General features: G+C 42.5%; 1 protein-coding gene across 2 annotated transcripts; it reads right to left on the bottom strand.

Annotated features, from left to right (window-relative positions):
• Positions 1-54506: 54506 nt before the first annotated feature.
• LOC148018613 (UNC-50 family protein) lies at positions 54507-114339 on the bottom strand. Of its 2 annotated transcripts, XM_087661633.1 has the most exons (10): positions 114102-114328; positions 89673-89740; positions 88493-88518; positions 88304-88394; positions 88110-88205; positions 77152-77223; positions 56046-56104; positions 55835-55957; positions 55637-55708; positions 54507-55298 (listed from the first exon to the last, which is right to left on the bottom strand). In XM_087661633.1, exons 1-10 carry the CDS (start codon positions 114189-114191, stop codon positions 55243-55245), a joined length of 753 nt encoding a protein of 250 aa, XP_087517759.1. In that variant the 5' UTR covers positions 114192-114328; the 3' UTR covers positions 54507-55242. The 2 variants fall into 2 exon arrangements, with proteins under 2 accessions (XP_087517759.1, XP_087517760.1); XM_087661634.1 differs by lacking the exon at positions 88493-88518 and having other exon boundaries at positions 88304-88342; positions 114102-114339.
• Positions 114340-144179: the final 29840 nt, after the last annotated feature.

The raw sequence follows: 144179 nt of genomic DNA on the forward strand, positions 1-144179 counted from the left end.
ATTCATTTTGCCTTCAGTTTGCTCTCATTGTACCTGACTATAATTTATTATAGCAAGCAATTATGCATGGATTGACGTGGAATTTTCATGCTGAAACATCATGATCTTATGTACTTTTGATGGTACTTGGTGGGCAACATCATTAGCTATCAGTTCGTGGTCATTTTCCCTTAGTTTTGGTGGTATTTTGGCTGTTTGCAGTAGAAAACAACAAGCAGTTTTGAATTGTCTACACCATTTTGGACTGTAGTATGAGATCTTCTTTCACTGACAGTGCTATCTTCAATATCATTAAGCTTGATGATACGAATTATGCCTATTGGAAGAGCCAAGTTTGGCACGTATTGGTGTAGAAATCTCAGATCAAGCCACTAAGGATGCATGGCAAGTAGCCTGAAACTATGATTGATGACGAATGGGATGAGCTTGGTGAGCTATGCAAGTCCACCCTCATCTTGTCTCTCACTGAACAGGTGCATTACAATCTGGTTGAGGAAGCATAGAGTGCTTGGCAGCTTTTTGATAAAATTAAGAACCTCTATGACAAGAAAAGTCCAGCAAGTCAAATGTATTGTGGCTAAAGTAGCTTATGGACCTGTGCATGAAGGAGAGTATGACAATGTATGCTCATTTGAGCCAGTTCCATGCTATTCTCAAGAACTTGACTTTCGAGGGCATTACCTTTAATGATGAGGTTACTCCATTTTTTTTGTTTGGGACTCTAAGAGAGTCATGGGATGTATTCCGCATTGCCTAATGTGCTCCTACTACTATTTTGAACTTGCATGATGTAGAGAGTGCAGGAAGAGATCAACCGTAAGAACTTGGATGCCTCTCATGTGTCGCATGCTTTGACTGTTAGAGGCAGAGATGGTAATGGAAAGAATGACTGTGGATATGGATGTGGGAGAGACTAGCAAAAGTATAGCTCTAAGTTGCATGGTAAGTCATGTAGCAAGTCTCATGGAAGAAATGCTAATGTGGCATGTCATCATTGTTGCGGCAAGAGGGATCATATGTCCAGGGTGTCATGAGTTGCACAATGAGAAGCGCAATGAGAAGGTGAAGACAAAGTACAGGAAAAGTCCTTTGATCGCAGCATTATGCCTACGAAATCCAGTGTGAAAATAGAGGAGATAAATGTCATGTAGACTGATGACTCTGATGGGGAGTACATACTTCACCTAGTTCTTGTGATTCTATGCCGTTGATTGAGGTTCACTCTATGTATGCGTTGTGCTGGCTTTTGGATTTTGGTGCTTCATTTCAGGTTACACCATGCCGTGAATGGTTCTATTCCTACCACACTGTCTCTGGTTTAGTTCGCTTGGGTGATGATAGGTCACTTGCTATTGTTGGCATTGGGGATGTATGGCTGCAGTTCTCTGCTAGCAGTACTTTTCTATTACATGATGTACATCATGTACCTGTGTTTACACATAGTCATATGTCTGTAGGGCAGCTTGATGATGCTGGATTTCATGTTTCATTTGGGGATTCTGCCTGGAAGATCACCCGTGGTAGACTTGTGCTTGCTAGAGGCACCAAGACTGACAGTCTCTATCCTCTTGTCGTTGATGGGTCCTCTGTTGACCATGTTTTGTTAGTCAGCTCCATCCCACATGTATCTCTTTGGCATGCCCATTTGGGCCATATATCCTTGAAGGGAATGAAAATGCTTTCTGGTTTGCAGTACTTATCACCCCTTGACTATGCATGTTTTGATTCATGTGAGCATTATCTTTATGGTAGACAAACTAGGTATACGCATAAGAAGTCTGGTAGGACACGCATGAGTGAGCCCCTAGCATTGGTACATTCAAATGTCTATAGGCATGTCAGCCTATGGGTGGTCCAAAGTATTTTGTGACATTCATTGACAATTTTCCTTGTAAAGTTTGGGCTTACCCCATTAAGCTTAAGTCAGATGTCTTGGATGTGTTTCAGAGATGGCTTGCATTGGTTGAGAACCAGACTAGTGGGTATAGGCTGAAATGCCTTAGGACTGATAATGGGAGAGAATATGTGTCACGTGCCTTTGAGCAGCTAAGTGACGTAAGTGTCAATTGACCGCCCCCTATACCCCACCCCAGAATAGTTTGGCTGAGCGGATGAATAGAACAATCTAGGAGCGTGTATGCAGTATGCTTAGCTATGCATGCCTACCATAGAGCTTTTGGGCTGAGGCAGTTAGTACAACTATGCATGTCATCAATAGATCACCTTCCAGTGGTTTGGATATTCAGGTTGTAGAGGAGATATGGACTAGGAAACCTCCATCTTATGTGCATCTATGTGTCTTTGGATGTGAGACATTCTACCATGTGCCCAAGGACAAGTAGACTAAGTTGGATCCTAAGAGTGTCAAATGCATTTTCCTTGGCTATGGAGATGCATGCCAGATGGGTTACTGCCTCTGGGATCTGCAGGCGTGAAAAGTTATCCGCAGTCATGATGTAGTCTTCCATGAAGACAAGATACATAGGCAGCTTGAGAAGGTGGTAGTGATATGCAGGGTTATACTCTAAGAGAAGCCACATGCTCCTACACAACCAATTGGACAGCCTGCAATAGCAATTGGTACACATGGCTAGGGTGTTGGACAGGATACTAGATATGCAATAGAGCTTGCAGTGAGATGGTCTACTAGAGCTAGATGCCCAATAGATCGATTTGAGCCCTCAATGCATTATGTCTTGGTTACAGATGTAAGAGAGCCTCTCACTTATGATAAGGTTATGTGCAGTGGTGACAGTCACTCCTGGGAGAGGGCTATGCAGTCTGAGATTGACTCCCTACATAAGAATATGACTTGGGATTTGGTTGCATTGACTAACGGCAAGAAGTCTTTGCCATGCAAATGGGTGTACAAGCTAAAAAGTATCCCTGGGTACCCCAAGCCGGCTTATAAGGCAAGAGTTGTTACTAAGGGTTTTAAACAGGAGCATGGAGTTGACTTTGATGAAGTCTTTTCTCCTGTGGTCAAGATGACCACCCTAAACTTGGTTTTGGCCTTAGTCACGCAGCTTGACTTAGACATGTATTAGATGGATGTCAAGACTACATTCTTACATGGGGATTTGCATGATGAGATATACATGGAGCAGCCTAAGGGCTTTGTAGAGCTTGGCAGGGAGCACCTAGTGTGCAAGTTGAAGAAAAGTCTTTATGGCTTGAAGCAGGCACCTAGGGAGTGGTATCATAAGTTTGATGCCTTTATACAGTCACAGGGATATAGCAAGAGTGCTATGGATTTGTCTTTACATGAAGAAAGCTCGTGATGGCTCATTGCTTATTTTGGTAATTTATGTGAATGATATGTTGATAGCAAGGAAAGCTCATGATGAGCTAGATGCTCTTAAATATCAGCTAATGAAGAGCTTCGAGATGAAGGATTTGGGACATGCCTCTCACATTCTTGGTATGTGCATTAAGCGTGACAGGCATTAGGGACTACTCTACCTCTCATAGAGGGAGTACATTCATTAAGTCCTTGAGCATTTCCACATGCAGGATGTGAAGTCTATTGGCTATCCATTACCTTCTTATGTGAAGGTCTCATAGGCTAATTGTCCATAGACAGATGAGCAAAGGTCCGAGATGGCCAAGATCCCTTATGCATTAGTTGTGGGCAGTTTGATGTATGCCATGTTAGCCACTCATCCCGATATTGCATTTGCAGTTGGTGTTGCGGCATGCTATATGACTACACCTGGCAAGAAACATTGGGATGCCATGAAGGTATCATGAGATACCTGAAGGGCACAATAGATATATGTATTTGCTATGGCAGCTAGGTTAAAGGAGTTGTGGGCTATACAGGCTCTGATTATGCAGGACATGTAGATAGTAGGAAGTCCACTTTTGGCTATGTATTCACCTAAGTTGGAGGTGCTGTCTCTTGGATGTCCAGGGTTCAGAAGTGTACGGCTCTCTCTACCACTGAGGTCGAGAATGTTGCAGCCACCATTGAGGCTTGCAAGGAGGCTCCAAGGAGGCCATGTGGTTGGGCCGTTTGGTTCATGACCTTGGGATTGATACTATACCTATGCTGCATTCGGATTCTGTGAGTGCTATTCAGCTAGCTAAGAATCCAGTCTTCCATGCAAAGACAAAACACATCGAGGTGAGGTATCACTTCATACATGGGATTGTGGAGGACAAGTCTGTTGACCTTATCAAGATCTCCACTGACAAGAATCCTGCAGATCTGCTCACGGATTGCCTCACTACTAAATGCTTTGCCTTCCTCAGGAGATTGATGAGCGTTGGATGAGACGATGTTTTTCCTCATCCTGTTGTACATGTGTACATTGTATTGTCTTTTCTTTTTCTTTTCACTCCTCACTGGGGCAGATTCACCTTTAAGTGGGAGGTTGTTGGGGGTAAAGGTGCCTCTGCCTAACCGCTCGTGTATTACTACATTGATAGTACCCACCATTGCACACTGCAGGTGGCGAGCACCCGTCACCATCACTTTATTATTTATTCCTTTAGTGACAGTTTGAATAAATGAAGGCCCGGTTACACATCATGACTGTTGGAATTCCCATTTGGTGTGTCTCATTTATGATTCATTTATGATGACACCATACCATACCTGTCCTATTATTGTCAAAATTATTATTATTGGAGCCATACGTGTCCTACATGGGATGATTTTCTTTATATGCACTTCCTATATGGTTTGGCCTTAACACATAATTATGGTTCATTTATGATGGCATCAGACCATACTTGTCCTATGTATTGTCAAAATTATTCTTATTGGAAGGTTGATGCATGGACTACTATCATTGTGCTTTAATTCCTCCTTTTTCAATGACTAAAAGTTTGTTGGGTACTTGAACAATGCTTGGCCTTCAACAACACATAAGGGTTCATCCCCCAATGCTAATTGGGCATATTGAGTAGAAGCCATCACTACCTTCCACTTCCTATGGCAATGCAATCCCACGCTTTGTTTGGCTCCTCTACTATAAGTTGTTGAATGGAAGCGATCCTTCAATCATTGCCATCTTTCAAATTGACACTTTTCAAGATTAGTACGGTCTAATGAAAACCAAACCAAAGTTAGACCGTAAACCAAACGAAAGCTCCAACCCAAAGTTGTGGTGGTTCCATGTAACATGGATGGTTGCTGAATGAGGATAACCAAGTTTGGGTAAATTATGGTTAAATGATTTAGATACCCTTCGAGACTTGAATTAAATTTGTGTGTTGGCTCTTGCAAGAGCCTAATGCTAGTGGAAGCAATCAATAGCTTAAGAGTACAATAAGATTTATGTTTATAAATGTAATAATATATGGTAGAGATACTTAGAGACTATAATTCAAACTAGTTGTTGTTGCCATTCAAACCAGACACAATTGATGCTTGAGCCTAGATCACATGGACCAGTCTACTATGTGTTGTTGAGCCCATTGGTAATATGCAACACTTGGTTGTATTGTTGAATTGAACAACTTGTGGGCATTCAAGTTGGAGAATGAAAAAGGCACTAATGGTGACAAAAAGGAGAAAACCTCTATGGTTTTAGATTCTGTAGCTCAAATAGCATTATTAGTCATATTGATTAGTCAATTATTTTGACCCAACCTAGTTGTTAGCCTTGTCTAATAGCTAGGTAAACTTAGACTTGCCCTATCCTTATATTAAGTTTGTTTTATAGTTTTGTAGTTTGTACCAAGTCTATTTATAAGGCTCCTAAGAGCACCCCTATTTGGGATGAACAAGGGGAGGGCGTGATAGAGCCCTCTGGATGATAAGACTAAAACAAAAGTGGTTGCAACTTGATCCCTATCAACTAATAGCAGTAGATGGAGAAGGAAGACAATCGTAGAGTTCAACTATCATAAGAGGTTTTCTAGATAGTATCGTGGGGCTAATGGAGCAAAGGTCGAGAGCAACATGTTGGTACATGAATTGGGTGCTTGGTCTCTATCAACCCCCAAGCCAACACTGTAGGAGAAAACCAAAGGATCCTAGATCTCAAGAACAACTTAAACTCTACACCCTATCACAACACATAGCCTGCTAAGATATCTTACCCAACAACCACATATATTAGACTCAATCACAAAGATGCTACTGTTTATAACATTTTTAGACAAAAAAAGCATAAAATTTGCTATGCATAAGTCAAAGTAAAAAATTGTATTTCACACAAAGTCAAAGCTTAGAAGGTACCCTACAACTCTTTAAAAGAAACCTCAAACAAATTCTAAGAGTAGGTGTATCAAATCCAGCATTGTTCAGGTTATTGTGTAAAATTCCTACATATTGTTTTGTATAACAATTGGACTTCTAAGCTTCATAGCTTGTATATACACTATCCAAATGATAACAAATTTGAAACAAGGACTTGTAAGTTGCTAAGGATTGTTTAAAAAATGTTTAGCTTGCTCAAATGTACATACATCAACACTGACAACAAATTTTATGCATACAAATTAGATTGTCATCATTGAAATAATGCCTAGTGCATAATCAATAGTAACCATCTTCCATCTTCAATTGTAGATAACTAAGAACATTAACTCATAAACATCATAATAGAAGCATATACTAAGTCATAAAAACTTTTAGTTGAATTAAATTCATTGTGGTCAATAGCATTTGGATTCGCATAGGTAGCTCCATTCACTCCACACTTCAAGGATTGATGGACATTTAGAACACTATTCAGATTTCCATTTGGAAGCAGAAACAGAATTCATTGTCAAGACCATTTGAGATAATGTGAGGTGCCTCTTACAACAGACACGGAGGAGTCCTCTTAGTAGTTGATTGAAATTCATATCCATGCACATCACCATCCCGTCTCCCCATGGGAAACCTTGGACTTAGTTGAACATGGGAATCTCAGTTTTACTTCATAGGGGAAGTGTGGACACGTCACCATTAACAATAATCTAATGCCTGCCTTAGAAAGACCACTTTGTAATTGATCAAAGGCAGGAGTGAGATTAACACCACACTTGGTTCAAAGAGAGTGAGAGATGGGGGAGAGTGTAATTTGAAACCCCTAATCATAAGGTAAAAACTCAATTCTGGGCCCCTAAAATGGTGTTAAACCTAGTAACTAGTCCTACCAGTATTGGGAGGGTCACGATTTAATAAGCTCTAGAAAGTTATGCAACTTATTGGGTCCAACCAACCATAGGTGTCCAATCGTCAGGATCGAAGCCTCCCACTTTCCTTGATGGGGTTTGCTTAGTTTTCTAATTAGCAAAGCATACTACCACACTGTTTGGACATATAAAATCAACTTTCTTTTATTACTCCATTAAACTAGGTTCGTTAAACTCAATCTTTAGCACATAACAAACAATTCAGAAATCAGATACTTTATTTCACCATCACTCCGTAGAGTGGTACAAAAATCATCTTTCCACAGAAAGACACCGTCCAAGCCTAGGATAGGACCTTCCAATCCCTCAAGATTGGGCTGTATGTGTGAGAGAGAGAGAGAGAGAGAGAGAGAGAGAGAGAGAGAGAGAGAGAGAGAGAGAGAGAGAGAGAGAGAGAGAGAGAGAGAGAGAGAGAGAGAGAGAGAGGCTGATTGCAGTAGAGCTTTGTCGTGTCAATAGCAGCAAAGAGACTTCTGTATGGATTGTTGTGTGTCTGCATGTATTGTGTGTGTGTCCCTGACGAAACGCTCTACCTCTGTTTATATAGTAACTGGGGGGTAAAGAGAGGACGCTTGCTTTTTAGCACTTTTTAAAAAAATGACATCATTGACGACAAAGACAGAATACTTTCTTTTAGCATTTTTGACGATGTCATTGATGATGTTAGGGAGGGGCTCCATTTTTGCAGCACGAATATAAAAATTGACGAATATATGGGCAATGACGCACCGCGCATCATGTCATTGTTGTCTTGCTGGACTTGGTTATACCCTAAAAATCTATTTTAGAATTTGTAGGCTTCCTTCTCTTGCACACTCTCAAGCATGTGCTTAGTGTAAGGCAAAGAATAGTTGTCTCTCTTCATTGCTGCATTGACTTTATTGTAGCTAATGCACACTCGAATCTTTCTATTTTTTCTAGTATAATCATGATATTCAGTCTGTGTGCTCAAAATCATAAATGAATCCAACACTCAAGAGCTTGTCAATCTCTCCTTTTACTACATAAGCATGCTTAGGATTCATGGCATAAGGTCTTTTTTTGATTTGTGTTGTATCAAGGACCATAGGGATGTTATGAGTCACTATACTCAAAACAATACCTTTCAGCTCTCCGTGGACCATGTAAACACATTTGAGAATTATTTTAAAAGATGAATGAGATTGGTCTCCTCCTCCTTAGTCATGTCATCTGCTATGAACACAAGTCGCGCACCTTGTCCCCTTCCCTTGCCAACCTGACTTCATGTTCATCAATGGGTTCACTAGCTTGGCCTTTCTCTTTTGCTCCCACTAACAACACTATTTGATCACCTTTTTTAAACATTGTGAAGCATTTTGGCAAATCATGAGGTTTCTTCAGCCATTTTTCTTCTGAGTCATTACGATGTTTCTTTCTCTCCTTCAACCTTCTACACCTTAGGTGTGTTGGAAGGTTCCCTTTAGTGCATTGAGTTTTAGAGGGTCATGGTATCTCTAGTTCGCTATTAGAGCTCACTTTGAACTCTAAGTTGAATTCACACCCTTTGCTGGAAGAGGGATTTTCACCTAATAATTGAAGTTTTGATGCTGATCCTATTTCATACATCATTGTAGATTCAAGTTGGGTCAATTGTGTTTGTTCATAGTCAACCACATATAGGTGTTCCAACCAAGATTGATTGCAATCCACCTTTATTACTCCTTTTTCAATCTTGAACACACTAGTCTCTTTTGGATTAGATTCCATAATTACCTACTCAATTGTTTGCATGTTTATGTAATAGTCCATGGTATCCACTTCCTTATTACTCATTTCACTTCCACAATCATAGTTTGTGCATTTATTGCTAGAATTCTCCCGTTAAAATAGCCCATCCTCTACTTGCTCATCGTATTTGAAATCCTCATTGTCTTTGACTAGAGCCCAGTTGTACAAGAGATGTACTCTAGTCCATTTCCATTGTAAGCCCTCCATGAGGTCCTTGAGAGGTTTTAGTTGGATGCAGGATTGTCAACTAATTCTCTTATCAAACACTCAAGGATCCTATGCAATTCTAATTTTCTCGTTGGATCATGGCATGTCATAGGCATTGGCCTTTTTCTTGAGCTTCTTGCCATCATGCATAGGCTGCTATGGGTAGGCCATTATTCTTAGGTATATTGGCTTCCATTGCTTTGTTAAACATTGTCACTTTCTCAACAATCCTCTTGTAATCATCCTCATTGACAGAGAATGCCAAGTCAATGGTTGCTAACATGTGCATCCAATCATGCTTATCCTCTGGATAGGGGATGTATTTGGTCAACGGGCTATAGTTGGGTGTGCTATACGAGTCTCCTTTGATCACGGTAGAAATGGCATCTTGATCAATCGATGAGGTCTTCTAGGTTTCCATCTCCACTCAAACTACTTCCGTTCCATTTTGAAGAAGATTAGCTTCTTATCCTAGTCTTCTATCACTTGGGCATCTCACATCCATGGTCTTTTCATTAAGTTTTCATAGTCCACACCCTTCATTACAATGAAGTTCATTGAGAATTGGACTTTGACTATCTTGATTAGCCAATCTTTCAACACCTTGAGTGGACAAAATTTTGGGTTATTAGCGAGTGTTGTGTTGAATCTAGCAACTTCCACAAAGGGATAACCCCACACTTGTAACATTATGTGGTTAAGGACACTTACTCTTGCCCTTGTATCCACAATCTCTTTTCAAGTTGCATCTCCTAATGCTACAATACATAGGACAATATGAATCTCAGCTCATTCCCAAAAGGCATTAATTTCTAGTGTCATTGGCACTAGGAGGGTGTCGCACTTGGAATGTGGGTGTCATTATCTACTTCTCATGGTATTGTTGATTGTCCTTGCTCCTCAACCCATGTCTTGAATGTATTCCATATATTCTAGTTTTTTCTCATTAGTTGCCTCAAGGGCAATGTCACTTGAGTACATACAAGAGCTACTAGCAGTCATACATTGACCTTGTTGGTTTTGTCCATCCTAGGTAGTTGAGGCTCCATCCCTAAGTCAAGTTGGGCCAAGGTGGATTCACCTAGTTGGGTGTGGAGTTCTTGCCCTTGGTTCATTATTACTGATCATATGTGAGTTGGAGAGGAGGATGGCTCTACACTGGATATTTCTTGATCCTCATGATTTGGCATTGATTGTTTGATATGTGCTTGAGCTTCCTCTACCCAATCCCTCACTTTCTCTATGATCTCCATTTGGTGTCTTGGGTCAGGGTACTCTCCTACCTTAGCACTTCCCTCCGTCTCATTTTTTGGAGCTAAGGTTTTGGATTTTGCATCTGGTACTTTCCTCCCTAATGTTAGCATTGCATTGTCACTCTTTAGGTTAATCTTTCCTTCAACTCTTTTCTTTTGCGTTTTCTTAATTTTATTGCTAATAGAGGAAACATCCATGTTGCTCAGTCCAGGGTACTGATACTTTGGGCTACTTGGCTTGTACCTTAGTTATCATATTTTGTGGTATAGGGATGGCCTTATCACCCAAAGATTCGATACCAAATAGTCCCAAGGGCACAAATGGTATGCCTAAGCCACTTGTTGATGCTTTTCTCTTAGGGAAGTGTGGGAGCTTTCGCTGGGACCGCCAAGACCCATGGACCGCTTATTGTTTCAAGCATTCCAAGCGAGCTCTAATGGCTATCTCTCACCTAGCCAATGCACCATCGATCCTACGAGTGTAGTGAGCTTACCTTCATGCTTGATCGAGTACCCTCCTCTCCCTTGCACTCTGGTAGCTCCATGATTCTTAATGCTAGCTCAAGCATCCTCAAGCCTCCTCCATCTCCAAGCTCCATCCTCTATAGCCGCACGCGCAAGAGAAGAGAAGAGAAGAAGAGAAGAGGAGATGGTGAAGAGCTGCAGCCTCTTGATCCCTCACTCTAACACACACTCACTCCCTCACACTCTCACACTCCCTCTCTCAAGAGCACAGACAAGCAAGAAGGAGAGAAGAAGAGAGGAAGAAGAAGACTCTTTTTGCAACACACAAAAGAATGAGCTTCTCATTCACTTTTCAACTTTATATATAAAGCCTTAAATCCTTTTTGGGCGGTCATCCCCCTTTTCCTCTTTTACATGGCCGGCCGTAGCCTAGGCCCTTTTTCCCATTTCCCACCATTCTAATCTATCCTATTCCCAACCAATGCGTACACTTTGCACAGGAGCGAGCCTGGCACTCTTTTACAAAGATCCAGGGGCGCTCCCGCATTTTAATGGTACGCCCTTTTTCTCTTTTGTTGTCTCGGGCCAACACCGAGGCTTTCTGAGGGGCGTGCCCGAACATTTAAATTTTTCACAGACTGGTTACCGGTCAAGGCGCATTTTTATGCTTTTATCCTGCGCCTTTTTTGCTATTTTCCCTTTTTTTTTCATTTTCTGCTCCTCTGTGCTGCAGGACACACGTAACATTACACATTACCCCCCTCCTAGCCAAGTGCCAGTCCCATGGCACTGCGGTGGGACGTAGTGGCTAGTTAGGTCGATTGCTAGGCGGAACAGGGAGGTGGGTGACACTGCTTCCGAGGTGGTTGGGTGAATGATAGGTGATGGAGTTTAAGGACGATGACCAGGAAAGATTCCGGCGTGCTTTAGGCTCCCTGAAGATACTTGGCATCTTTCACACTGTTTGTTGCCCCTTATGTAGCCGGTTGTCTTTTGAGTATCCGAAATGCTTGAAGCAATAAGCAATCCCTTAGGAGGATGGTATTGGAGGGATTTATTCTGGAGAAACCCCCCGAACGCTGTTTGCCTTGAAAATCCGTGGCTTTGATTGAAGATCCTTGTCTTTGAGTTGAAGGTCTTCAGTTTTGAGTTGAAGGTCTTCAAGCTTGTGGAATCAATAAGCGATCCATAGATCTTGAGGCATTAGGCATGGATCATTGGACGATGAGGTTCCAAGATCTATGCCAATGGCAGTTCTACCTTGACTTGGTTCAATCAGGGTAGCCATTAGCAGGCAAATGGCTGGATGCCGGCACATGAAAAGAAGTTTTGATCATTAAAGGATGCCGTGGGCGATCCTCTTCCGCGGGTAGCCATTTCTTTAAACTCGAACATAACCTACAAGAAAAGTTGTGCACTCCCTAAGGGGTGTGTTTGTCTCGCCATGTAGTGTGTGGTGCCTATGGCAGTGGAATTGGGAGATGGGTCTAACCTTGGGCAAGCCCTTGGTAACGTCCCACACTTGAGGACCCAGTTCGTGCTTCGTTGGAGGTGTGGTGCAAGTCTTAGGGTGATAGGTCTGAAAGTCCTGCCCTTGATGTGCCCTGAGTGTGAAGTGGGGAGGGGGCTAGGGAGAACCCTAGGTGCGGTGATTGTGGTGCTTCTTTCTTCTTCTTCTTCTTTCTTTAAAAAAAAAAACATAAAGAGGCATATACATGGAGACAAGCGATACAAGGGCATGACGGGTGTTTACTCCTCGTCATCTGAATGGCAGGTAGGGGATGGCGGAGGGCAGGGGGCCTTGTTAATTAATCTTCAACTCAACAAGTAGCCCTTGAGGTTGAGGCATGTTTTGAGAGTGGTGGTAGAAAGGAAGGGGTGGTTGCACTGGGTGAATTTGCTGCCGCTCATATCTTCGAGCAGTGCAACACAGAAATATGGCAAAAGAGAAGTGCGCATCATGAGGCGAGTCATGGTGCTGCTATCTATGGCGTTGGGATCGAAATAGAGGGGTGGGAGGTGGGGTTCTTGAGGTGCGGGTTCTTGGTGGATTAGGATCCTAATTAGTCTAAGATAATTACAAGTGGTAATGAAGGCGGGGTCAGGACAGGAGGTGAACTCGCTAAGAAATCTATCTATAGAGCTGTACAAATCGGGGAGGGTGAAGAGAAGGGCGTCCCTATGGGAGGTGCTACTGGTGTTATAGATAATGGGAAAGTCGAACCTGCCGTGGATGGACGGATTAAAGTCGACCCCTACCCTTCGAGGATACGGCATGAAAGTGGGGTTGTTTCTCTCAAAAGGGAGGGTGTTGCAAAATGCCATCCATGCATCAAGGTTGACGTAAAAAATGCGTCTTCTCTAGGTGGGTTGGCAATTATAGCCTTCCACCGATCTAGGCACCTGGAGGACTTTATCCTGCCAAAATTCGCGGTCCTCGGCTCCCCAAGCAGTTGGGTGGGCCTCGCGCTCCGCTAACCACTTAGCCTTGAGCCTTGCACCCATAGCGATGACGTCATTTACAAGTTGAATGGGTAGCACTCTGTTCAAGGCAGCGAGAAACTCAAAGCTCAAGTCGAAGGGGTCACGGTTATATTTCTGTTGTTCCTAGACAATCAATTCGGCATGGAATTCAGCAGGGGGATCTTGAGGGCGTGGTAGGAGAGGGGCAGGCTATCTTGGAATAGGTCTAACATTCAGCTTTTTCCTTGCCTTCTCTACCATCTCTTTCCTGTGGTTGGCCTAGGCTGCCCTTCTCTCAGCAGACATATCAGGGGGCTGCACTTCCGCTTGTTGTGGCTGAGGGGATGGTGGGACGTATTCCTCCTCCTGAGGTCCCAGATCGAACTTCGGTTCACCCCCTTCTGCTTGCTCGTCTTCTTGTGCCTTCGCCTCTGTGAAACTGAGTTCATCTATTTCCTGCGCCGTCAGGCCCACTTGTGCAAGATATCTTCTTTTCTCCTCTAGGCTCTGCGTCGGGCCTCCTAGTTGCAGCGACATGTGCAGGCCTGTTGTTAGCGCTCTGCATGCAATGGTTAGTTTCTTTTGCAGCTGATTATTGGCTTCATTTCCTTCCGGTCTGGTGGAGTGGAGTAGTGTATTGAGGAAGGTGTGCTGCTAGGCTATCATGGAGAGTTGGGCCGCCTCTGCCTGATTCTCAGCCAGCACCCTATCTCCTTCGGCTTTGGCTAGCCGGTGTGCCAAGTTCCGTATTCTCCCCTCATTGTGATCAGCCCATTCTTTTGCTCTTTTTTCCATATCTTTCAGGCTCTCCTCCTGATGGAGGGTCATAGCTATGAGTTGTTGCTGGGCCTCGAGCTCACGGTGCAGGCGAGACTGCTCTTGGCGTTCATCGGTGATCTGTGCATTGAGCTAGTCTAGCTTCACCTGCATCCTTCGCACCTGCTCTTCCCTTAACTGGTCCAGCTCTGTAGCCTCTTGTCTGATCTTGTCAAGCTGGCTTTGTGCTTCCAGGTTGATTGCAGATAGCTGATCATTCTTGTGCCGAAGGTGAGTATTGGTCTCCCTCTCCCCGTTGAGACACTCCATCAAGATTTTTCTCCTTCCTTCCCAAGCAGCGTCACGTTCCTTCAGGGCCTTTAATTCCTTTGCCTCCTTATTGCTGGCTTCCTCCTTGAGCACAACGATCTCCTATTGGTATTCCGTTATTTGCTTTGTTCTCTCCAGCTGGAGAGTGGCTCGTGATTCTCGTTCTGCTGCCAGCTCCTCCACGGCTGTCCTCCTTTCTTCCCTGGCCCTTTCTAACTGCGAGAGCAGCTCCTCAACATATTCGTCGTATTGGCCTGCTGGAGGTGGGGGGTGGGGCATGGTGGTGTTGGTGACAACATCTTCTGTTTTCTGCCTCTTCAACTTCGGCCTTGGCTCCAGTTTAGCCGTGGCTGCCCTTTTGGCTCCTGATGCTGGGGTGGCCACGGCCGCTTCTCTTGCCAGCTCCCGTTCCACCAAGAATTGTAGCCAAGTGACCACGTTGCTCTCGTCGACTTTTGGGGTGGAACCTTGGGTGGCGGTGGCAGGGGATGTCGTCATGATAGGAGTGGCTGGCATGGAAGGTATGAAGAGAGGGAGAGTTGGCATCATCGGATCTTTTCCTTTTCCTTCTGCTGGGGGCACGGGTGTGATTTCAAGCACATTGGTACTAGAACCAGGTGCCTCTGTTCAGCGTGGGATCTCTGCGCCTTCCTCGTCTCTTTTGTGCTGCTCCTCGATAGAGCGACGAGTGGCCAGCTCTATTTCTTCCTCTTCCTTCCTTCTTAGCTCCTCTTCGGTCTTCTTTTTTCTCGCCTCCGCATCCTTGACTGACTCCCTTTGAGCCCTCTCCAGATCTTCCTTTTCTTTCTTCTTTTGCTTCTCTTCCCTTTTTCCATGCAGGGCCTTGGTTCGTTGTTCCGCGTGCCTCTATGGGGTGTTTTGGGATTCTCCCTCTTCGTCTGCGTCTGTCTCTGTTTCATCAGACGACCTTTGCTGCTCCTCTGTGTGAGGCGGGGATTGTGATGGTGATTCGTCACTTCCTTTGTCGCCTCCCTTCTTGTCTCCTCCTTCTCGTCCTTGCCCTAGTGCTTCTTGGATGATGGCTGTAAGGACACCTCCAAACCCTATGGTTGCGGCTTTGGAGGATGATGCCTTGCGGGTTGATCGGGACGACGGGGACTCCCCTCCAACGGCTCTTCCTCCTGTTGCTAGAGCCTTAGCTGAAGCCTCTATTGTCTTCCTCACGAACCCATTAAGGTTCACCTCGTCCAGCAATTGCGCCACAATGCTGTCGAGCAGAGGTACATTGATTCGGGTCATTATGCTGTTGTACCTCTAGCTTGAGAACAAAGCGTGCACCATCTTTGCTTGCAGCTGAATTTCTGGGTTGGGGATGTCCGCCAGGCTCATTTCGTCATTGGTATGGACCTTCACTTTGTCCATCCCCAACATGGCATACATGTCTCTTTTTGGCTTCCTTTCCACCTTATTCGGCAGCCCTAGTGCCCTTTCCACCAACTCGGGGGTCAGCTCGATCTGCACCTATCTGGTGGCTTCATTGTCGCGCACCGTGATGGTGCCTTTGTTCCTATTGAAGGTGCGCAAGAAATCAACGCACTGGGTGTAATCCACCCTCTGGCCCACTGCATCCAGGTACTTCTGCAGATGGCACTGCTCTATGATTTGGCGTACCGCCGGCTCTTCGATGGCCATGTCTTCAAGGTTGAAGACGTGGCGGAACTTTAACTGGTTGAAGGCTCTCGTTTCCACTGTGAGGCCGTACTTTACTTGTTCCTCCTCCGAGAAGGGGAGCTTGCCCGCTTTGTCCTGGCTTGCCTTGATCGCCACTTGCAAGTTTAGCCATTTCCACTTTTAGTGCTTTTAACAACTAATTTGCTGGAAGAATAAAAGCATAGCAGATTTTATTGAACATAGTCTCCCAGACTTTTACCATTACATCTTACCCTTGCTTTTCAAATTTAACTGACGTTTCATACTTGGTTTACTTTTTTAGATTCCATTTTGTTTATTTTTTACATTCCACCTTATTACCCCTTCCCCCTTGGGACAAGAAGAATCCGTCCTAGGATTGGAGGTTGAGAGGTTAAGGGCTTTCAACATAAAGGGCGTCGCTCTATTTGTGCAGGAGCCAAGCGTAGAAGTTGGGGTTATATTCCAGTTGAGCGGCACGATCCAGATCAAAGGGTCGAATCCCTACGTGTGTGATGTATGTGAGGACATCTGTGAGGAAGTCACCAGAGTCGACTCGACTTGCGATATGGAGCTCTTCCTCTGTTAAGAGGCGGTCAAGATAGGGATGCCTCGTGATATGCTCGTCCATGGGTCAGCCCCGAAGAGTGGTTAACACTCCATACGAGGTAGGCGCGACATAGGTGAGATCATACTCTGCCATTTTGATGGCTCGGCGTTGTTCGGCGTTGGTCATTATGCGACATCTGTCAACCTCCCATTGCAACCTAGGAGCATACCACTGCCTCAAGAAGGGTGATCCAGTATCAGCAAGGTGGGATAACCTTGCGATCTCTTGGTCAGTGATAGAAGAAGTGGTTCGTGGATCAAATGACGTGATGAGGCGTTGCTTAATGGCTTGCTCTTTGGAGACCTTGCTACCCAGCAACTCAGCAAGCAAAGCGAGAAGCCTGTGCAAAGGCGAATTCAAAAGTCTCCCAAGAGCAAGGTATATTGTGCACTTCTGTTGCAAAGGGTTCCGCTAATAGACCCAAGTCCAAGCGGTCATAGCTGAGGGCTAGCGACACAGGTGGCATCGAGCCATCTGATGCAGTCCACCACATCATCTTCGGTGTCCTCCGCAAGGTTAGCGGGGCTAGCGCTAGAAATGACTTTTGTTCATAGGAGGGCATAAGGCCGACGGGTGGTTGAGGTTTGCTAGAACTAGAGGCTCAGACAGTACATAGTTGCGGTTGGGAGTCTCCTTGGGCTTGCAACCAGGCTGTTTGTAAGGTGGGCGGGTTAGGGTCAGTCACAGCAACTGGGCTACCGCGGTCAGCTTTGGCGGAGAGTCGGATTGACTTGGTCGGATGATGCCACTTGTGGCGGTGGCTATTGCTTGGGCCGATAGGTTTGTGCGACTCCCTTGGGCTGAAGCGTAGACGAGTCAGATGGCTGGGGCTCTGGAGAGCACTGCAGCCTATGGTCTTGAGGTGTTGGGGGACATGGGCTGATCAAGCTTGAGGGTGGCGTAGGACTAGTGCCTTTGGCCGTAGGGGCCTTAGGGATCCACAGTGAGGCATTTCTCATAGTAGCCTTGTGCACGCAAGAGGGTTTTAGGGACCCATATTTGCTTGATCACGCGGCGCTTTTGGTAATTGCATCTTGGCCTCCTAGGTTTAGAGTTGTGGGTCTTATGTGGATAGGCGCGTCTAGTCCTAGGCGGTTCCCGAGGCTATTTAGGCACCCATTGAAAGCGAGGCTGTTGGGCCCTTACTTTGGTTGTTGCGGTCTACGGTTTATGGAAATCGGGGAGCGACAGATGCGCACTATCCCCCTCCTAAATCTTGCCTATGGATGTTTCTATCGGTGGCCCTACGGGACGGTGATAGTGTCGCGCAGCCCTTACTGAAAGTTGTGACAATGCACACGTTGCCGATTGCTAGGTGGATGCGCTGCGACTCATAATCAACATTGCAGTTAGTCTGCTTTTTGAAGGTTCGCCCTAGCAGCAACTCCTGCGTGAGTCTGTAGCACTGGGTAACACGTAAAACAGCATTGGAACAGTCTCAGACTCGATAGAAACGCGACTTTGCACTTGCCGAGAAGTGCATAAGATTGAGCCCCATATGGGCTTAATTTGGCAATTGTGGGTTGAAGTAATGGTTTGCCAAGTTGGATCCAATGCTTGTGCGTTAAGACATTGAAGTCTGCTCCCTCATCAATCAAGGCGTTGAAAGCACATGTTTGCTTGGCAGTGTGACTGTGACACGGAGGTAAGCGGGTTCTACAGCTTCCTCATCATCATCGTTGATTTCAGTGATTGTGGCTACTCGTATTTTGACCGGCGGTTCTAGCATTGGTGGCTCATGCAAAGGATGAGTGGGAGGGAAGTACTTCTTGACACGACTGCCATTGAAGAAGCCTATCATCTAGGGTCTCGAGCTTGACATTACCGGTTCGGCTGATTGCCCGAACCTTGAAGGGTCCGAGACCTCTGAATTTCATCTTTTGCTTATGTCCTTTAATTGAGTAGAGGAGCACTAAGTCACCCTGCTCAAACTCGCGATGCTTGACATGCTTGTCAAACCAGCTCTTGCATCAGGCTTTCTCGTAGATAAGCGCATGGGTGGCTAGAAGACGAGTCTCTGATAGGCGTTCCAGCTCGACCAGGCATTGCATCCATGCTTCCTTCCCTTCCCATCGTTCTTGGAGTGCTATTCTTAGGCTGGGGACGAAGAATTCTAATGGTAGAATTGCTTCAGTCCCATAGGTCAGCCCAAAGGGGGTTTGGCCGACAGCCATTTTATAAGCTGTGCGGTAGGCCCACAGGGCTACCATCAACTTGTTGTCCCAGTCGCTTCGTGAGGCTGAGACTACTTTAGTCAGGACGTTGATAAGAATTTTGTTAGTTGATTCTGCCTGGCCATTAGCCTGAGGGTAGTATGGTGAGGATTTGCGATGGATGATGAGAAAGGTGGATAGGAGATGTGCTATCACTTCGTTGATGAAGTGTGTGCCTTGGTCGCTAACCAGTTTGATGGAGCAACCGAAGCGCGAGATCACTTGCTCCCATAAGAACTTGGCAGCCGTCCTAGCGTCATTTTTTCGTGTGGCTCTTGCCTCTGCCCATTTCGTGAGGTAATCCGTGGCCACCACGATGTACTTGGCTTGTGAGTACTGCACCGCGGGGATGATGGGTCCTATAAAGTCAATTCTCCATTTTTCAAAGGGTTGGCGAGCAATAATTGGGGTTAACTCCATTTGATCTTTACAAATCGGGACTTTTGTCAGTTGGCACTTGTCACAGTGCTTGACGAATCGCGTGGCATTGCGAAAAAGCGTGGGCCACCATAGTTGAGACTGCAGCACCTTCCGTACTGTCGTGTCTCCGCTAAAGTGTCCTTCCGCAATGCCGTTGTGTGCCTCCGAGAGCACATCATGCATCTCATGCTCACACATGCACCTACGCAGCAATCCGTCTTGCCTCAGCCTATAGAGTTGGCCTGCAATCAATTGGTAGGGCTGGATCTTCAGGATCAAGCACTTAAGTCTTGTCTTTTCTGTTGGTCATTCAGGTAGTCCGTGCTCAAGCACTTGGACTATGTCGTCTGCCCAGTATGGCATTAGATTAGCCTTAAATAGATCTCTCTCACTGGACAGGCGGAATAAGTGGGCATCAGGTAACTCGTCAATGATGCCTTGTCCAACAGGCTTCTCCTGTGGGTATACGGGACATGTGATTAGCCATGTAATGCTGTTTTCCCTTTCGTACTACCACAGAGAAATCAAACTCTAGGAGCAGGAGGAGCCAGCGAGCTATGCGTCTTGTAGCACAAGGTTTTGTTCACTAAATAGAGCAGGGCTTGATGGTCCACGAAGAAGATGAAAGGTGTGGCTAATAGATAATGCCGAAATTTCTTCATGGTGAACACCATGGCTAATCCCTTCCTTTTTGTTGTCGAATAATTCATCTCCATCTCAGTGAGTTGTTTGCTAGCAAAGCTCACTGGGTAATCTAAGTTATGCTCACCAGGTTGGCACAACACTGCCCCCATCGCAAACTTAGAAGCATCAATGTGCACGTGGAAGGTAATGGTCCAATCTGGGGCTCGTAGAATTGATGCTGTTGTTAGAGCCTTTTTCAATTCTTCGTATGCCCATTGGCATGCCTTGGTCCACTCGAAGACAATCAACAGCTTGTACAATGGCCTCGCGATCAGCACGTAGTTCAGCACAAACCTCCGATAGTATCCTGTGTGACCTAAGAAGCATTGAACTCCCTTGTAATTAATTGGGGGTGGAAGGTCAACAATAACCCTGACCTTCGAGAAGTCAGTGGCAATGCCGTTCTTCGACACCACGTGTCCTAAGATGCATCCGTGCTTCACCCAAAATTGACACTTCAAGGGGTTCAAGGAGAGACGATATAAGCGGCACCGTTCAAAGACTACACGGAGTTTGTCTAAGTGTTGGATCCAGGTCGAATGGACACACAGATCATCGACAAAGACCTCTACCTCCTTGCGAAGCATGTCTTTAAAGATAATGCACATGAGACGTTGAAAGGTGGCAGGGGCATTGGTCAACCCGAAGGGCATGACTATGTATGCAAAGACTCCCCACTCAGTGGCAAAGGCAGTCTTGTGCCTGTCTACAGTATGCACCTGCACCTGGTTGTACCCTGAGAAGCCATCCAGAAAGCTACAGGCTTCCTTGCCTGCCACCCTCTCAAGCATGTGCTCGGTGTACGACAAGGGTTAGTTGTCTCTCTTCGTAGCAGCATTCACCTTCTTGTAATTGACGCACACTCAAATTTTGCCATTCTTCTTCATCACAATGACTATGGGTGATACCCAGTCTGTGTGCTCAATTTCATAAATGAATCCAGCTCTCATCAGCTTGTCAATTTCCTCCTTGACAGCATGAGCGTGCTTTGGATTCATGGGGTACGGTCACTGCTTGATCGGCGTTGCATCCGACGTCATGGGTATGTTGTGAGTCACAACACTCGGATCTACCCCCTGTAGCTCTTCTAAGGACCAGGCAAATACATCTATGTACTCCCGCAAGAGAGCGACAAGACTCAACTCTTCTTTACCAGTCAAGTCATCGGCAATGAACACTGGTTGGGGTGTCTCCCCTTCCAGGGCTAGGTTTACCTCCTTGACCTTAGCGGGTCCTTCAATTGGTTCGCTCGTCTGCCCTCGACGCTTGGCACCTAATAGGACCACCACCTTATCCCCTTTTTTGAATTTAGTGAAGCATTGAGGGAGGTCCTGCGATTTCCGCTGTTCTTCTGATCATGTATCCATGGGGTGCTTTGCCTTATCCTATCTTAACCGTCTGTGCCTCAGGTGGACGGGTAAGTCCATCTTGGTGTGTCTAGTCATGGGCGGCCTAGGGATCTCTAGGTTGACTGGTGAGGTCCTCCAAGTGTCCATCTCTATTCGTTCGGCGTCAGTTCTATTGCCAAGGAAGATCAAGCCGTTACCCCAATCTTCGATGACTCTAGCGTTGCGCATCCAGGGTCAGCCTTATAGGATATCGTAGTCCACTTCCTTCATGACTATAAAGTTGACAAGGAACTAGATACCTGCGATTTGCACTGGCCAATTCTTCAGTACCCCGAATGGCTTCACTCTCATACCATTTGCTAGCGTGACGTTAAACCTAGCAGGTTCGACAGGCGGGTTTCCCCAAGTCTACAGCACTGCATGGCTAAGCACACTAACCTTGGCTCCCATGTCTAGGATTCCCTTCCTTGTTGTGTCACCCAGGGCTAGGACCGGCAGGACCGCGTGCATCTCAGAGCCTTCCCAAAAGGCGTTGATGTGCAAAGATTTAGGCACGGAGTGCAGTGTCAAACTTGGCAATTGTGTTTCTGCATCCTGGTCTCGAGGGTCTGCCGTGACCTGCTCTTATGATCCTTTGATCCACTGCTTAAGGTCTTGCCATAGGGCAGGGTGCTGCTTAAGTAGATCTCCTAGGCTAAGTGTTACAGGGGTGGTCACTAGCGTGGTCAGGAGATCGTTAGATACTCATCCTTCCTTTAGCCTAGACTGTCCGGGCCAATGGCCGCGGCTGATCTGCGACTCTGTTGCATCTAGGCTTGGTCTCAGCGACACTGCTTGTGGCACAGTTGCTTCCGCTGAGTTAGGTTGAGGCAGTGACATTGGCGTGCTTATACTGGAGAGATCATCGATCTCGTCCTCTATGATGGGTTCAACGTCTTTGAGATGCTATTGAGCCTCCCTCACCCATTCCTTCACCTTTTTTATGGCCTCTAATTGTCGCTTCGGATGCGGGTATTCCCCTACCTTAGTGCTTCCCTTTTTGGCTGTCTTAGGGGCTGAAGTCTCTGCCTCAGCGTCTGAGACTTTCTTCCCCGTGGGTAGAGTCGTAGCACTCTCGGTCTTTAGTGCAATCTTAGCTTCCGATCTCTTCTTTTTTCGCCTGCGACTTTTCTTTCCTATTGAGGTTGCGTCAAGATTGCTAGGTCCTGGCAGAGAGATGTTGGCCTGCTTTGTTTGGGCTCGAGTCATAACTTGCAAGGGAATAGGTGTGGCCTCCCCCCATCGGGGTTTTCAACACCAAACAGCCCCCAATGGGACGGATGGCAAATTGGCTGAGCTAGAGGACGGCTTCCGCTTTGGGCAGTCTATGAAAAGATGGGTGATTCCGCACTCTGCGCACCTTTGGTCAGCCTTGTCCATGTTTTGTTGCTCTCTTTCAGGGTAGCGTGATGAGATATGACCGGGGTGTCCGCAAGTCCAACAAGTGACTGGATCCTGTGGCTGCCCTCTTAGGCCTCTACCCCGTCCTCGTCCTAACGCCATCACCAGCACGGGTTGATAATCCATGAGGACCGCGTTGCCCTCATCGTCATGCGAGACGTAAGGGTATATGTAGGTCTCTTCATCATTCGGCTCCTCCACGTAGTGTACTGGAGCGTCGCTCGGTGGGTGGGCCACATAAGGACCAGGCGGTCTAGGAATGCTTGTAGGATTTATGTCCATTTTAGGGACGGCTGGTTTCATATTGTTAAGCGCGGGTAGAGCCAATGGGACTCCCCTTCCGAAGAATGGCTGCAGCCTGTTAGCTAGATAAGGCTGGCCGTAGGGTTGCGAGTATGGAAGTCTTCTTGGTAGTCTGCAATGTGCGATATCGTGGCCGAACCCACCGCAGTTAGCGCAAGGTCTTGACCTAGAGTCTTGACACTCGGCCGGCAAGTGGTTTCCGCCACAGTACACGCATTGGATGTGCGGGCGCGTTGGTTGTCTCAACATGTCTTGTATCTTGGCTAATTCCATCTTGATCTCAGCTAAGCCTTGGTCTGTCTCGGTGGCCTTCCCCTTATCTTGGGATGATGGGATTGACCGCTCACTAGAGGCTGACGTTCTCTCTAAGCTTTGTGGGTTAGTCTCTTCTAGATTTGAGCTCCTAGAGCTCCACTCTTTCAACTGGTCATCGACTCTGATGGCTTCCTCAAAAACTCTAGCCACCACGTCCTGCTGCAAGCTTGAGTTGCCTACCAATGCCTTATATATCTCCTTGTCTCGAATTCCGCTGATGAATACAGTTGAAACTGCTCTGTCAGTCGGTCACTCGCCTAGAGGGATTCTCTTAAAGAGACTTCTCACATGGGTCACGTAGTCACAGATGTCCTCCTTCTCTTTATGCTTAACATTCATCAAGTGTACTAGCAGGTTATCGGAGTATCCGGGCTCGGCGAACCTCTTGACGAAGAGATCCTTGAGATTATTGAAGTTGGCTCATTCCACGGCATCCAGGCTTGTATACCATGTCCTACCCTTGTCGCCTAAGCAAAGCCCGAATGCTTGCGAACATTGAGTCTGGTCGTTGAGGCCGTTGGCTTCGCAGACTTGCTCAAACTACTCAACAAAGCTGTATGGATCGTCATGCGGTTGGTACTTATCGAGTTGCTTGGCAATAATCGGTATCTTGGCCTGGCTCTTTGAGCCCTGGTTTGCCCCTAATCCTACAAGTAGAGACGTTGCTAGTGCAGTGGCACTCTGCTCTACTGTGGTGTTATCGAGCAGCCGTTTCATGAGGAGCTCGCTCAATGTCAGGTCTCCTTCTAGCGCTCTCTCATGGTCTGTTCGGTTTCGGCCAGCCAAGTTCAGCACTCGCTGCACCTATGCTTTGCCTTTGGCTCCTAGCCTGTTGATTCCTATTATAATCAGCTATGCCCTGCAATGCCTTGCGGGCTAGCCTTCTCTCCTCCTCTAGGTCTACAATGATTGTGTCTGCTCTCCTGCCACGGTGCTCGTACCGGGTGTGCGCGTCGTAACTACTCACCATCTGCTGTATAGCATCTAGGAATACACTGAAATTGAGCTCCTCATTAGATCGATGGTCTGCGTCATGGTCGAATTCTTGCGCCTCGCTACGCTGTCGATCAGGTTGAATAGTCTTGACAGATCCTCATCGTTGGCGCTCCTTGCTTGGTCCTACCCTGCACTTCAATTGTTTGTCTATGTCGTGGGTCCTCTCCTATTGGTGGGTTCCTTGAGTGATTTATCTGAGTGAGTTCCTTTGATTATTGAATACAAACCTCAATTTAAGGTCACTCGGTGAGTGTGTCGTTTCTCGTGCACTTGTGCCCAATCAGGCTTTCAGCTTTCTTAAGTGTACTTCAAGTGTGGAAATTCAATGTGAGTGCCGCAAGAAATTCCTCGGCGTCTTACTCACTCTCACTCGGTTCGGGCCTGATAGGCTTTGTTGCTCAAGTCCTGGCCGTTCTAGTGGGTTCTAGGGTCTGTGCTGCTTCTTACCATTCATAGGGGGATCGATCACAGGTCCTCCGATTGGATTTCCGTTCTCAACGCGTTAGGTTGCCGGGGAGTGCTCTAGCATTGTCCCTCTGTCCCTTGGTCTTGACTCCTACGTCGAGAAATGCCTACAAGGCGTTCGCCATGTTGTCTTGGAGCGGGTTGCGCTTCCAGTCGCTCGTGGGGGTCAAGTTTTGATTTTTTTTCTTTTTTTATAAAAAAGGTGTGTCTGACTCTAGGAATCGGACATCCGATTTAACAGTGGTCCGATTCTAGTGGTCCGATTTACCAGTGGTCCAATTCTAGGAATCGGACCAGGTGGGTCCAAGTTTGAGCAGTTCGAGTCTCAGAATCGGACGGGGGTTATGTGTCCGATTTTCGAAAATCGGACAAGTGGTCCGATCGGACGGGGCTGGTCCGAGTGTTCGATTCTGGGTGGTCCGATTATGGACTGGTCCATCCGATTCTAGGAATCGGATCGGGAGGGTGGTCCGATTCTAGGAATCGGACCGGACAAGGTGGTTTGATTGCTGACGTGTCCTAACTCGTCCGATCGGACGGCAGTCCGAGCGTCCGAGTGCAAGCGTTCGAGTGTCCGAGTCGGACGGGTTGGTCCGATCGGACGGTTGTCCGAGCGTCCGAGTCCAAGTGTCCTAGTGCGAGCGTTCGAGTGTCCGATTTTGAAAATCGGACACTGAATTGGGTGTCCGATTCCGCCGGCCCGACGCACTTTCGAGCACAAATTTGTCCAAAATCTCAAGACATCGATGATTATAGACTACTAAATTCACCAGGAGTGATGTTGGAGTGATTGGGGAGATTTCTATATACCTGGGGATCGCCGATAGCAACGTCACTTTGTGCCCTGATCGATCGAATGGTTGCCCAAGCTCTCTCTCTCTCTCTCTCTCTCTCTCAAGCTGGTTGAAAATGAGGATTCCCTTGCCCTTCCAGAACTTATAACCCTGCTGGTCATTCCCCGGATGCTACAGATCACTCTCCTAGCGGTTCCTACATATTCAAAAGCGCATTTCCTCCATTTCCCCCATGTTTTCCCCGATTTTCTCCCTGTTTTACAGGAGCAAACCCTATGCCTCTCGGGTGTGATTTCCTACTGTTAACCTACTCTAAACACAACACAAATCGAAAGCAAAATACTGAACTAATTTCTCCATGTTTTCCAATCATCAAACAACCAGAATATCCCAAAATACTTACCTGTTTTGAAGATAAAAAACACCCAACTTCCTACCTATCTCAAGCTCTGTTTCGGGGATGAATACCCTACTTCGATGCTCAATATGAGGCGCGCAAGTTCTCAAGCTTGAATCCATTGGTCCCGGCAACGGAACCAAAATGTGGGAGCTTTCGCTCGACTGCCAAGACCCACGGACCACTTATTATTTCAAGCATTCCAAGTGAGATCTAATGGCTATCTCTCACCTAGCCGATGCGCCGTCGATCCTACGAGTGTAGTGAGCTTACCTTGATGCTTGATCGAGTACCCTCCTCTCCCTTGTACTTCGGTAGCTCCACGATTCTTGATGCTAGCTCAAGCATCCTCAAGCCTCCTCCATCTCCAAGCTCCATCTTCCATAGCCGTGCGTGCAAGAGAAGAGAAGAGAAGAAGAGAAGAAGAGAAGAGGAGATGGTGAAGAGCTTCACCCTCTTGATCCCTCACTCTCACACACACTCAATCCCTCACACTCTCACACTCTCACACTCCCTCTCTCAAGAGCACACACAAGCAAGAAGGAGAGAAGAAGAGAGGAAGAAGAAGACTCTTTTTGCCACACACCAAAGAATGAGCTTCTCATTCACTTTTCAACTTTATATACAAAGCCCTAAATCCTTTTTGGGCAGTCATCCCTTTTTCCCTCTTTTACATGGCCGGCCGTAGCCTAGGCCCTTTTTCCCATTTCCCACCATTCTAATCTATTCTATTCCCAACCAATGCGTACACTTTGCACAGGAGCGAGCCTGGCACTCTTTTACAAAGATCCGGGGGCGCTCCCACATTTTAATGGTGCGCCCTTTTTCTCTTTTGTTGTCTCGGGCCGACACCGAGGCTTTTTGAGGGTCATGTCTGAACTTTTAAAATTTTCAGGGACTGGTTACCGATCAAGGTGCCTTTTTCTGCTTTTATACTGCACCTTTTTTGCTATTTCCCCTTTTTTTTTCATTTTTCGCTCCTTTGTGCTGCGGGACACACGTACACATGGAACATTACACATGAACTCTATGTACAAATTTGTGATAACACACTCAACGCATCACAACTTGGCTTTGTCTTTGTTAGCATGTTCCTTCTCTAGACACTGGGAGGTATATGCTAGGGTGAGCACAATTCTAACATATCACAAGTCCCTAGCACAACATTCCTCCTCATCCTCATCATCTTCCCCTTCTCAATGCCATCAGTAGAATTGGCCTATAGTCTATAAGAACATGGTTTCCCTCTTGAGCATATGAGATGTAGGGTTTACATAAGGCTCTTCCTCTACTGGCTCCTCAACATAGTGTACACAAACATCACTTTGGGGCAAAGTTATGATTGGTTTTGGGAGTCTAGGTATTGTAGTTGGGTTAATGTCCTGTCCTAGGTGTAGTTGGCCTTTGATCATTAGGTGTTGGAAGAGCTAACGGAGCTCCTCTGCCAAATTGGTACTAGCGGTTCATTAGGTACTATTGCTGATAAGGTTGTTAGCAAGGTAAGTGTCCAAGGCAATCTGTAGTGGATGGCTTTATCCCTATACCTTCCATACTTGGCAGTATTCAAAGAGGAGAGAGAGACAGGGGAAACACCATATCCATGAGCCTTCAGGATCTCAAACTCATTCCTTCATGTTTCACACACTTAACTTAAAAGCACACACTCTACAAGATAAAGTAACCTAGTGTAAATGTAGACTAGACAGACTAACTCTAGTCAGGTCACTAACTGACTACTAACCCGACTTATTTAATGTAGTCACATGTAGACAGCTGTACACACTAGCTGTCATAGATGTTGGTCATAGATGAAGACACACTGACGGTGAGCTTGATTTCTAACACTCCCCCTCAAGCTCAAAAACAAAACTCAAATCATTTGCATCACTCCAAGTAGCTGTCTAAAGTGAATGAACCTATCTTTACCAAGTGATTTGGTAAAGATATTTGCTACTTGGTCTTCAGTCTTTACATGCTCTAAGTCAATTTGATCTGTTAAAACCATTTTCCCTCAATGTGTTTTGATCTTGCATGATAAACAGGATTGCTTGCTAACATAACATTGCTCAAATTGTCACAGTACAGCTTGACTTTGCTGTCCAAGTGTACTCCCAAGTCATTCAGCAACTTCTGTAACCACTTAGCTTCACAAGCCGCTAAGGCCGCACCATGATACTCTGCTTCCGTACTAGATAATGCAACTATAGGCTGTTTCTTACTCTGCCAACTGATCATGCTACTACCCAATCCAAATGCATAGCCACTGGTTGACCTCCTGTCATACGTGCAACCAGCCCAGTCAGCATCAGTGTACCCCATCAAGTCAAGGGGTTTCCCATATGCATAATACAACCCATGATCTGTGGTACTCTTTACATATCTTAGAATTCTTCTGACTGCATCCAAGTGTGGTTTGCGAGGCTTCTGCATGAACTGACTGATCAGCCCCACAGCATAACTCAAGTCAGGTCTAGTGATCGTGAGATAGATCAAGTTGCCTACCATCTGTCATCTCTATCATGTCTCGATGCATTTTTAGATACATGCTACATGGCAAAGAGTCTATCAACTACCTCATCATGAGCACCACTTGAAGATGCATAGTGCCCATGCTGTCTGCCCTTTGCCTTCATATCTCCCTGCTTCTTGTAACAATCCTTTGCAATATGCCCATACCGGCCACAATAATGGCAGTCCTTGTCTTTGTTGGACTGATCAGCTAACTACCATGAACCAAATCCACCACCTCTACCTCGGGGTGATCTCCCCCTGCCTCTAAACCCACCAGATCCATGCTAGCCTCCTGTATTTGCACCATGCCAATTACTCTACTGCTGCTGCTGTCCATAAGCATTACGAGTGTCACCACGACCTCGAAATGAACCACGACCTCTAGATCCTCTGCCACGCTGGCTAGAGTATAACACAGTGTCTCTACTCTGAGATGCACTGGAATCTGTATTCAAACCAAGTTTGACTTCCTCATGCAGCAACAAGGCAACTAGCTCTTCCCAGCTAGGGGGCTTTTCTATGACAGAAATGGAAGTGTCAAAAGCTTTGTACTCTTTGCCTAAGCCATTCAAAGCAATAGTAATCATATCATCTTCTGATACACTTGAGCCAATAGTAGCAAGTTGATCAGCTATGGTCTTAATCTTTGTAGTATACGCCTGGATGCTCTTGTCATTCCTAGACATGTTGTTGAACTGCTGTTTCAACTGGATCTTCCTTGCATGTGTCATGGTTCCATAATTTTTCATCAGTATGTCCCAAGCATCCTTCGGAGTCTCACATCCAGTGATTTGAATTACCATAGCATCAGATATACATAAGGAAAACCAGTGCATCACCTTGCATGCTCTTTCATTCCATAGCCTATAGGCTCTTTTCTGTTCATTTGTTGGATTGTGTGCAGGCAACTCAGGAGCAACTTCATCTCTTGTACATAAATCCCAATAACCTCTGCCAACCAGAAAGTTTTTCATTCTGAATTTCCATAATGCAAAGTTCTTATTATCCAACTTCTCTCCAACTATCTGAGTGATATTGTCAATCCCATGTGCATTAGCCATGATGCAATAGACTGTCTATCAAGTGCCTGACTCCCTGCAGACCAATAAGTATGACTGACTAAGTTCAGTCCGTAACAGTTTATGACCGTTTTTTGCACTAAATTGCAGAACAAAACCAGGGTAGTTCCAAAATCTCCCAGGTAGCTGCTAGTACATTTGGCAGTCAAGACATGAGCATAAAGGCACAAAACAGTGCATAACCAACACATACAAGTGTCAACAAATTCAGTTGCAGGTTGCAGTCAACCAAAATTCAGCATAACAAGCTCCAAACCACTTCAAAGTGTCTTCAATCCAAATCATACATTTGCTCCAGTATGACAAGGTCAATGCATGACTATGTAGTGACCATAGACTGTCTGTCTTTAATGAGCAAAGTCATACATTACTTCTGCAATTTGTACTCAGCCAATAAGACAAGATTGCATTTGCTTCAGCTCCAAAAATTTCAGCATTTAGTAGCACTTAATGCTTTTCTCAACCCATAAACATTCTGACATACACATGTCAGTACATACATCTCATAGATGTCACCGAATATCACACTATGCTTCAGTAAGGAACAAATGCTTGCTGTCCATATTGAATGACAGTTTTCGACCTATTTGAAATGCTCCACATCTGAGTATTTCAATTACAAAAATCAGCTTGCAATGGATCACAACAAGTACATATGATCTCCAGCATATATTTATGCTCCAAGAGTGCTTCTGGGCTCGTCAAAGAGCTTCCAAAGCTCTTCAATGTGTTGCATATACCATGTATACTGTGTATACAGTAGTGCTGCCCTTTTTTCTAGATCTGCCCACTTTGATCTCAGCTCATGTCAGAGCTTAAGGTCAAGCATTTGCCTCTTGCCATCTTAAAACACTTCATACCTGTCATAACCAAGCATTTGATGACCAAATGCACCAACATTTGATGAAGTGCAGCCCAACAACTGAGAGCAGGAAACAGGCGCAGTTCACGCAAATCTGTCCTCTGCTCCAGCAGCTCTATTTACTGAGTTTGATGCTGATGGAGCACACACTAGTGCTCAATACACCCTTCACAAGGCTTTGAACAAGCCACAACCTACAGCTTGACCCATAGAGTAGGTAATCACTCAATGCATACCTTCAGCTTACAATGGCATTCAGCCTGTTTGAGAAAATGACACAAGTCTTCAACTGTAGACCATCTTCACTCCCTCTTGCTCCAAGAGGTCCACCAAGTAAGGCTCTGATACCATGTTCAAAGAGGAGAGAGAGACAGGGAAAACACCATATCCATGAGCCTTCAGGCTCTCAAACTCATTCCTTCATGTTTCACACACTTAACTGAAAAGCACACACTCTACAAGATAAAGTAACCTAGTGTAAATGTAGACTAGACGGACTAACTCTAGTCAGGTCACTAATTGACTACTAACCTGACTTATTTAATGTAGTCACATGTAGACAACTGTACACACTAGCTGTCATAGATGAAGACACACTGACGGTGAGCTTGATTTCTAACAGGCACATGTCCTAGGTCTAGGTTCTAGGCATTCTACTAGTAGCAAGTGAGATTGCCTCCGTAGTGCACCCAATGGACATTAGCTCTAATAGGTCTCTGTAGGTTGATAATCTCTAGCTTGAGGTTAGACATCTCTTGTGAGAAGTCCACTCCCTTGCCCTTGTCATTTTATTTGGATGTTGTTTGCTTGCTAAAAATAGTATATCTTTCACTATGAATCATGATGATACTAGTTGACTAGGTGGTCTTAATGCTCCTTTCCTTTAGCAAGTATTCCACTCTTATGACTTCTTCAAATACACTAGCTAATACATTTCGTTGCAAGTTCTAGTTACTAGCCAAGGCCTTGTACAATTCCTCGTTCCTAATCCCATTGATGAAGACAGTGGATACTACCCTCGATGTAGGCAGTTCAATGATGGGGATTTGCTTATAAAGACTTCACACCTAAGTGATATAGTCTCAGATTTCCTTGTTATTTTGGCTCACATTCATGAGCTTGAAAATTAGGTTATCCACATGTCCTACCTCTAAGAAATGCTTGATGAACAAGTTCTTAAGGGTATTAAAATTATTCCTCTCTATGTCATCTAGGCTGATGTACCATGTTCATCCTTTCTCACCTAGACAAAACCCAAAATGTTGTGCTTTCTTGTCAATATTTGTGAGGTTATTCGCCTCACAAACCTGCTCAAACTATTCAACAAGTTTGTAAGTATCATCACTAGCCCTATACTTTTCAACTTGCTTCATTTGAAAATTGGCATCTTTCCTTTGCCTTTTTCCTCCTGATACTACTCCTAGTCCTATCAAAAGTGTAGTGACTAGTGTAGCACTACCATTTTCTATCGAAGTTCTATTTAGCAATCATTTGAGTAGGAGTTTGGATGGGCTAAGATCAACATTGAATGTTCTAGAGCCTCTCCTACCTCCTCTCTAGTTGTTGTCCCTCGTGCTAAGTCCAAAATCCATTGGATTTGTAATAGTTTAGTTTCTTTCCTTCTTTTATCCTCTGATTATGTATAAATCTAACCTTCTATTTGAGGGGGTCTTTTCATAATTTTCTCTTTTCTTCTAGGTTGCCTAAGATTTCATTTGCGGGTCTACTTGTATATTCTATCCAAGTATGCTAATTGTAGAGTGTAATGAGTTGATGATATCCGTGGGGAACTCCATTGCATCAAACTTAAAGTGCATGCATTAGAACTCATCCCAACCATGGTTTTAGGGTGCTTTTGGGTAATCAATATTTCTATGAGACTAATGAGTCTCGATAAAGAAATCAGAGTTCCTATTGGTCTTCCTTTGGAGGCTTAATGGTCTTAGTATCTAGATAGAAATAGTTTGGTGTTAGCATTGTGAGTGCTTGAGTAAGGCTACATTTGTGGCCCTTGCATTTGATAAGCATGTTCAATTCCCTCTATCCCTGTGTGTGTGGGGTAATGTATGTTGATGTCTTCATGGCATGCTACTCTTCCCTTATGAAATTTTCATTTCTCTCTCCTTGTGTCTTTTAGATGGTAGTTGTGGGAATCGTGGTTTCCCACAAGCTCAAGCTCATTGGGGTCTTTGATTTATGCCTTCACTTGTTTTCTGTTTAATGTCCCTTGTTGTTTTGTCTCGTTGCATCCTAATTTTTTTGTTCATGTTTTGTTTGATCAATCCTATCCAACTCATGAGTACAATGGCATTCTCACAAGGCACCAGTTGCAATTGTCTAGGTCATACATTAAATCCAAGCTCTTGTAGTCTCTACTCTTGTGTATATTGCAAGAGCAAGCCTACTTGTCTTTAAGGATTGACAACTCTTCGTGTAGTGATGCCTTTATCAATGTTTTGAGCCTTAACTTCCTCTCCTTATAGATCTGTTCCAACTTTTGTGATTTGTGCAAGGTCATGAGTCAAGAGAAGAAACAATGTCTACTAGTCCTCGTGTTCTTGATCTAGTGATGCACTCAACAATTCCGTAGTCTCAAAGGGTCTAGAAAGTGTCTAGCAACCTTTGCTTGAGATGGGCCAACTCATTGTGTTGCAGTTCATTGTACATTTCTTATGATGATTTCTTCTATTAGTGGACATGTGCCTCACTAGCTATAGGTCAAATTAACAATTCTACAATCTTTTTGGCCAAGAGAGTGTGATGGTGCTTTTGTGATCAAGCACACAATGTACGATTATCACTACGTAAGGCCTTGATAAACCCAATTTCCAACTCATGGTGACTTTAAGTCAATTTTTCCTTAAACATGTGGTTGGATTCTTTCTTGCTCTCATGAGGTGCTATGAGTCTTGTCTTGTGAGGGTTAGCCATATCACTCAATAGTGTAGCTTAGGGTTTGGTGAACTTTCTACATAATGGCTAGATAAAGACCCTTAAGTCTTGTAAAATCCTCATGGGTAGTAAGCACTATCACATTTGCCTTAGCGCAGGGGCGAATGTTGATTGTAGGTGCGTGAGTTGAAGTCCCTAGCATGTGCCCTTGGATATTTTAGGGCATTTGTCAAAGCGGTCTAATCTGATTTAGTTTATGGTCAAGTGGTCGTCACACTAGCAGCTTCAATGGTTCCCTCTAAAGATTTATCTTTTACCAAGACACACTAAAATTATGGTGAAAAATTCCAAGGTCACACATGCTCCTAACCCCTTTCAAAAACCCTCCATGGTAGAATTTCTTAAAACCAACTCCCAATGAAAATGGAATAAACTTTTGGCACTTACCTGGTAGTTTAGTTTTCTTGAGGTTTGCAATTTCTTCATCACCGTGCTTCACTCTTGGAGTATGTGCCCTTTGATGTGTTTGCAGCTCTCTCTCTTCTTAATTTTTATCAAGATATTTGTTGGTAATCTCAGCTTGGCATGTGAGGGTGGGGGTGGCGTTTTTATAAAGTGATAAATCCACCTATGTTGGCTTTTCTTGGTTTTTTGCCTTTTCCCCTTCTGCATTTAGCTCTCCTATTTTATATGCACTCCCTCTACTTTGGAAATCCTTGGCATATTTGGGCCTTGAGCATTTGAAGAGCACTAAGTGTACTCTTGTTCTAAGAACACGTGACCTTGGCTTTTGGAAGATTTTAGAATAAGAGAGAAGAAATGCACATGTATGCGCTTAATGTCATGTTAAGGCAATTTGCTCAAGACAAAGTCAAAGATAATGGTGGCAATGACTATGCCACTTGAGGCAAAGGAAATGATGGTGAGTTGCCATGGCCACCCACTTGATGAGATAGAGAATGGCAACGATCTCGGTGAGTGGTGGGGCTCGAGATACAAACCATGGGGGAGTCAGGGTGAACTCGACACTGGACTATGTCTAATAATCCACTTCCTAGATGCTAATCATCTCCCAAGGAGTGGATGTGTAAGAGAAGGCTATGGCAAGTGCAAAAACCTGCAACCTACAATTTGCACTACCAATGATCATGCAAATGGAAGAACATCAAATCATGCAAAAATATGTCTTGCCATGGGCTCAAACTAACCTTTTAGGTATCCCAAAAGGCCTTACCATACATGTAACCACAATCTGCAATTTGCACTACCAACGATCATGCAAATGGAAGAACATCAAATCATGCAAAACTATGTCTTGCCATGGGCTCAAACTAGCCTTTTAGGTATCTCGAAAGGCCTTCTGATACATATAACTACACTCACAGCTCTAAGTGATACAACACTCTTCGTTTTCTAAGAATCACAATAAATATACTAATATAAAATTGGGAATTAATATTTTTTGAAAATCAACCCTTACCTCCTCAAACTATGCCTTGCTTTGTCCCCCCTAGGAAAGAGCTAGTTAACACTCTGAAGACAATCTCTATGTGCCATGTAATATTTTGAGTTCTTGTGGTTAATTCCCATTAACTTTTAGGAAATTTTTAGGTTTATGCCTTGCTTTGTCTACACACAACAAAGTTTTAGGTAACTCTGAAAGCTTAAGTACATCAACAGTTGGTCAGACTAGCTAGTAGTAATGCTAATGTAGCTAGTTTGGCATCCTATTTGTCCCAATTGAAATTGATGTGCACCAACTCAAATTTTTTAAAAAATTAAACATTTTTATTTTTTAAAATAATAAATTATATCAATGACATTCTTGAACAAACCATAAGCCAAAACACTCACAACAGTCTATTAAGACAATCAATGACTAGCTAGTCACTGACCAACTAGCCCTTATGCAACCATTTTTCCCAAACGAATAAAATTTCAAAATTTTCACAGAGGTTTACTAGTAAATTTTGAATAAAATACATCTCATTATTGAATCAACCAAACATGCTCAAACAAAGCCTTGTGTAGCATGACTATGTTCACTATGCCTGCTTTTTGTGTGGGTCCAAAATATCATCATAAAATTATGATTTCCATGCAAGTTTCAACCCTTATAACTAAGATTTGTCCTTTCTCTCTAATGATAAGAGACTAGAACTCAAAGTTTTATTCATGCACTCATGCTCTTGCTTTTCGGGCTACCCATCAAGACTAACTAGCTAGTTGTCATCCAATGCTTTGCCCATGATATGATGATGATTCCACATAAAAAGTAAAATGAAAAATAAGGGAAATTTAGAAAAAATGATAAAATTATTTAACTTTACTTCCCTTCAACACTCAAGATTTGATAGCCACTTGTCTATACCTAATCATACAAAATCATCCCATGCATGTCAAGTGGTAATGTCTTGTTTATGGATTTTTTATGTTTTCAGTGAATTGAAAAAATGAGTTCCCTATATCTAATCAATCTTTTACAATCCAATCCTACTCTAAAAAATAAAAGGAAGCATAACTACATATTGATTCCCTTCCAATCCACCCCTACTAACTAGGAGGCATGAGGTTTTCGTATCAAGCTCTTCGTGTGGCAAGAAAACCCATCTTGCTTAAGCTTGGCATATTCTGCTCATGGTCAACGATAGGAAACTCAACTAGAGAGATTCCATCATATCCCAACAACAAAAGTAAAATGTAACATTGCTTTGTCTATGTGCTAGATCTAGATAAAAACACATATATTGATCATGCACCCTCTAAAGTTGAGTTTTCTCGTGGTCTCTCACCCCACAAGATCTCCTACCATCTAATCTCACTTAGTCAGCTAGCCATGGATAGATGTCCACATCCCATCAATCAAGAAGAAAGAAACAAGAAAATATTTGAATCAAGAGAACTCACCTTGTTATTTGGAGCTTTAGTGTATTATATTTGGGCACCTATATTAATACATGTGCACATCATTATTATGGTTGTATTATTTTGTGAGGGTTTCCATGCACATTGTATTATTTCTCATAATTTGATTTGGCACACCTACAACTATTATGTGAAAATGTAATTAGATTAGTCTAGGCTAAGGTAGAAGTGTACATCAAACAAGGACAAACCAAGGATCCATAAAGTGGGTATGATACCCAAAAAGGGGTGCAAACCCTAATTAATAGTTATGGAAACTGTAAAATGCAAAGGGGATGCAAACTCTAACCCTACTTCACAGAGGGACTAATCCTAATTTTGGTTATATCAAGATGGAGGTCTCAGTTGTGCTTATCCATATCTCCATCTATCCATGCTACGAAAGCTCTCTCGAGGCATTATTAAGTATTAATTCACTTCTTCATGATTGCATTGAATCATGTGTTGCTTTGATTTTGGTTCAACAATTAAGGCTAAGGTGTTTATGCATTTGTGGTTGTCCAACTACTAGGCAGGGGCTTGAGTATTGGTTGGGAGACATGCTATGTGGCCACCATTTCTTTTAGTTGGCTATTTTGCTATACTCCATGTCTACTTGTGCATTTGCTGCTATTGCCCTTAAATTCTAAGTGTACTCAACAACTTTTGTTTGGAGTCATTGTTTCATGGTAATAGCAAGACAGATGACAACAACTGTGTGACTAAATTTTTATGTTGTAGACACCTTATGCACGAATTTCTTGTATCATGCTAGGGTTTGGTTGGTGAAAATAAGTGCTAAGTCCATGGCTACAAACTACCATGCACTAGGAGTCAGAAAATGTGGTTATTGGTAGGGGTAAATGGCTACATGTGCCTAGCTGATTACATTTATTATATATAGATCCACACACCTGTACATTGTAGGTGGCACGCACCCATCATTATCACTTAATTCTTTATTCTTTTAGTGATAAATGGAATAAGGGAAGGCAAGTCACATTTTGTGACTGTGGGAGTTTCCACATATGGTGTGTCTCTCTCTTGCTCTCTTGCTCCATCCGCCATAGGTCTTGCTTCACTTTTGCTTCCAATAGTGTGCTTCCACTCAGGCTCTACCTTTCAACTAGTATCAGAGCTTGGACTTGAGGAACTTCATCAAGTATTACTTTAACTTGGGACAAAGTTTCATTCACTATTTCTATGGCAGCCATTGCCTCAACAGATCCCTTCAAGGTATGTATTGATCATTCTCTTCCTTTAGCTTGCTCTCACTTGTCCTAGGGGCTCATGAGACTTCATTAACCATTGCTCGAGGCTCTAAAGTGAACAGTATGACTATTAAAGTGATCAACACAAGCATTGTGAATTATGCCTGATTTTTAAGCTTGTTTCTCTTATCAATAGCCCACTTTAACCACTTATTAATCCTCTTCACCAAAAACCTCAAAACTTGTGAGTGGACATACCATGGTCAATTCCCAAGTAGATGAGACTAGAGACCATAATGATACATCTAATAATGTGCACCACTTTGGGATACATCTAGGTAATGGGCCTAGGATTGAAATCCTACCTAGTTTGGGTTGTAACAATGAAATATGCAATAATCCAAATAGGGAAGATTTGCATGAGTCCAAATTGATGGATCTCTATGTAGGAGGTCTTTGGGAAGCTAAAACAATCAGTCTATTGGAATGATAAGACACTTGAGCCCAACAAGGTCATTCATTTAGCATCCGAAGAGGAAACAAAGAAGCCATCCTCAGGCCTTTGCGGTGAGTACATTGCCTCCTCTTGGTTTGTTCTTGTTCTTTGTTCTTTGTTCTTCTCTTTTGTTTGTTTTTCTTGAGAATGAGGTGCATTGAGCATGTATTCTTGAGTCATTTTTTGTTTTGAAATGTTAATGAATAATTACATGGAGTGAATGTATTTGGGATATATTTGAGCTTGCATTAGCTCCAATTTGATAGGGTATTCAATGATGTACACTATTTGGGTAGCAAGTAGCTAATTGGAAAAGCTCTATTATTGAAGTTTACATGCTTCTCGGGTATGTCATATGCTTATGTGAATGCTTGGAACTAATGTATATGCTTGGACATGTTTAGGTGACATTTGAGGCTTAGCTTTGAGCTACATTGAATGTATTTGGCCACTTGCCACGTGCTTATATGCTTACTCACTTACGAGTATTAAAGCTTCATTGGACACTTACGCTCCTGAATGCATTTGTGATGTGCTTGGGCTTCTTGGATGCTTTGATGCATATGTCTTGAGATTTGCCTACTTACATTGCATTCTATATTTTCTTCCAATGGGAGATGCTTGTACTTGGCAGAGCTTGGTTCTTTGAGATAGTGGAACTCTTGGTTCATGCATACGCTCCCTTGTATGTTGTTGGACGTAGTTACCTCCACTTATGGGCTAATTTGATTTCGTATGCTTTGGACACTGGCACTTATCTCTGTCAATAGTTTGTTAGTGATGTATACATGCATATCGGTTATGTACTAAATATCATTGCTCTTTACACAGTCGATTGTGTATTTGGCCGATCTCTATACTTGGCCTTGAGATCTTCAACATGCATGATGTATATACTTATGGGATGTCTAGTTCAATGCTGACACTTTGAGTTCATGACAAGTCTTTAGTACCAATGGTCTATGCTCAATCACACTCTACTAGTTGCATTTTTTGTATCCTGGTTTCTACCTAGATGTCCTTGGAAATGGGAGCTTCCTTTCTTATCTATTTTCCCACAATTGGATTGACATATGCTATTATCTTTATTTAAGATTGCTATAATTACAGTTTTTAGCATCCTTTTGGAGAGGAGACAATTTGTTTTGGCACTCTTTTGATTGTAGATTGTGGATAGCTACATCTTCATTTGTTTCTATCTATTTGCCCACCCTTTTGGATTAGTTTTGGGGTTGTTTTGCTATATTTATAGTAGCTTGCCCTCTTTTCATTTGTAGACATTTGCAATCATTACATTAGACTCATCAACAAAAGTGCTATTTTCAATATTGAAATTCTTGATGGCAATAACTTTCAATATTAAAAGATGTAGATATAGTAAGTCTTGGTGTAGAAGAGGCAAGTTAAACCATTGAAATTAGAGGGTATAAAGCTTGAGCTTTATGATGCAGAGGATTGGATGGAACTTGATGAGCTATGCAAATCCATTATCACTCCGTCACTATTAAAGCAAGTGTATTTTAATGTCATTGACACTGAGGGTGATGCTTATGCATTATGGAAAAAGATTTTTGATCGTTATGACAAGAAAATTCATGTAACTCAATTGTATTGGTTGAAGAAGCTTATGGACCATTGCATGAAGGAGGGTTACAACTATATCTACTCATTTGAATGAGTTTCATTCCGTTTTCAGCTAGCTTGTTCCACATGGCATTTAGTTTGAAGATAATATTAAGTCTTTGTTCTTGCTTATTACACTATCAGAGTTGTGGGACAACTTTTGTACTGCTATGAATGCTCATTCCCCTGAGGGTGGTTTTATGTGTAATAATGTAGAGAGTGCTTTACTAACAGATTAGGTAAATATGAAAAACATTGATGTTGTGTACACTTCTCATGCATTAATTGTTAGAGGCAAAAATGGCAGTAATGACAATAATATATGTGGTAGAGACCCATAGCCCAATAGGGGCAAGTCTCAATCACATGGGAAATCTTGCAATAAGCTCCACAAATGTAAGTCCGCTTTGATATACCATTATTGTGGCTAAAATGTCATATTAGGCCATACTGCCATAAAATGCTCAATGATAGGTACAATGTGAAAGAAAATGAGAAATTTTAAGATAATATCAAGTTTGATGATTGTAGGATTATCCCTGGTAAGTCTAGCGTGAAGATTGAAGAGATAAATGTAGTGCAACAGCTTGAGTTTGATGATGACTATATCCTAACTACTTTGTCTCTTGATGCTAGTCAATCGATCGATGCTTCATTTGCTTAGTCTTAGTATTGCCTGCTTATTTTGCTAGTTTCTTTCCATGTTGACCCATATCAAGATTCGTTTTATACTCATTATAGGTTCTATGAGATGGGAAAATGATATTGCATTGGATGTCATCGGCATTGGGGATGTTAGAATGTAGTTTGCTTTAGGTAGCTCTTTTGTTTTGCATAATGTATGTCATGTACTGGCTTTGACCAAAAGCCTAATCTCTATTAGAAAATTGGATAGTGCAAGATATCATGTATATCATGTACTGGCTTTGATCAAAAGCCTAATCTCTGTTGGACAATTGGATGATGCAAGATATCATGTCTCTTTTGGTGATTCTCCATGGAAGATTACCCATGGTCACCTTGTTTTTTCTTGAGGTGCCAAAGCTAGTAGCCTCTATCTTTTATTTGTATCTTGGTGTATTGACCATGTATTGGCTTTGATGACCAAATTAGTCCATGTATCTTAATGGCATCATTGCCTTGGACACATGTCTTTGAAACAAAGAAAAGTAATTACTTATTTGTATTATCTTTTGCCTCTTGATTACTCACATTTTGACTCATGTGATCATTGTCTTTATGGTAGGCAAACACGTAACACTCATAAAAATTCTAGCTCTTGTGCATTCTGATGCATGTGATCCTTGGTCACCTCAAGTGGATGTACAAGTTGAAAATTATCCTTGGTCACCTCAAGTCAGCACATAAGACTAGATTGGTTGCAAAGGGTTTTAAGCAAGAACATGGTGTTGACTTTGATGAAGTTTTTCTCTTGTAGTCAAGATGACTACCCTATGCTTGGTCTTTGTCTTTGTTGCTTAGTTGGATTTGGATCTTTATCAGATGGATGTTAAGACAACTTTCCTACATGGGGGCTTGCACGATGAGATTTATATGTAGTAGCCTAAGGGCTTTGTGGAAAAAGGTAGGTTATACCTAGTGCGCAAATTGAAGAAGAGTCTTTATGGACTCAAGTAGACACCTAGGGAGTGATACCATAAGTTTCATGCTTTCATACATTTAGAGAGGTATTCTCGCATTAATATGGATCCATGTTTATACTTGAAGAAGGCTCATGATAGTAACCTTATTATCTTAGTGCTTTATGTTAATGATATGCTTATAGTTGGAAGTACTCATGCTGAGCTGGATGCTTTGAAGACTCAGCTCAAGAAGAGCTTTGAGATGAAAGACATTGGATAGGCCTCATACATAGTTGGTATGCACAATCACTCTAAGTGACTTCTCTACTTGTCCAAAAGCAATACATCCACAAAGTACTTAAGCGATTCCATATGCAGGATGGTAATCTTATCATCTGTTCTTTACCTTTCCATGTAAAGGTTAGTCAGAGGTTAGTCAAGCCGATTACCCACAATCAGATAATCAGATGGCCAACATGGACAAGGTTGCACATGCATCCGTAGTGGGCATTTTGATGTATGCCGTGATATTCATTCATCTTAACATAGCATTTATAGTGGGAGTTGTGGCATGTTATATTGGTACACTTGGCAGGCAACATTGGGACACCATGAAGGGTATCATGAGATTGTAGAGCATGCAAACAATAGGAAGTCCATCTTTGGGTATGTCTTTACCTATGCTGAAGGTGCTATCTCTTGGATGTCTAGTGTACAGAAATGCATGGCCTTGCAAGATTGAGTACATTGTAGCCATTGATACTTGCAAGGAGGCCCTATGGTTAGGCCATCTAGTTGTAGATCTTGGTATGATGCTAACTCCTACTCTGCATTCAAATTCGATAAGTGCCATTCAATTGGCTCATAATTTGGTCTCCCAATGCAAAGACAGTGCATTGAGGTGCATTATCACTTCATCAAGGAGGTCATATAGGACAAGTCCATTGAGCTTGTTAAGATATCTATGCTTATGAATCCTACAAATTTGCTTACTCAAAGTCTCCTGGTAGAACGATATGCCTTCCTTAGGAGGTTGATGGGCATAGGATGGGATGGTGTTTTTCCTCATCTTGTTGTACTCTATGTATATGTTATACGTTTCTTTTTTTTCCCTCTTGCTCCTCACTAAGCAAAATTTGCCTTTAAGTGGGAGGAGAAGCTGTCACAACACTTTTTAAAAAAAATGATAGTGAAAAAGTACACTCATGACTGTGAAAGGCCTACCATGACCATCGAAAAGGTCATGTACTTACTCAATAGAGACATCTACAACCTGCTCCATGTCATTGAAACCAATCCATTTAGTGCCATCATATGCCTCCCAGGAAAGTACTCAAAACATAGCTTCTTTAAAATCCATAATATGTTTAACATAAAATAAAAAGTATATCTATAGCAATAGTAACATTCCTTGTTGCAAAAGAGAAAAGTACAACAAACCAACAAGAAATCCAACTTTTAATGGCTCCAAAACAACAATCTTAGCCACTAGCTCAACCATAGCTACATCATCCAACACTTATCAACCACACCAACACAATGAGGCAAGAGCATGAGCTTCATCTATAATATCAAATACAAACAAAACAGAAATGTATAAGTAAGTCAATACCAAACATTCAAAAAATACTCCAACAATACAAAAGAAAACTTGTCAAAAAAAGGAAAAAGGACATTGAAACATACCAACAGTTCAAAGAAAAAATTGAGGTTAACATCGAGGCGACAACTAATAGCAGAGAAAAGGCCAAGAACTTGGAGCAAGAAACGATTTTGGAAAAGAATGCAACTATTGTAGGCTACAACAACCTACATGGACATCCAACAAGATGTAAAAAATATCACTTTTTGAAGAGAAGAAACTTGATTTAGCTTAGCAATATATTGTACATGATGTATTCTATCCTTCACAACACTTAATAAATAAATACACCTATCCCACTTTGTACTTGATCCATCTCTTTCCAAAAAACTTTAAACAAGTAGATCCATTGATCCTTGAAAACCAATCAGATATTCAATAGAAGTGTTAATTTTTCAATATCCTTAATAAATAGAATACCTTACCTTACTTTTTCAATATCATTCTTTATAGACATTTCACAAATAGACCATGTGGCCATATGTGTCAACCTAGTTATCCATGTTATTAACATGGAAAATTGTATTTCATTCTCACTATAGAGCTATACCAACTTTCCCATGACTTGGAGGACTATACTTTTTGAAGGAGCTTATCAAAGGCAGCTTAGTAAAACTCTTGGTTAATGGGACTTTATACATAGATTATTATATTTAGTTTGGAGTGTCACTTAATGAAAAGATTAATGCAGGTAGTTTGAAGTGTGTTAAGCATAATAAGGCTTGAAAAAATTTTGGCCTTAAGTTTGAAGTACCTAAAGCATAATAAGGCTTGAAATTTTTTTAACCAACTATTTGCTATTTATTCTATCTATCATTGCATAATTTGGATACAGATTCCAAAAGAGACTATCTTTTGTGAAGTGATATTGAATGTAGCATATCTTTACTACATAAGATAGTCTAGCTTATTGAGCTACAAAAAATATGAAAGATGCATTAAATGCTTATATCTTTTTTAGATAATATATTCTTTTGGCAAGTCTTTTGCTAATTATTCTATTTATTACTACATAACTTGTACTTAAGGGAGACTATCTTTTTGAAGAGGTATTGAATATAGTGTATCTTTGCTAGATAATAGAATCTATCTTTGTGAGCTATAGAAAAAGATAAGAGAGTATTGAATAATTATATCTATTTTCATGGGTACCTTGTATTATTGCAAGAATTCAACTACTGACAAGTTCTTTATCCAACTCCATTGACTAGTCAAAAGTTCATATTATTACATGTAGGAAACTTTGTACAACATCATGGCAATATGAGAAGAGAGATGTACAAAGATAAGGTATTAGTAGTGTAATGATGTTTTCCAACCTAAAAAGTTAAATTTAGAGAGAGAGAGAGAGAGAGAGAGAGATATATATATATATATATACCACCAAAATAATATCCATGTCCTCAATCGATATGTTTTTAGTCTACAATATGATCAAACTTCTAAGGGGAAGGTATAGAGTCAAGTATTTTCTATTTCTTCCCGCAAAATGGGAGATATCTTAAGATACTAGTAAGGATAGGAAAACAAAGGGAGCATTATCCCATGACATTAAGCCACCATTCAACTACTGAAAATAAGATAGCATTGCTAAGGATCACAATTGAGGATATGATGAGAGACGCACTCCCAAGAGCTAGTATCCAATGAGAAGTACAACTTCATCATTATTTGAAGCATCTTGCACACATGAGATCTTCTGAGTCGTAAAGTGGATATAATGCACAATGTCACTCATATTTTTACTTATTGCAAGGTTAATCTTATTTACTTTTTTGTTGATTAAAAGTGAACAATGAGCATTAAAAAATGGAGGAGGTTTACTGGTAGAAGATTGTTTGAATCAATATTTTTGTCTAACTATAAATCAACATACTTCCTTTCTTCTAATGATAAGATATTACACTTGTCTTATCCAACAATGCTTGATGAAATAGACTTCTCTAGGATGGATATGATTGATCTATTGGAATATTAAGCTTATGAGAACAATTATTCAAATAACAATGGAGGAAGAAAGAAACATGATTTTGGTGGAAAAATGTGATAGTAGAAAAAAGAAAGGATAATGGTAAAAAAAGGACCCCTTACATGAGTTAACAATCTTATCTTAGGCATTAATGGAAGATCTCTTAAATGAATTGTATATTCTCTAACTAATCAGATTTGAATGGCCAAAATTTGGAGGGTTCATTTTTTAAACCTCAACTAACTAGCAACTTAATCATTTTCTTATGTCCTTTTTGAAGCATGTTTGACCCTAACACACTTTGTATTCTTGCCCTTTTTAAATGAAAACTCAAAGACAAAAGTACATTCACTCTCTCATACAACCTCACTATTTAAAACTACTATTTTTTATGACCAATTGATGTATATTCCAACCATTAAAGATGATAAAGCACAAATGCTATAGATTGTTGTCATATAACAAGTGGGACAAAGGTCTGATCAAATTCAACACTCTTCTATTGAGTATAATCCTTTGCTACAATTTTAGCCTTATAGGAATCAACACTACCATCATTTGGCTTATATTTCAACTTGTAAATCCACTTAGTGCCACTAGCCTTTTTGCTAGGAGACAAGTCACACAAGAACCAAGTGACATTTTTGAATCATACTAAGATTGTATAGTAGCCATCCAATTTTACAAACCGCTTGCCTCTTCAAAAGAAACAAGCTTAAACATACTAGAAACACTCAACATATAAAAGTTTGATACAAATGGCATATTATGAGATCCGAAACAAGGATGGTTAAACAAAGGTATATCCAATTTAATATCACATAGCATTTACATTAAGAATTTTGACATGGACTCGCACTTCTCAGTTTTTGCTCTCTCATTAACACGTGTCTCGTTTTATAACTTCACTAGAAATAGATTGTTCCATGCATTCATCAGAAACTTGCATAAGTTGAAAGCTACCTCATCTAGTCTTGCTAAAAAGAGGCAACAAAGTGTCATATCTATAATGTGAGCATAGATGTATCTCCTTGGTATATGAAACTAAATGCTACATAATATCTTTTACAAAGAGCGTATCACAACTAACCAAATCACATCTACTTTGTGGATGATAGAACTCGTGACTTTTTCTTTTAGAACTAAAATCAACAAGATATTTTTCATAGCCTTTTCGTCTAAATTTTTGTGATGTTGAATAGGTACTAATGTATAAGCTAGGCAACCAAAAACACATTAGTGAGAAAAAAATAGTTTTTTACCGTACCAAGCCTCATATGGAGTGATAGATTGCAATGCTTTGATGAGACATCCTCCCAAGCTATGCGTATAACCATCTCAAGCCTCATATGGAGTGATATACTACAATGCTTTGACGAGACACCACCTATTTAGTGCCTGAGGTACGCATATAATAATCTTAAGCCAAAAGCTATGTGATAAAGCTTGGCTTTTGATTATACATCATGTCATCTACATGAGAGATCTAATCTTTCTCTCTAATAAAACACCCTGTGGGGAGCCCATAGGGAAAAGTTTCATTAAATTCTTTATTTAGGTTTATATCACACTCCATTTGTATTGCTACCACAATTGCATAGGTGATTTTGTCCCTTTATTCAAAATTTTCAAATGTACTCATTTTTGCAAATAAAACATTGTATAGTCTCCTTCGTATTGTGCAAGGTAGCACATTGGTTTTGTGCAGATTTTCCACTATAAAGGTAAATTTTACATCAAGTTTAGTCAATGGCTATGGCTAGTAACAAAGATCTATTCCATATGTTGGCTATTGAGGACAAGTTTGATGGAACTAACTACCCAATTTGGGTGTACATGATGCATCATGTATTGGTGCAAAATTTTTGTGGAATATTATCTAAGGAATTGGTGTACATCATGTTATGATTGTCGATGCTACAAGTGTACTAGAAACACATGGTGTTGAGGATGTTGGAAGATCTAGTTCCATTATAGCAGATGGTAGAGATGTAGAAGCTCATGCCTTGATTGCATTAGTTGTTAAATGTACCATGGTTCCACACATCCACTCATGTAAGCCAACCAACTAAAGAGGCTTAGGATACACTTGTATGCTTGTATCAAGGAAGAAAATGAGACTTGTGTTGCTTACCTAGATAAGCAATTAAAGAGGAAACACATGGATGAAGGTTCTTTAAAGACCATTTTTTGACAAGGATAAAAGATCTTAAAGATCAATTAATTCCTACAAATGAGATTATGCTAGACAATTCACTTGTGCAAGCTATTCTCAGTGGCTTTCTTAATTCTCACTAAAAGTTTTGCATATACGCTTCGTATGATGAAACAACATCCAATGATTTATCATTTGAGGAGTCAATTTTTGTTTTTTTGTAAGAAAACAAAGGTTAGGAAAATAAGTCCCTTATGCATGCCATAGATCAAGCTTTTGTGGCTGGTTACAAAGGTAAATAGAGAGCTATATTTTTTGCTAGTAATCTACACTCTTTTGACAAAGACTAACAAGGATAAGAAAAATGAGAGTAAAACCCTTTATGCTTCATAATAAATAAGGCTAATAAGGATAATAAGAAAAATGAGAGCAAAACCCTTTATAAGTATTATAAGGCAAGAGATCAATTCCTTGAGGATTGTCCTAAGCTAGCTACGAAACATCGAATAAGAAAGATGCTAATATGTCTATTGTAGATGCCTCTCCTTCTAATTCAAAATATGCAAATATTATAATTAAGAATGTGGAATGGATATTTACTATAAAATGTAGTGACAACCTTTTATTGTGCGATTCTTGCATGTCTATTTTGGATTCAAATGTTTGGTACTTTGATAGTGATGCCACTAAGTATATTACTTTGCAATACAATTTTGTCACTTCTCTTATCTTTAAAAAGGAGTACATAAAATTGTATAATTGCAACTAATAGTAGCGATTTTACACTTTTAGACGCTTTGTGCTTGCTAGATGCAAAAAAGAATTTGTTGTTAGTTCTTGCATTTGCCAAGGTTGGCTTGATTGTCAAATTTATGAATGATAAATGTATTGTTTACGATTTCTCATGTGGTAATACAATTGTTACATCTAGTTTGCTATATCATGGGTTGTAGAAGCTCAATAATTAAGGGAAATGTCTGGAACATATAGCATGTGTAGTTGCATATTTGCAAGTTATTTTTGATGCAAAACTTTGCCATGTAGGTTTGGTCATATGTTTTTTGCTAGTTCACTATGCCTACAAAAATCTAACATGGTGTTTTCATTTTCTACTCTTTAAGCACCTATAAAACATATTTGTAGAGTTACAATCTATCATGGTTCCTTTCCAAAATATGGCTTAGTAAGAGTGTTCACAAGTTGCAGCTTGTATATAATGATGTTTCTTGTTTGATACAAACAATGTCTTTTGGCAATTATCTATACTTTTTGATGTTATTGACAATTATTGTAAGGCACTCATGGGTGTATCATTTAAAAGCTGAGTTTAAAGTATTATTGTGCTTCAATAAATTTGTACATACAATTGAGAAAATTTCATCTAAAAGTGGGTATTCTCCATTCTGATCGAGGAAAAAAATATATGTCTAAGAATTTAATACATTTCTATAGTTGAATGTTGGATAAAATAACAATGTATAGAAGACTCTACCCAAGAAGTCAAAGTCCACTCTAATGCCAAATGTTGGATTTAGGGTTGCAAGAATGCACATGCATAGCTTGGAGAAGAAGCTTGAGAGCACACAACACAAAGTGTATTGAGAAGTATTAATGTAGAAGATTTACGAGACTAAGTTTGTCCTAGAGTGAATACCTCTTAGTGAGGGAAAAACTTGCATTTTTGGTTCTAAGCATGTTCATATCACCACCAAAATATGGGAACAAAGAGCTCCCTAGATGGTCTTGAAATCATCATGAAAGCTTGAATTCTCATACATATTGCATCCTTCACATGCATACCAAAAATCTCAAGTGTAGAGAAGATTGTGCTTGTAAGAAGGTTAAAGGCTTTATACCTTTCCAATCAAGCATGAGGTGGAGCATGCCCTTGTTGGCTTAGGCTATCTATGAAATGTTATAGAGCTAGAGATCGTTGTGGAAGAGGTAAGAGAGAGAGTCATCTTTTAGGCGTGAAAGGAACTAGTTTATGAGGCTATAAATCCATCTTCCCCTTTGTTGAAGAAGTCAAAGACTAGGTAATGTTGCATTGCTATTATATTTACAATTGTTGATAAGTCTAGGATTATCTTTGTGACATTAAAACTACAAGATATTTGTGATATTTAAGTTGGACATTCAAGGATGATTAATCTTGGTACTTGAATGTTTTGACGCTCAACATGTAGGTAACAAGACTCAGATAAGCAAAATAACCAAAATCAACTAACATAGCTCACCCACATGAGGGATAAGAAGGAAAAAATTTGAGCCTCAAAATTAAATAGAATGAAAGGTGTTGGCCAACTTCGCTATTGTAATAATCATAGATTTATAGCCCCATGTATCCATAGTGTAAACTCTTAAGTCTTCAATTTATTGAACTTGATTGGCTTCCCAAAAAATAGAGAGATCAATATATGAGGCTTTGAAAGGATGAATGTAAATCACCCATAGCTATCTTCAATACAACTAAGATTAGCTAATTAACCTCAATAGGATGTCTTTTTCTTGACTCTACAAAGAGATGATAAACACACATGTTTGGATTTCTATCCAAATATGCATACTGCCCAACACCAACCAATCATAAACACCATCAATGGGTGTACATGTGTTCTAATATGTGAACATGTGTTCTAATCCTTGGATATTCATACCTTGTTGCTTGTTGGATACATCCATTAACAAGATCCTCACCTAAAGTAATATTAAAGGTTGAGGTACTAAAGGTCATTACCTCACATATCATTATTCACCATTATCACTAGATCTGAGTTCATCCAACTTGGCTTGTTGCCTAGTCCTTTAGGTATCTTTGTACCATGTCTCCATCAAAGTTGATTATCCCAAAGCTGAATCAATAATGCAAATAAAGGTGCTAATTGTGCTATTAACAACTTCAATTTAAAAAATTGTTTATAATCCAATAAAACAAAAGAATTGCTTGATTTTAATGGAAAACTAAGGCTTAAAGTGACGTGAATTATAGTAACTCTTACACTTTTAAGAAAAGGTTAAGACCATTTTAGTTAAGACTTCTATGAATTTACATTTATAGCCTTAGAAAAATGTACACTTCTAAAGTCAAAAGGTTTTTGCCTACCAACACTTAGTTAAGAGTTTGTAAGAGTCATGGACTTCATGTTATACCCATTTTTTGAAATAGAAAATCTAATAGCGTACATTGCTATCTATTTCATTTTGAGATGCACATGTGAAGAAAAATCCCTAAAAACTAGCTTAGTGGTAAGTACTCTCTTTAAAATCACCATAGCATTTTGAGATGCATATGTGAAGAAAATCACCCAGTATCTAGCGTAATGGTAACTTTGTAAGAATCAGCTCCATGTCACATTAGTGTTTTGTATTATGAAAATCAACTTCAAATATCTTAGGCTTTATAACAATCAAAGAATGGGTAACATGGATTTGAAACAAGCATTGGGACAAATAAGCATGGGCTTTCTACATTAATATGGGATTGTGCATAACATATGTTTCTTACAAATTCCCTTTATGGAAAAGGCCTCTAGTTGCTTGTGGTTTCAACTAGCATGCACATCCTCTAACATGGCTTTTACATTAACAAGAATATCCATGCATTCATGCCTTACTTTACAGACAAGAACATTGCCACCCTTAACTAACGATATAACTTGTATGGATATTCCTTACGATAGAACTTGTCCTCTCAACTTCATGAACTTTGTCAAGAACATGGGGCTAATGGACACTTGTAAATTGAGCGAGAGGTACTATTAACAAAGAAAGAAACATTGCTAGTGCAAGCAAGAGCAAGTAGAAGTATGTGATGAATGGTGAAAAAGCTTGGCAAGGGAAGGAAGGTCTTCCAAACAATAGAATTTGTTGTTGGAGAGACCAACTTGATGTAGAGAGACCAACAACATGATCCAAGCCATTAGACATGTGGTTGTAAGTTAGGATAAGCTATGCAAGGTGCAATAGAGAAGGGAAATCAACAAGGGATTGGAATTTGAAGAAGGCAATTGAGACGTAACAAAGTTGGGAGAATTGTTCAACTAGGGAAGCCCAAGGCTAGTAGCCCTATAAGCACTACACAACTCCATCTAGCACAAGTGCACAAGAATGAGGGCCTTCCATGCCTCATCCATGAAACCCTATACATCTAGTAGAGACTCTATTTTCTTTCAATCACTCCTTCCCCCTCCTCTTCCTTCTTTTTTCTTCTTCTTCTTGAGATTCTACCTACGAAATCCTTGATTTCTTTCTATCTTCTTTAACTCCTCTTTTTGCCGTTCCTATTCTCATCTACTTTCAAGACTTCAACCACAATCCAAATTCAAGTGATGATACAAAAGACAAACAAGATTCCTATATGCGTGCGTGCGTGTGCGTGAACATACATGTGAGTGCACATGGGCATGTCTAGTGGTAGATGTGCCTTCTATACCACATGTGATGAGGCTCCTCATCTCTTTATTTCTTTCCCAGTTTGCTATACAAGTTTATTTCATTTCTCAAGCATGGATGTTAATTATACATTAACATACCACCACTTGTACTTGGATTCTAGGTAAGATGCTATCCATGGCCACTTTAGAACCTAACTGTACACATCTCTTTCATGTTTTGCATTGCATTAGTCTTTGGTATATGTGACAAACACTCAATGCATTCATTTTTATTCAATCTAAAGTATCCCTAGCAAGTTAGTTCCATGGTTTCTATTGGTGTGATCATCAAAGAGGTGTTTGCTCTATAAATAAATATCATATACAACACCCTCGTGTTCACTTCTCTTATCATTATAGCCTTCTTTTTTATAGCCATTTGAGTAGCTTCTTATTTTGTCTTTTGAGTCCGAGAGAGAAGATAGGCAAACAATGATATGTGCCCAAAAATCAAGTCGTATGAAACTACTCTTTTGGGCACACACCCTCTAGGGTAAAGGGGCCGATAAAATAGCACCCTCTAAAAGGAAAATACACCCCACCCCAATTGAGTGACAATTTTACAAGAAAGATGTGGCTTTTTTAGTCACTTAACAATATAATGAGTTTTTTAAAATTACAAATGAGCTTAAGTCAAACAATTGAGCCATGTAAAAATTTTTATATCTTAGATTTTGTAAAACCCTAAAGCAATGCATCCTCGAGTGTGTCTGTATTGACCCCTCATTGCCCCTCTTTTAAGAACCTTTCATTTGTAACTAAGGTTACTTGATAAAAATATCAAAATATCCCAATATTTTTTCTTTGAGCTCTATATAATATAAGCAGTTTGACTATTAAAAAACATAATTTATAATGGAGAATTGTTAAATGACAATCTATTGGCCCCTTTACCCTAGCTAGGGAGAGAAAAAATGGAGGACAATCATGGCTCAACTCCAAGGGCTTATTCATAATGGTCATGCACACCAAAAGGAGCAACAAAGGAGGGTTTTGTTTCATATATACATCAAAGGGATTATATTGAGCTTCACACTGAGCTTGGTTGTGATGAAGATGAGGGATTGCTAGACATGCCAAATGTAGAATGTCCTCTAAGAGTGGAGAGGAGGTTCATGCTTGGAGATAGTGGCTGTGATGAAGGGATTGTCGGCATGCCAAATGTAGAAAGCCCTCTTAGAATGGAGAGGTTCATGCCTGGAGATAGTGGTTCGATAATATCCTAGACTCGTCTCGGCGCTTCACGCCGGGGCGGGCGCGATTTTTTTGAAGGGGGGGGGGGGGGGTGTGCCACGCGTCCAGCACCCGCCCCTGCATTCTCTTTCTTTTTTGTGGGGGAGGTGGGGGGCTGCTACGTGGCACTCGCCCCCTACCTCTCCTTGACTAATAGTATAGATTACCATATGTTCATAGTAAGAAGCCTTTGTTTTCTATGGACAGGGAGAATTCTTCGCCGGCTAAATTCTTACGAGTTCGTCATTCACTTCATACGGATTTTGTTTTTGTGGATCGCCTTTTATAGTGCCCATCTGGAGACACTGAAAACTTAGCTAGTTTTGCCGTACGGAAGAACGATGGATTTTCCTAAGGTGGTCTAGTATTTAGAACCTTTGAGCTAGAAACGCTGAAATAGAGAAGGTAAGGCTTATACAGACGAGCATGCACAAACAATGCTCGCAACAGCATAATTCTGACAGCAGTGAGCTGCTATAAACACAGCTTTATTAACGGTAAGAGACTGTTGGATCCCATGCCCTGTAAGCATTTACAGAACTAATACAAAGATATCAAGATTGCGAGCCTGCATGCACATCGGCAGCTTTGACATGTCAAAACCCATGTGTGAATTTCCAAATTCCAGCAGTACCATCCATCTCTGGCATTTGGGAATCTGCATGGCTATCACTTCTTAACACTTACAATAACCCAAACTCCACTGTGTGGCGAGATTAAAGCCTGGCAAAAACTTCAACCGTGGAGAAGTAACTCAACAGGCATCGACGGTCGAATATCTATGGGGCTAACAAGCTTCAAAGGAATGGTCTGAACCTGCACTTCCTCTCTGTAGCACGTCATTTCTTGGATTTGGGTTAAAGTCTTGCATCTTTGTAAACCAGTGGATCAGGTTTGGAGACATACCTGGCACCTTTTCCCGTGTAGCATTTGCAAATCTTCTACTAAAAATGGTACGATTGCAATTCCTCGCAACATTGTTCATTATTCCAAGGATCCATAAACATTGGTAAATCTCGAGCTGCTCTTGAGGAAAGCCTACTAATCATCAGTGCTCCATCCCACCGTTTTCATGGGTGGGGAGTATTCTCTTTGCAATGACCTATGTGTTTTCGAGACCCATTTTTACCTCTTGCCGCTTACAATCCAAGCTAGAAATGACAATTGGCTCTCTGCTGGACATCTTAGCAAAGGTTCCCTGAGGATTTTTTCATTACTCTCCTTTCTAAACTATTTGCGTCATCACAAGCGCGGTCATCCTATTTCTTTGCATACACTGCAAGCATCAGGGAACGTTAAGAGCTTGACCTTTGTGACAAGTTTGGTGCCATCCTTAGAACACAAGCTTCCTTTTTGCCGCTTGAGATCACTGGAAAAGGTGGTGATACATACCACATCTACCAAGACCTTCAACCACTGCAGCCACCTCAATATCAAAGAATGATATGAACCTAGTAATCAAATCAGAACAGTGTTTTTGAAGAGGAGCATTTCTTCTCTGAGCCCTGTAGCAAAACGATCAATCCCAACTGCTCATCTGAGGATCCACATCCTCAACACGGCAGATTGACATATCAAAAAAACCTGTCCAAGTTGTAGTGAATACACCAGCAAGAAGACACAGGAGGTGCAGGCTTAAATAAGGTTACAAGTCTCTTCCTTGCACCTGTGTCAATTTGGCTGTCAAAGGTTTGCAGGTCTTTCTCTCTTCAACTTTGTAATGAAGATTCATGGGTGGTAAAATTTTCGGGACAGATCGGAACCCTCCAAGTATTGCTCAGAAAATTCGAAAGTCACATACTGTACAAGATATAGTGCTTACCACCTGGATCTTATGGGCAACCTTCTACAAATGCTTCAGCCTCTTTCAGCTTAAAGCCAGCCTTAAGGGCCGGCAGGCAAGACATGACAAAAACATAATGAGCACTGTCAACACTATGATGAGAATTGGCCGGAAAGGCATTTGTACATATGTTCATTCTGTACAATCACTTGTTCAAACAATGATGTGTCTTCTGTTGCTCTCACAACAGCAAGCTACTAGTACCGCATTTAAAGACAAACCAAAGTCGGACATTTATGCGTGTAAACATGCCAGTTTAATGGCACAGAAATGCATTTTTTTGATCATACTTCCATAGAGAACTGCCGGCAATGATCAAATGAGGCAAAAAACACATGAAACAGCAAATCTTGATTCCACCATCTATGATTTGAAACAAGATTTCGTCTGACGGGTTTAGGTCGTTATAGGATTTAGATATCTAACTCTTCCACGCACAGCCTCTCTGTGCAGCGAAAGGTCACAGGCAACTCATCAACTCACTTTCATTCAGCAACGTAATTCAATGAATCTATGCTGAATAAAATGAGTTGCTCTGCATGCCTCCTTCAATACTGGATTGATTATATTATTTGAACCTTCAAACGTTATTTCCAGCTTTGTCTTCAACTCTATAGTTGAAGGTAGAGACATGAGCACCACGAGATTTCTCAAAGCTTACATGTGTATCCTGTACCAACGATGCAGTTTACTGGAATGGCCCGGTTGCCTAGTGATACCATTGTAAGTCAATGTCAGCACCAGCATGCTACCACCAGCAACAGCTAAAGTTTGAAAGGTGATGCAGCGTTTCTCTGGTAAGCTTCCACTGCACTAACTAAAGTAGAAGTTCAAAACAAATCTTGTTGGGTTGAAACCTGCTAAGACAGCTGCAAAAAAATTCAAATGTCAGAACCATTGAAAACTCACTTCACCTCTGGCATGTAAGTGTCCTAATCCACCAACAAACCCATGTGTGCATACATTTGCATGTTAGTTCTACCCCAACATTGTTACAAGGTTTCCACACATCTTATGCGTTTTGAAGAAACTTTCTAGTGCTAACTTCCATAATGAAGCATTGAAAACAGAAATATTCTCTGACCAAGCACAGAAAAATAACAACATTTCCAACTACCTTGCCTCCTTTAAAACTGAAAAGTAGATTCTTTGTGTAATATTGGCCACAATCAGCAATCAAAATTGAGTAAAGTTTGAGCAAGCTTACCAAACGGGTAAATGACAATAATAGCTCCAATCGGCAACAAAAAGAATGCTGTCCTCTCCAAAAATGGGAGAACTGTAAAGATGCACAAAAATCATGTCAAAATCTAACTAGTTGATTCCATCTCCATAGCTGCTATAGTAACTAACTTGGTGAATAGATGTCAAACATTATAACCTCATCAATTTGATAGGCACTCACCATCATAACCCAAAAAATTTAGATAGTGATAGTAAGCCAAAGCCACCATAAAGAGAGTATTGGATAGTAAAGCCGGCAGTAGCCCTTGTCCAATCAGAAGTGGAGAAATAAAATAATGAATCACTGTCATGACCATTGAAAATATCAGCCAACATGGCACCACCAACTTCATATCCATACACAGGCAGGTTTAAGGGGGCTTTGTCATTACCGTATAGACAGACAAAGAGCGGGAAGTAAGAATTGCAATGGACGTCAAATGCATATAGCCTGCACCAAAAAGGAAAAGGAGAACATTTAAGATCTATTCTATAAAACAGCATTAGAACAAAAGATTCCAAAGACAAGCTATATCTTGAATAATGGATGCATAGGACTGATACAAATTTCAACCATGTCTGAGAAAAGCAGTGGCTTCAGTTTTCTCCAGAGCACTTTTCTAAGGCAGTTAGAAGGACTTTATCCTCTTTCCACCTGGTCCACCGCCTGTTTTGTTTGGGGCTTTGTACATATGCCCCTCTACAATACACAAACAAACATGGTGAAGGTAGTAGTATGCTCTCTATGAGGCACATTACACATGGATCTCCAGACCCATGGCGCACTCTACATGATGAAGATAGCAGTACTCCCTTAGTGAGGCACACAAAATGTGATCTCCAACCCTTTTTCTCGATCCTCACACATGCAGCATCAAAAGCGTGTGGTCCAAGGTCATGTTTCATATACCTACCTTTCATAAGACAAGATTACTCATGAGTCATTCCACACGTCCTCCTTCCATTGTGCCTGTCTGTGTGTGCGCATGCACGCAGAGGCACATGTGCGCATGTCTGTGCCTGCGTGTAGAAGGGCTGACTAATGCAATAACTAAATTGGATAAATGAAAACCTCCAATGCCAAGCTGGAATGGTATCAGAATTAAACTCGATTGGCATTTTGGAATGATTTGCAATAAAGTTTGTTGTTTGTTAGTAAAATTGTGATCAAGAAGTGCATGGTGTCAGAGATCATAGCCTGTCTGGTAGGGCAGTACCAGCTGCAGCAGTCGGACCAGCAGCAGTCGGACCTGCTGCACAGTCGGACTGTGCAGTCGGACTGCCACGTGGCAGTCCGACTGCCTGCAGCCATTTTATTCCTGGCTGCGCCCTATTTTGGCGCCCCGTTCTAGGTGATTTTTCGCCTATTTATTGCTGACGTTTTCAGCAGTCTGGCCACTATTCTCTGTCGCAGATTACAGACCGGTGCCGTGCAGATTTCTGTCTCTGTTCACAGATTTCAGACAGCGGACAGTGCAGACTGCAGCAGACTTCGAGGTGGACAGCAGGTCACATCGTCGAGGTGGAGACACGCAGTCCAGCGCACTGCGCCCGTGTATATCTTTGTATTCAGCATTCTTTATACAGCAGATCTTCAGTGTACCCTGTCTCTTTTTGCTCCCTTCTCTCTCTGCGTTCTCTCTCTCTCAGTCCTACGCTTCCGCACCGCTGCACTCTGACATGGTATCAGAGCAGTGTTTGAGGGCTGACTGAGCGCAGAATCAACCTGAAGAGGAGTTTCCATCGCAACACAAATTTGCGTTTTTTGCGTTTAAGGGCAGACAGGAGGGCTGCGCCTTGAAACAAGGCTGAAACGAGTGTGGGCGCACAGGAAAGGAGTACAGGTGGTGGATTTGCTGCTGTTTACTGCTGTTTGACGCGGAGAAAGTTTGAGTTTTCAACCTAAAAGTGCAGGTTTTGCTTTTTCATCGCCTCCGGCGGGTGAAGGAGCTTTGGGACGCTGAAGAGCCTTAGCAGGCTGAGTCTACTCAGTCAGAGGGGGCTGCTTTTGCGTTTGAGAAGGCATTGCAGGTGAAGATGTCTACAGAGATGGACTTGGAGTTCCAGGCGATTATGGACCGGAAGGTGCCTGTCCTACCGGCTCTTCCTACAGATCAGAAGCTTGACGGCGACAACTACCGCATTTGGCGCGTTATGATGTTGGCCATTCTGGAGTCCTATGATTTGGCGGAGTTGGTACAGGAAGATATTGACCGGCCTTCGGTAAGAGATGAGTCCAAACTCTCTTCCGATGCTCGTGCGGAGCTGGCCAGGGCCCAGTCTCATTGGGACAAACTGAATGCCAGGATTCGATCCTTTCTCTTTCTATCATGCACTACAGCCGTGATCACTCACATCGAGCACTTGACGGTGGCTCGTGAGATATGGCAGGAGCTTGATCAAATGTACAATCGGATGACCCTGATGAAGAGGGTTTCTTTGGAGGTACAGATGCGGACCTTGTCCGTCAATAAGTCTTCTTTGCTAAGGGAACACATTAACAAGCTAAGGCAGCTACAGATGCAGGTTCAGAATGCGGGGAAGCCGATCTCCTCCGAAGACATGGCGATCACACTATTGTCCCAGTTGCCGCCACGATTCGGTACATTTTACTCTGCCCTTATTGCTTCGGGGTGAGAGTCTACTCTTCAGTGGGAGGAGTTGGTTCCTATGGTCTTGGACCAAGAGGAACAGTTAAAGGGACAGAATGCTTCCAAGACGGAGGCGTTGACAGGTCAAGCCTCTCAGAAGAAGGGGAAGGACCAAAAGAAGAAGAAGGGGGATAACAAGTCCAAGAAGGACAAGGAGAAGGACAAGGACAAAGACTCCACATGCCATATTTGTGGAAAGACTGGCCATTGGAAGAAGGATTGCCCTGACAAAGACTCGAAGGACACCAAGAAGAAGGATACTAAGGATTCTGGAGCGGTGGCTGCACCCTCATCAGCTGCATTTCTACATCTAGTTGTCATTGAGGACGCTTCACCGAATGCTTCTGATGCTGCGATGGCGGCTTCCCAATCTCGAGAGTGGATTATTGATAGTGGTGCCTCACGGCACATGACTCCTTCATCAGATGGTGTTGCCCAGCTGCGACCTTCGCGTGGGCAGGTTCTCATTGGAGACAGCTCTTCAGTTTCTATTGCAGGTCGGGGTAAGATGCAGCTTATTCCGGATGGACGAGGTGGCACCCATACCTCAGAGGTTTTGCATGTACCAGGATTGGGGTACCATCTCCTTTCAGTCCATAAGATTTGCTCCCTTGGTCTTCTGGTGGAGTTTGATAGTTCTACAGTGCGAGTCCTTGATCGTGAATCGAGGAAGGTTCTATCATCTGGATATGAGGAGAACGGCACTTACAAACTGAAGTCTTCCACTGCCCTCTCTACTCTTCTTCTTACCTCACAGTCACAGTCTGAATTATGGCATGCTAGGTTTGGTCACCTGAACTATGACTATCTTCGGAAGGCGTTACGGGGACAGCTTGTTTGAGGGTTGCCGGATATAGTGGTGAGCCAGCAGCCATGTGTCTCCTGCATAAGGGGGAAGCAGCATCGGGATGCCATTCCCCACACCGCTTCGCGGCGGTCTACTTCACCGATGGAGTTAGTATCTACGGATCTATGTGGCCCTATGAGGAATGAGTCCCTGCGTGGGAGCTCGTACTTCATGCTGATCGTGGATGACTATAGCAGGATGACATGGGCCTATTTTTTGGCACTAAAGTCGGAAGCTTTCTCGCACTTCAAGGATTGGCTTCTCTTTGAGGAGAACCGATCAGGCCGGAAGTTGAAGACCTTGCGATCCGACAAGGGAGGTGAATTTGTGTCTAATGAATTTGCTCGGTTTTGTGCAGATAGAGGAATTCACCAGGAGTTTGCCAATACGAATACTCCACAAGAAAATGGTATTCTCGAACGGAAGAACCGCAGTGTGATCGAGATGGCGCGCACCATGATGGAGCACCGACAGACCCCCCAGGTTCTGTGGGCCGAGGCTGTGGCTACTGCAGTCCACATCCTTAACCGATCTACTTCGGCCGTGGAAGGGATGACTCCATTTGAGGCGTATTTTGGGTCGAAGCCAGATGTTTCTTACTTTCGGGTCTTTGGGTGTGATGCCTATGTTCACATTCCCAAAGCTCACCGTGACAAATTCGAAGCGGCTTCCCGCAAACAGGTATTTGTTGGCTACAGCTCCCAGTCCCAAGGCTACCGACTGTATGATCCCGTCAAGCGGGATGTATATACTAGCCGTGATGTACGGTTTGTGGAGGTTCCGGCTTCTTCAACGGGTGAGGAGCATCCCGTTCTTGGAGATCCAAGGGAGAGTTTTGCTTCTTCTACAGTTCCACTGGAGCCTGTGCCATTTGATTATGATTCTGTTTCTGACACAGAGTCTACTGTTCCACCGGATCCTTCTGAGGAGTTACCACCGGTGGACATTCCAGAGTCTTCTACTGATGGAGAACGACGAGGGGAGGTTCGGCCTCCTCCTCGCTGGGCCCGTGACACACTCCGTGATTCAGGGATCGAGGGGGTTCCTGAGGAGTGGGGACCGCAGGATGGTCCGCGGCGGTCACGGAGGCACCAGGCGCATTCTTCGGAGCTTGTTTGCTCCAATTATTGTTTGATGTCCCGAGTTATGCAGGATCGAGAGCCCACCTCCGTGAAGGAGACTTTACAGTCCGCCCCATGGAAGAAAGCTATGGAAGCTGAGTTGGAGGCTATTGAGAGGAATGGCACTTGGTCACTTGTGCCACGCCCCCCGAAGAAGAAGGTGATTGGAGTCAAGTGGGTCTTCAAGACCAAATATCTCAGTGATGGTACTTTGGATAAGCACAAGGCTCGCCTTGTTGCTAAGGGTTTTGCCCAACGCCCAGGGATTGACTGTCATGACACCTTTGCCCCTACAGCTCATATGGCAACCATTAGAGCTGTTCTTGCTTTGGCTGGCCATAGGAGATGGCCTGTTTATCAGCTGGATGTGAAGTCGGCCTTCCTGAATGGTGATTTGAAGGAGGAGATCTACGTTGAGCAGCCTCCTGGTTTTGGTTCTTCAGATGGGAAAGTCTACAGGTTGAAGAATGCCCTGTATGGTCTCAAGCAGGCCCCGCGCTCTTGGAACGAGAAGATTGATTCGTTCCTCCAGACTCAGTTGGGATATCGGCGGTCCAAGGCCGATCCGCAGCTGTATGTTCACACTTCCGAGGATGGTTGTGTGCTGTTTGTATTATATGTTGATGATTTGATTGTCACAGGTGATGATGCACAGCAAGTCCAGGAGACAAAGTCAGCTTTACATCGGACGTTTGAGATGACGGATTTGGGGCTACTCCATTTCTTTTTAGGACATGAGATTTTTCAGTCTCAGAGGGGGATCTTTCTCTCCAAACAGAGATATGTACAGGAGCTCTTGGTGTCTTTTGAGATGGAAGATTGTCGGGCCCTCTCTACTCCTATGGATCCGAACTGGAAGGCCACTTCCCACTCAGCTTCTCCTCTGGCGGATGCTTCCCGCTATCGACAGTTGATAGGGTCTTTGATTTGGCTTCTCAACACCAGGGTTGATCTATGTTTTGCTGTTGGGCTCTTGGCAGGGTTCATGAGTGAACCTAAGACGGTGCATTGGCAGGCTGCTCAGAGGATACTTCGGTATCTGAGGGGGACGTCTGATTTGGGGATTCATTACTCCGCAGGGACAGATGGGTCAGATCTTGTACTTGCAGGTTGGAGCGACTCGGATTGGGCCGGTGACGTGGACCACAGGCGGTCTACAACAGGTTACTGCTTTACTTTGGGTGCAGGTGTTATTTCATGGAGTAGCAAGAAGCAGCCCACGGTAGCCCTTTCGTCTACTGAGGCGGAGTATCGGGCCGCATCTTCCACCACATGCGAGGTTGTGTGGCTTCGGAGATTGTTGGAGGAGCTTGGGTGCCCCCAGACTCGTCCTACATTGCTGCGATGTGACAATGAGAGTTGCATTGCCTTGGCAAGGAACCCTGTTTTTCATGCCCGGACGAAGCACATTGAGATCCAGTACCACTTCATCCGAGAAAAGCTTTTGGATGAGACCATCACTGTGGAGTATTGCAAGACGGAGGATAATCTTGCGGATTTGTTTACGAAGGCGCTTCCTCAGGCTCTACTTCGGCAACATTCCAGATCCCTCAGGCTTCTGCCCTGTCCAGGCTCTGAGAGGGGGTGTCAGAGATCATAGCCTGTCTGGTAGGGCAGTACCAGCTGCAGCAGTCGGACCTGCTGCACAGTCGGACTGTGCAGTCGGACTGCCACGTGGCAGTTCGACTGCCTGCAGCCATTTTATTCCTGGCTGCGCCCTATTTTGGCGCCCTGTTCTAGGTGATTTTTCGCCTATTTATTGCTGACGTTTTCAGCAGTCTGGCCACTATTCTCTGTCGCAGATTACAGACCGGTGCCGTGCAGATTTTTGTCTCTGTTCACAGATTTCAAACAGCAGACAGTGCAGACTGCAGCAGACTTCGAGGTGGACAGCAGGTCGCATCGTCGAGGTGGAGACACGCAGTCCACCGTACTGCGCCCGTGTATATCTTTGTATTCAGCATTCTTTATACAGCAGATCTTCAGTGTACACTGTCTCTTTTTTCTCCCTTCTCTCTCTGCGTTCTCTCTCTCTCAGTCCTACGCTTCCGCACCGCTGCACTCTGACACATGGATGTGCAGAGAATTGTGAAACTGCCAAGTCTCTAACTTTCTATAGGGATGTGTTCTGCATTACTGCAGATCATGAAGATGGAAGGTATGTTCGAAGGCAATTAATTTGAAAATTGACTGACATGTGTATAGGGTTGCAGTTGGCTGTGTCAGAGTGCAGCGATCAGAAGCGTAGGACAAAGACTAAGAGAGAGTGAACACAGAGAGAAGAGAGAGAAAAGGAGACAGTGTAAACGCAGAAAATCTGCCATGTAGTATGCTGTATAAGAGTGCAGAAATACACAAGGGGGCAGAGGAAATATCTGTGTATGTCTCCGACTTGACGACCTCGATCTCCGTCAGCCCGAGCACAGTCTGTCTCAGCCAACAGATCTCAAGATCAGAATCTGAAATCACTGAATAATGTGTGCTGGAGTGTGCCACAAAACCGGCTATAAATAGCCGCCTATAAATAGAAAAATAGGAAATAACTGCAGCAGATCGGCTGCATTAAATGCAGCCAACTGCAGTAAAAACTGTCCAACTGCAGGTGCTGATGTGGCACCTGCTCACATGGCACTGACATCTGTACTGTCCAGGAAATGACTGGCTAACGCCCCCTCTCAGATCCTAGGCAGGTCAAAAGACTGAGGGATCAGGAATGCTACCGAAGAAGAGCCTGGGGAAGCGCCTTTGTGAACAAATCTGCAAGATTATCCTCCGTTTTGCAATACTCCACATCAATGGTCCCATCCAGAAGCTTCTCCCGAATGAAGTGATGCTGGATCTCAATGTGCTTCGTCCGGGCATGGAATTTGGATTCCATACCAAGGCAATGCAACTCTCATTGTCACATCGCAAAAGAGTAGGACGAGTCTGGGAGCAGCCAAGCTCCTCCAACAATCTCCGAAGCCACACAACCTCACATGTGGTAGAAAACGTAGCCCGATACTCTGCCTCCGTAGAAGAAAGGGCTACCGTGGGCTACTTCTTGCTACTCCAAGAGATAACACCTATACCCAAGATAAAACAGTAGCTTGTAGTAGACCATCGGTGGTCCACATCGCCAGCCCAATCCGAGTCACTCCAACCTGCAAGAACCAGATCTGAAGCATCTGTACCTCCGGGATAAGAAATCTCCAAGTCAGAGGTCCCCCTCAAATACCGAAGAATCCTCAGGGCAGCCTGCCAATGCACCTGTTTGGGTTCCGTCATAAACCCTGCCAAAAGACCCACAGCAAAACAAAGATCAACACGAGTGTTGAGAAGCCAAATCAAGGATCCAATCAACTGACGGTAGCATGGAGTATACATCACGGGAGAATCTGAGTGTGAAGTGGCCTTCCAATTCGGATCCATAGGAGTAGTAATGGGCTGACAAGTCTCCATCTCAAAAGTCACCAAGAGCTCCTAAATGTATCTCTGCTGAGAGATGAAAATCCCACTCTGAGACTGATAAATCTCGTGACCCAAGAAGAAATGAAGAAGCCCCAAATCCGTCATCTCGAATGGCTGATGTAAAGCTATCTTGGTCTCTCAGACCTTCTGTGCATGATCCCCTGTCAAAATCAAATCATCAACATATAACACAAACAACACACGACCAACCTCGGAAGTGTGCACATAAAGCTGTGGATTAGCCGTAGAGCGCCAATATCCTAACTTTGACTAAAGAAACGAGTCAATCTTCTCGTTCCATGCATGCGGAGCCTGCTTGAGGCCATACAAGGCCTTCTTCAACCTGTAAACTTTTCCATCCGAGGATCCAAAGCCAAGAGGCTGCTCAACGTAGATCTCCTCCTGCAAGTCACCATTCAGAAAGGCCGACTTCACATCCAATTGATAGACAGGCCATCTCCTATGGCCAGCCAAGGCAAGAACGGCTCGAATAGTCGCCATACGAGCAATGGGGGCAAAAGTATCATGGAAGTCAATGCCGGGGCGCAAAAACCTTTAGCAACAACAAGGCGAGCCTTGTGCTTGTCCAAAGAACCATCGCTAAGGTACTTGGTCTTGAAGACCCACTTGACACCAATCACCTTCTTGTGAGAGGGACGAGACACAAGAGACCAAGTGCCATTCCTCTCAATAGCCTCCAACTCGGCTTCCATGGCCTTCCGCCAATGATCAGACTGCAAAGCCTCCTTCACTAAAGTGGGCTCTCGATCCTACATAACACGGGTCAATAAACAATAGTTGGAGCAGACAAGCTCCGAATAATGTGCTTGATTCCTCCATGACCTCCGCGGTCCATCCTGCGGTTCCCACTCCTCAGGGACCCCCTCGATCCTTGAATCTCGGAGTGTGTCACGGGCCCAACGAGGAGGAGGACGAATCTCTCCCCGTCGCTCTCCATCTATTGAAGACTCAGGAACATCCACCGGCGGAAGCTCCTCGAGAGTGGCCGGTGGAAGAGAAGACTCAGGATACAAAGAAGAATCTCCATCAAGAGGCTCTGGCTCAAAAGAAACTGTCTCGGGAGCCCAACTCTCCCCTGGATCTCCAAGGACGGGGTGCTCCTCACCCCCCTCTGTGGCTGGAACTTCCACGAACCACACATCTCGGCTCGTGTAGGCATCCCACTTAATGGAATCAAGCAAACGATAACCTTGGAATTGGGAGCTATAGCCAACAAAAACCTATCGTCGGGAAGCCATCTCGAACTTATCACGCTGTGTCTTCGGAATGTGCACATAAGCGTCACACCCAAAGATCCTGAAAAAAGAGACATCAGGCTTAGTCTCGAAGTAAGCCTCTAAAGGTGTCATCTTGTCAATGGCCGAAGTGGGAGATAGATTGAGGATGTAAACTGCAGTAGCCACAGCCTCAGCCCACGAAAACTGAGGCGTCTGTCGGTGCTCCATCATGGTGCATGCCATCTCGATCACACTTCGGTTCTTCCGCTCCAAAATGCCATTCTCTCGAGGAGTGTTGGCGTTAGCGAACTCCTGGTGAATGCCCCTATCTGCACAAAAACGAGCAAACTCATTAGACATAAATTCACCTCCCTTGTTTGAACGCAAGGTCTTCCGTCGCCGACCAGAACGGTTCTCCTCAAAGAGAAGCCAATCCTTGAAATGAGAGAAAGCCTCGAACTTCAAAGTCAAAAAATAGGCCCAAGTCATCCTGTTGTAATCATCTACGATCAACATGAAGTATAAGCTCCCCTTCAAGGACTCAGTCCTTATCAGGCCACAAAGATTCGTAGATACAAGCTCCATGGGTGAAGTAGACCGCCTAGAAGCTTTGTTGGGAATCGCATCCCGATGTAGTTTCCTACGAATGCAGGAGACACATGGCTGATGGCTCACCACTATGTCTAGCAAGCCTCGGACAAATGACCCTTGCAACGCCTTCTGAAGGTACTCGTAGTTCAGGTGGCCAAACCGAGCATGCCATAGCTCGGACTGTGTCTGAGAAGTAAGAAAAAGAGAAATAAGAGCTGAAGAAGACTTTAATTTGTAGACTTCATTCTCCTCATACCCTGCAGAGGGGGATGGGGGTAAGAAGCCATGGAGGGGGGTATATCGCCATCTAGGGTTGCCTGTCTGCATCACAAAAAATAGGTCATGGCCACCCCAAGTACGCATGAAGTGACAACGGAGCTCCTGACCAGCCCTAGACTCGCCCTACACCTACTCCCAACAGCCACGAAGGGAGTGGATGATGGAGATCCAGAGCTCTGCTAAGGTCGCATGTACTAAAAGTCTCTCTCCGCCGAAAGCCTCTTGACACTGTACCTTTCAAATATGCCATCCAGTAAGACTCCCTATGATCTCCCATACCTCAGAGCGATTTGCTATGGGCTCGAGTACCTGGCGGATGGATAGAGCCTCCAAACTAACCACTATGCACGACTCTGCCTCGATGATGAATATCGTGTCCTGCATCTCGGCCTCATACAGAAGGTGACGGCCGTAGCTAACTACCTGCTAGCAGAAAGCTCCCCATGAGATACATCCAAGGCTGGGTGCTATACGGTGAAGGATACGGCATGCTCCTCTCCACACGAGCTGCGCCACCTCGCAAGACCAAAGGCAGTGCTTTGGGGTTTTCAGGGGCTGTTGTGTGCAGCGCTTACAACCTCCCTCCCTCCTGCATTTGGGCAAGCCAACTTCCCAACCTCCATGTGCCACCAGCCATAAGAAATACGATACCCTCCTCGGCCTCCAGCTATCCCATAGGCGGCGCCGGAAGGTCCGTCGAAACAGCTCCGTGATGTTGTGCTCTGCCCAATGCCTACTACATGACAACGCCCAATCCATATTCTCCTGCATCATTACATGTCTGCCAATCCTGGTAGTATACTCCAAGAACCGCGGTGGCTTCTTGGCGACTGCAGTGGTTGGCCATAGCTACTCTCCTATATCCCACTCCAACTCATCAAGGGGTCTGCCCTCCCAGATCCAAAGACGCCACTCCCTGAGCTCCTTCCAGAAAACATAGGAATCCAATCGCTATGTCTTCCCCTAAAGACCCACCACCCGGATCCTCCTCCATGACAAGGCAACTATCCCCTCACCCTGCTGCCCTCTGTCAAGGGCCAAATGCCCCCCCTCCTGAACAGTGAAGAAAGTCCCTTACGGAGCGCCGCCCACTCTACCTGCCACCTAAAGGGGGATGCCTTCTTATGAAAACCTAGCGGTCCAAACCTCCTCAGGCTCTATCGACTCTTGTATCGAGGGAGCAAGCCACTCCAGAGATATTGTTGCGTCTATCTCCCTTCTCCTCAACTCCGCTCTTGTCTAGCAGCCTAATACTCGCTGCAGTACCTCCTTGTCCGCCATCCTGTACACCTCCCACCATGTCTTGATGATACGAGCCGAGCCGGCCTCCCAACCAACCCATTGGATGTGGGGGCGCTCGCCAATCTATGCCCCATCTTGATCTTTGACCTGGGGGTTCCAGATCACTAGGTGACGGTCTATCTCCTCCTGGCATCCTAGGGGGCTCTAGATTAGGGCCTTACGTAAGTCCTACTACACGCGGAGTAAGTTGCATAGAAAAGGTGATCTGGAGAGGGTGATCTCGGCTAACGTGAAGATCCATCTCAGGGACGGCCTCCACTCATCGCCAAGCCTCGATCTACAATCCTAAAGACCCTCCTGCAATAAAACCTTCTAGGTCTACCCGCCTTGTGTGAGGCCGCGGATAACTAGCTTGCCCAAGAGAGCCATACTCTGATACTCTGGGTCTATGATCCCAAGCCCTCTCTGACCGATGCCGTATGATGGTCGCCCACGCCACCTTGGCCCTAGAATCCTTGGAGCCATCTAACCTTGACCAAAGGACGTTCCGCACTAGGCGGCGAAGCTGCACTACTACGCAGGATGAGGAGAAGCACCAACACAAGGCGATATACCAAGCCGTCGCTAGGAGGACTTGGTTAACCACCAGAGCTCGACCGGCTAGTGAGAGGCAAGCCGCTTCCTCCGAATAGAATCAAGGACAGGAAGAAACTACTGGGCGGGTGTAATGTCGAGTCCCACTTGGAACCTAGGTACCAGACGGTTTGCCCTCTACTCACCCATCTAAATCCTAGCTACTTTCACCAGTTGATTTTCACTCCCGCAACAAGACAAAACACCTTAGGAGCCATCCTCACTCTCTCCTGCATCAGCTCATCGTCCTCTATGTAGAGTGCTGTGTCATCTGCATACTTTGAGTCTAACAACCCGGTCTCCTCTCTCACTGGATGTCGGAGGCCGCATAGTCCGCTCACACTTGACCTAAGTAAATGGGACATTGCCTCTACAAAGAGCAAGAACAAGTACAGGGCCAAGGGGCAGCCCTGTTGTACCGATCTCTCTAGCCGAAACTCCTCCCTATGCCTACCACCTATGAGAAACCTACTGGTGGCCGATCTGTAAAGTGCAAAGACCCCATGAATCCAAGCCTGAGGGAAACCCAACCTCACCATGGTGCCCTCTAGGAAGTCCTAGTCCACCTAATCATAAGCTTTCTCAAAATCCAAGAGTAGTACGGCCAATCTCTGCCCACTGTGCTGAGCCCACTCTGTCACCTCAAAGAAGGTGAATACATTGTCCAAGATGCTCCTATCTGGACAAAGCCTATCTGTGTATCATGGATGATGTCTGGAAGCATGGGGCGTAGTCGCCTACCAATCATCTTTGCCAGTGCCTTATAGACCACTGACAAAAGTGTGATCGGTCTCCACTAGCAAAGCTCCAACCAGTCTCCCCCTTTGGGGAGAAGACTAATAAGGCTTCCCAAAAGACTCCCTGGCATCTGTCCTGAAGTGAAGATCTCCTAGAAAGCCATTAGTAGGGGGTCCTTCACCACTTCCCAGTAGGTAGTGAAGAAGGCCTTAGAGAGGCCATCCTCTCGCGGGCATTTCTGCCCGTCCTGTGTATGGAAAGCCTCCTCTAGTTCCTTCTCTGTGAAGGGGGCTAGTAGGGAGCATCCCATCTCCTCTGAGACTAGGGATGGGATGTGATCCCAGACCTTCTGTCTACATCACTGCCCCATAGCTAAGGTTGTCTCCTGCTAGAACATGCAACTGTAGTAGTCGGTGGCAATCTCCAACACCTCGTCTGGGCTAGAACGAGTCCTCCTATACTGATCTCGAAGGCCGCGTATCTATTCTCTTGAGGAGCGAGACTGGTGCACCTGGAAAAACCCCCTACACATCGTATCTCCCTTCCGCGCCCAGAAAGCTACTGAGGTGTGCAAAGAGAACTCAGAGTGCTTGTCCTCTAGGCCAGCAATGGCTGCTTGCGCGCACACCTCCTGTGCATGGAGGGTGGGATCCCCTGGTGCCTCCTGTGATAATCTCTACGTGGCTACAAGGTCCCGCCGGAGTGCTCTCTCCTCCTCCCAGCTCTGCTGCCTGGCTTGTATGACTGCCTCTTGGCAGATTTTGCTCGACTTGGCTAGGGTCTCTACAATCTCCTCTACGATCCGGTCCCTCTTGCCCACTCCTTGGCCCAAACTTGCTATCTGTCTCGCACCTCCTCCCTCCTATAGATCAAGTGAAGGACCCGACAGGCTCGTGTGTCTAGGGCAAAGGCTGGGAGATCTAGTGTCAGGAGAATCGGGCAATGATCGGACAACATGGTGCCTGCCAACTGCCCAATCTGGCCTCCACGAGAGCCACCCCATTCTCCCACATAAAACCTGTCCAACCGCTCCAATAGGACTCCACCTAGCCGCCTGTATCCCCAAGAGAAGTCTAGCGACCTCTCCCTCCTGTGGAAGGCAGGGTCTCTCCAGGCATCGCGTGCTCCTACTGCCAGTAGAAAGACCTCCCATGTCTCCTGCTCCTCCCCAGCCATGCCATGGTAGTTTCTGCCTCTGCCCTGCTAGTCCTCCAAAGCTTTCAAGTTGTTGAAGTCTCCTCCAACGATCCAGGAGTCCACCTTTGGGAGTCCATCCGCGATCTCCACCCAGAACCTGCTACGTGCCCTAACCTCCGTAGGGGCACAGACATTGAGGACTCCAAGGCATGAGTCCCCAATATCCAATCTGACCATAGAACTTTCCCTGCCACTATCGTCCCGTGGTCTCGTACACAGGCGGTGAGACTCAGGCCAATAGAGATGCATACGTCTCCACTCTTGCCGTAGGCACCTATGGCGTGCTCCCAGTAGGTGTGCGAGCTGCCTGGGAGTATGTTCCCTACTTACTGGGCCCGAGTGGAAGTGAGCTTGTGCTCCTGTGGTAGAAGTAAGATGTCGATCCGTCCAACAAGGGCAAACTACAGCTCCTGCCGAACAATCAACTTCCTGGAACCCCGTGCCCCACTGTAGTGGAGACTATTCACATTCCAAGATGCAAGGTGTAAGTTCATGGGGAAACCTACGACTGACCGAACAAACATCTGTTTGGTGTGGAGGCTGCTAATGAGGAGGAAAAACTATGGGGCATGCAAGTATGCTTTGCCGCAAGTCTGGACGGCGAACTCCAATCCCCCATGGTGGCCCTCGACCGAATCGGAGGGGTAATGGATGCTCCAGGTGGTACTATAGATACATCTATCAACCAAGCTGAGAGTCGTGACTCTGTACACTGGTAGAAACGGGCTGCCTGTGCTAGGGGCCACTCAATCACATCCCTCGGAGCTCTCCACTATGGGGGGCTCAAAAGATCATGCTCAAGTGTGGTACCTCAACTCCAGCCCACCAATTAATGTCCATCATGCAACCAGGCCACTGCTGTGCAAACAATGCTAGTCCTTTGTCTCCCATCCACTGGGAGATATGGTCCGCCACCTAACTCTTCAAATCCTCCTCAATCTGTGTAATCGTCCAATCCCCTGAGTGAGAGGATAGAAGGAAAAATGCATAGTTAAGTCCATCCGATGGTGCTAGTAGATGGACCTTGCCCCTCCTTAACTTACGAACGATGGCAATCCCCACCTCTAGAGGTAGTGGAAACTCTCCGCGCTCCACAACTCTCATGTAGGACCATGGGCCATTGCGGAAAAACTCCTGTGGCAACAATTGTGCATGTCTCGAGAAAGTGTAACGGGTGGCAGGGGCAAATGAGCTGGTGGCTGTGTGGGAGGGAAAAAAATGCTGGTGCGAGGAGAATTTAGGCGTGTGTGGCTCATCGCCACCTGTGGGAGAAGGGGGGTGGGTCTGGGGGGGATCTCCTGAATGGGTATGGATTACGAGGGGTGCTTGGCAGAGCGGGTGGTGGGAGGGAGTCGGGGAGTCAGGGATGGAGGGATGGTCAGAGGTATGTGTCGAGTGTGTGTGTGTGTGTGTGTGTGTGGAAGGGGGGGGGGGGGGGGGAGGGGGCGCGCCTGGGAAATGGGAAGCAGGGGTGTGGAGGCTGTGGGATCTCAGGTGAGGTAGTCTATGGTGCAGGTGATGGATGTGGAGAACTGCGGTCCTATTGGGTGGGGTGGGCAAGGGGGGCTGCAGAGTTCTCTACGGAGGGGGCGTCGCTCGCCCTCCTGCCCCCGCTGTCGAGGCTGGGTCTGAGGGACTGTCTGTGGGCCCCCCCAGCCGTCTCCCTCTCTATCATCTCTAGACCCGTGTGAAGCCATCAGTGTCCACCTGTGAGCCTGTCAATGGAGCTGCCTTGGCCCCGAAACGCATATAATCTGATACTTGATGCCCAAAGTCGTAGCAGCGCAGACACTGTCCTGCTTGCCCAGTCACAATGACCTGCTGCCTAAAGGAGTGACTTCCAGCCTCAATCCCCAGGAACTTTGATATGCTTTTTGTGTCTTTCACGGCCACTCGTATCTTTGGGACTCCTGCAGCTGTCACTGCATCCGCGAAGGAAGCAAGAAAAACTGTGCCAAAGAGCCGACCAATGTCACAAGGACGTTCGTCCAAGTCATCCAACTTGTCTTGTTCCATGTCTACTGGTTTGATTCCCTTTGTTTCAATGGGCTTTACATGTTTTTTCTGCACCAAGACATTGTACCATTGTTTTTGCCAAAAGGCAAAATTATGGGCACCCTCAAGCTTCTTAATGTGCAAAAGATTACGACTGTCACTGTTTCCAGCCATAATTTGCAGCCCCAATTTGACAAACTAGTCACCAAAGGCAAGTCCAAATATGACACAAGTGACCACAATGCACAAGAGTACCCACCAGCAATGAAAATCCCAAGATTGCAGAAATTTTCAGATCTGCAAATGAATTTTCAGTAATAAAAAGGGTTGTTTGCTGCACTCCTCAAGCAATTTCTGACACAATTAGAGACCAGGCCACTAGTTACATGTGAAATCCCCAAAATTTAACTGGAATTTCTGCTCCAAAGGCATTCCGAAGCACAAATTTGACAATTTGGGTCAAAAGCCCCAAATTTTAAGAAGATAATCTATTCAAATTGCATCAATTCAAGTACCCAAATGCATATAGCAAGCAATTCTTGCACAAATTGATCAAATTCTACTAAAGCCCCAAATTTTTCAGGTCCGGTGTGCACAAATTTCAATGAAATTGAAGAAATTTCACTGAAATGTGAAAAAAACTCCAAAATTTCATGGGCAATTGTGCATTGATTTTGCAATTTCTGAGTTAGATTGTCCACTTTTGCATTAAAATTCCCAGATCCGGGAAAAGCCCCAATTTTCTTGGGCAAATTTTGACTTTGTCCCTTGGCGTGTGAACGCCCAGTAAAATGACTGCAGAAGTTAAGGAAAAAAAAAAGAATGGTAACTAACAGGTCAGGTCGGTGACCAACGTGACCTGTCCAACAGGTCACCGCCTACCATGTGAGCCGTCGTCTGGTCGTCGCGAGTCTGCCTGTCACATCTGCAGCCTTGTCATCCGTGTCATCTGGGCCTGGTCATCTGCAGCGTGCAACGTGTCGCCTACAACCTGATCGCCTGCAGCCTGGTCGCCTGCAACATTTGCAACCTGCCGCTCGTCTTGTCTGTCGTCTCGTTTGCACGCGCCGAACACTGATGGCTGATGCCTGTCTAGTCCGCCTGCCTCTTTTGCACGTATCACACACTGACAGCTGATTCCTGAAGTTCCTGCTCGCGTGTCACGAGCTTTGGGAAACGCGCATAACCTATGTGCTCTGGTACAAGTTTGTAGACAATGAGTCTATCGTGAGCTGAGCTAAGAGTGCAGATGCGAAGAATTGAGAGCAGTAGAGAGTGAGAGAGTGAGAGCATGACACTTGATGTTCGGTACAAAGACTAGTGTAACACATTTTAGGTTTTGAATATATATATAAAGTACAAAGTGTAAGGGTGCATTCACACCCGAACACAATAAAAGGCACGGTGACCCTTTATTCCCAATACCATCTACTTGGAGTTTTACTCTTCTACCAACACGGAGGCTTCCCCTCCTACGGCGAATCGTACAGCATTTCTCTTGATGCTATCATGGCAATGACTTCTATCCTTGCTCTTCCAATAGGGATGCTTCATCGTCTTCATCCACATGGTTCTCAGCACCATATGAAGACCAATATCCTTAGGCTCCTCTTCCTTCTTCAACATCGATATCTAGGTTAAGAGGAGATTCCTACCCTTCTTGGTATTCTACATGCTTCTGCACTTGTCTTCGATATCGGCCTTCCCCCTGTTGTACCTTCCCCTATGCATTGCATGATTCCATCATCTTTGAACTAGGGTGCTTGGGCAAGTGAACAATTTTCCTATGAAGGACACTGTCCAAGTGACACTTGCTGCATGAGCATTCTTCAACATGTAGCATATTGTGCATCATCCCATTGTGCAAAGCACCACTAGACGGATCCTAAGTTGTTTCCATCAGCGAATTACACCACCATTCTTCTTCCCATGGTACTTCATCACCCTCTTCCTCGTCATCAACATTCTCGAGTGGTTGGGTAAGCTTGTATTGTTTTGTGATGTGTTGGGTGTACCATCCCTACTTCCGTTTTCTGATTCACTGTTACTTAATTGGCTGCCACCCCTAAAATTAACTTTCCACCACCAACACAAAAGTTCAATGTGGTTCCATCCGTCTTTACAGAGCTTGGTAGGCCACTAGGCAGCCAATGAGCACCCTTTTTTTGATGCCCTGTTCTCTTTGGGGTGACTACTTGGACTCCCTTGGTAAGATAGCCATCACCTCTATAGCCTTGGTAGGCCACTAGACAACCGATGTGCACACTTTGTCTAATGCCCTCGTTGCTTTGGGATGGGACGCCTTGAGGTGAATATTGCAAGTCTTTCCTTTTAGGCTTAATTTTGGGCCTAAGAGGAGGTGTTGAAGTAAAACACACTTTACAACTAATTAGCATTTTTAAACAGTCTCAAAACATGCTTAATTAATGAAAAGTGCGTATTTGGTGCGTGGTTTGAGAGAGTTACAATGGTCCATCAAAACCCTACTTTTTGAGACACTCTTCAACATCTATAAATAGACAAGCTACCCACCATTCAGCCTTATCTCTTCCGTGCAAGTTTCTCAACCTTGTGCGCAGATCTCAGCTATCAGTCTCCCACCATGTGGTGTTCAACCTTGGTGACTGCTGCCATCATCTCATCTGCTTCTCTATTGAGGCGTTTTACTACAGCGTTCTACTGTGGCCTTCTACTATTGCGTTTTGTTGCTTCGCCTACATCATGAGACATCATCCTCTGCAATCGCCTCAATCTCCTCACACTCTGGTGATCAATATTTGGTGTTACTCTCACTTTGTCACTCCACCTAGTGGTCATAGCACTTGGGATCCGTGTCCGATGGACATCACTCTCCGACAGCTCATTGCTCTGCCCTTGGGCATTCTGTACACTCTTACATTCATTTATAGCATTCTCTATGTTTGTCTCTATGTTTGAGTTTTGAGTTTTGGATTTACGTTTTGTATTTGGGGTTTGAGTTTTGCTTGTTTCTATCTGAGTCTTTGTGTTTCAATCTTGGTCATACATGCTATGTTTTCTCAGTACAAACCCTAGCATATCTTCACAGAAGGATGTCAATACAAACAACCTCCAAATGGGTGTGGATGATGTCAACTACGGCCTAGAGCACCAAGAGTTGAAAATCCAAGAGTGGCAACTGATCATGATAAAAATGTAGCTGTCAAACAGTACTGGTAATGATGATGATAGTAATAAATGAAGGTGTCTGAGCTGGCAACCGAAATGCAATAAGGCTATCTTTGGAGGCTAGTTATAGAAGGCAGCAGTCTATGGAGAAGGCATGGATGGCTGGCAGCAAGGGTAGGTGCAACTCTCACAACTAGTCGGCCACTTTTGCAGATGGCAACAGTGCATGGCAACAATTGGCAGGAAAGAACAAAGGTGGTGATAACTATGGAGGAATGGCTGGATGGACTCGGCATAAGGGATAATCAAGGATGAATGATGTTGAATTAATGATAGTATGCACACTAAGTCCCTTTTATAGAGCTTGTTGAAGCCAAAAAAAGTCTCGTGCATCGTACAAAAAGCAAAAATGCCTTTCCGAGGCTGTTTAATGAGCGAAAAAAAATATGAAAACTAAGGCAGCACATTTTGGCTGATCGGCTAAAGGATGCAAAATGAATTAACAAACAAGTATTAAATGGCATGCATAGACAAAAATAAATGCTTGCACTTTGGCTTTTCCATCCCTCTACCCTAGTTGTTTGAGGAGCAAACAACATAGCACGCCTTTTCCAAAGTTTGCTACTAGGCATCTATATCCTTAGAGTTAGTTCACACCGACTTGGGAGGCCCTATGAGGATAGCATCCTTAGGGAAAACCAAGTACCTAATGCTCTCGATTGATGCCTTCTCTAGATACATGTGGCTTTTATGAGTGGAAGGTTTTTATGGAGAAACAAATTGGGTTCAAGGTGTTTGAGCCAATCTTGGAGACAAATATACCTCAAAGGCATTTGACAAGTTTTATAGGCTGCATGGGATCAAGATTGAGTTTTGTCACACAAATACACCATCTGAGAATAGCATTGTGGAGTGACAGAATTGGACCATGTTGGAGATGACCCATCCGATACTTAAGCATTGAGGGATTTCGCACACCCTTTGGGCTAAAGTAGTTTCTATTGCAGTTCATATCAGCCACATGTCACTTATCGTAACCTTGCATGATACGACTCCCTATTAGGCCTTCTTTGTTAAGAAGCCTTATGTTCCACAATTCTGCATATTTAGATGTGATGCCTAAGTATATGTCAATAAGAAACACAAGCAAAAACTCAATGCAAAGTCCAAGCAGCATAACTACGTTAGTTAAAGTCATACAATCAAAGGTTATAAGCTCTACGGTCCCAATAAAGGCAAAGTGGTGGTGAGAGGAGATGTTGTGTTTGATGAGGATGAGATCATTCTAACGGACAATCATATGTACGAGATGGAACATACTTGGGGAGATACTTCGCCAAGAGTTTGGCATGCTAAATTTGGGTATCCTCCATTTCTTCCTTGGCCCAGATATTTCTCAACTTCCTTAGGGTATGTTTATCTCACAATGAAAGTACATCTTTGAGCCTTTGTTGTTGTTTGGTGTGGCTTCCTACAAGGCTACTTCATGCCCCATGGACTCTTGAGTCCAGACTTACTACAACCGGAGATCCCCTTCCACATGCTACCCACTATAGATGCCTAGTTGACTCTTATCTAGCTTATCCATACACGGCCAAACCTTTATTACATGGTAGCTTTGTTTTCTTCTTTAATGACAACTCCTCTACAAGCTCATTGAAGAGCCACTCTCTCTATTTTGCAATACTTACAAGGGACCCAATCCTACAGAATCATGTGCAAAGACACAAACACTCTTATAGGATGGACTTACTCTGATTAGGTTGGAGATGTCAACACTTAACATTAGACCTCAAGTTTTGCTTTCTCTATTGGGACGAAGTGCTTTTTGAGGATGATCAATGAGTTCTTTAAATTTTAAGTCTTTATTAACATGCATTCAAGGAACAGATCAAGCTATCTTGAAAGAGCCCCTTATTAAAATACTACTTCTAGGAGATTGTGAACTCTTCAAACTTATCCCATGTGGCATGGACAAGTGTCCACATTTCTAGACTGACTGCATCTTTTAATTTTAAAAAGGCCAGAATTGTTTACTAAAATGGAGTCACAGGATATGCACCACAATACAAACCTTTTTTCTTTCCCAACCACTCTTAATGCTTAAGACAACCCAAGGTAACTAGGATCTACCTCTGTGATTTACAAGATGTGTCAGTGCACATTGATTGGGCACATAAATTCTGATTTCATCAAAATATCTCACAGAGCTTTAAAAGTGACCTCAACCATGAAACAATTACACACAACAAAAGAGGATGTGGGAAGTTAAACTGCAGTTCTTGACATGAATAGAATTCCAAGATTCAACAATGACTAGAAACCTAAGGAGCAAACAAGAGGACAAAAAGCTTCAACACACAGCATACCATTCCACACGCTGCTCGACAACATAACTATTTGTTGCCGCCTCTTCTCTGAGGTAATTGTTGGACAAAAGCCTGCACGAAAGTACAGAACTACACTTATCAGAAAAGCATGATATATTTATTACTTGTTTACCAGACAATTCAAGGAGATCTATTTTATCCTAGCTAATCTGCCATTTAGTTTTGAACAAGATAATTCATTTTCTTGTGATGCACTGACAGGGAGATCTCAAAGAAGTTCACAATATCTTTTTCTTCTGTAATTTCCAACAATACTATTTTTACATATATAGAAGCATTTGATCCATATAGCCAGCCTGTATTTACACAACAAAGGACACTCCAACTTGATCCACATAAGTCCAGCAAAACTAAGAGGGACAGGAATGATCACCACCCAATCTTGAAGCATTCTGACGACTCCCAGTGAGCCATAACCTAGACATCTATGCCTGATACCAGTGTCCAATATGCGCATCCATGTTCATCATTCCATATCGAAGAAACTTTGAAGTTAATTTACATTATTTGAGTCATGCAAAAATAGATTAGTCTGCAATGTGTGATTACACCCAAACTTGCCATAATAACATCTACAGCTTCACTCTGCCTAGCTATTCCTCTAGGGGCCCTATTGGGTCAGATCCTCTAGCCCTTATTACCCCAAGCAAAAACCTAAGCAGTCCAGTACAGGCATCCTTCCCCTCATACTAGATCATGATTTTGGATGAAGGACGAATAGTGTCCAATGATCAAATAAAGAAAGTTGATGGTTGTCAAATGATGTGGACATCTCCCTACCCTCCTCATTGAGAAGTTGAAGGGGAAAGAGTGCGCAAAGGAATGCAAGATCGAGGCGCGAGCTGCAGAGTTGAGAGTTAGAGAGAGTGAATGCAGAGATAGGTGTACCAGATCGTGATGGTACACAAAGAATAAAAGGATGTATTTATACGTTAGGGTACAATACGGGTGTGTTCACACCCGTAACACTATTTACAGGGAGACGAAGGGACTTTACACCCAACAACCTCCCACTTAAAGGCCGGAAGTGATACCTTTAAGCTAACCAACTCCCACTAAACGAATGCAATGCTCATGCTGAGCCTTAGCAAGGCACTTAGAGAGATCATCTGCAAGGTCATCTTGGATTTTGACCTTAGTCAGTGTGACAAGAGCATCATCCAAGACCTGTCGAATAAAGTGGTACCGAACATCTGTGTTTGGTAGGTGCATGGAACATGGCATTCTTAGCCAAACATACTGCACTTTGGCTATCACAACCAAGCACTGGAGTACGTGAAGAAAGACCAAAATCCTTGACCAAACTGCCAAGCCAAATAGCTTCCTTAGAAGCTTCTGTAGCTGAAATATATTCAGCTTCTGTAGTACTCAGTGCCACAATTTTTTGCAATCTTGAACACCAAGAGATAGCCCCACCAACCAAAGTAAAAACATACCTACTGGTAGATTTCCTAATGTCAAGATCTCCTGCCATGTCTGAATCACAAAATCCCTACAACTCTAGTGTATACTTTCCATAGCATATACATTTTTCTTGTGTACCTTCCAAGTATCTAAAGATACATTTCACTACTTCCCAATGTGGCTTGCCAAGGTTAGACATGAATCTACTAACAACTCCCACTGCATGAGCAATGTCAAGGCGAGTTGCAACGGTGGCATACATCAAAGATCCACAAGCTGATGCATAAGGTATACCCTTCATGGCACTAGTAGCTGCATCATCCTTAGGGCAATCAGCTTTGCTAAGCTTTGTATGTGGCCGTAAAGGCACACCAAGAAGCTTAGCATCAGCTATATTAAACCTGTCAAGTACTTTGCCGATGTACTTGTCCTGTGAGAGAAACAACAAACGCTGCCCTCTGTCTCTTTTAATGCACATGCCCAAAATGTGTTCAGCTGCCCCCAAATCTTTCATAGAGAAAGCTGAACTCAGCTGCCTTTTAAGAGCATTTAAAGAACTCTTATACTGTCCTACAATCAGCATGTCATCCACATATAAAACCAGCACAATAAAGCTTCCATCATCAGCCTTTTTAGTGTATAAGCAATGATCTGCATGACTGCGTTTAAATCCATGGCTGAGTATAAAGGTATCAAATTTTTTGTACCATTGTCTAGGGGCTTGTTTCAACCCATATAAGCTGCGTTTCAGCTTACAAACCAAATGTTCTTTTCCTAAAATAACAAATCCTTCTGGCTGCTTCATGTACAGCTCTTCATCCAAGTCACCATGAAGAAAAGCAGTCTTCACATCCATCTAATCCAACTCTAAATTCAAGAATGCAATGAGAGCAAACAAAACACGAAGCGTAATCATTTTCACCACTGGTGAAAAGACCTCTTGGAAGTCTATGCCTTCCTTCTATGTATAGCCCTTAGCAACCAACTGTGCCTTGTACTTGGGCTTCCCATCAATACATTTCACTTTGTAAACCCATTTATTAGAAATAGTTTTCCTGTCTTTGGGCAAAGGTACAAGCTCCCATGTGTTATTTGCATATAGAGACTTCATCTCTTCTTGCATAGCAAGCTTCCACTTTCTCTTGTTTTCACATGACTGTGCCTCTTTGAATGTCAAAGGCTCACCCTCGTCAGTCAACAAAATGCAATCCAAAGATAGCTGAAACCTCTGTGGCTGCCTTCTAACACGTGTAGACCTTCTTACCCAATGATCTGTATTATCAGTCAGTGGGCCTACATCCTGAGGAATGTGCACACCATTACCAGGTGGCTGATTTTCAGCATTTTCTTACTACTGTAATCTGTTTTCAGCATGTTCTTCTTGCTGTCCTACTTCATCGAGTGCATCTATTTGCTGACCATGATCTTCTGGCTGTAGCACAATAGGTTGCTGTTCATTTTCAGCATCAAAAGGGACAGAACTTTCAGCTAATGGCTGTTGAATGGCTAGCTATTCATGCTGAAATTTAACCTTCTTTTTGTCAAGATCACCATGTGTAGCATTTTTCAACAACTTTGCCTCATTAAATACTACATCTCGACTACGTACTATCTTTCTACCCTGAGGAAGCCAAACTCTACAACCCATCTCTCCCTCATCTCCATATCCCATGAAGATGCCCTTGATGGATTTCATGTCTAGTTTGGTCCTCTATTCTACAAGTACATGCACAAAGGCATCACAACCGAAGACACACAAATAGTCATATGAAGTAGGTTTGCCAAACCAAACCTCTTCAAGAATGCCATTTTCCAATGCACAATTGGGAGAGCGATTGCATACATGAACTGCAGTTTTAAGAGCCTCTCCCCAAAACTGTTGCGGGAGATTAGCTTTGGACGGCATGCATCTGACTCTCTCACAAAGTGTACGATTAAATCTTTCAACCACGCCATTTGATTTAGGATTATAAGGGGCTGTCAACTCCCTCTTAATGCCATGCATCTCACAAAACTTGTTGAATTCATTTGAGACATACTCATCCCCATTATCTATTCTTATGGCTTTCAACTTAAGCCCTTTCTGTGTGGTAACAAAAGCATGAAACTTTTTAAAAGCATCCAACACTTCCTTTTTGCTCTTAAGTACATGCACCCATGACTTTCTACTGAAACCATCAATGAAAGTAACAAAGTAGCATGCACCCCCATACGAATTAACAGGCATAGTACACACATCAGAGTGTACTAAGTCGAGCATTAGACTTCTTAACGACACCAAAGTAATAAGGAGACTTCACTTGTTTTCCATCTAAGCAATCATTACAAAATTCGAGACTAGAGCCTTTTACATCAAATCTCCCTAAAGAGGAGAGAACCTTCAAGGGTATATGACCAAGTCTTTTGTGCCAAAGCTCCATCTGTGAATGGACTTCAACCGCAGCCAAGAACTTGCCAAGTAATGCTTTACAATGTAAGTAATATAAAGTCCCACTTTTTCTACGTTTAACAATCAACATAGAGCCGTTATGGACCTTCCAAGATCCACCACCAAAGGTAGTAAAATACCCTTTAGCATCAAGCTGCCCAACTGATAGTAGACTTTTCTTTATGCCACATACAAAATTGACATTCTACAAAATCAACTCTTTGCCATTTTCAACGGCCAAGTGAATGGTGCCAACACCCTCTATCTCACATGCATAGTTATTAACCAAGCAAACCTTACCTAGGCAACCTGCAGTGTATTCAAAAAATGACTCCAAAGAGGGGGTAACATGAAAAGAGGCACCGCTGTCCACTATCCATGATTGTGACAGTCCATCATGAGTTGAAAGTAAGGCATCAATTACCTCCTTTTTGGTGATGTGCATATCACCTGCTACTGCCATAATATTTGCATCATTACATGAGGCTACAATAAGTATCTCTTCAATGCCAGGAAGCTTTTCAATGACCACACTAGATGCAACATTTGCCTTTGCAACTTCTTTTAAGGAAGAGCTGTCATCATCTTTCTTATCGTCCTTCTTTTTCTTACCCTGTTGTTTCTTTCTTTCTTACTCTTTCTTGAAGTACCAGCAATCAAGCTTTTTATGTCCTTTACGCCCACACTGATAGCATGTGACATCCTACTATTTGCCCTTGCTTTTGATTTTGCTTTTGCATTTACTGGCTGCATTACCCCTCTTTTCAGACTTTCCTCTTACATGGTAAGTTGAGCCACTGCTTTCACCACTAGACTTTCTTTTGATTTCTTCATTAAGGATTGAACCTCTAACACCATCAAAAGTCAAAGCGAGCTTGTTGCTAAGTGACACAACCAAAGATTCCCAACTATCAGGTAAAGTCATCAATAAGAAAATAGCTTTCAATTTATCATCGAAGCCGTCATACGAGAGTCCTGCAACTGACTCAAAACCCCTCTGAAAGCACTCAAATGCTCAGATGTTGGCTTAGACTCATCCAACTCCATGTTCACAAGTTTACGCATAAGATGCACTTGGTTCACAGGGGTTTTATTTTCATAAGTGTCCTTAAGCTTTTCCATACAGCATAGCGGCAGGCTTAGTCTCCAAGAGAGTATCTTCATAGTCCTTGAGAAATAAAATGCCTTGCATCCTATCCTTCCACAAGTCAAAGCCAGTGCCATCAAACCTCTTGATTTCAAAGAGGGATTTAGTGTCACTGCTGCTAGAAGCATTTGCAGCCATTTTTCAGCAATACACCAGAAATTCAATGCTGCAATTTATGATAACAAAAATGAGCTGAATATTCAGCTAATTTCAGCCCAAATTTTCAGCAAATAATAGCAAGATTCAGTCCAAGTACATGTACAGCAGTAGAACGAATGACTTTCAATAGTATAACTGAAATTTCAGCATACATTAAATGCATACATCACTGCCAAGTAACTCCCACTTCAGCAATATCACCAAAAATACGTGTGTAACAATCCGAGATCTGCAAATGATCGCTAAGACTGCTGCAACATGAATAATCAGCAATACATCAACTCAATGGGAGCTGTCCAACATGTGCATTGCAGACATATGTGCTCGTATCAACTTTTGATACACAAAACACCAAGAAATCTCTGCAATTTCTCCGAAATCGCACAAGCGGGAGATAAAAATGCTCAAATCACTCTGCTTATGGCAACAAGATTGCTTCAGCAACATTCCCAAAGTGCATTTCACGCATCAACTTTGCCAAAATCCACAGATTTCAGCAAAAGCCCCCAAATTTCACTATTAAATCTGCCCCAATTGCATTAATACATATTCCTAAGAGCATAAAATGGGCAAGTTTAGCAAAATTTCAAATAAATTTGCAAAAGCCCCAAAATTTCCAGGTCCAAGTGTGCACGAATGTCAGCCAATCTGACTCAGCTGAATAGAATTTCACCAATACAGCAAAAGCCCCAAATTTTATGGGTCCAATGTTGAGAAATTTCACTCAAATGAGTAAAATTTCACTAAATTTGGCAAAATCCCCAATTCAAACGCGCAGAATGTCTGCAATTTCTGATGCAAATGCCTCAATTATGCATGAACAGCACTCAATCTTAAAAACCCCAATTTTCTAAGCCTAAATCTGCACAAATTTGCGCACTGCCCGTCTGACGCAACCGCCTGGTCGTCGTTGCATGCGCAGATCACTGCCCGCTGGCGTCCGGCCCACACCTGGTCGCTGCCCGCCTGGCGTTTTCATCTAGTTGTGTGCCCCTTTTGGCGCTTGGTCGTTGTCACCAAGTCGTCGCGTTGGACACAAAGTCCAGTCGTCTATTGGACATGAAGTCCACTGCCGTCATGCCTGCTGCTGCCCGCTGGTCCACACTGGTCACGCTGGCCCTGCCAACTCGTCCCCCGATTGTCGCCTATGAGCTGTCGCCCAACGGTCACACACTCAACAACTGCCATTCACCCTGACTAGTGCTCGACTAACCTTCTTCGGCCTCACGCTGTTCGCGAGCTACCTTTGATCTCAGGAAGCGTGCACTTTGTACTCTGATACCAGTTTGAAGGGGAGAAAGTGTGCAATGGAGTGCGAGATCGAGGCGCGAGCTGCAGAGCTTAGAGAGAGTGAATGCAAAGATAGGTGTACCAAATCATGATGGTACACAAAGAATAAAAGAATGTATTTATATGTTAGGGTACAATAAGGATGTGTTCACACCTGTATGATTATTTACACAGAGACGAAGGGACTTTACACCCAACAGAAGTCACCTCCATTTTGTAAGCACTTTGAGCTGCATTGCATGTTCATTTAGCCTATGAAAACTACAGCAGTGCCTTATTAACCAACAAAATTTTGTGGCAAGTCATGCTCCAATCATAATGCTTCCTTTAAAAAATTGTGATGTTATACTCCACCCAATGTCTACTTATCATCATCCTACATTAAAATGTATACTTTCCCTAGATGAGTAGAAGGAACTCACTGAAATTCCTGAGACTAAGGAGGCTGGCACCCACCACTTCCCTAAATCCCAATTCATTTTGTCCACTAGCTCTAATGAAGTTCACGTCATATGAGGGCCCAGCCACCAAGACTTTCCTCTCGATCATACCACCTTGATCCTTGGCTGCTGCAACTGATCATCACCCTACATTCAAATGTTTACCTGCCCTAGCTGAGTAGGAGAAGGAACTCACTGAAACCTCTAAGCCTAAGGAGACTGGCAAATGCCACTTCCTTGAATTCCATTCATTTTGTCCACTGCCAGTCATGAAGTTCATGCCATATGAGGGTCTAGCCACCACAACTTTCCTCTTGGCCCTACCACCCTTCATACTTCTCCGACTAGGAAGGCTATCACACGCCATTGTCCTGTACTGTGAACAAAGTGCCTATATAAAACTCAAAGAGCAAACTAGCCATTCTCCTGTACTGTGAACAAAGCACCATTCTCCTGTACTGTGAATAAAAGTGCCTATATAAAACTCAAAGAGCAAACTAGCCACCTGAAGAGGCGCTTCCATCAAGTAGAGCAATGCCCTCCACAAGCTTTTAGGTCTCAGCACAAGATAGCACCAATCACTCAATTGGAATAGCATCATTTAATTCCTGTCTACAGCACACCAAAATCCTTGCAACACCCATCTAGGCACCATCCTATGCAAGCCCATAAGTATCTCTCCGAACTTTGATAGAGCAGGCAGGGCCACCCATTGTGTGTGAGTAAGCTCAGCTACATGCAGCCAATCTGATCCCCTGGCCTTCTCATCCCAGACGATATTCTGCCTGTCAGTTTCCTCCTAGTATTTCAGGGGTCTTGCTTTGTGAAAGCTCTACAAGCTCTCAAAGAAAAGTGGAGCATGGTAGAGGTGTAGAAGTTGTAAGCTCTCTCCATTCCCCCCCCCCCCCTCTCCCAATGCCCCAGCATAGTTTGATTCATACATTTCCATGCATCAAGCATGTACCACTATGAAAGGATGATTGAATGATATGTGACCCTAAAGTTTGCCTCAATGAGTTATGCATTTCCATGCATCAGCCATGTACCACTATGAAAGGATGATTGAATGATATGTGACCCTAAAGTTTGCCTCAATGAGTTATGCAACAAAAAAGCCATGGCATCTTTCAATTGAAAACCTTTCTCCCAAAGTGCTTATGCTGAAGTCCCAATTGGTGCATATCATCTGTATATGATATCACAAATTTTGATAGCATGACTCAACCAACCATACAAGTATAGTTCCAACTGTGTGCCCAAAAGAGCCCGACTCTAATATTACAGATCAATGATAGATACACCACCCTCTAAATGACAAGTCTATCACACCACATTATTAAGCTAAAAAAGATGCATTGCACATCAAATCTTCATTAGCTCATTAAAACAGCCCCAAGACTCAAAGATTACCAAAGTTTTGTGTCTCATAAGGAAAACACCCAAACTTTGGGAGGATCCACATCTATAAATAGAAGGCTGCCCAGCCACTTGCCTCCATCCCTTGTTTTGCACATTACCCCAATTCCTCCATCAGCTAGCACCCTCCATCCATCAGGCACCTCCTCTAGCTCCTCCAATGGCTATCCTCAGCTCTCGCCTACATCCTAGAGGTCTTCACAGCCTGCATTTTGCCCCAATTGTTGATCCATCACTAACTGCTACTGAGGTCATCTACCAGCTGTTGCCTTCATCCTGGAGGTGCCCTACAATCTGTGTTTTCTGCCCCAGCTCACTGGCATCATCAAACACCTATTTCGGCCTGTGTTTTGTAGCTATTCAGGTCACCCTGCATCAGATCCTCCTCTTAGAGCTGTTGCCTAGCTCCAAATTGTTGTAAAGTGATCAGCTGCCATCATATTCTGGTACTTCCATTGCTGCATTGACTAGTTCCATCCCCAGAGACTACTATGTTTTGGTTTCCAGCCTTCTGCCCTTCCACTTTCAGCATTGTCTCAGCTCCAACTAGTGGTTACAGCACTTGGGATCCGTCTCAAGTGGACATCACTCTCCAACTACTCCCTCAATCCGCTCCCATGAGAGTCATCAGCTTTTGGGCAGCTCTGCCTTTGAGCATCTTGTACACTCTTTCCTTCATTCGCAGCATTCATGCATACACTTCAAAGTTCTCTTTCTTCTCTGTTTCGTGTTGTGTTTCAGTTCTTTGTGTTTCAATCGTGGTCATACACTCAATGTTTTCTTTCACAAACCCTAGCATATCTCCGCATCGTATCAAAGCCAATACTCTTCTGAAAACTTGCCTAAGGCTAAGATGGATTGCTTGGTCTATTCTTGATTACACTATACTTCACATGTTGATTCACAATGGCTCAAAACACTCCATCTCAGGATGATGTTCTCTTAAGTTACCCCTTCAATGGAGGCTCCATTAAGGCACTATGATCTTGATTTGGAGGATAATGCTTCATCTACTAACCTTTCTTTTAAAGCTCATTCATCAAGATCCAGCTCTTCTTTGTCTCATATTCCTTCAAAAGGTATCTCAATTGGGAGTACTCCGCTAACGAGACTGATCACCTCTCAACTAAGGAAAGACCATCCACTCTGGAATTATTCAAAAGTTCAAATTCTTCACAATCAAATCTAGTCACAAGTTCATGCAATCCATTTTTGTGTGTCTAATTACGTCTATGCTGCTCCTTCGATCATGCAGAGACCAACTGTGAGTCACCTAGGAGACCCAACTCAATACCAATATGAACTTGAAGAACACTCTATGATCAAAGATGTTCCACAAGGTAAAGCTTCATCCTCTATTTCATTTGAGTTTGGTGCTTCACACTCACTGTCACATTTCCCACCCTTCCCTCCATTTTCACTTCATATTTTGATTCCTCTGCATTCAATCTAGACCCCTATTTTAGACCTACCATAAGTTATCCTGTCTTAGCTCATGTTGTCTTTGATATACATGTAGGTTTTAGGCCATCACTAGACACTTAGAGGTATACCACTTTGCAGCCTAATGCTTTGTTGCCCAGAATACTGCCCGCACACTATGCACCTCCGGAATCCCCATCCTACACACTATAGCACCCTCCCTAGTTGCTTAAACGCACAAACCTTCTTCTTGTGGCGATGGGCTCCTTCATTGAATGCCTCAAGGAGTGGAAAATAATCACCTACACATTTAGACCCTATCCCACCCTCCTTGATTAATCCTAAACACAGACCATGTTCCAAGCAGTTTATGTAGTTGCATTTTATTCTAGAGCAAGTTAGGCATCAATTTATGTAGTCACCAACTGTTGGGCAGGGTCTTTGGCAGGCCAAACATGGTGGACAGTTAGTGCCATGTGGCATACAGGTCTTCGCTGCATTTCCTTCATTATTTTATTCATTTTAGTGCAATCGGCCATATTTGGCAGCAGTTGTCCAGATTTAGCTGACTGATCTGGTCTTTATGTGTATGTTATTTCTTGCCAATTTAGGCAGCCCTACCCACCGGTTACAGTCTCTTCAGTTTTCTTGCAAGTGAGAGAGAGCCTGGCTGGTAATACTTCAACAGCCTGTTGTATATACTTGCCTTCAGCATTCAGCACTCATACTTTTCAATCTTCAATGTTCTTTGTCTTTTTCTCTCTCTCTCTTCTCTCCATGTTCAATCTCTTTCTTTCTGTCCTCTAGCATACCTTTTCTCAAAGAAATAGACTGGCCAATGAGTTTTACCTCATTTATCCTTGCATTTTGACTTTACTTTTTCAATGTTTCCCTCAAATCATGGATTCTTTCACATGCTTCGTAAAATTATTGTTAGATAGTTCATCCAGAGCAAATTTTGTTATTACCAGAAGCCAAAAAACACTCTCAATGTTTTACAAAAATAAGAAGTTAAAAATCTGCCCCTTTCACATTCTTTTCAAATATTCTCTCTTAAGAGTGTTGTCCTACGACTTGTTGCCTGAAGACTACTTCAGCCACTAGAGGGTTATGTTGTCATACATTGCACATGTACTGATACCAAACCAAATCAATTCAGAAGTATGCATGCACCGATCAACAAAGAACATACACCTTTCATCCATATTAATAGGAAGCAATAAAATCTTACCAGCAGACTGTGGCTAAAATGAAGCCACTCAGCAAAAAGTGGAAAAAGAGTACTGAAAGTACTGTGAAACAGGTATGAGCAATGCTTTGACCGTACCTGTAGGACAAAAACATGAACAGTTGACAGGTAAGGAATAACCACAAGCAGGCTCCTTGGCATCCAAAATTTAGTGATGGGAAAAAGATGAAACTCACGCAGCACAGTAAGCTGAAGCAGCTACCACCAGCAATAGACTGCAGATGACGACAAAGGCAGGATCATCTCTGGCCCATTGATTTTTTGTCTCTGCATTCCCAATATAACGGTACAAAACAAACTCTTTTTTGATCCAAGGTTCAACTATTTCAAGTTCAATCAGGTTAAGATGTCATTGTGCTACTTACGCTTATGATACTTTGTATGCTGATAACTGCAAGTACAACAGCAACGACAATAAAATTGCCAGCATAAAAAACTATGTTAGTAATTATCAGAAATCCAAGGTCTTAGCCCTATGTCATAAAAATGCCAAGCCCACATGATACGTTTTAAACCTAGCACAGTACATGTAAAAGCTATTGTACCAACAACTATAAATTAGAGAAAGTTGTTCTGCTGGTAAAAAGTTATGGAAAGTTCAAATCTCCCTCATCCTGCCAGCATCTGCTCCCTTACCTGTGACACTTCCTCCCCTCTTGCACCCCCCACTTCCCTTACCTACTATCCTCCATCTCCCAACTCTCACAATAATGTTTCACTGCCTGTTTTCCACCTTCCCTTCCTCCTGCCCAGTGCCATAAGCAGCCATTGCTTTCTTCCCTCTCCTCTCTCCTCCATACCAGTCGGTCAGCCCTCCTTCCCCACTCACTTTGTCTTCCTCCAATGACTATTGCCTTTAATGTGCCATACGTGCAGAAGGCATTTTCACCATTTGGGTGTCCCAACAGCTTAATGAGTCATTCAAATCGTGAAAATGCACTCAAATGATTCAGGCAGACCTTAACGATGACATTACATGGTTCCCACCCTTACAAGTCCCAAGCTCAAGACATTCCAGCCTTAAGAAAGACGAATCAGCTTCTAAATTAACATTTACTTTAAGGATTTTGTTGTCCAAATTCTCACTGACCGTCTGCTGCCTACACAAAACGAGAAATTGCAGAACCTCTTAACCTTAATGCAACTTTGGCCATATGAATAAAGAAAGTTATTTCATTCATTCTTTGATTTCCTAGCCTCTCTCAAGAGTAGAGGAGGATTTTGCACTTCTTGGTCAAATTGTCAGCTATGCCAAATTCTTTTTCTAGGTCATGTAAGTTATTTCTTATCATACCTCTTTTTTTCAGATGTTTGCAAACATATAAAATACACCATACACCTATACAAAAGCTATGCATAAGGGCTGTCCCAGAACCCATTCAAGACAATGGAGCAAAAGCTTTTATTAGGTTCTGCCAGAGCAAGAATTTACAGAATTATAGTATTAAAGGTAGACCAAAATCAAAGGGTGAAAATCAACTAAAGAAACCTCTTAGTCATAAGCAAAACATCCAAGGACAAAAATTTAAAGTCAAGTCAACTTACACAACTTTTGGAGAAGTGCACAAATGCAGCATTTGCCAAAAGGTGTACTCAATATCCATTTGTCGCCACTGCATACAAGTCCAACAACAATTTCACACAACTTTTTTGTAAATAGTCAGATCCACATATAATTGTTCTAGTGACTGCTCCACTGCTTTATTGAATGTGTCTTTCTCAAATTCAACAAGCAAACATCCTTGTTTATGCTAATCTACGATGCACACATATAAGTAGAGTATGAGCTTTTGCAAGCACTACAACGTTTGAGACTCGCAGCATTTAGATCTGTACTTTTACAGATTGGAACCAGAAACCAGCAGATATAAACTCCTAGTGCATGGAAGTATCAGTTTCAAAATTTCTTCAGTTTGGCAGTCTGACTTTACCTTTGAAAAGTAGAACCTGTCATGTCTGGATCCTTAAATGCCCTACCATTGCTTCTTGTCTAGATATCTAGAAAGCCAAATGTCTAGCTCAATGCAAAAGCATTAATGGAAACTGCTTGATCATATTCACCAAAAGGTTCAGAAGGACCCTCCATTCTAAGTTAGCCACACCAATCTCCACCGACTTTGTATATCCAAAGCATTCAGCTAATTCAGCTTTTCTTACTCCTGTAGATTTGCCAACTACAAAAACTCATCTAGACATCTCCAGAAAAGGGCACTCCTTAAATAGCAAATTCTTTCCCAAAGCTGCTTTTTAATCATCTTCCCCATCCTTGTACTTAGGTAGAGTGGATACCTAAAATTTAGGATTCAAAACCATGGGGCAGGATTAAATGACAAAAACTAATTACAAGAAAACAGAAGAGGACACATTGGGAGCTTTGAAAGCACTAGAGCATGCAAGAAACAAAGACAAATGAGACCTTGCCCTAGCTGAAGTGACTTGTCTTTAGAAGAGGTTGCTTCCACATACAGATCACTAACCACACCTATAACTTGGCAAGGGTTGTATGCTGAATTATAAATCCCCTTCTCACAATGAAATTCATGCCACAACTGTGACACAGAATTAGGTTGGAAACGTCCAATAGGAACTCTGTTTAGTGCACCAAGCAATTTCATGCCAAATGCCAAAAAAACAGCCCGACGAATATATCCTCCATTGGAATCATTAAGTATAACAGATTCCCTGACATGTTATTCATTGTCTTCTTCTATGTGCATCTCTTGCTTGTGGGCCTCAGTTTGGGTCAAACAAGGACTTTGGGAACTTTGTCACTGTCTCAGTAAGTCAATTCATCTCGTGTGTCATTCTTCATTTCGGGCACATTAGGTGGAGATTAGAGTGTCTTCTCCATTTCATCCATCATTCCAGCCATCATCATTCTCATTCATCTTCCTCAATCAAATCTTCTGCCATCAGTCCAGCACCCTCACTAACACCTCTGCAGCATGTAGGGGCTGATTGTGTTCAGCCTTGTTAAAATGTTTCCAGATCAATGTTCCTTCTCTTCTTTTGCATTCCATTTATGTTCTTTTGCGTATCTCCATATTCCTACTTCCATTGTGCACTCTCATACGGCATTGGACAACCTATGCTCCTTGAGCACACTCAAGAGTGTCTTCCTTCACTTACCATTCATTTATTCCAACATTCATTCCTCATCTTCATCTTTTTCATTTGTGTTCTTGTTTGACTTCACTATGTGTCAATCGTGTTCATACACACTGTTTTCTTTGCAAATCCTAGTGCATCCTCACATGCTAGAAACTCTTCTAAAGAGTATCCTATGCAACTATTGTGCGCAAAGATTCTCTCAATCTTCATGATTGTGACAGTTTTCCCATCTATCATCTTGATCTTGGTGGTTGTAACACTGATTTTCACAATCAAGTTCCGCATTTTTGTGGTCCTCACAGTCTCTATCCTATTGACATTCCACTCACTCTTGCCATTCATACCTATTTGCATGTATATCCTTCAAAAAACTTGCAAAAAGAAAAGGCAACGAAAGATGCCACATTTTTATGGTGATTGCCTCTTGGAGGGGATGGCACTCTGCTCACTTCTTTGACTTCAACAGCCTTGCGAAGGCAAAACCAACATGTCAATTATGAAAATGACCTCCTGTCTGCTCAAAATCTGCTTTTCGATGCTAGCTACCCTGTTGGATGAAGGTGAACTGCTGGATGGATGCAATGATTGCTGGGAAGGCTGTGACAACTTGCATTTTTAATGAGGGAGGCCTCCTGTAAGCTGCATTCTTGAGGAACAGCTTGCAGAACGCTGAAGACAACCTGCTAAAGGCTGAAAAAGACCTGCTCTTTTTGGAGAATACTCACATTTTGATGACATGAGCAGAGTTGGGACTTACAACAACTGCAAAGGGATCCAAAACAGGTTGCCTGGCTACAAAGTGTTTGTATGCAGCAAATCAGACGGAAAACGTAGCAGTAGAAGGCTATCTAAAGTGCATTTTTGGGCTGTTTTAAGACCTAGAACAATATGATAATTTGAAAGGCAATTTTCAGTACCTTAACACAGAGAGTGAGATTAGCAGCCACAAATCAGGTCACCAACTGACAAAGACGTTGTACAGGCAAGGGTGGCATTGTTTGGGGGTTGAAACCAGGGTGGAGCAGGCTGATTGGTAGGGGTGATGAATGGTAGCAGCAAATGCAAGGGTTACAAGGAGTGATTAGGTAAGAAGAGAGTGGTCAGACATGGATGATGGATCCTTTTAGAGAACCTTTTGAGCCATTTGTCCTACCAAAAGCTCTCAAGTTTTGTATTTACATAAGTTTTATCTAGAGAATGTTTTGGGATTGTACAAGAGCCGAGAGAAATTAGCCCTTATTTGAGATAATATTGTAGGCTAATTCTGAATAGCTTAACATACTCTTTCCTTCATGTTTTTCTTAGCACTCTACAACACATGTATTTCATCAAATATGTCATGTAATGATTAGTATCACAGGTCCTTTTCACCTTTTCTAATCCTGATATAGCATTACATTCATTTCTTTTCAAGACTACCTAAGGATACAAGCAATGATTTCTCACTATCATCAACCTCAGTAAATACTACAAGAGAGTCACATGCTATTGTACATAAGATGGCATTCCCTTTTTGTTTCTTTTTCTTTGTTTATCCCTGCTACAATACACCATGCATCAATTGTCGTCACAATACAAGCAATGATTTCTCACTATCATCAACCTCAGTAAATACTACAAGAGAGTCACATGCTATTGTACATAAGATGGCATTCCCTTTTTGTTTCTTTTTCTTTGTTTATCCCTGCTACAATACACCATGCATCAATTGTCGTCACATTTTGATGTCACGGGTATGGCTATTAGTAGACATTGTGAAACCAGTCTTCCTTGCAAAGAAGGGGTGGCAAATCCCTAATTTACAAGTAATAACAACTAAGTAGATTTCACATAATAAATAAATTCAGCACTTTTCCAAAAAAAAAAAGACAAAACGGGACAATCTAACACCAATTGGCCCCAAACCCTGGTGCCCCTTGTGGTCTTCCTTTTCAGTCCTAAAGAAGACGAATACAACAAAGAAAAGGCTGAAGCTCTGAAAAATCTGGAGACCACATCAAGAACTCGAAATTCATCCAAGTTTCTTGAACTAAAATCTCCTCCAATCCAGCAAATGCAGGCACAATCTCCAACAAATCTGCAATAACTTGCTGTCCACAATAATCAGCAACCTTAATCCTCAATTTGCCCCTTGATTTGAGAGCATAGAGAGCCAGATTGAATCTTCTACAATTGCATGAATTCACCACTGCTGTAGACCACAAAATGACATTCAATCTGCTGTCAATTAAATGTTTTCCGCAGCAATCCTTCATAGATAACTGAGATCTACATGTACACATCTCAGAGCATTCATGAAAAGCCTAATTGTTGCCAAATTCGGTCCCAAAGGCAGAAAACTGTGAACAGCAGCATTTCAGGCAAAAGTGGGAGTCAAGCAACAGCAAGTCCAGCCCCTGACCAAGCTAGCCCATGCAAACAGCAGTCCGCAACTGAATTTCCAGACCATTTTTAATTCAACAGCATGAAAATTAATTGGCCTAGCCAAAGTTTTGGGCACCGCCCTATAGTGACGGGAGGCACGAAGATCGAGACAGTCAGTCATTACACACAGCAAGAGACAAAGAGAGTGACAAAGAGAGCAGAGTAGAGAGTGAGCACGTTTTTAGGTACAATGACGAGTGTGTACCTTTAGGTTTTTAGATAGATATATATATGTGTAAGTACAAGTGCTAAGGGTGTGTTCACACCCGAGCACATTTAAAGGCACGAGGGCCTTTATTCCCAACAACCTCCCACCTAAAGGCAATGTGCCTTAAGAGGAGAAAAGAATCAGCTAAATCTAGGTATGTACAAAGCTGAAATACATATATCTATCCAACTTCCATCATGTGTCGGCAATGAGCAAGCCGCTCTGTTGGAAGTCCCTTCGTGATAACATCTGCAAGATTATCATCTGTATGCACTTTGACAAGCTCAATACTCTTGCTGTCAAGTAAATCTCTAATGAAGTGGTACTTCACCTGTATGTGCTTTGTATTTGCATGAAAGACAGGATTCCGTGCTAGCATAATAGCACTCTGACTATCACAATGGAGAACAGGTAACTCTATGGTGCCAAGCTCTCCCACCAAACGTCAAAGCCATAAAGCCTCCTTGCATGCCTCAGTGGCAGCCACATACTTTGCCTCTATAGTAGACAATGCAACACACTTTTGTAACCTGGAGATCCAAGAGACTGCTCCTCTGAAACTAAACACATACCCAGAAGTGGACTTCCTGACTTATTTGTGCCTTTGAGGTACCTCATTATACCTTTCACTGCATCCCAATGCTTCTTGCCAGGGGTTGCCATGTATCTGCTAACCACTCCCACTACAAAGGCAATGTCAGGACATGTAGCAACCATAGCATATATCAAACTGCCAACAGCTGAAGCATATGGTATCTTGGCCATTTCAACCTTCTCATCGTCAAATGTAGGGCTGTCCTCTGCACTAAGTTTCACATATGGAGGCAATGAAACCCAAATGTTTTCCCCCTCTCCATATTGAAACGCTGCAAAACCTTGGAGATTTACACCTGCTGAGATAGATAGAGTAAGCTTGTTGACCTATCTTTGAGTATTTGCATGCCAAGAATGTGATTTGCATCACCAAGATCCTTCATATCAAAGCTACTATGAAGACTTTGCTTCAATGAATCCAAGGCATGAGTATCCCTGCCAGCAATCAACATGTCATCAACATACAAAACCAAGATAATCAACCTGCCATCTGATGCCTTCTTGGTGTACAAGCTTCTATGAAAGCCTTGAGACTACAAGAATGCATCAAACTTATGATACCATTCTCTTGGTACTTGTTTCAGCCCATACAAACTCCTTTTGAGTTTACATACCATCTTCTCTTTCCCTTTTTCCACAAACACTTTAGGCTGCTGCATATATATGTCTTCATGCAAATCACCATGTAAAAATGCAGTCTTTACATCCATCTGTATGAGTTCCAAATCCTCAATTGCAACCAAGCCCAAAATGGTTCTCAATGTATTGATCTTGACTACAAGAGAGAAAATCTCATCAAAGTCAATTCTATGCTTTTGCTTGTACCCCTTTGCAACCAATCTTGCTTTTTACTTTGGTGAGGAACCAGAAGTGGCCTTCATCTTATAAACCCATTTGCGTGGAAGGGTTTTTTGCCCTTTAGGCAACTGCACCAAGTCCCAAGTGCACTTTTTCTCAAGAGATTCCATCTCTGACAACATGGCTTTATACCATTTATTGCTGTCCTGTCCGTCCATTCCTTCCTTGAAGCAAGACGGTTCACCACAATCTGTCAACATGACATAATCAGCCACATTGTTTGCACCAAGAACAAATCTATCAAGTTATCTAGTAGCCCTAGACAATCTCCTAACCCAATGATCATTGTTTGCTGGCTGTTCTTGCAAATTTCCATTTTCAGCATTCTGTCCTGGCATTTCAGCCTGCAAATCAACATTAACAACTTGTTGTCCTGGCTGTTCCTGCACATGTGGTGCCTCATTATCATGGGCAATAGCTGGCTGATCATTTCCAGTATCATTTCTGCATTTACAGGTTCATTTACAGCAGGTATTTGCTGCTGTACAGCGGGCACATTTTGCTGTCCAAAAGGTATTTCTTCCCGGAATACAACCCTACGGACCTCCTCAGTCTTTTCGAGTTGTTTTTGCATGCGATCTTCCTGGAAGATAATGTCATTGCTGCATACTACTTTCCTTTTCTCAAGATCCCACAATTTATACCCCATTTCACCCTCATCACCATATCCTAGAAAAATGCATTTACAGGACTTTGACTCAAGTTTGCTGGGTTTTTCTTTACGAATGTACACAAAAGCCTCAAAGCCAAACACTTTCAGGTGTGCATATGAAGCTGGCTTGCCCGATCACGCTTCTTGGGAAAACCCCCCCTCCCCCCCCCCTCAAAGACCTGTTTGGCGACCGATTAATTAAGTGAACCGCTATCATAACAACCTCTGCCCAAAAACCATGGGGTAATGCAACATGAGACAGCATTGTATGGACCTTATTCTGTATGGTCCGATTCATACGCTCTGCAACTCCATTTTGGGGTGGATTATGAGGAGCAGTGAGCTCCCTCTTTATCCCTTTGCTATCACAAAATGCTTGAAAGGCCTTGGACACATATTCCCCACCATTGTCAAATGAAAGACACTTAAGTGTCTTATCTGTCTGATTTTCAACCAATGCCAAGAATATTTTGAACTTGTCAAGCACTTTATCCTTGCTACGAATAGGATAAACCCATACCTTTCGTGTAGCATCGTCAACAAAGGTGACAAAATATTTCTTTCCCTCTAAACTTCTCATCATCACATGTAGGGCTGTCCTCTACACTAAGTTTCACATATCGAGGCAATGGAACCCATATGCATATCATCATCTATGTCTACAAGTAAAGCATGTGCACCAAAGTGTGAAGAGACAAAGAGTACGTCACTCCAACTATCACTGTCATGAGTGACTACATTCACCTCTTCAATTTTACACTGCTCTTCTTAGGCTAACTGTCCTTTTTCTCTTCCTTACTATCGTCTGTCTTCTTGCCCTTTCCTTTCTCTTTCTTCCATTTGTAGCAATCACGTTTAAAGTAACACTTCTTGCCACAATGATGGCATTCAACATCTTTGCCACGAGATTTACTGCATCCCTTGCTATCATATTTGCCTTTCTGCTGTGATCTACCCCTAGTATGCAAAGCACTGAAAGACTTATTGAATGCATTGTTCTGCCGATTCATTTCTTCCATAAGTAGAGCACTCTCTACATCAGCATACAAAAGAATCACATTAGAATTACTCATAGCAGTCCTGAATGTATCCCAACTCTCTGGTAGAGTGCAAAGCAAGAAAGTAGCCTTAAATTCTTCATCAATCAAGAACTTCAAGGCAACCAACTGGCTAAAAATGAAGTTAAACTCACTGAAATGAGTAGACATTGTTGTGCCCTCTTTCATACGCAAATCCATAAGCTTTTTCAGCCAGTACACTTTGCTTGCAGCACTCTTCTGTGCATACAGTTCTTCCAGTCAAGTCCACATAGCATATGCAGAATCCAAACCTTCAATGTTAAACAGCACGGCATCACAAATTGATAGCTCGGTGGTTGAGCGTGCAAGCTCATTTAACTCATCCCAATCTTCCTATTCCATGTCCGCGGGCTTTGCCCTTATGGTTTTGATCGGGTTTGTCTGCTTCTTTTGCAACAGGATATTGTCGCACTGCTTTTGCCAAACTGCAAAGTTATGTGCATCTTCAAGCTTCTTTATCTGCATCAAATTACTGCTATCATTGCTGCTAGCCATGATTTTCAGCCCAAATGTGACCAAAAAACAGCAAATGTAGCCCCAAAACTATCACCCAAGTGACCAAGGTACAAACAAGTACCAACCAGCAATAAATAACCACGTAGAAGCACAGATTTCAGATCTGTAAATAAATTTTCAGAAGCATCAAACCATGTGCTACAGCATTCCACAACTGATTTACAGTTGTTCCAAGGGCATATACATTACATTACATGAGAAATCCCAAATTTTAGCTGCAATTTCTGTTGTTCATGTACCCATGTGCATAAAATTTGACTCGAACGGTAAAAGCCCCAAAATTTTTGTGCTCAAAGCATCAACCACACATCTGCATTTTCTCTGTCATGCATAGAATAGGCCAACTTTGCCAAAATAGAGCAATTTCAGCAAAACCCCCAGATTTTACCAAGTGTTAATGTCCAAATTGTGTGGAATTCAACCTGCATGTACATAAAATGACCAAATGCTGCATAGATTTTGCCCAAACTGCAAAATCCCTAGATTGCACGGGGTCCAATGTGTATCAATGTCGAGAAATTGAGTAAATTTCGGCCCAATTTGTGCATGTACATTAAAAGCCCCAAATGTCGGAGGCACGATTTCACAAATTCCTGCAATTTCTGAGGCAAATTTGCTTGTCCTGCATCACATTCCCCAAATCTGGGAAAAGCCCCAAATTTTCTAGCCAAGATTGCACAGATTTCAGTGAAATTGACACATCCAAGAAAGATCTCACTTGCATTTGAGAATCCCAAAAAAAAAAATTTGAAGCCTGCGCATTCAATGTCTGCAATTTTTGGTCCAAAGGACACTGTAATGTGTGTTGGGCACAAATTTGGGAAAGCCCCCAAATTTCAAGACATAGATTTACCTTCTATGCTTGCAAGGGTGAACACCCGGTAACCGGAAGAGGAATTTAAAAATTTTGAAGGGAAAAAAAAAAGTTGGATGACAGGTCCATTGACCCATCAGGGATGGCAGTGCCCGTTCACGAGAGTCAGCTACCACATTCGTCGTCAGCCCACGCAGTCCTGTAGCGCAAGACAGATGCCCGTCAATCGCGTGACGCGGACGCCTGTCAGTCCCCGCTAGTCGTCGCCACACTGGTCAGCGCCCCACTGCCAGCCGTCGCCCCACTCGCCAGTCCAACAGTTGTTCATCAACTGGAGCCTGGCTGTGTCACACTCTCCACAGCCCACCTTCTGCAGCTCACGACCTATTCATTGGCTGCTCAGCTGCTGGTCTTCTTCACAAGAAGTGTGCACAAAAGTCAGCTCTGATACCAGTTTGTAGTGACGGGAGAGACACGAAGATCAAGACAATCAGTCGTTACGCACAACGAGAGACAGAGAAAGTGAGAGAGAGAGAGAGAGAGAGAGAGCAGAGTAGAGAGTGAGCACGTTTTTAGGTACAATGACGAGTGTGTACCTTTAGGTTTTTAGATAGATATATATATGTGTAAGTACAAGTGCTAAGGGTGTGTTCACACCCAAGCACATTTAAAGGCATGAGGGCCTTTATTCCCAACGCGTCCAACCTCAGTTTTAAATTCCTATCCTCTGTGAACCTGAAAATGTTTAAACTTGTCATCTCTTCCCAAACCTTAGTCCAAGCCATTAAATAATTTAATTCTCCAACCCCTTTGACATTGAAAGTCATTCCCAATAGGCGATCTAATGTCTTTGGCCAAGATTTGTCTCAAATACTCACTAGAATCTGTCCTCCACACCTTTTGCCATTGTTCCCTATTGCCCAAATTAGATTTGCTTGTCACCATGACTCACATTTCACTTAATTTCACTTGTGCACAACTTAAGTATCCCAACACACACACACACACACACTCTCTCTCTCTCTCTCTCTCTCTCTCTCTCTCTCTCTCTCATACACAGGCCCACATTTGAAACTTATGTTGGTAGCACCATCTCTAAAACAAATGGCATTCATGAAAGCCCCATTACGCATATGCCAACTCTCTAGAAGTTTGTAACTGCACCACAAAAGGCTCCAAAAACCATTATTGACCCAACTAGTAGTCCCTACATAATATTAGAGGATCCACTGCTGTACAGCTGGCAAGTAGGTAGACAGGCAGGCTGGGCAGGCATGCAAGCAGTTTGGGCAGGCCAGGACAGCACACAGTTGGAGGGGCAGCAGTCAGGGCAGCGGACAGCAATTGGCCAATTGGGCAGATTGGACAGCATGTGCAGCAGGTCCCATTTCGGCAGGTCAACCTGGCCAGGATTATGGCCTACAGATAGGCTGCATCTTCTGTGGTCATGTACATTCAAGAGGCCTTCTGAGAGTAATACCATCTACACACTCATTGTGCATGCTTTGCTCCAGATTTTAGTTTTCAGCATCCATCTTCTTCGTAGTTTCCCTCACTCTCTTTTCTTTGTTTCATTCTGTGTCTCAGCCCAAGCATCCACTTCCACATTCCTGCACTCTGACATGGTGTCAGAGCAGCCAACAGCGGTAGCAAAGGTGGACAGGTCTCTAGAGGAGCTTGGTGCACAAGAGGAAGTGCAAATTCAGCATACAAGTGCTAGCAGGAGGGCTGCGCATCAAGCTAGGGATGGAGCGGGCTGAGGAGCACACCATCCAAGGTAGAAGTGCTGCTGATCAGGAGGGCTGCCTAGACCAGTGCAGCATCAGAAGGCGGCTTGTGGACCTGATTTTGTGAAGGAATCCACAAAGGAAGTGCTAAGAAGGCTGCATTATCAGCTTTTGGAGCAGAATTTGCATTTTCATCACCTCTGCTGATGAATAAGACTAGTGATCCACCAGCGGAAGTCCTAGTTGGCTGCATTTTCAAGTTCGATAGGGACTACCCATGAAGTACAACATTGTCAAGGTGGGAGAAGGACATCTACCGATTCAGACATGGATTTCCATGCCCTGATGGACCAAAAGGTCCCCGTTCTACTTGCACTTGTCACTTCCCTAGGATTAACAGCTAGATGGCAACAACTTCAGCATCTAGAATGTGATATTGGAAGCCATTCTGGAATTGTACAATCTTGCAAAGTTGGTGACCAAGGATATCGAACCATCCAATAAACAAGGATCCCCAATCTCTCTAATATCAAGAAAGCTGATTTGGAGAAGGCCCAAGCACATTGGGATGAGTTGAATCCTCGAATCAGTTTGTTCATATTTCTTTCGTGCACACCGGCAAACATTGCCCATGACACATGTGAAGCGTATGACAAGTGCATGTCCAATGTGACTGCATTTGGAGCATCTTTACAACCATATGACCCCCGTGAAGCAAGTGTCTATGGAGCTATAGATGCAGACGATGGATCCCAACAAGTCTACATCCATAAAAGATCACATCAACAAGCTGCAACCACTATAGCAAGAGATCTTCAATGTGGAGAAGGCGATCTCCTCCAAAGACATGGCTATCACTCTGTTTACAGAGCTATCCTCCCCATACAAAGGGGGTTTTTTCTTCTTTAACCACTTTTGGATGAGTTGATATCACCACATGGAAAGAATTGGTGCCCATAGTGTTGCATCATCGGACAATTTCAAGCTACATTCTCCACAAAATGGGAATTTGAAGGCTTTGATGGGCCAAAACCCAAACACAAAGAAGAAAGGCAAGGAGAAGAAGAAGGATGACAAATCCAAGTGGGACTCCAACTACCACAAGTGTGGCAAGACAAGCCATTACAAGAAGATCAACTTCATCAATGTTTCTACAATTAGAGGTGTTGGAGACATCTTCATCATAGGATGTGGCATTGATGGTACCCACAACTCAAGAATGGATCATGGATAGTGGCACTTTCCACCACATGACTCCATCCAAGTAAGGATTTGAGCACTTGCATACAATGCAAGGGAATCTATACATTGGAGATAGCCCTCCGGTCCCTATTCGTGGCATTGGCAAGATTCAAGCCATTCCCAATGGGCATGGTGGTGCTTCTACATCAAAAATCCTCTATGAACCTAGGATTGGCTTTCACCACTTGTCAATGAGCAAGATCTCTCGCCTAGGGCTGATCATTGAGTTTGACGTTGACTCTTTCCAAATCCATGATGGCCAAACAAAAGTCGTGTTGTGCCAAAGTTATGGGGAGCATGTTGTCTACAAATCAAAGAACATAGCCACTCTTTCTCACTATCTCCATTCTTCTCAATCCTAGACCAAGCTATGGCATGATTGGTTCAATCACCTCAACCACAAGTACCTTTGAAAGGTGACTCATGATAGGCATAGGCATTAATCAATCAATTAATGCCAGTTCAAGGGCTAATAAATATTGAGTTATACTTGGGTGACAAATTGGCCTAGCCAATTAAATTGTTGACCAACGAAATTATTTTTTTGAACAAGAATTAATCATTAAATTAATTTTCAAATTTGTTAACTTGAAAATTTAATTTAATTTCACTGAAAATTGTTGGAACCCTACCACTTGGCAAGACTTGCCTATGCAAGTAGTAAGAGGAGGCTTGTTGGAGGCTCGGAGAGGAGAAGAGAGTAATTCTAGATGTCAAGCAATTGAGAAGAAGGTTGTAGCAATAGTTCACCAGCAATTTCTATTTACCAACCATCAAGAGTAACTTTTGGGGTAGGTGACAGTAGCCCAAGGTATCAGGGCAGCAAGCAACAAGTGGAAGCAGGTGTTTGCAGCATGGTAACAACTTTCTTACTATAGGCAAGAGCTGCAAGGGCTGATACAACAAGGCTGCTGCAGCAAAGAATAGTCATTTTCTGGCAATGAAACTCTGAATTTTCTCTCTCCTCAGCATTCTCTCTCATTGTCCAACCACCTCTCAAGTTATCTCAGCCATTTCAATGGCAACCATTGGAAATAAAGAATTCAATGATTCACTATTGCAAACCTTGATTTACAGCAAAAATTAGGGTCTGATTGCCACCTCCAAAAGCGCGCTCAAAAATGGAAGGCCACTTGTGTGTGCAAGTCAAAGAAGTGGCATTCTTGCTGAAATTGTGTCACGAAGACGTGAAATTTCAATGCTTTGCTTAGCATTTAATCAAATGTTAAAATTCAAGATGCACATGTGATGTGCAAGTTAGCTATTTCATGACGATAGGCCAAGGATCCTGAGCAGTCAATGGGTGTTAAAAGTAAAAGTTGTAATATGTTATCCTTGGCACGTACTAGGTGGTACTTAGTGTTAGATTTTGGCCTAGAAGATTTTATTTGCCATCAATGTCAGTGGTGACAGTAGAAACTAAACATTAATTTATTAATTAGTGACAATTCAAGAGCTAATAAATACTCAAGATTGCTTGAATGACAATTTGGCCTAGCCAATTTCATTGTTGGTTTGTATAATTATTTTTTGGAGCAATAATTAATCATTAAATTAGTTTTTAACATAAATATTTTGAAAATTCATTTAATTAGGCTGAAAATTTCTCAAAAAATCATCTAGAAGACTGCCACTTCGCAAAACTTGCCCATGCAAGTGAGGGCCAGGCTATTCGAGCCTCATTTCAATGTGTGGAGGTTGGGAGAGGAGGATAGAGAGCTGCTGCTACAATTTTCAAGCCATTGTTGATTAGCCCAGCCATTAGAGGTTGTCAAAGAGTTGCCTCAACTGATAAGGAGGCCATTGGAGGTAGGTGATAGCCCCTATAGACTGTCTACAAGCAAGTGATGGAAATTTTGGGATGCACAAGGACACGCAATTGCATGTGGGACTTCTATTAATAAAACAACCATTCACAGCAAGGTAGCATTAAATATCAATCAATTTTGGCGATGAAACTCTGAAACTTCTCTCTCCACAGCTTCCTCTCCACTCAACCAATTCATAGCTTCCCTCGAGATCTTAACTACATTCAATCCCAAGAAGGTGCAATTAAAGAATTTTTGCTGCTAAACCCTAATTTACAGAGCAAAAATCAAGGTTTACCAACCACCTTGGGAAGAGTGCTCAAAATTCATGGCCTAGTACTTGAAATTAAGCAGCTGAAATATGGGGATGTCAAAGAATTTCAAGAGACCAACCAGCCAACATTGAGTTTGGGGCAAAATTTGTTATCCAAGGAGCAAATTGAAGGCAGTCCCCAAGCACACTACAGGGCAAACTAGTTTGAATACTTGCCGGTTGCTATGGACAGTAAGATGTGTCACAGGGACTTGAAATTTTAAGATGCTTTAATCTTGCCGATAACCTAAGTTATTAATCAAATGTGCAAGGTTGTTTAGCACATGTGATGCACATGGCAGTTATTTCATGGTAATAGGCCAAGGACCCCAAGGATGCAATGGGTGTCAAAGGCAAAAGTTGCGATAAATTATGCTAGTTGGCCTTCGAGAGTCAGTTGGTGTCAGTTTTGACCCTAGCATAGTTGTTTGGTCTATAAGTGTCAGTGGTGGCACTAGAAACTAACATTAATTAATTAATTAATGCCAATCTAAGGGTCAACAGAGATTGGAGACCACCCCAAGTTGCAAATAGCCTAGGCTCTAGGCAATTTGATTATGGATGGGCACATTTAATTTTGAGCAAGATAAGAAGGGCTGAAATTAATTTTCAAGATGATTAAATTCTAAAATATAATTAAATGACTAAATAATGCTGAAAAATGGGTTTAGAAGACTGTCACTTAGCAAAAATGCCCATGCAAACTGACAAAACGTTTCTACGGGCTGGATCTCAGTCATTCAATTAGTTTACAACCTGTGAAAGAGAAAGAGGAAGCTCCTGGTCCATTTTCTGATCAGAAAACAACAATTTGCTGCAAAAGACAGTCATCTGGGAGCCTCAACAAGCAGGGGACAACAGGGAGACACCTTCCAAGGGCTGGCAACAACATTGTTGATCAAATAATAGCATTTCAAAGGTGCCTGGCAATAAGTGATTGCGTTAAATGCAAGCTAGAGCAAGCAGTAGTCAGATTTTACGATTTTCTCGCGAAGAAAATCAGATTTCTCTCTCATCTTGGCTTTCTCTCAACTTCTCTAGTAATTTCTTTAAAGATCTCAACATTTCTTAGTCATTCTCAATAGATCTCAACCAAATTTGGTAGACAACAAGAGGATTTCTACTGTAAACCCTAAGTTTCTACAAACATTAGGGTTTGACAACCACCTTGGGACTTGCGCTTGTTGAGAAACCCTTCACCCGCAGTTTGTGTTTCTGTATTTTGTGTTTAGGGTTTGCAGCCCCAAAAAGGGGCGCCATCCTAGACTGACTCTGCCTATTTATAGGCCACTCTCTCATTCATTCCTTACGACTGATTCATTCAATCCATCACCTCTTCTCTCCAGCCTCTCCACTACCCTCACACCCCTTCAAGAGGACATTGTGGTTCATGGTTCATGGCTGTCTTCATCATCTTCCTTGTGCTACAACACCCTTGTTCCCTTGTATCACATTCACTCCATGATTCAAATCTTCATCATTCCATTCATCAGAGTTTCTTCTCTCTTCTCCATGTTAGCCGAGTTCACTCCATGTTTCTCCCCGCAAACCCTACTATCTCGCAAGTACGCCATCTTTTGACATCGTATCAGAGTTGAATCTACTCAAACAGCGGCAAAAATCCTTCACTCCAGTGAGGGCAAAGACCGGTGGCGGGTTCGGCATCCACTTCACTTTTTCTTCCGCTGCATCAAAATCTCATTTTGCAGGTTTCAAGTGTTTTCAGCTTGCTGCCCACACCCCTTTCGCGGAGAAGATCGCAGTCTCAACTGTCCCTTGCTGTCATCTACAGTTTGACGCCTGTTTCCAGCCTTCCACCCATAGTTTGCAGCTGTTTATAATAGAGGGACTGTTGCTGATCACTCTCTATTCATAAAACAATCTCGTTTTTGCAGATTTCAAGTATTTCAGCTCGCTACCCACACCCCGGACGCGGAGGACATCACGGTCCAAGCTGGCCATTGCTGTCCACAACAGTCTAGCACCCGTTTCCAACCTATCACACATTGTTCGGAGCTAATTTTAGCATGTTGACTATTATTGGTGTTTCTTGCATCTTTTGTCTTTTGCTCTCCTCACATGCGTTTTTCCACTAGTTGCAACCTCTTACTGCTAGTAGCATCCTCCTCCCACTGACAGCTCACTTCCACCCCTTCCATTGCCCTCCCACCCCTTACAGCAACATTGCAGTTCGCACTTCACACTGCCCTCACACCCCTTGAGATGGACATTGCGGTTCGTGGTTCGTGGCTGACCTCTTCCACCTCTTCTTTCTTCAGCAAGACACACTGGTACCCATAGCTTCTTTACCAACAAATGACCAAACCATTGGGTGCTTCTACTGTGGCATCACTGGACACACCACCGATGCTTGCTGACTTCGACCTTTGCTTCCCACCCCCCTGAAGTACATGCGTCTCCCACCCAGCACTTCCTGTTCCACCTCTCCTTTCTAGGCCACAAAGATCGTTTTGCATCGGCTATCAGAGTACAATGCTCAAGGCAATAAGACGCATCCGATGCGCACTAAGTCCTTTCAAGCACATGGAGAATCATTGGCCCTACGACCTCCTGGAGATGGTCACAATGCTAGCAACAGTCTTCTCCCACCTATTTTTGGGTACAGTGGCTACCACAGCCCGCGGTTCTACAATCTGCTCCATCGAGAGCTAGTGATTGTTTGATACCGTCTGCTCGCCAATCCGCTCCTTCGAGAGACAGTGGTTGCTCGACTCCTTCCTCTTCTTCGGCTTCCCAATCCGCTTCATTGAGAAGCAACCACTGTTGCCCACTCATTGCTCAATCTGAGCCCTACCCTTCACTCTCGCCTACTCAAGTTCGAGAGGCCACCTCTAGGAATTCTTCACCACCCCAGATACTTTCTTCGTCACGACCGGCGGCACTTCCTTCATCCTCAAACATTTCAAAGTCCGTGATCCATAAGCTTTTGGATTCCCTATCTACCTCAGAGGGGGATTCAAAGGGGACTAATCTTTCTTTCCCCTCTAAGAGGGAGCATCTACATCTATTGTGACTTCAAAGGAGGCTCCTATTCCTCCAGTTTCAAAGGGGATCCCCACACACCGCTCAATCCTTCGCACACCCTGGTGGAGGCCTTTTACCTTCTTCTTCCACCCTTGGATGGAATGGCTTCCTTCTAGCGGTCACCTCACCTATTGATACCCAAGATCCTGAGGATCTACTTAGATTGGGGCGTTGGAGGTTTAACCGCAACTTGGTGACGAGGCCTTCGTATTCCTTCCCGCATAGATGCACCGAGCTAGTGGCTTCTCTCCCAAGGTTGAGTTTCAGGTTCTCCAGTTTACTCTGTCTACTGTTCTTTCCTGCACGTTACCTTTCAGGTGGAAATCTTGGATCTTAGGGATCCTCTACATCTTCTTTTTCTTCTTCTTCTTGCCTTGGTCACTTGGTCAGCATGGAGCCAACTCATGAGATCGAAAATGGGCATATACTTATGGTTCTCGACACCACACAAAGTCCGACATTTCTCCTCCGCATTGCATGTTTTCATCATCTTTATACTAGGGCGCTTGGACAAGTGAACAACTTCCCCACGAGGGCCCCTATCCAAGTGACACCTGCTGCATGATCATTCTTCAACATGTAGCATTACATCACCCCACATTTTCTCTTGTTCCCCTTTTGGGGCCTAAGAGGGGGTGTTGAGAAACCCTTTACCCACAGTTTGCATTTTTTGCGTTTCCACGTTTTGCGTTTCTGCGTTTAGGGTTTGCAGCCTCAAAAAGGGGCGCCATCCTAGACTGACTCTAACTATTTATAGGCCACTCTCTCATTCATTCCTTACGACTGATTCATTCAATCCGTCACCTCTTCTCTCCAGCCTCTCCACTACCCTCGCACCCCTTCAAGAGGACATTGCAGTTCATGGTTCATGGCTATCTTCATCATCTTCCTTGTGCTACAACACCCTTGTTCCCTTGTATCACATTCACTCCATGATTCAGATCTTCATCATTCCATTCATCAGAGTTTCTTCTCTCTTCTCTTCTCTTCTCCATGTTTGCCGAGTTCACTCCATGTTCCTCCCCGCAAACCCTAGTGTCTCACTGGTACATCATCTTTTGACAGCGCTAACATGAATAAGCATCATACACTGAAATCAGCACCTGAAATTCATAGAATTGATAGGGATTTCAAATGCCAGGTCATCCAATGTAAATTGGAGTAACATTTGACCAATTGGTGGTTCCCTTGTGCAATTCCTGGGTGAAAATCAAAGGGCAATTGGCCCAACTTGCTTGTTGATTGTATGTACAACAAGGGGTTTTTGGATCAGCAAAGAAAATTGTGGAATCTCAACTTGTACACTATCCATTACCAATTAAAGATAAAGAAATACCAAAAGGAGTGCCAGTTTTGGGGCCAATCCAATGTCTATTGTCCAAGATTGTTAAGATAATGTGTGCACTTCAGTTTATGCTAAGTTATTAATTGTTGTAATTAAGTGCTTGATCAAGTTTTACCACCCTATCCGAGGAGGAAGGCTGATTTGAAGATGTATTGAGGATTGAACGAGATCAACCTCGATCTCAATGTACATCAATCTTTAGCAATACAAGTTAAAGAGATATTGCAAGGGGTGCTGGTTTTTGGGGCCAACCAAGTGTCCAATGTCCAAGATTAAGTGGTAACATTTGTATTGTCAATTTATGTGAATTTTATGCTTGTTGTAATTAGTGCTTAGTGAGATTATTTACCACCCTATTTGAGAAGGAAGGTTGGTTTCGGATGGGATCAAGCAATGATGATATCGGAATGAAGGAAAAAATGCAATGCATGATCTTGGAAAAGGCACACAACTTGGGCAACAAGCTGAAAATGTAGGTACTGAGCAAGAAGCAAGTACCTCTAGGCCACTAGATGTTGATGACCAGCAAGGAGATAAAGAATATGATGACCAATTTAAGACTCAATCGAAGGCAACACCTGAAATTTTTCCCCGGTTGGCCAAGGATCCACAATTCACGAGATTTTTGAACTCTTCGAAGAAAGACAACAAGGGCATAAAGAAGATGCCGTCCTCTAAAGCTTCTGAGCAGCCTCGAGATACACCAAGAGTTGGTGATGAGCAAAAGCAACTACTGTCACAAGGGCAAGATACACAAATGCAAGGCCATCTTGGTAGTGCCAATTCAATGGATTTTGGACAGCAAGGCATGCATGCAAATACAGGGCACCTGAGGTACTTTGGTGATGACACGATATTCCATGCTATGGTTGGTCAAGGACTGCATATAGGGATGTATGTACAAATCCATATGCTATACAACAACCAATGCATGAAATGCAAGGCCCAATGTATCCGAGTATGGCTAGTGGAATGTAAAACCCTATATATAGTAGCATTGGCATGATACTTGGGGCACAAAGTGGCATGTATGGTAATGCCTATGCACCTTGGTATGCATGGGGCTTAAGGAATGAATGCTAGTCATGAAAATGCTTCACATATGCTGGTTATAATGCCAATACAGCAAATGCACCCTTTTTGCAACCGCCAATTTATGATAACTTTACTCCAAAAGATCCAGCAAAGGACTATATGAGGGTGGTAAAGGGGTGAAGTTTGAGCCCTTTAGTGGTGCACAAGATAGATTGAAAGCCTTGACTTTCATTCAACAATTTGATATGGCCTATTCGAGAAGCAACTTCACCAAATCTTCTAAGATTCAAAAGGCAACCACTTTTTTGAAGGGAAATGCATAGCAATGGTAATCCACACTTCTAATGCAGGGTAAAGCACCATCAACATGGATACAATTTAACCAAATGTTTGCTTCTCATCACAAGAACGTTGAATTTTGATGCTTTGCTTAACATTTGATTAAGTTGTTGACCAGAAGTGCGAGTATGAGATGTAAGTAGTCCAAACAGCTCATGTTAGTATGCGGGGCATGGCTATGTTATTTAGGCATTTATTATGGTCATTGTATGCTTATTTGGGGCATTTTATGCTAGCCAACCTGCCCCTATTCTTCTTTATATATCCGGCTCCCTCCTTGTTTACATTATCATCACCTACAAGTTTTGTGGAGAGAGGGAACCGATGCTAGTGCTTAGGAGCTGGTGTCTCACTATTGTGCGCATCATTCTCGTGTTTGGTAATATGGATTCCATTTTCCAAGCACATCTTTGAGTTCTCTTCCTTGGCAATGTTCTTCTATTTTCTTTCTCTTATGTCTTGTGTTCTGCAATTTATTTTAGCACTTGTCTATGCTTCGATTGTTGCACCACTTCTGACATGGTATCAAATTGCAAGTTCTAGGTTCTTGCTACGATTTTTCTACTAATTACAGGTCTTTCTACCCCCTGCTGATCAGGCGCCTTGTTGCCGCTCCTATTCGGCCTATGTGTACTCAGCTGTTGCCTGCGTTTCCTTCTTGTTTTGGTGAGATTTTGGTGAGTACTGCATGTGAACTCTCATTTTCTGTAGTCTGTGCTTGTGGTTTGGCTGTGTTCCCTCTCCGAATACCTTCTTTTGTCTACTTCTCTTCTAAATCCTCTACAGATGGATCCTTCGTGCACATCCACTGATGATAAGTTACATGGATTTGATTATCTTACATGGAGTGCTGTGATGAAGGTTTGGTTTATATAGAAGCACTTATGGTACGTGGTCTGTGGAGCTATTGAACATCCTCAACAGCACTCTCTTGTTCCACCTAATTTTGAGGAAGACAACCATGAGGAAGCGATGCTTACATGGGATTCAAACGATGCCCGTACTTACTCGACCTTGCTTTGGTGTATTTCCAAAGAAGTCCTATCAGAAGCAGTTACCTCCTGCAAGACATCTTCTAAAGTATGGATGAAGTTGCAACTACTATATGCGACACCTTCCACCATGAGGATAGTTACTCTTTATGGACAGCTTCAACAAATTTCATTCAAGGCCAAAGATACTATCCAACCTTTTCTACTTCATGTGACCCAAATCCAAGACCAGCTTCAACAATGCAGTCTGCCCTTCCAAAGGCTCATCTTATTGGACTTGTACTCTCCAAACTCCCTCTGGTGTTCGATAGAGTGGCGAATGCTTTGAGGGCGTAGACATCATCAACTCCTATCAGTTTTACACATATGACCTCCATATGTTGCTTGAGCATGAGGCATCATTGAGGTTACAAAGGAGGCTTTCATCAAGTTCTAGTGAGGCTCTTGCAACTTCGGAGAGGGGTTCGAAGAAGAATAAGTCAAAGACCCAGTGTTACCACTGTGGAAAGAAAGGTCATTTACGAAAAGATTGCCAAGAGTTAGCGGCTTCCAGGAAAAAGAATGAGAAGAAGATAAAGCGGGATGTGGACTCCAACAACGAGTCATCATCTGCTTCCGACTCAGACTCCAATTCTCCGACCAAGAAGAAGTCCAAGGCACAGAAAGGTTCAGATTCTTTAGATCGCAGGAATGGATTGATGGCCCCTTCCTCAGCTGCTTTCTAGCAGCGGTGATGACCGCATCCCTCAGGACTCTCCCATGCCAGAGAGGGAGTGTAAGAGGGTGGTGAGATGGGGCAGTCGTGTCTCATCTATACATCTATGCAGATACACAAGATCTAGAGAGGGACTTCCCTAATGAATTGATTGAAGTCTGGCAAGTTCAAATCCTAGAGCTAGTAGGATTGACAACCAAGTTCATGATGGGCTGTTTATTTTATAGAGAGCGATCTTGGCTCCTAGTCTTGAGCTCACATGAGGAGACACTTTGGCGGTCTGGCCAAAGGGGAGGTATCCATGGTCACGTATGTTCCAAAGGCATTTTTGATAGATTGTTCATGTATGCTACTAAGAGACATTGGAACAAACATCGAGATATGCTATGATCTTCTCTATTTTCAAGAGCTGGTACGATCGGCATCGACATCAAGTTCTCTCAGAGGTATCTTGCTGGTGGCTTGATCACCCATTGCTTGGGTATCCATGGTTCTACTTAGTGGTTCTATGTTGTTTGATTTATGATTCATTATCATTGTACCATTGTATTGTATCAGATCACCCATGATCTGAGAGAGGGTGTTAACAGATATGTCAGCTCATGTGTGAGTCTATCATGCAAAGGCTAAGGATATTATTTAGGATATCTAGGCATTTTTATTTTTCATTTTATGGTCATATTGAGCATTTATTACTGGCCGACCAACATTAAATCTTGGCCAATATGATCATATTGAGGATATATTTTTGTCCTATTAATTTAGGCTCTTCCTTCTCAGCCAGTCAGTCACTCATCTTGACTTGTAAATCTTCTACCTGAGAGAGGAGCCAATTCCAGTGCCCACACAGCCAATGACTCATTGTTGTATACAGCTATCTCGTGTTAGATATATGGATTCCGTTTCCTGAGCATACATCTGAGTTCTCATCTGTATTGTGTTCTTCACTGTTTTTTCTTTCCCTTTCTCTTTTGTCTTGTACTTCAGCTGTTTATTAAAGCATATGTTTATACTTCCATTACTGCTCCACTTTTGATAATATCAAGATCTAGTATCATTACATCCCTAAGAAGCTATTGACAGCACAATCATAGTGAAGTATTGTAAAACAAAGGATAACTTGGCAAATCTCTTCACCAAAGCACATGATCCCTCTAGGATCTAAGAGGGGATGTTACAGAATCAACTCCTGTGCAATTGGAGAGCAAGCAAACAAGCAAGCCGAGCAAGCATGCGGCCACTTTGGATAGACCAAGGCAACATGAAATCGAACAACAATGAGCACCTCAGCTGGTCAAGCATTTAATTGGGCAAGTCAAACAACATGTGCAACAGGTCAACCCATTTTAATAGGTCAACTTGGTTGGGATTATGGCCTATATATAAGTTGCCTCTTTTGTGGTCATGTACATTTAGCTTGTAAGAATTAGTGAGGTCTTCTTATAGTGATACTATCTACACACTCTTATTCAACATTCGTCTTTAGACTCTCTCTCTCATTTTATTATTTGTCTTGGCCCGTGTATCCTTGTTCACATTGCTACACTCTAGCATATAAGACCTAAGAGCTCTTGAGCTTGAGAAGACAAACCACTATATGTTAAGAAGTATAAAGAGTCTGGAGGAAGCTACCAAAGTAGATATTAGAAGTCCTCTAAAGAAACTTGCATTCTACACTCCCTCTCTCCAAAAGAACAAGCAAATAAAGCAAAATGAATAACGAAACTCCGTACAATCCTATAAAGTGGCTCGAATCCCAAACTCACAAATAAACCTAGCCAATGAAAGGTCAAGGTCCCAAACTAGGGAATGTCAAAGTAGATGCACACAATGTATAGGGCAAGTTACACAATACAAAGGCTTGTAATGAACACAAATGACTATGCTAACCTTAACTATTGTTAATGAGACCAACCATATCTTTGATCATGGCTAAGTACAAACAAGTAAACACTTTTCTATCATGAACTTTCACAAAACATCCCCACATCCCCTCAAAACCTGCAAGGCCCCCTCTCCGCAACAAGTGGCTAGGATGATATCACCAATCAAACTAACTAAAAACCTTCGTGTAAGGACATCCCTCTCATGTAGGAACAATGTCTCCATACCAATGCATGAAACCACTAATAGAAAAGCTGTCCATAGTGTAGCATACAAAGGCAGCAAGTTGTGCCATACAAGGAAGTAAAGAATGTCATTGGAGACAAAGATAAGCCACTCAAAGGGAGAAAGGGAAATAAAGGATATTGGAGAAGAATATAAGCTGCCCAAAGGAAGGGAGGGACACTGAAAATGCAGTCCTTTATTAATTCTTAAAAAAGGCTGCATACAATATCCCAACACAGCTCCTCCTTCCAAACAGTTCAATAATCCACACTGCCTTTCACCTCTCTTGGTTGCAGCCCTATGCGCAATGTCTAAGATAAAGTGCAGTAAGATGTGTTTGCAGAAGCAAAAGTAAACAAGAGGTAACAGATCCTCATCCATCAGTGAAGATGACGACTGGACACAAGAAGATATTAACTTTCACCGAGATAAAGGCTAATATACAGTCAGTAGCTGTCCCCACACAACCCTTAAAATATGTAGCTCTGACTGACACATGCAATAAAAGTGGGTAAAAGGATTTATGCTACGAAAGTTCCCAGTACTGGCTTAATCTGATGGCTGTGCCATTAAACCAAACTGATCTGCTTAAGTTCCACTGTCCAGTTGATCCTACTAGCTGCAGGGTCCATGCACATTTTGGAACCTCATATGCTCCATTGGACTGTTCTTAATGTTGCAATCTGATATTAATGATCAGGTACCGCTTTCCTAGCCTGTGGATTGTCTACCATTGTGGGGCGATGGTACGTAAGCAACACACTTTTGGAGATCTTTGTTTCAAAGAGCATTCTTCACTCGTAAAACTTAGTGAACTACTAATCGCTCAGCTCGTAAAACACGCTGAGCAGATAATCAATCGACGGGAAGAAAAGGATCACTTGGTATGAAGGTTTTCAATACATTCCTTGCGCATCTGGAGGTCGGGGATCGAGCAGTTTCTTGCTATTGATGAACCACGAACGGAGCAGAAGCTTGCATAATTCCAACTATCGCACGTTTGAGAATAATGATTGTTCATGAGATCTGACAGCCGGACGGCACATACCTTCACTATTCGTCTCAAGTACTGTGTCAGAAACAGATTGTGGCGAAAACTCGAAGCTGGCCGATGCCTGCTCGAGCTCGTAGGAAGCATGGCTGCCTTCGATCGGGCCTGCGTTTGGCGCACACGCAGTCGGGGCGGGGCGGGGCGGGGCGGGGCGGGAGAGCGAGCGAGCGCGCGAGCGAGAGAGAGAGAGAGAGAGGTCAGCTCGTTCCAGGTGTGAAACGTTCTTCCAGTGGTTAACACCAACGAACGAATAACACATGCTATACTAGCTTACAAAGGTGATCAATGTGAAGTAAAAAACGAACGACTAAGACAAGGTAGTGATTGTGAGGAATACGCACAATGGCTTGCCAAGATTTAGCAAGGGAAGGGAGGAGGCATCTCAACAACATGGAGTGAAGGTTGGTTTCTCGTTTACCATGAATGTGCATGAAGGAAGTGTAAGGTAGACATTGAGGTGGTCTAGAAAATGTTGTTGATAATGTCAATCCACGTACAAACATAAGTAGTTGTAGTTGTGCTACCCATAGTGGTGCGTGTGGTAATATGTTGAGTGCCACCATATTTTGTTTCCAAGTCATTGGAGAGATGGTTTGCACTCAAAATATCAGTGTTGAAATCTGCAAGCATGGTAAAGAGCTTAGAGGCACAACATGCTTCCAAGACAATGTTACATAGGCTTTTTCTTCTTCTTTTTTTGGGTAATACGATCTCTTGTATTAAGGTTGGTTACACACAGGCCCAAATGGCCAATTTGGCATGCAAAAGGGAGGGGCACATGCAGATAGGAGATTGGACCCGCGTTATTCACACAATGGACAATTTTGGATGGGGGAGCTCCCCCACCCAAGGGTATAGTGCATGCTCAATGCACTAGATTACAACCGCTTACATTTTAAAAAGTAAATAGTAGTTGTCAAGAATTGCACCATTGAACAATGAGGTGAGAGTTTAACGAGGAGAGACACCGAGCCTTACGCTCATGTTGCCTTTTTCTTTATTTTAAAACAACGTCCTATAACCATGATGCAACACATAAATCAGATTTAAGATTGTACTTTGACGCTCAAACTTCCCCCCAACCTACCGTTTAATGTTTTGCAATCATTGATAGGTGTAAGAGTCATTTTATGCGTATTTCTTTGTAGAGAAAGCAATAAATACGGACCAAACATAGAAATGAGGGTAAACCGAGGCTAACCTCATGCTCTACCTTCATTATACATTGCACAAACACTTATGTAATTTTCTGGAAAAAAATTTAATCATTTCCTAATTTTCTTATACTGGCAAAACTTTAAATAGTTCAATCCATGATCTGAGCATTCAGGTCCAAGGTTAGGGAGATTCCAATTGACATAGCCACTTTCCTACAAAGGTGAGAGCATGGTCGATGAGTCTAGGGACCCCCATCCCACCACTCTCCCTCCCTACATTAATTGATCCAAGCAAATATTGTGCCAAGATTTCTTCTCTCCATTTGACCAAAAAATAAATCATGAAAAATATTTTTGATATGTGAACATGTAGTCTTGCATAAGAGAAAATTTGAGGCTACAAAAACAATCAAATGTTGAAGTACATGTTGAAGCACAATGACCATTCCCAAAAAAGTAAGAGGTAGAGAATTCCAATAAGCACGCTTTCCACTACTTTCTCATAAAGCTAGTCAAGTCTTTTCTTCTCAAAAATACCAATGCCCATTGGGCAACCAAGGTACTTGAGCACTCTACCAATACCTATATCCCTTAGATGAAGCTTCTCCAATACTCTGTCTCCTTCTAGAAAGTGAGATTCTAGAATTAGAGCCTCAAATTTAGAAATGCTCACTTTAGACCCAGAGACCACATAGAAATCCCTAAATAACTTAAATAAGGTAGTCAAGCTAGCCTCTTCTTTTGTGAGTATACTAGCATTGCCATCAGCAAACATGTGCCCACCAAAGGTCGACCCATTAGTGAGGGGAAGATTAAGCACATGCCTTTGAATCATCATATCCATATTTCAGAGTAAGGGATCTAAAATTGGAGTGAATGCAGATCATAGTTCCCTTAAGATCGAATAGTTGGTGGTCATAGAAATGAGTGCGTGACAAAGCTTCCAAAACGCCTTTAGTCTAGTTGATGTCGCATCTATTTTTGAAGTCCCCCTTGAAGCACTTCGCCTTGGAAAATAAGCATACAAGTGACTCTTGGAGACTAAGTTGTTTCGATTGTGTATATGCCTCTATGGACCAAGGAGTTGAGCTAAAGATCTTGATACAATTTGTCACTTTTGAACCACTTCCCCTTGTTTGTGAGGTTTGCACGCTTCTAAGATGTTAGAATGAATAAGGCCACCCCCCTTCCCCCACCCTGGTTGCTATTTAAACTAATTTGTTATTTTCTTATGCATGATGCTCTTAGGAATAGAGTTGTCAATGCATAGTTAGTTTGAAAACCCTTTAGCTTTTTGGGACCACAAGATTGTTGTTGTTGTTCAAGTTTACGAGAAACCATGGTTGGGAGCAAGCTTGCATTGAAGGGAGTTGGATCAGATTATAGTTAGGATTTGTGGTGATCTTGTTGCTACTATTGATTTTGGCCTCTGCAATGAGATTATTCTTAATCTCTTGCAACAGGTTTAGGTTTTTTCTGGAAGCTAATGTGAATTTTTACCTAAATAGTGCAAGAGGTCATGCCAGAGTTCAATGGCTCAAAGTAGGGATTGTCCTTGTCTATATTTTTCAAGGCTATAAGGAAAATGAAAGCTCAAGACACTATCCTTGAAGTTATTGATGAGGCGGGTGTGAAACATGGATGTGATAGAAATATTGCTATTATGTTCTCCAAATTTCTCTCGAGCATCTTGGGCTTAGAATGTATAATGGGGGAAGGCTATTATTGCTGAGCTGTATTGTTTTAGACTACATGTCCTTTGATATTCCTTCCTACAAAGATGTTATTCTCAACTACCCCTTTTCTAAAGAAGGATTACATCATGTGGTTGGTGACATAAGAAAGAATAAGTCTCATAGGAAAGATGGTTTATCTATCAAAAATTTCCAAGAGTACTAGGACATATGTGGCAATGACTTTGACGAGGATGGTGAATGAAGTATCTTGGAGAGAGGAGATGCCTAAAAGGGTGAATATAGGAGTTATTAAATTGATCCCTAAGTCAATGAAGAGAATGCACTATAAAGAGTAGAGGTTGATTAATCTTCTAAATGTGGCGCACAAGATTCTGGACACAAAGCCCTTGCTTTGCAAGATTAAGTTATGCTCTCTGGGTTTGGGTATGTGCATGGCCATAAGATCCATGATGATGTTCTCAACTTGGTTCTTTCCATTGATCATGCTGTCTCTTTTAATGAGAGGTTTGTATTGTTTATCATTGACCTAGATAAATCTTATCATACGGTTATTTGGGATTTCATCCAACTGGTCTCAGCTAGGTGTTGGTTTTTGCAAAGTTGTTGGTGCATTATTCTCCAAGACATTGGCTCGTGTCAGGATCAATGGTTACATTCAAAAGCCTTCTCCTCGACGACAAGCTTTAAAGATTTCTTCAGAGTCCACCTAATCATTTCTAACCTAGTGGCTATATGATTCTACTTCCATACCGGTCCCATTCATCTTAGGGTTTTCAATAGTCCAACATCTAGAACATCCTCTTATACTCTCTTTCCCTACATGGATGAATGTCACACAATAGGGATTGACCAAACCCCCATGTAGGTCAACACGCTAATAGGCAAGACACTCAAAGCATCTAGTATGGAGGTGTAATTTATCTATTGATGTTTTGAGATGCAAGGTTTTTTGAAGAGGCTCTAATGGCTTTGTAGAGAGGTGTGAATGTTAAATGTTTACATCAGGTTCACTTGACTTAGCTAGCAAATTTCATGCTATCACTTATTTGCTACTATTGACTTCCTTCTTTGGTCACACATGTAGTCATTAAGAGTGTTGTATTGTTTTCCCTTCTTACTTGTGAATAGTAGAAGGAGAAGCTAGTGATTATCCTTGGTGACTAGGAAGCTTGGTTATTGTACTTCTTTGATTCCATGGATACAAGAGAGTGTTTTTTTCAATGTAAGCTGGGATTTTTCCTCGACCCTCCTCCAAGGCTATTGTTGAAGGATTATCACAACGACTTTTTTTTTTCGCATTTAGCTATTAAAGTACTTTCAGAGTCAATGGGGCAATTCCAAAGGTCAAAAGATGAAGCAAGGGTCACAAATAATATAAGCAAACCCAATTTCTAAAATAGCAACTACAAGCAATAATAAGAGTTAAAATAACATGTGGCTACAATGAATTGGGAGGAGTATTCTTACCTTGCACACAAGGCTTTTTGAGTTGTTGATGCATCGCTCATAAAGATTGGACTACAACAAGCAAACTAAAAGCTACATAGAAATCTCCCATTTGCTTATGGGTATTTCTTGCTTTCTTTGTGTCATAGGCTATGCACAAAGAGGTCAGAGTTAGAGTATGCACAATCTAAGTAAGAGTAGATGACATGTTAGAGATTAGAGAGTGCATGAATCAATATGTGTATATCTTAGCCTGCATCATTGCGCTATTCAATTTATGCTTGAAATTTTGGTTCCATTGTCAAGATCAAGATGGAACTCTACACATACGACATTTGTGCTCACATTGTAAGGCAAAATAGTATGTGTTGTAGATGCTAATGGATGAGTAGGCTCCCCTTTCTCGTTCATAATGAGCGTAGGATGCCCAAAACACAATTGGATATAGCAAAAAGGCCAAATTGAAAGGAACCCATTTGTTGGTGTAGATTAGGCAAGAAGAAAGAATCCTCAAAAGACACATTAAAATTTGAAAAACCATAGAAAATTAGTACTTTTCATATAGTTTCAATCTACTTGAGCTTCATGGTCAGTCTCTCATGCATACAATGTGTTTCATGCTTGAAAATAGAAGTAGAATGCAAAAACTTACTAAGGTCCATGAATTAATCAATCAATAGACATCACCAAAACTTGATTTGATCTTCCAAATCAACATCTGGATTTATATATTGTAAAAAAGGATCAATGTATGTGTAGTTCTCATTTTCTACAATTTATTCTTTTTTACTTTCATGACAATGTGTTTTAAATATTTAATGCACATTGGATAGTATGTACCATATATAGCAAGAGAGTGCTCAAGCATGACTATTGGGTTTCCTATAGTATAATCTTTCTAAAGTTGAGTCTTGTAGGATGTAATTGACTTGCTTTTAGAATTTTAGAGTAAAAAACATCATAACCTATTATTGGAAACTAGTGATCATCTCTTGCACGATGGCTCTTAGCTTCATTGCAAGCACTTGTATTGAGCACCCAGTGGACACTTTGACAATTATTGGGTTGTCTTATGTATCATCTTACTTCCTACTTAGGTCTCCTATGTTGGATTTAGGGTTGCAAGAATGCACACACACAACTTGACAATAATAATCTTGAGGGGGCACAATAAAAAGTATATTGAGAGGTATAAAAGCAGAAGATTTACACAATTAACTATGCCTAGGCATATATATAAGGTCGAGGGGAAAAAGCTCCTAGCAAGGGAAATAAGCGACCCAACAATTCTAAGTATATTCATAGTTATCATTACCAAAAAATGATACTAAGTCCCCTTAGGAGGGATGCAATGAATAAGAGTTGGCACATGTATTGGGAAGTGCCAAGCCTAGTGGACTACGATCAATCCACAAAGGGGAGTAAGCCCAAAGCTTTACCAAAAGCTTCAAACTTCTCATAAGACAAAGCCTCTATGAAAAAGATCTACAAGGTTGTCCTATGTTGGCACATAGGCCAAGTTAATCTCTCTTGCTACATAGAGTCTCTCCCAATCATGATGATAATGCACCTCAATGTGCTTTGCACAAGCACAAAACTTTAAGCTCCCTACAACTGCTAGCGAAGATGGTTGTAGCAAATGACTGTTCAACACATAAATTATATTAGAAACAAGGCCCTTCTAATAGACCCACAAGAACTACCCCTTAGCTAAAGAAGAATATTATATGCAGTCATTGATGGTGTCTACACAACTAAGGATGTGTTAGCCTAGCTCTTCCTAGCTTGATAGAGAACTTATTATCTTTTGTATCTTCTCTTATTATTAACATGATTTATATTTACTACATCTTTTATGTCTTATCTAGTTGTATGTATTACATATCATGACTATATTTCACTATTTCCAACCTTAGTGTAATCAATGCTCATGTGATCCATTGTAATGAAACATCATATTTCCAAGACGATATCAGAGCAACCACATCTTGGATTCATGCTTTTGCATCATCTAGTTAGCTCATATTTAGGAAATAGAATCTTTAGTTGAGTTGTCTTCATCTACCTCATATTCATGCTTCTCTTTTCATAGTCTAAGCTAGGTAGCTAGCTATCCCCTCCACTCGAATGACTCATAATTGTTGATAGAGACCATATTAGCTCAAGGCTTGCTAACAAAACCTTCTTGACAGTAGAGCGCCTTGCATGTCTCAAGACTTGGTGCATTTAGTACATGCAATAGGCATCATTGTGATTACCCCCAAAATGGTGCAATTTTCATTGGCTATCAATCAATCAAATCATGCTACCTATTGTGGGCATTATTCCCTAAGTTACGTTAGGACCTTTTTTGCCTATATAGTCCACTAACTTCATCACCATCAAACTATCAGCCATAGGCAAGTTTCTAAAAGCTTCATTTCTCTCATTCTAATCATTTGTTGATGCTTCCAATTGTTTAAATTTTTTTTTAAATCCATCTACTCTAGCATTAATCCTTCTCTCTCTTTCCTTAATATGCCAAGCTCAATGGGGTCCTCAAATGCCGACCATCTCAAAATGACAAAGATCAAGTACACCATCAAGAAACAGACTATATAGGTTGCATGGAAGTGGACGACACAGAAAGCTTTGGAAGCCTAGAAGGAATGGAGAAATGACAATTTAGATGAAGGCCTCATATTTTCTCTTGGATGATTGGAAGTTATATGGCATAGGAGTTCTTAGTGAAGGTTTTCCCTATGGATCATGTTGAACCCAATTTCCATTAATTGATTCTTATCATTGTAATGGCTAGGCTTTTGTTTGTTTTTTGGTATCTCCTCAACATATCTTGTAATCCTAGACTTCACAAGTAAGTTCTAGATGTCTTCATCTTTTGTAATCCTCGACTTCATAAGTAAGTTCTGAAAGGTGAGAAGGATCGAAGCTTGCACTCAAGTGGAAGAGCAAGAGCAAGAAAGAGAGAGACAAGAAATGGGAACTCCAACAGTCACAATGTGTGACCGGGCCTTCCTTTATTCAAACTGTCACTAAAAGAATAAAGAATAAAGTGGCGATGATGGGCACCCGCCACCTACAATGTGTAGTGGTAGTGACTGCCAATGTAGTAATACACGGGCGGCTAGGCAGAGGCGCCTTTACCCACAACAACGGATCAAAGCTTGCACTTGAGAGCTATGGCGGGAGAGCAAGAGAAAGAAAGAGAGAGACAAGAAATGGGAACTCTAACGATCACAATGTGTGACCGGGCCTTCCTTTATTCAAACTATCACTAAAAGAATAAAGAATAAAGTGACAATGACGGGCGTCCGCCACCTGCAGTGTGCAGTGGCGGTGATTGTCAGTGTAGTAATGCACAGGCGGCTAGGTGGAGGCGCCTTTACCCCCAACAACCTCCCACTTAAAGGCGAATCTGCCCTAGTGAGGAGTGAAAAGAAAAAGAAAAAAGACAGTACAACATGTACACATGTACAACAGGATGAGGAAAGACGTCATCTCATCCCATGCCCATCAACCTCCTGAGGAAGGCAAAGCACTCTGTAGAGAGGCTTTTCGTGAGCAGATCTGCAAGATTCTAGTCAGTCGAGATCTTGACAAGATCAACAGACTTGTCCTCAATGACCCCACGTATGAAGTGATACCTCACCTCAATGTCTTTCATCTTTGCATGGAAGACCGGATTCTTGGCCAACTGAATAGCACTCATAGAATCCGAATGCAGTGTAAGGATAGCATCAGCAACCAAACGACCCAACCAAATGGCCTCCTTGCAAGCCTCAATGGCTGCAACAGACTCAGCTTTTATAGTAGAAAGGGTCGTGCATTTCTGCACCCTAGACATCCAAGAAACAACACGTCCAACATAGGTGAATACATAGCCGAAAGTGGACTTCCTATTATCTACATGTCCTACATAATCAGAGTCAGTGTACCCCACGACTCGTGTATCCTGGCTGCCAGAGCATATACACATATCTGCAGTGCCCTTTAGGTACCTCATGATACCCTTCACGGCATCCCAATTCTTCTTGCTAGGTGTAGCCCTGTAGCATGCCACAACACCAACTGCAAAGGCAATATTTGGATGAGTGGCGATCATGGCATACATAAGACTGCCCACTGTAGATGCACAGGGAATCTTGGCCATCTCGGCCCTCTGCTCATCTGTCTATGGACAATTAGCCTGTGATACCTTCACATAAGAAGGCAATGGACAGCCAATAGGCTTTACGTCCTGCATGCAGAAGTGCTCACGGACTTTATGAATGTACTCTCTCTGTTACAAGTAGAGGAGTCCCTGATGCCTGTCGCGTTTAATGCGCATACCAAGTATGTGAGAGGCCTATCCCAGATCTTTCATCTCAAAGCTCTTCTTGAGCTGAGCCTTAAGAGCATCTAGCATGAGCTTTCCCTGCTATTAGCATATCATCCACATAGAGTGCCAAAATCAATAAAGAACCATCACGGGCTTTCTTCGTATAAAGACACGGATCCATAGCACTTCTACTGTAGCGCTGTGACTGCATAAAGGTATCAAACTTATGATACCACTCCCTAGGTGCCTGCTTCAAGCCATAAAGTCTTTTCTTCAATTTTCACACTAGGTGCTCCCTGCCGGGTTTTGCAAAGCCCTTAGGCTGCTTCATATAAATCTCATCATGCAAGTCCCCATGTAAGAAAGCCGTCTTGACATCCATCTGGTATAAATCCAAGTCAAGCTGAGCAACCAAAGCCAAGACCTTAACCGCAGGAGAAAAGACCTCATCAAAGTCCACACCATGCTCCTGCTTAAAACCCTTTGCTACCAATCTAGCCTTGTATGTCGGCTTGGGGTGTCCAGGGGTACTTTTCAGCTTGTACACCCATTTGTATGGGAAAGCCTTCTTGCCCGTAGGCAAGGAAAATAAATCCCAAGTGTCATTCTTATGCAAGAAGTTTATCTCAGACTATATAGCCCTCTCCCAGGAGTGACTATCACCCCTGCGCATAGCCTCATCATAAGTGAAAGGCTCTCCTGCATTTGTAACCAAGACATAATGCATCGAGGGCTAAAATCTATCAGGTGGATGTCTGTCTCTAGTAGACTGTCTCACGGCAGGCTCTGCTGCCTACCCAGCTGCCTGTCCAACACCCTGACCATGAGCATCTGCTGCAACTGTAGGCTGTCCAACTGGCTGTGCGAGAGCTCTTGACTCCTCCTGAAATATGACCGTGCGGATCTCAACAACTCTCTCAGGCTGCCGATGCATCTTGTTTTCATGGAAGACTACATCATGACTATGGATGACTTTCTGCGCCTGCGGATCCCAGAGACGGTAACCCATCTCGCCTACATCCCCATAACCAAGGAAAATGCATTTGACACTTTTAGGATCCAACTTACTTCTCTTGTCCCTGGGCACATGGCAAAATGCCTCACATCCAAAGATAAGGAGATGGGCATAAGAGGGAGGCTTTCCAGTCCATACCTCCTCTACAACCTGGAAATCCAAACCACTAGAAGGTGATCTATTTATGATATGCACAGTTGTACTAACTACCTCAGCCCAAAAGCTCTGTGGTAGGCCTGCATGGCTAAGCATACTACATACACGCTCCTGGATGGTTCTATTCATCCGCTCAGCAAAACCATTCTTGGGGGGGGGGGGATATAGGGGGCGGTCAACTGACACTTAATACCCCTCTCATCACATAACTGCTCAAAAGCACGTGAGACATACTCATCCCCATTATCTGTCCTTAGGCATTTTAGCCTATACCTAGACTGGTTCTCAACCAATGCAAGCCATCTTTGAAACATAGCCAAGGCATCGGATTTCAGCTTAATGGGATAAGCCCAAACTTTCCGTGAAAAATCATCTATGAAAGTAACAAAATACTTGGCACCACCCATAGACTGACAAGGCATGGGCCCACGAGGGGCCCACAGGCATCCGAATGTACCAATGCCAAGGGCTCACTCATGCATGGCCTACTAAACTTCTTATGCGTAGACCTAGTCTACCTGCCATAAAGACAATGCTCACATGAATCAAAACATGCATAATCAAGGGGCGGTAAGTACTGCAAACTAGAAAGCATTTTCATTCCCTTCAAATACATATGGCCCAAACAGGCATGTCAAAGAGATACATGTGGGATAGAACCCACATACAAAACATGATCAAGGGAAGAAGCACATACAATCAAGGGATAGAGGCTGCCAGCCTTGGCACCTCTCGCAATCACAAGTCTGCCCACGAGTGATCTTCCATGCAGACACAATCAAGGGATAGAGGCTGCCAGCCTTGGCACCTCTCGCAATCACAAGTCTGCCATGAGTGATCTTCCATGCAGAGTCTCCAAAAGATACATGATAACCTGCGTCATCAAGCTGTCCAGCTGACATGAGACTACGTGTCAAAGCAGGTACATGACGTACATCCTCCATAATAAAACTACTGCCAGAAGGAAACTGCAGCCTAACATCACCAATGCCTATAATATCAAGAGAGTTGTCATCACCCAAGTGCATAGAACCCGAAACAGTATGATATGAATGAAACCACTCTTGGCAAGGTGTCACATGAAAGGACGCACCTGAGTCCAAGAGCCAACGCTGTGCATACATAGAGTGTATCTCTATCATCTGCGAAGCACTAGAAGAAGCTGCAAGGATATAATCATCATCATCAACATCCTCAGGCTGCATGACATTGATCTCTTCAATTTTAACACTGGACTTTGCAGGCACTATGCTGTGATCAGAAGACTTATCCTGCACTTTTTCTTTCCCCTTATCTTTGTGCCTTTCATTGTGCAATTCATGGCATTGTGGCCTAATATGGCCCTTTTTTCCACAATGGTGACAAGTAACATCTGCATTCCTGCCACAGGATTTGCTACATGACTTCCCACGAGACTTGGACTGAGATTTCTGAGAGTCCCGTCCATGGCCACAGCCATGCTTTCCATACCCATCATTCTTGCCTCTAACTGTCATAGCATGCGACACACGAGAGGCATACAAATTCTTACGATTAACCTCTTCCTGCAGAAGAGCACTCTCAACATCAGATAATTTCAAGGTAGCAGTAGAGGCACATAATGCAGTGCGGAATACATCCCATGACTCATTAAGAGTACCAAGCAAGAAAAGAGGAGTGACATCCTCTGTAAAAGTGATGTCCTGTGAAGTCAAGTTCTTGAGTATAGTATGGAATTGGCTCAAGTGAGCAGATATAGTCACATTCTCCTTCATGCGCAGATCCATAAGCTGCTTCAGCCAATACATTTGACTCATTGGACTTTTCTTGTCATAGAGATTTTCGATTTTATCCCACAACTACCATGCACTCTGTTCTTCCTCAAATACATTGTAATGAACCTGTTTTGTGAGAGATAATACAATAGTGGACTTGCATAACTCATCAAGCTCAAGCCATTCCTCATCTGGCATAGTTGCAGCAGGCGGATGCCCGCTCAACCTCAATGATTTGATCTGGGATTTCTACACCAACACCTGCCAAATCTGGCTCTTCCAATAAGAGTAATTCATACCATCAAGCTTAGTGATGTTGAAAATAGCATGATCAGTGGACGAACTCGCCATAATGCAGGTTGAAAGACTGCAGACAGTTCAAGACTGCTTGCTGTTTACTGTAGAAAATGACAAAAAAATCAGCAAAATTGAGAGAAAATGGTGAGAAAAGTGTAACCAAAGCTACTGCCCACCAAGTACTAGTGAAAGTACATCATTTCTGAATATTTTAGCATAAAAAATCCATGTCAATCTGGAGTTACATGCTTGCTGTAATAAATGACAGCAGGGTACTGTGAGAGACAATTGCTGATCAAATCACTGCACCACATCAAGAAATGACAACCAAGACATGACCAGCCATAAACGAGCATGAATTGGCACCAAACAGTCATCAAGACCTTGAGCAAACACCCCAACATGTCACCAAAGCATCTGTGAGTGAGTAGGCATACCCCCTGGACAATAGGGCAAAGTATACATAACACTGGCAAGACCTGACACCAGTAGGTGTATGCTCACAAGAGTGCAAAGCCCAAGCTCAGGTCAAAAGAAACTCCAAGATATCAGTGCATGAACCATACAACATTTAAGTGTAAGAGATCCCAAAGTCTCAAGTATCTGCAAAATGCTCAAAATAGCATAAACCTCCTGCTCAATGTCTGTCAAGCATACAAGATGCTCCCACTGGCACAAAAGGCAGATAAACAAGCTCAATAGCTCAATCAAACCAAGGTAGAGTACCAAAGACAGGTAACCAAGACAATGCCTCAATAGCATCCCAAGAGCATGACAGCTACAAAGCAACTATAGGTAGCATCCATGAGCAAGGCATATATCCCAATGAATATCTTTGACAACCAAAGTGACATCCAATACAAAATTCTGGAGTAGCAAGTGAGAATCCAAGCCAAGTCTTCAGAGAGCATTGAAGCTCAACAAGTCCATGGTACACTGTGCCAAGACAAATGCATCAAGTCGTAGGCGTCGGGTAAGCATGTACCCAAAGAGCATGCAACTATCAAAGCACTGACCACTGTCAAGCATAAGCCAATGTCAATAAGTGCGGGTTGAAAAAAAGCTCAAGCTTCCAAAAGCATTTGGATCCAATGATAAGCTCGAGGTCGTCCGTTGATGATCAATACATCATAGCATAACCCAAGACATACATCCGAAACCAATAGGCATATGTCGAAGCATGAAAGATAGCTTTAGTCCAAGAGTATTTAGCATGCATTTGTTGTTATAAACTGAGTATTTCCAGCCCTACAATCAGGCCAAAATCATAGCATTACATGTAGCTTCAATCCCCCAATCAATCGACATCAGTAGAAGCATCACATAAGCCATAGGCATACAAATATATGCTTTCTCAGACCTAAAATCTGTTGCAAAATATTTTGTCATCAAAATTTGGCAAATGTGACATCACATCGCATCTGGAGCGTGCCAAAACCCCAACTTAGACTCTTACCTTGCTTGAATCGGGTTCCGAATGCCTGAGATATGACAAAAAGAGTGATTTTTGGGCCAGATTTTGAAACATGCACAAAAAAAAACGTGAGCTGGCTAGGGGGTCTGCTGTCCCATGTGTCAACAATGGGGCCCAAAGGGGGCACAAATGGGGGCCAAAGAAGGCCTACACCAAGCCTCAGCAAGCCTTGATAGGCTGGAAGCAAGATCCAAGTGAAGGAAGGTCTAAGAGGTGTGAGCTATGGTTGCCCACAACCTGTGAAAACCCTGTTTACCTAAATCTGTGGACTAAGATAAATCTCTAAAATAATGAAGCAATACCTCATTGTCAATGCCCTGATGGTGCCTCAATTGGCCGGGAAGAAGCTCGGGAAGCCGGGGAGTGACGGGAGCTCAAGAGAATGAGCTATGGCTGCCGGGAAGGAGACCCAATGCGAGTGGGGAGTCAATGGGAAGCTGAGAATGCTACGAGCCAAGCTCAATAGTCGAGAAGCCGTGCTCTGATACCAGTTGAAAGATGAGAAGGATCAAAGCTTGCACTTGAGAGCTATGGCGGGAGAGCAAGAGTAAGAAAGAGAGAGATAAGAAATGGGAACTCCAACAGTCACAATGTGTGACTGGGCCTTCCTTTATTCAAACTGTCACTAAAAGAATAAAGAATAAAGTGATGGTGACGGGTGTCCGCCACCTGTAGTGTGCAGTGGCAGTGACTGTCAGTGTAGTAATACACGGGCAGCTAGGCGGAGGCGCCTTTACCCCCAACAAGTTCTAGATGTCTTGAACCCTTGAAATCTCAAACTTCATATGTAAGTTCTAAATGTCTTGTTATTTGTTATTTAGGAGTGACTACCACCTAGCCTATCTTTTCTATCTTTTGTGGGTTATTCAAGCCAAGGAGGATATTGACCCTTCTAACAAGCTCATAAGAACTACCCCTTAGTTAGAGAACAATATTGTATGCAGTTATCAGCAAGTCATATTGTAGCCTATATAAGATGTTATGGATCCACAATCGAGAGTGCATTGGCCTAGCTCCTCCTAGCTTGACAAAAAACTTACTATATTTTGTATATTCTCTTACTATTAACATGATTTCTATTTAGCACATATTTTATCTCTTATCTACTTACATGTATTACTTGTCATGTGACTATGTTTCACTATTTCCCACCTTAGTGTAATCAGTGCTCATGTGATTCATTGTAATGAAGCATCATGTTTCTAACAAATTAGCCAAAAGATATCTTAGCAAAACACACTCGATCATAGCTATGAAAGCTATCCTAAGCTTTGTAAGTAGAAGCAGCAAGAGTGGGTTGCTTCTTGCTCAACCACGATATGCACGAGTTGCCAAGCCTGAAGCAAAAACCACTTGTGGAAAAACAAGTAATTAGTCTAATCAGAAATTGAGAAAGTATGGAAATCTAGTGGTAACGATCCCCCCTAGGGATAAAATAGTCTAACATGCCAAGTACCATTCAAATAGCGAAATATATGCTTCATTACTTATCGATTCTTGGTGTCTAGGCTAGGCATAAACCTACTCATCAGTGAGGTTGCGAATTGGATGTCAAGTCGTCTCATGATGCATACATAAATAAAGCACCCAAAAAGTATATTGATAAAGAAACATATCAAAGTTTGGATGTCAGGCCTTGTTATAATGCATACATAAATCAAGCAACCAAAAAGTTCACTAATAGAGAAAGGTATCAAAGTAGTTGTTAGTATCATGATTTCTCAACTTCAAAACTTGTATTCCTAGGAGTAGTAATAGGCTTGCATCCTTCAAGACCAAACCTTTGTAATCATGTCTCGGCATACTTTGTTTGGCATAGAAATACCACCTTCATGCTACTTGAATAGAATGACTAAATAATAATGCAATAGGCCTGAATCTAATATGTCAAAGTCAAATTCAACTTAGTCTTAAGAGATCAATGATACGAGTCTCATTAGGACTAGTGAGTAGTGTATCATCTACATAAACCACAATGATAAGAGGTACATCACCCTCATGTTTGGCATATAAGTTTCTCTCCATTGGACTATTCTGAAAACCACATGAAATCAAGTATGCATGTGTCTTCTCATACCAAACTAGAGGTACTTGCATCAGACCAAACAATGCATTTTTCAATCTGTATACTTTGTTTATCCCTTTTGAACAAAACCACTAGACTTTAAAGCATATGTTTGATCATGAAAATGTACATTCCAACCATTAGGCTATGCATAAAGCTCCTCATTAGTGAGACTACAACCTAAATGTTACACCTCACAATGTATATATGTAAATCAAGTACTTAAAGCTAACTTTCTTTTCCTGCCCCTTTTGAATAAAACCATGAGGCTACAAAAAATATGTTTCCTCATGTAAATCACCAATTTAAAAGACAATTTTAATATCCAACTAATGTACATTCCAACCATTAGGCTACACATAAAGTTGCTAATGAGACTACAAATTGGAGACCTCGTAATGCATAGTAAATCAAGCACCCAAATGTTTGTTGATAAAGAAAGATATCAATGCACTCTTTGATATCATGAAGGCTCAACTTCAAAAGCTATCTTCACAGAAGTAACAATAGGCTTGCAATCTTCACGACCAAATCTTTAGAATAATGTCTCAACATCTTTTTTTCAGCATAACAATACATCCATCATACTACTTCAACAAAATGTGCAAATAATAATGCAATACGCTCAAATCTGACACGTCAAAGGTCAAATTCAACTCAACCTTAAGATCAACAATACGAGTCTCATTAGGACCAATGAGTAATATATCATTGACATAAAACACTATGATTAGAGATACATCAACCTCATATTTGGCATATAAGGTGCTCTTTGTTGGACTATCTAGAAAACCACATCCAATCAACTATGCATGTATCTTCGGATACCAAGCCTGAGGTACTTGCTTGAGACCATACAATGCCTTTTTCAATCTATACACTTTGTTTTCTTGCTTGTTGTGCATGCAAACCAAAGTTTTGCATCTAAAATGAGTTGCAAATCTACAACTACACATCCTATATCTTCCTCATATTTACTATAATTATTAAGCTTGTACAACCCACTACATAGTAAACCATATATAATAATTGTATCACCACATTAAAGATAATGAACTTTACATTTGTTATCCACAAATTTGACAATCAAGCTAATCTTGGCAAGCCTAGAAGTTGATAGTGAATTCCCCTTGATCTTTGGCACACATAAAGCATCTATAAGTTGAAACTATTGCCATTAGTAGCAATCAATATAATTTCACCAACTCCTTACACATGGTAAGAAGAGTTAGTGGCACTTGTGATAGTATTGTCCTTAGGGGCAAGCTCAAAAGATGTGAATAGATTACATTTGAGAAGTATTTGGCACCATCATCAAAGTACATATATTTGAATCTACAACAAACTAACAAGAATCATGTTAAGAAGGGTTATGCTTGCATTGTGCACAAAATGCCCACTTTGTATCCCACATAATTCTGAATTAGGAGGGGTATCTTCAATAGCCATACTACCTTTTTTCTTCTTAGCCTCTTTCATAGCCAATTTAGGATAGTCCTTAATGAGATATATACTTGATATATATTTTTTCTTCTCATCCTTGTTAGCCTTCTTTGTTTGAATAACATTGGCAAATTTTTGCTTACTAGTGGAAAATATAGTTTACTTTACTTTTCTCACTAGCCACAAAAGTTTGATCTACAACATGCATAGTAAACTTGTTTTGCTTAGATTTTTCTCACTGTAGCAAAACAAAATACCAACTCATCAAATGACAAAGCATTTGGATTCCCTTTCATCATCAAATGAAGAGTAGATGCAAAACTCTAATAAGAATTTATAAGACCATTGAGAATAATATGCACAAGTGAATCGTTTGGCAAAATCTCATTTGGAGCAATCAATTTCTCCTTAACATATTTGATATTTGTCGAAAAGTTGTCCATAGAGTCACCTTCATCCATATGTTAACTCTCTAATTGCTTACACAAGTAAGAATATACGAGCTTCATTTCTCCCTTCATAGAAACATGGAAGTATATCCCAAGCATCTTTAGCTATCTTATGTGAGCAAATGTGTGGGATCATGGTACGTCTAACTAATAATCCAATCACAGCATAAGCTTAAGTATCCCTATTATTCCAACAAATCTACTCAAGAGTAGGTGGTGGTGGTGCTCTAATAGTAATTTGAGTGGGATTACAACCTACAATATCCTCAATAGCACCTATTTCTCCTACACTTACAACTTCCAGAACCACATCAATATGTGATTCATTTCCATGCACCATATTCGAGAGCCCTTTTGCAACTAATACATGACATATCATATAAGCCCATGGTGGGTAATTATTTCCATCCAACTTGTCCTCATTAGTCAATATGTAGAATACATCATTGCTGCAAGCCATGGCCATTGATTGCACTTAATGTAGAAGTTGCTTTCATATTGGAAAATATGTACAAAACCAATTGATGTTATGTAGCACAACACAAAGTAGACTATGAGAGTCTCTACTTATAGAAATGATTGTTATAAAATTTATGTGCAAAGGGATGAAATAGCCTCCAAAGTACTAGCAATACTGCAAACAGAGCCTAAAAATCTAGTCCCAATATGAGAAAATCAAGTAAAAGGTGTCGGCAACTCTGTCTATGAAGTTGCTCCAATAGCACTTATTGGATTGTAATTGGGTCCGAGCATTATCCCCACATAATTGAGGACATACTTAGAACTAACATAGGTAGACATTGACATCACACTCGACAATTTGTGTCCAAGAGGTGCAAAGCTAGGCATAGTCACAATAATGAGATCAAATACCAAGTGTACTAAAATGATCAACCCAAAATATATTGTTGAAATAAGAACAATACATCTATCAAAGATAGAAAGTAGTAGTGATATAGGATTTTGGGAACGACTAGTGCAGGATCGCATAATCATCAGGAATACAAGATAATTGCAAGATACAAGTCGATGGTAGTACTACTACTAAATGTGGTGATTGTGGACAATACAATATTGGCTTTTCTAATAGAGAGCACTCAAGATGCCAATCAAGAGACACTGGCCGACGGGACTTGTGAAGGGTCTAACAATGAAGCATGAGAGTCTTTTGATCCTTGGACTCTTGGACTATGCATGTGCTCACAAACCTTGATCACTTTCACTCCCTTCCTTATATAGCCCACTGCCTATTGCAACATTCTCTTCGCCCATGTGCCGTGCCATATAGTCTTCATTGCTACTACATCAGTTGGCTCATTAATGCACGGATGGTAGCTCCTAGCTTTAAAGTCCATTAACTGCCATTGCCTTTAACATTGACTGGCACACACGGTGGACTCTGACCCACACAAGTTACTCATTGATATCATTGTCATTCTCTACGTTGGGCGCATCGTGATCTTGGATCTGGTACGGGGGCTGAGTTGGGGTAATAAGGGTTGAGGGTGAAATGGAGGCAGTAAGGAGTGAGATGGGTTGGGATTTGGTGGAGACCAGAGGTAGGTGCAAGAGGTGGGTGTTAGAGTGGTGGGAGGGGGGATACTATAGGTAGTGCTACTATAGCCAAAGATCCATGTGAGTCTAGAGAGGAGGCTACAGGACGTTGTGGTAGATGAGCTTTGTTGCCAGCTTCTCGAGGTAGATGGCTCCATCGAGCCAGATTTACTATTGTAGGTGGTCCCCTTTTCAAAGGTAATCTGGACTACATGGTCTTGGACTCCTTTAAGTTTCAATTTATGCTTGGACTCGGCACTTAGAAGGACATGGACCTAGGGCCATCGCTTGAGGGAGAGGGTAGTGGGCTCAGAGTTGGTGGGTCATGCTAGCTAACTTCATGATATCAGAGGTGGGAGTGGAGGGGCCTTTAGAGAGTGGATGATTAGGGTTAGAATAATGGCCTCCCTGATCCTTGCCTAGGTCATCAAGATTTGGGGATTCCTCCTCCTGATCTGGGCTTGGTTTCTTGTTAACTTCAGCTTTGGGCGAGAGGCGGGCACTCCAGCGGCCCTTCGGACCGGTCAGGCATGGGTTTGTTGAGCCTTGGATGGGGAATGATAGCCTTATTCATTTCCCAGGCCACTTCTGACTTGTTCCTCTGGGATGTGTTGTCAAAGAAGGTTGGACCTTCTATTCCCAATTTAGGTTTAGCACCACTTGTTGAAGCATTTGGATCTACTTCTTTGCATTAGCATTCTAATGCTCTAGCACCTAGCAATGCTCCACCATGAGTTGTCGCTTTGAGTCAATGGAACGGGTGCCAACAGAGAAGTGGAAGAAGTTTGAAGTTGGGGGTTGGGGCGATGCATCTTCCTTGCTCAAGGGTCCACCGTGCTCCTCCATGTGGCAACTTGTTTACCTTAACTAGTGGGCAAGGGATGCTTGGCCACGTTTACTTATTTCTTGGGTGATCGATATGCAAGGATATAGAGTGTGGGTAGTTCGAGTTTGAGGTAGGGTGACAAGTTTGAACTTGGCCATGGAGGCTGATACCAAGTGGGAGTGGGAGGGACTAGAGCCTGCAGGTGCACTGCTGACATGCTAACGTGAAAGGGGTGAAGTTGTAGTGGGTTGGGAGTGGGTGGAGGGAGCGATTTGGGCATTAGAATTTGGCTAGTTTGGTTTGTCAAGGAGAGGCAAAAGCTAGAAGTAGGGTTTGGTCATGGCGACCCGGAGCTCTTATCGGATCTTCTCCCATTTATTGAGCCACTCTGCTTCATAGTCACACTGGATTTCTTCATCAATGATCTCCATGGAGAATGGGTTCATGCCATCCAAGTTCTCTACTCTAGCCACACGGACTTGGAGGAAAACATTCTTCCACTCTAGTTGTTGTGCTCTACTGCTGACATCATTAGCAAAGGCTAGCTACGCATGCTGGCATGCTTCTAGCCTTTGGTGATACTCTCGAAGTGTGGCGTCCTTTTGTCAAATTTACTCAAAGAGGGCAGCATTGGCTTGCTTGAGGCAATCCACGTGGGCCACCAAGTCCTACTACTGATATTGTTGCCTAGTCGTCAAGAACCCATACTGATGAAGTTTAATGGCTGGTGGGCCATCTCTTAGAGCTAAGCTCGAGTGGAATCAATACGAGTTGCTAGGACAAGTTGGCAGGGAGGGGCATGGCTGTAGAGGAGATGCCATCTGGACTAGTGAGGATAAAAGTGAGAGCGATAGGCTTGTTATCATCAGTGGTCTTCTTCTCCCATGGTCTCTTTTGTCCCTTCAACTCAAGGAGGGCAAGTTTGGTGGAGAGGTTGGTGGTGGCAGAGGTGGATTTCTTGGGGGATTGGGGCTCTTGGGGTAGTAGGTCTTGTTGGGTGGACTATTGGATAGTGGTGTTGGTGAGGGGATCCTTCTTTTTGAGGACTTGGTCTTTGTGCTCGCCATGGTGTCCTTGATGGGGTTAGACGTGGGCTCTAGCGCAGTTCTTGTCCGAGGATGAGACTGGGAAACGGCTGCCACCACTAATGAGGAAAGTTGGCACAAAGGGTTAACGAGGATGAGTGGGGGAAAGAGCAGGATGAAGTGCTATCCACACATCACCTTGATGGTTTTAACAGAGGACAGTCTGTGGGATAAGTGCTTCACTTTGATGAAGAGGCAATCTAAAAGTACATGGGCCTAGGTGAAAGGGGTATTAAAAGGAGAGAAGAAAAGAGATGCTACCTTCTTGGAGATGTTGAACACCTTGGCCTGCATGTAGAGGGCCTTGAGCAAGAACCCGAGGGCATTGAGTTTGAATTTGTGGTCATCGACAACGTTGCTCAATTGGTACTTCTTGTTGAGAATGGGACTAGAGTTGTTTTCAATGGTGTTGCGATGGAGAGTTTAGTGGGTCGACTTCATCATGGGTGGGCAAGCATAGCTTCTCTTGCACTTTCTTTATAGAGAGCTTATATTTTTGGCCTTGGATGTAAATGGTGGATCTTGAGAGGAGTTGCTCCATGATAGTTTAGGTGTTGGGGTGGATTGGGGTAGTGCTCCATGGGAGGTTGGAGAAGTTGGCGGAGTTGCAGGGAGTTCAGTATGTGTAAGAGCCTCAGGGTTGGGGGGTGTAACTTCTTTAGTGTTGAGTTGGAAGGACGCAATGGTAGGGAGATGGAAGGAGGGCAAGAGATAGAGAATATGAGAAGAGGGAAAGCAGGTTTGTGCACAAGTGTTGGGGAAGAAATAAGGATGTTGAAGAGGAGATTCTTTCTTAAAAGATAGTGTGATTAATGCAAAAGGACAGTGGCCAATGCATGCATGCCACATCAACAAAATAGGCCATGACTGGACATGATTTGTCGAGATATCATGGCATTGTCGAGTGTATGAGCTAATGAGTGGGTTTCATAAATGAATGCCACACAAGCAAGAGTGGTGACTTCTGACAACCATTCAATTTGGAGATGGAAAACTAGTGGAAAAGGAATGCCGAAATTCAATGGTAAAGGAGGAGTAAGGGAATCCAATTTGGTGGGGAATGGGCACTAGAAGCTATTAGCATGATAGTGACATAGCTCAAATCCATTAATAGCTCGAATTTGGAGATGGGAAACTAGTGGGAAAGGAATGCCGAAATTCAATGGTGAAGGAGGAGTAAGGGAATCCAATTTGGTGGGGAATGGGCACTAGAAGCTATTAGCATGATAGTGACATAGCTTGAATCCATTAATAGGCCTTTATAGTAGCTTACCCTATAAATCTGCAGTCAGATTTAATGAGTTAGTGCTAGAATCATGAAAGACCTAGAAAAGACAGCACCACCATACCTTGAGCTTGCTAGAAGTTTCCCCATCACAAAGTGACCACTGATAATTCCTCGATGGGCTTCCTCTAGGAGAGCTACAAGCGACTGCTCCATTGGGAGAACCACTCTTTGTAGCACTCTAGAGAAAGTGTGGTAATACGACTGGCTCACAATAATCTCAAAACATTAGCTTTGGAGAGCTAGTCATTTCTATTGGTCCTTTTGGGGATGGGGTGGAGGTACGCCAATTTCTAGGAAAGCCATCATTTCCTTATACCATGACCACAAAGGGTTTGGTGGCTCAAGTTTTGGTGCATCCACTTCTCTAAAAAATAATTATGCATTCGGGAAGTCATCTTCGATACCGATTGGTGGTTCTCTAAAATCAAGGCAATATTTAAAGTTTGCAATAACATGTTGGGTTCCGAGGTGATGCACTACTATGTATTTGAATTCTTATAGCATCATAATCCATTTGGTGAGTCGCCTAATGATATTTTGTTGCTTGACCAAGTAGACTAAAGTTGAATGATCCACATGAAAAATGAATGTGTAATCCAACAAATAATGTTGGAACTTCTTAATTGAGTAGATCATGCCAAGACACTCTCATTCGGTGATTGAATAGTTTCTCTTTGCATTGGATCAATCGAAACCATCCATCGACATCTTTCTACATAAGCACACCTCCAATAGCTATGTCAGAGGTATCAATAAATACATGGAAATTTTTCACCCAATTCGGTGGGATTACAATGGGGACCCTTGAGAGTAATAGCCAAAGGTGATAGAATTCCAAGTTGGCTTCTTCATTCCACTGGTAGATAAATTTGGCCACATGCACTAATTTATTTAGGGGAATAGTTAAGTGTGTCAAAAGTTGCAAGTGGCAACTATGCCACTGGATTTGGCCCAAGAATTTGAGTATCACGGATGGTGAATCCGATACTACGGCTTGCATGATTGATGTTATCTTAGTGGGGTTGACACATCAATGTCATTTTGAGAAATGATGTGGCCTAGTAAAATGTTGCCTCGAACATCAAATATACATTTAGAGGATTCAAACTTAAAATTATCTCTCGGCAACATGTGAGGCAAAGTTGAAGGGCATCAAATGGAGCATGGTCTTTCAAAATATACTAAAATCATCCAAAAAAACCCTCATAAAATCAATTAGATAAGGCCCAAAACTCTCTTGCATGTCTCTCTAAAAAGAGGCCATAGCATTCTTGAGACTAAACCACATCATTGTATAGACATACATTCCCCTTGCTCTGTGATGAAGGATATTTTAGAATGATCTTTTGGAGCAAGGCAAACTTGGTTGTATCCACTACTGAAGTTATTGAGAAAGGAGTACATCTTGTGGCCAGTCACTTCATCCAATGTAGTATCTAGATAGGGGATGGGGAAAGGGTTTGGAATTGTGACCGCATTAAGCTTTCTATAGTCCACACATATTCATAGCTTCTTGTTTTTTTTAAGAACTATGACAATTGAGGAAATCCAATCTGCTCGATCTACTGGAGTAATGAATCCAACTCATAGTACTCGATCTAACTCCTCTTTAAGATGTGAGGGTTCATCTTGTAGCACTGCATCCGAACTAGGACAACATCCAATTTTAGAGGAATCTGGTGCTGATAGAAGCAGTTTGGATTTTGAGTTTCAGAACTATTTGGACTATTGTCCTTTTTCTACTCTTCCAAGACTTGAACTACAGACTTTGTGGTTGCATGTATTGTTCACTAATCTATAGAACATTAATGAGACACCAAGAGTGTAATTTGACATTAGCCTTCAAGAACTCATCTTCTTTATATTGGTTAAGAAGACAATTACTTTGTATTGATTCCTTTGGATTGTAAGTATGTCCTTATCCTAGTTACGGCTAGCGTAGCCAAGGTCTACCTAATAGTAGGCAGCATTCATCGCCAGCATGCTCCATATTCAACACGACTAAGGAAACAAAAAATTGAATGGTGGAAATTTCCAAAAGTACAAAGTGGATGATACCCATAGATCTTATCCATTACTAATTAGCCATCCTTATCAGGAAGGGAGTAGGTTCACAATCCATCAATCTTAATTCTTGGTAGGTAGCCAATGTGATGACATTGATACTTGATCCACTATCGATCAGGACATTCTCGATTATTTGATCCTTGCACCAAACATGAATAATCGAAATGGTCAGATAAAATAGGGGGCTTGCTAGCACAGACTATTGCTGGAGTTTTAAAACTATTTCCTTTAGAGCATGGGCTATCATGGCCACTACTTTTGGTTCTAGCAATACAAGGCACTCTGGTTGAATCATCTTTAGGAGGTGATCCTTGAAAGACGTAACAAGATTTAAGAGGTCACCTAGTGGTATAGTAATATTTATAGATTTCCATCCAGTTGATGCTTTTGATGAGTTTGAAATAGCCAAATTGCTTGGCAATCTCCCTCCTGCTATGCTACGGGCTTAATATCACTCTATAGGCTTTTACTTCCTCCAAGATTAGCATTCGGGGTTTTACTTTGTCTCTTTCTGGGATGATATTTCAGATTCTTCTTGCAATCTTTTTCAGTGTTGTCCTCTGGGAATTGGCTCTTCTACTTGCCAATATAAGCTTCTAGATGCTTCTCTTTTTGAATCCCAAGGCAGCTGTCTAGATTCTTTACTCCAATTAGTTGCGGATCTTCTCATGCAACTTGCTTGTTTTTCTCCTTTGTCGGGTTTACTGCTCCCCATGTAGATTCCTACTATGGTTTAAACTTTGCAAACTCCAAGCTTATGACTAAGTTAGGATTTAAGTGACTTCATGCTATGTATAGTTATGTCTTCACACTCTGTGTTGCATTCCCTGATTGGGTGGGATATGTTGATGAAATTGTAGTTGCTTCGAGTTGCCCAAATTTCAAGTTTAACCTCTGGATTAGAGCTCAGGGCTAAATATTTCATTGCCACGGACTCCCATCCTGCCACCTAGTGGGAGACCTTCTCTTACTCGGCTCACAAAGTACTTGTGGGTTGCAACATGGTATCTTTAGAGATTTTTCTTGATCGGGTAATTGCATGTACCTCCAATTTTGGTGATTCCTTGATCTCCAATGTGTTAGCATTGAGCATATATGCTAGGCCTTTTCCTTGTCTTTTTTGAGCATCATAGGCTTAGGCATCTAGATACTCGGATCTCTAGTGTCCTTCTTGCAGAAAAAAGAAGCAATGTTTAGCAAAGGGCTGAAATTTTCCTCAGCCTCTTCCACCTCTACCACACCCACCATTGCCATTGTTGGGTTATTGGTACTCTTGATCGGTCTAAGCAACAGCCAGGGGGTGCGAACTGGATTGGCCTAGAGGGTTGTGCATTTGTAGGAAATGTTTGCTCTAGTACCTTCCCATCCTTCAGGACGGGCCATTTGGTACCTCCCATTGTACTAGCAATACTCAGTGTTGTGAGTAGCCATGTTGCAAATACTACACCATCTTTGGTTTATGTCACATTCAGCTTGAACGTGCTTGGGATTGTTGCATTGTGTGCACTAGAGGTCTTTGACCTCATTCTTCTTGGTGTTTTCTGATGTTTTCTTGCCTTTGACCTTCTTCTTACTCTTGGTTGGCTTTTTCTCTTCCTGCTCTTTGGAATTATATTCTTCATTGCTAGGTTTTGCTTCTAGGTTAGAATCAAAAGTGGAATCACTACTGTTTTCATGTTGATGCTTTGGAGTGGACTTATTGGATTTCTTTCCTTTTCCTCACTTTTTTTAAAATAGAAATTGCTCTAATCGAAGAGTCTTCTTATAGAAGGAGTTGATGCTATTACCCGATAAATCATTAGAAGAAAATGCTTTCTCATGGTGGATAGGTTTATTAAAACCTTGAACATAGAGTGTATTCAGCATTTTATCTTTTGGTTGGGCATTAGGATTGATTCCACAGTTAAGGATAGTGAACTTGGTGGTATATGCTTGGACAAATCAATTGCCCTACTTAAGGTGGTAGAGTCTTATAAGTTTTTGCACATCCATTCGGTCTGGTCAAAACCAAATATGGAAAGTGATGAGGGCTTCATTCCATGATGGCTAGCCTGGTCGTAGCTTTTTTTGCATTGAGGATTCAAATATGTGACCTTATGACCCTCATTGAACTGTTCAGGGTAGTTGATTGTGTATGCTACATTAAATTGGTAGATAAAGGCATCCAGATCCTTATTGAAAGATCTAGAGAACTTTGAAAAGACGATACTGGGTGAGTGAGCCATTGGGATCAAAAGGGAGGGTGGGGTTGGGGCTATTGAGGGGACACCAACCGAGTTGAGCAAATCCAACAAATGACTTGTTAGGTTTTGTGGGGAAGTGGAAGGAATTATGGAAATGTAAAATTTGATACCAATCAAAGAAGTGGAATGTAAACCACGCTTTTGAAATTTTAGTAAAGATTGTTGCGCTCTAGATATAGCTTCACTAAGGATAGAAAAAGCCTCAGGAGGTGGTATCGTTTGGCACTTTCTAGACTTGGACTGCCATGTATGGCCTAAAGCTAGAACTGCATCATGTGGACCATGTAAACGTGTATACATTCAGCTTAGCACATGGAGGAATGATGATCATGGTTTCCATGTGTAATTGGGTCCGAGCACTACTGCCACATAATAGAGAGCAGACATACTCAAAACTGACATAAATGGATGCCAACATCACACTTGGCAGTCAACATGTGAGGTGCAAAGCTAGGTATAGTCATAACAATGAGATCAAATACCAAGTGTACTCAAAAGATCAATCCAAAATATATTACTGAAATAAGAATAATACATCTATCAGAGACAAAAAGTGATAGCAACTTAGGACTTTGGGAGTGACTAGTGTAGGATCACAAAATCATCATGAATACAAGACGACTGCAAGATACTAGTCAATGCTAGTATTACTACCAAATGTGGTGATTGTGGATAATATAACATTGGCTCTGGTAATAAAGTACACTCCAGATACTAGTCAAGAGAGATTGGCCGGAGGAACTAGCAAAGGATCTAACAATGAAGCACGAGAGCCCTTTGATACTATTGGCTTTGGTGATTGTGGATAATATAACATTGGCTCTGGTAATAAAGTACACTCCAAATACTAGTCAAGAGAGATTGGCCTAAGGAACTAGCAAAGGATCTAACAATGAAGCATGAGAGCCCTTTGATACTTGAACTCTTAGACTATGCATGTGCTCGCAACCCTTGACCACTTTCATTCCCTTCCTTATATACCCCACTGATTGTTGCGATATTCTTTCTGCCCATGTGCCGTGCTAGATAGTTTACATTGCTCTGCACCCATCGACTCATTAATGTACCAGGGACAACTCCTAGCTTTAAAGACCGCTAATTGTTGCTACCTTCAATATGGATTTAGGGAATTCTAAGGCTCTCTTTCCTTTGAGCTAAACATGTAGGACACCTTGGATCATTGGCCAACTTATTGCTTTGATGCATTAGTCTTTCACATTTGAAAAAACTCACAAAATCTCATCACTTTCACTACTAGCCTCCCCTCAAGGTAAAATACATCAAGGGTAAGTTGCCAATACTTGACCTAATCTTAAGGCTTTTTCTCCCCTTTATACTAAACTTAATAGTGTCATGTTGCTTGTATTTGTAAGCATACATTGGGCAATGGGTGATAGATTTATCTCTCAAGCCTCAAAAGCTTCTCAAAACACCTCTTAACGCCATCAAAGGTACCCTTGAGGTGAAAATTGAGGGATCTATTTCACATCATTTAGAATTGGGAGACTCATTTTGAGAAGGATCCTCACCTATTTCATATCATTTGGAACTTGTTTTAAGAAGGATTCTCACTCTCAATATAAAATTCATCAAGAGTAGATTTAATGCTTAGTTGTCATCTTGCTTGCATTCCCCATGGATTGAGCGACCATCTCTTTTGGTCAAGACTTAAGCTAGATAACTTACATTCTCAACTATCTACATTGACCTTGTATTTTGATTGTAATCTTACTACTAAGGCCTTCAAAAGCTCAATTATTGAGATGTTGAGCTCTACATGAGCTAGCATTTATTACATGCCTTGGTGATGTATCAAGATATTATTCACTAGCATGTCATTAGGTGATCGACATGAGGATATGCCAGTGATTCTATAGCTGGACGACACCCATATTGTCCATCTTTGGTTATGACACGTTCATTGTGCCGCCTCTTCTTTCCTTAGTGGGTTCACACTTAGTGATCACGTGTACATATGTTATGGTACTTTCATATTAGTCTTTTATCATATTGTAGACTTAGATCTTTGTGTGGAAGAAGAAGAAAAGGATTTCAGTCCTATCTCTATGTGTATTAAGTATCTACTGCTTGTGTGTGTGTGCTCTTGGCTGCTTTATCTCTCTCTCATATTGTCTATTTTCATGGTATTAGAGTCATCCCATGGCTATACAAAGCTCAATTAAAGGCCTAGGTGAAGGGATTGGAGTAGGAAATCAAGCAAGCAAGCAAGCAAGCAAGGATTAAGAAGCTCTTCCATCTTACTTGATTTGCCTTGGGTTATAGTCATAGGAGACACTTGAGGTTGGCAAGGCTACACTCTCCGATTGTAGTGAAACTTAGTGAGCAGGGAGAATAATATATATACTACATGTAACCCTTTAGGGATTTCCCATTGTGATTTTTGGCATTCGAGGTCATTTCGACATCCATTCTAGACCTACAACTAGTCTCAACATCAATTTTTGGGTATATTATAGTTTTGGTTGTATCGGCCATTTATAGGTGCACAGGTTATAAATTTTGAATCTATAAGGTTTCAAGTATTTGCTAGGTTTGTAGACATAGCAGGCATCCGCATATAGATTGCAGATTGCAATATTGTTGTGTAATATGTGAAAAAGGCTGTGTTTAGTTGTGGTGCACCTTGTATTAGCTTGCTTTGCATATTGTAATTTTTTTCAAGTTATTTTTGTCAAATTATTTGACAACTTTAACAAAACTGTCAACAAGAATCTTGATAATAACAATTATCCTACATGGAAGTTCATGATGGTAAATTTTTTGAAGAGTAAATGTGTTTGGAATTATATTAAATGAGACGTAATAGTGGCACTCGGAGTTTGTGTGCAAAATGCTACTACATTACAAGTAAAGGTTAAGAAAGATTAGAAGCAAACATAGAGTTTGTTTGAAGTAAATAGAAAGGCCAAAAAGCTACAGGTCACAAGTCAGAAGTGAAAATATAGAACCTATCTATTAATGAGTATGCCTTGAAGATCAAGAGTATTGTGGAAGCTCTTTGATCTATCATTGTGGTAGTTGATGATGATGATGTTGTGCATGCTTGCTTAGATGAACTTTGAGAAAAGTACAAGAGATTCAAGTCATCTGTGAATATGAGGGATGATATCCTTGTATTTTGTAAACTTGTTTTCTATGCTGATACTTGAGGAGAAGAACCTTGGCTTGGATTTTTGCTCTTCTTAAAGTAAAAACGAGTTTGAACAAGTATTGTACTCTACTAACAAAGGTAGAGGTCATGGCAAAGGCCAAGGTGGTGGTGGTCAAAGTTATAATGCACATCAAAATAGAGAACACTCCCAAGAAAGGGGAAGTCAAAGAGGCCAAGTTGTAGATTCTAATATACATCAAAATTTAAGTGATAGTAGGGAGTACTGGCATTGTGGTTATAAAAGTCACATTTCTAAAATCTGTTTCAAAAAGAATACTAAAATTATAAATGGAAAAAAGCAACAAGGCCATTATGCATCCAGTAATAGAAACAATGATGACAAAACTGAACAGTTGTTTGTTATATAATACTTTATGAATACTATGACTGCTGATGGTTAATCAAAGAATGATGTATGATATATAGACTCAAGTGCTTCTAACCACATGACTTCTCACATAGAGTGGTTTAGAGAGATGCGTAGTTCAGAGCCTCCATACTATATGGAGAGAGGGGATGATATAGCTCACCCCATTACTCATATTGGAAATGTTCTTTTGAGTATGCGG

This window comes from Lygodium microphyllum, chromosome 21 (assembly GCF_053477565.2).
Source record: "Lygodium microphyllum isolate KBCC chromosome 21, Lygodium_microphyllum_v1.1.10, whole genome shotgun sequence".
NCBI lineage: Eukaryota > Viridiplantae > Streptophyta > Polypodiopsida > Schizaeales > Lygodiaceae > Lygodium > Lygodium microphyllum.

What these genes read in the sequence shown, in the direction of transcription:
- LOC148018613 (XM_087661633.1), bottom strand. Translation starts at nt 114,191, where the DNA reads ATGCTTCCTACGAGCTCGAGCAGGCATCGGCCAGCTTCGAGTTTTCGC. An exon ending in ATTTTAGCCACAGTCTGCTG is followed by an intron (nt 77,224 to 88,109) that starts GTAAGATTTTAT and finishes ACTTTCGTGCAG; the next exon opens with GCTTTTGTCCAACAATTACC. An exon ending in GTCGAGCAGCGTGTGGAATG is followed by an intron (nt 56,105 to 77,151) that starts GTATGCTGTGTG and finishes TTTTTGGTGCAG; the next exon opens with GCTATATGCATTTGACGTCC.